At 37.6% G+C, this 144,179-nt stretch overlaps 1 long non-coding RNA gene across 2 annotated transcripts; it reads right to left on the bottom strand.

Moving 5' to 3' along the window:
- Positions 1-49,913: 49,913 nt before the first annotated feature.
- LOC119717671 (uncharacterized) lies at positions 49,914-91,520 on the bottom strand. Of its 2 annotated transcripts, none has more exons than XR_011811136.1 (3): positions 91,228-91,520; positions 89,132-89,587; positions 49,914-50,409 (listed from the first exon to the last, which is right to left on the bottom strand). It is a non-coding gene; the product is annotated as an uncharacterized lncRNA (long non-coding RNA). The 2 variants fall into 2 exon arrangements; XR_005267676.2 differs by lacking the exon at positions 49,914-50,409 and adding an exon at positions 66,693-67,081.
- Positions 91,521-144,179: the final 52,659 nt, after the last annotated feature.

The raw sequence follows: 144,179 nt of genomic DNA, 5'->3' as shown, positions 1-144,179 counted from the left end.
TTTGACATTTTTCACTCATATTCACTCTTATTTTCCCTCTGCCATGACTAAAACATATCCAGAAAAAGAGAGTTAATTAAACTGATGTAGTCTAATGAAACTATTTGTAACAATGTTAAACAAACTCTCCAAAATAGTTCAGGTATAACCAATATCGGCCATGCAGAATGTTCCTTTTGCTCCATTAGCTCCTTGCTGTTTTGCTTTTCAGTTAACTCCTACAAGCTTTATAGTTGTATGAGAAGGAAATCGAGTCTAGTGAGTCAAAAGGGCAGCAGCAATTGATTCATTATGTACTGCTGGACCTTCTAAGGGACAATCTTTAGTAAAGGCATGAACAAAAACAGACTATGCTGTAAAGTGAATTTGAAGGCTACAGTTGGAAGGAATTCTGGAGTAGATAGTAGGTTATGCAAAGGGATCTTATCTAAGTACTTAACAGCACTCTGCCTGTTCATTTGAAAGAAGTTTGCTCACTGGGAGAATTTGAAGGAAGAATCAACTACAAAGAAAGATTTTTTATTACTAGATGAAGCTAAAAGTATTTCAGAAAGACCTTTAAAGAACACTTTAAAGATTTGAGGGTCATAAGATGGTGCCACATGTCCCACCCACTCACACATTTTGCTTGCAATATCATCTGAAATCCCTTTTTACACTCATTCACCTTTTCAGTATCACAGCTAGAACACCTCAGCAGGAACTATTCTGTAGCTTCATTTCATTTGTTCTCTTCTAAGAACTGGGTGACAGCAGTACAAATTCTTGGTCATCAAGTGCCATACCACAGAAGGGATGTTATTCTCTATACAAGATTCTTTTGCTTTCATCATACTTCTTCTTTAAATATCAATTAGTGGAACATCTGTTGGAGATTGCTACTATTTTCAGCAGAGCTGTCACTAGGAAGTGGAAGATGTACAATACAACAAAGCCTGGCATGGAAAGACATCCAAGTCTGGTTGCAACCCTTAATCTACTGCAACAGTTAAAAGAGTATGGTGGTGTCCCTTGTCTCATATGTATATGTATATACGTATATACGTATATACGTATATACGTATATGTATATGTATATGTATATGTATATGTATATGTATATATAAAGTCAGGGTTCCTCTACGTGTATATATATATATATATATATGCATATATATGTATATATATGTATATGTACATATGTATACATATATATATGTGTATATGTGTATATATGTATATACATAGAGGATCCCTTGACTTACAGAGGACTCCTCCAAATTTGGATGAGAGTGAAACAAAGACAGGGAAAGAGCAGGAATTAATTAGACCACTTAAATGCATATCATTTCCAAACAATAAAATTATAGCTACTATGAAGTTTTAGAAAAGTTGAAGAATCTCACTCCAGAGATTATAGAGAAGTTGAGTACTTCTCATTCTTGAGTATTCCTAATTTCCAATTTGACCAAAATCCCAGGAAACGTATACTAACACCCAAAAAAGTGTTTGTAAGTAGTTTTTTAAGTACATACCCCCAGAACATCTTCATATATGGAACTCAGAGTTAGGAACTTCCTCCAGGTGACCCATATCAGACTGCCATGAGCACTATGGAATGAGAAATGCTGAAACACGGGACTCCATGGATTTCAGTCCATCCATACAGAAAGGAAGAATACGGAGATCAAAATAAATTAAGCTTAATTTTTGGAATAGTAGAAATAGATTTCATTTTTCAAATCTCAAAATACTCATTTCTATTGTTGCAATTGGAAGAAAGCTCCTGACCACTTCAAATAACCAAATCACAGTGTCCTACCTTTTCATTATTACAGAATTGGTGACAATTAAAATTATAATACTGATTTGGGGTAACAGGATGTGAAAATATATTTTCCTGGGAATTTAGTTTTATATTGGCACGCAGTAGTTTCAATCATCGCCACCATATTAAAGTAACTTAGCTTAGTTCTGACAGCAGTACTTTTATTATTATTATTATCATTATTATCATTATTATTATTATTATTATTATTATTATTATTATTATTATTATTATTATTATTATTATTATTATTATTATTATGGTGAAATGTTAATTTACTGAAAAGTAAATGCAGGAAAGGTTGAGCTGACCTAAATGTTTGACTGCCATGAGGCTGCAAATCTTCAATGGACAATCACTTAAATTATTTAGATAGAAATGTCAGCTGAACACACCATACAGTGCTTACTCTGTCTGAGACAGAACAGAAATATTCCCAGAATTATCTCAAGAAATTACATGAGACAAGAGCAAATGAGGAAGAAATATAGGGGAATCAATAAACATCGTGGCAGAATCCCAGATCTCTACTAGATACTCAATAGGTTTTGCTTCTTATTCTATTTTATGATACTGTGAATAGAAATATATATATTTCTAATATATATATATATATATATATATATATATATATATATATTCTTTTAAAATCAAAATCTGATTCAAGTCTTTCAGGAAAGTGTTCTCTAAATGTCAAAGGAATAAAGTGAGACAGACTCCAGTTCTTAGCATATTTGTTTAATATTATTCCTGTCTTCCTTCTGACCATATTATGTTCTAAAAAAATTATAATAAAAAAAAAAGCTATGAAACAAGTTAAATATCCAATGAATTATAATGGCATAATGACATCAACCAAGAAACAAAAAGCAAACGAGGAAGGAACCAGTACATCCGTACCTAAAGGACATTGTAGCTATTCTGAATTTCTTGTGTTGTGAATCTTTGGTTTTTAGTTTCCCCAGATACAAACAAGAAATCATAATACTCACAAGTAACTTTGCTGTCAACAATGTAGACTTGAATTTTATCTGACATCATTTAATTATACACATACAGAGTGTCTATGGAACTGGTGAATTTTACAAACAAAATCTTGTTCTAAGGTTGTTCTAGTTGTTTGTTATCTGACATTTTTTTGAAGTGAAACTTTTTAAAGTTCATTTTTATAGTCTTCTGGTTAGAAAGCATCTTATACTGTTAGAGATAAATAATACCTCCTCCTATCATCTATCTATGGTTTGAGGATCTTATCAATGGTTATAAATACCTGAAGTGTGGGAGACAGAGGGATTTGGCCAACCTCTTTTCAGTGGTTTGTGGGGACAGGACAAGGGGTAATGGCCACAAGATGGAGCACAGGAAGTTCCGCACCAACATACGAAAGAACTCATGGTGAGGGTGATGGAGCACTGGAACAGGCTGCCAGGGAGGTTGTGAAGTCTCCTTCTCTGGAGATATTCAAAGTCCATCTGGACACCTACCTGGGCAGCCTGCTCTAAGGAGCCTGCTTTGGCAAGGGGGTTGGACCCAATGATCTCTCTAGGTCCCTTCCAATTCTGTGATTCTGTGATCTATATTATTAAGCTTTTTGGCATTCTCAGAAAGAAAGAACCATTTAGAACAACATGATGCTACAGTTTCCAAACTGCATACAAAAAAGGTCAAGCAGGGAGATAAACTTTTCTTCCTTTCCTCTTGTTTTCTCTTCTCAGCATTTGTATTGTCTTCTCCTCTGTATTTCTTGTTCTTTATGTGGAGTAGATGCAAAGCTATGAAGTCGTGCAAGAGTTTACTCTTATGAATCTGACAACGAAAAGCACAAAATTCCAAAAGACTCAACAGATCTCACAACTGCCATCACCAGCAAGGTCAGATCTCATTACCTAAATTGCAGATATTTGGGTGCGTAATCTTCAGATAAACAAGAATAAAATTAAATGGAGGAAAAAAAAAAAAAAAAAAAAAAAAGATTTATTTCTGTGAAGCTTATTTTGAAATCTTTTTTTTTTTTTTCCAGATGTCATAGGTACAGGATTTTCAAAACTAGTCCTTTTAATTGCAATTATCTTAGACAGAATTTAGGAAGAATAGGTGAAATTTGTGAATATGTCGTTCTCAAATAATGAGATCCATGTGAACTCAAAAATATCACCTGTAAGACAAAACCTCAGATTTTCCTCAGATTTTCATAGTTCATCTGGAATGAAGTGAACTCAAGAATTTTCCAGATTAGTATTTGTTTTGTGAGAGATTGCAAAAAGGCAATACAGTAAAAGGCATGGGGTTTCATGGTGTTACAAATACAATCAAGTTTTGAGAAATTAAATCATACAAGCAAAAAAGGAAGCATATTTTCCATTGATTTTCTCATCCCCAAGTTTCCAGTAAATTGTCTATCAAGACAGGCTTTTATGCCGCTATTTTCCACACTTCATCATATCCTTTAATTTTACTGCAGTTACATCAAAATGTAATGATCTTATTGCCATAAAACAAAGTATTGTAATAAAGAAATCTTTTCACATCATGAAAGTGTTTAAGGAGGCCAAGAAGGCCAAAAGAAAAAGTTTCCTTGACGTTTAATGGCAAGGCACAAGCTCTAAACCCAAAAGTAAAGCTAATAGTTTATACTTGAAGACAAAGAAAGGGTGAAAACTTCAAAAGACTCCATATATACGAATATTTTTCATTCCATTATCTGTATTTCCTTCTTCCCTGTTTTTGCAGATATCCAAGATAAATGTTTCTGTAACAATTATTTATCATCCACAAATTAGCATTTCAATTCACATTTGTATTTCCCATGGTGACCACGTACCTCACTGCAAATAAAAATTAAAATGTTTAGATGAAAACCTGAACCGTATAAGGCTTGAAAACTGAAGTAGAGTTAAAAGTCATTTTTCTCAGCACCTTCTGAGAACCAGTAAGTTGGCACTATTTCATCTTGTGGTTTAATATATGGCTTTTATGTTTTTTTTGGAGGTGTGTGGAGGAGGACGGTACAAAGTGGTACCATACTAAGGATGGCTTTCTCCTATAGCAGTTCACTTGCCTCCTCCCAGATGATAATTAGCCAATGCCAGATCCTGGATCTTACTATGAGCAGAAGAGGCTCTAAATACAGAGGAAACAGTGCCCAGTGGTGAGTTGTTGCTCTCCCACTTTCATCTTTTCATGATACATCACCAAGCAACAGTGAGAAGAAATGTGTGGGAAGTCAGCAGTCATTCAGTTGATGATGCCCTGCAACTTTGTATCTCAGTTAATATGGCATTGCTGGTCTGTGTGTGTAGAAACAACTGTCTAATTACTGGTTGTTATTTGGTCTTGCTTTTGCTTAGTTTTGTGCAGTTGTGTGGTTAACATCTATTTTTACATATGTATTTCTGTAACAAATAGAGAGTAATAACACAGATAATAAAATGCATCACATAGGAATAGAAGCCTGGGATGATAGGAGATACCAGAAAATACAGACAAAAGTTGATGCTGGAGTCCCCAGAACTATAAAGACTTATCAGCAGTCAGGCTTTGATCACCAGAGAAATACAAACTAAGGAGCTAGGTAAAACCACCTCAGGAGTAACAAAGAGACCAAAGAACAAATCTCCCAAATCAGCAATAAACACTGTGTAGTAAACTTAAACATAAGTTTACATGTACTGCAAACCAAAAGCAAGCAAAGAGTCTGCATTAGCAAAGGCATAGAAATTAGCTCAAGTGCATCCAAAAATGCAAAGGAAGAAATGTGTACCATCAGCAAAATACACCTCTTGGCAAAGCATATCAGATGCTGACAACTTATTTGAACTCTCCTTTCCCTGGCTGAAATCATCCATCTCAGGAGATAAAGGGGCACTACCAAGAGCAAAAAACTCTTTACCTCAGAGAAAGAGGTAGAAGAAAAATGTATGCATCAGATTTAACTATATATAATGTGAACTTTCAGTGTTAGCTTCATTGTAACTGAACTAAAAATACTTGATTAGACTATTACAACTTTGATTAAGCTAACAATACATTTTTGGTTTTGCATATAAGGTGTATTCCTCTGGACCACATAAACTGCACAGGCAGTAATGCAACACATTGATGGAGAATTTAAGTAACATAGCCTGTAAATTGGATGTCACAAGCTGGTAACAGATTGGTGGAGAATGTACCATTAACATGGACTCATTAAAATTTAATGCGACAAATTGGTAGCAGCCATAATAACAAACTTCCAGGAAACAAATCACAATCTTTGCTGGGGCTCCACTGAAGCAGTTACAAAGAGTTAAATTCTGGTTCCTCCTGTACTCCAGGCAGGAAAGAAACTGTCTACCAGTTCTCTTACTTATGCAAATATTTTTCATTTCCTGCTGTCCCCTCAATGGTAAAACTATTCATATCTTGCCAGCAGTACAGAAAGTACAACAGGACGGTGAATTTACTACCCATCCACAGAGAACTCCTGATGCAAGTAACATCTTCAACAGAATTGAGGTCACCTTTGCCCCTACATGAGTCAGTAATAAGATGATCTAAAGTCTAGTATTAAGCATGAGCCTTCCTGAGCTTCTATGGAGAGGTCTTTGAAGCTGTGCAAAATGGAATTAATTTGGGATACAATTTTTATTTTTCCATTTTTTATGTTTGCCTTTGGCATCTAGCTACTTTTCCAGCTACTTTCTACCTACTTAGTTGATATCCTAAGAACAACTTCTTTGTTCTATTTATGTATTTTTTCTTCATACTGTTATTAGAAAAAACAAATTAAAATGCTTGCGTTATATATGCTTCATGGTGGCTGTTTTGTTTTATTTTGTTTTGGTTTTGATTGGTTGGTCTGTTCTTCCAAGACTATCACTTTACAGTACTTTTAAAATTGTTAAATTTATTAACTTAATCACTGAGGTTATTCTTGTTATTTTCTACACTTATTTCCATTTTTTTTTTTTTTCCTCTGGGCCCCCAAAGTGCTGAGTATCAACAAATTCTACTGCTTTCTGTGTCCTCTTCTGTATATTCTTTTGCAAGGCAGGGTGTTTCCTTCCCTCTCCCTGGAATAGCCACCCTCCCATGTCATCATACCATACTTGCTTTTTCTATTGTCAGAAGGGGTAATATTTATGCTTATGTCCTTAAGTCTTCACTACTGTGTATATTTGTGACTCTCTTTCATTTGTCGCTGACACTACTCCTTATCAAGCAAAGAGTCTCAATCTTTTCAATATTGCTTCACATAGGAATTTCCCATGCTCCTAATCAGTTTGAGAAATCTGACTGACAAGCAGAAAGGTTATAGGTCAGTAAAACTAATCGTTTACTTTAAATTGCTGCTGTGTCATAAAACATCAAAGTTCAGCAGCTGATTCATGAGCATCATAGCTGTCCATGCACTGCTGGTACTATAGACAGATAGAGATGATAACTTTGTCAGTCAGCCTATATTATTTCATCTCTGTGTGCCAAGCAGAGCTCTGATTCATATCTCTTCATATCTCTTACATCTCTTAGGTAGTTCTGAGATAGAGAGGCTTGTACTGAACATAACCATCCTATTGCAGACATATTTTTATAACATTATTATAATAAAAATTATACCATTTTTCATCCCATTTATTATGAAGCTCAGCACTGTATCTGATTTTTAGTCACAACTGAAAAAATGAGTAGGTAGGTATCTCTACCTTCAGAGATAGCTCCGCAAATGACTGCCTTTATTTCTTCCTGAATATGAACTCTGAGCCTAATGACCTAGGTTTCACATCAGAGAAATTTCATCTCAGAGCTAAGAGTATATGTAGAAGCTACAAGTTATATTTTTCTTTTCTCAGGCAAACCAAGGTGGATTTGAGTGAAGACTTTAGTCATTTGATAAGGATTTCCATTATCTCAGTCAGCAACTGATCATGAAATACAAACAGGTTTCTATTCTCTGGAGGTAAGTTCGATTACTAAAAAAGGAGCTTCATCTCCTAAAGACAACTAGTGCTGCAGTGAAATGATCTTCAGTAGTATCACAGAATCACAGAATTTCTAGGTTGGAAGAGACCTCAAGATCATCGAGTCCAACCTCTGACCTAACACTAACAGTCCCCACTAAACCATATCCCTAAGCTCTACATCTAAACGTCTTTTAAAGACTTCCAGGGATGGTGACTCCACCACTTCCCTGGGCAGCCTGTTCCAATGTCTAACCTTTTCAGTATAGAAGTTCTTCCTAACATCCAACCTAAAACTCCCCTGGCGCAACTTAAGCCCATTCCCCCTTGTCCTGTCACCAGGCATGTGGGAGAACAGGCCAACCCCCACCTCACTACAGACTCCTTTAAGGTATCTGTAAAGAACAATAAGGTCGCCCCTGAGCCTTCTTTTCTCCAGGCTGAACAAGCCCAGTTCTCTCAGCCGTTCCTCGTAGGACTTGTTCTCTGGGCCCCTCACCAGCTTCGTCGCCCTGCTCTGGACTCGTTCGAGCACCTCGATGTCCTTCTTGTAGCGAGGGGCCCAAAACTGAACACAGTAGTAACCTTTAGAAAAGTGACAGTGTTACAACATCTGGCCCTTCTGAATTGTAGGTCCTTACTGTAAGCCATATGTGATAAAACATGCAGCCTGAGTTCGTAGAGCTGCTCTGAGGTTTAAAAATGAGTTTTGTTGTTGTTATTGTTTTTTAATCCCTAAATTCAGGAAGTGGCATTTATTTTATTTTTTTATTCTTGATTAAAGTCCAACTTTGTATTTCTCTTACTCAGTAAAAGATTATATTATAATGACTGAAATGAGAATATCTAGTTATTTAAAATATCAGTATTATTATTAATAATTGCAAAGATAATATATTATGCTGATAAATGCCTAAGCACTTTCTTGCCTAAATACTTTCTTACAGAAAGCTTTGAGAATAACACTAGAGTAAAAAGTCATACAAGTTATTGTAGTTGAAAAAAAAAAAAAAAAAAGAATCCTCCAGAACGAGAATGAATTTCAGAATTTCAGATGAAAGCCATATATCTGAAAGCATATGAAGATATTGTCAAAATATGAAAAAAACAAAACAAAACAAAAACAACCAACAACCAACCGATGAACCAACCAAACAAACAAAAACCAACACCCTTGCTCTGCTCTTTTAGGCAGAAACAGACGTTCATTTTTTATCCTTCCTGTTACTATTCAGTAGTATAGTAGGCCTTTTTGGAAAACTTAGCTTAAAAATAATTTTAGAGTACTCCAAGAAAACATAAGTAGATCTTTAAGAAGTGTTCTTGATATTCATAGGGACATTAAATACCAAATCAGCAATGGTTGCAACATATGTCTTCTAAAAATCAAAAAACAATGCTTAAATTACAGGAGATTAAGCCCCTTCTTTACCTGGGAGTGATGGTGGACAGTCGGCTGAATATGAGCCAGCAGTGTGCTCAGGTGGCCAAGAAGGCCAACGGCATCCTGGCTTGTATCAGAAACACTGTGACCAGCAGGGCTAGGGAGGTGATCGTCCCCCTGTACTCGGCTCTGGTGAGGCCGCACCTCGAGTACTGTGTTCAGTTTTGGGCCCCTCGCTACAAGAAGGACATCGAGGTGCTTGAGCGGGTCCAAAGAAGGGCAACGAAGCTGGTGAGGGGCCTGGAGAGCAAGTCCTATGAGGAGCGGCTGAAGGAGCTGGGCTTGTTCAGCCTAGAGAAGAGGAGGCTCAGGGGTGACCTTATTGCTCTGTATAAGTACATTAAAGGAGGCTGTAGCGAGGTGGGGGTTGGCCTGTTCTCCCATGTGCCTGGTGACAGGACGAGGGGGAATGGGCTAAAGTTACACCAGGGGAGTTTTAGGTTAGATGTTAGGAAGAATTTCTTTACTGAAAGGGTTGTTAGGCAGTGGAACGGGCTGCCCAGGGAGGTGGTGGAGTCACCATCCCTGGAAGTCTTCAAAAGATGTTTAGATGTAGAACTTAGGGATATGGTTTAGTGGGTACTGTTAATGTTAGGTTAGAGGTTGGACTCGATGATCTTGAGGTCTCTTCCAACCTAGAGATTCTGTGTGATTCTGTGTGATTCTATACCCTTCTCCTCCTTCTGCCCCTCCTGCCCCCCGAAAAATCTTACTGACCTCTTACCACCCTTTTGGCATAGAAAAAAAATAAATGATGAAAATGATGTGAGTAGGATACTGTAAGAACTTAGTGTAACACTCAAGGAAGCAGTTTTTAAACCTGCAGAAACGTTTATTTACAATGGATATTTGAATTCTGTGGTGAAGGGAATGTTTTTGTTTTGCTGTATTCAATTATTTTGAGTAGATCAAATATTTAACAAAACACCACCAACAACAAATACACTGTAACCAGTAAATTCCCTAATATTATCACACTTGAATATTCATTTTGGTAATAAAACCCATAGTGGTTTCACTCTGAGCATATTCCTCGTTGAGACCACTGTGATGTCTTACTGAAAAACTTCTTAGGAAGATCATAAATGTTCCATTGGCATCATTAGTTGAAGGTTGTCTGCTTCAAAATTGTTTCCTGTAAAGAAAATAAATAAATAAAAAGAAAATAAATAAAAACACAAAATTGAAACAAAACTAGAGATTTATTACATAAAAATGTAAAAAAAAAAAAAAAAAAAAAAAAAAAAAAGCCTGTATTGAAGTTATAAATACAGATGGCCAGGTTATGTTTTAAATTAATGCAGAAAATCAATGTATGTCTCTGAATTCATCTTATTTACCTTAGAATATGGCTTGAAAGTGCTTCACCGGATATCATGTGTAGATATGCTGAAAAACTCACAAGTTTTCAGGCACTCAGTTGACTATATTCAAAGCTGGAAAAGATGTAGTACCAAGCAACGATGGCACAACTAGAGAATTAATTATTTTGTCCAGACTGATTCTTCCCATGATTAAACAGCAGTTAAAATCTGGGTTATGAAATTTCAAATCCATGCTGAAATGCAAGAAGAAACAATAATGAAAGTCTGAGAAATCTGAGATAATGTGTCTAGGAATCCTTTAGAGGATTACACTCTCTAAAAAAAAAATAAATTTAAAGATACTTGAAGCTCCCCAAGACTGAGAGAAAAAGACTACACATATATTAAAATAAACATCAGTAGTCTACTACCATTCTCTTGTATTCCAGGGGTGCAACAAGAAGTGAAAAAGAACACATTGAAGGTCGATTTTTTTTTTTCCCCAGAGATATTACAGTATTATTTTTAATCAGAGACAGTACTTTTTAGTCATGAAATAGGAAGGTTCAGAGCTCTTGGGAAAGCAGCTCTGGGGAAAAGCACAGATTTGAAGACAGAATTGGATTTTCTTATGGATCAGACCTATAGGATATTTTATCTGTCTCTCATTTGCAACTCCTGAAGCTTCAAATTACACTCACTTCAGCTGCAGGAGAACTGGAAATACTGCAGGGTTTATTGTTATGTTGTGGGGGAAAAAATGCATTTTTCACCTCTTTTGGAAAGGCTACTTCGGAGAATAACATTCAGCAGAAGCTGAGGTTGATTAGCATTTCACAGTATGAGGTCATTAGATATTTTCTAAAAATTATAGCATAAACCACAGTAGTATTAAAATAGAAAATCATGCTTTTCAATGCAAAAGTGAGTTTGACTTTAGAAGAATGAACTTTTTTTCTTTTTTTTTTTTTTTTTCAGACATATCAATAGCACTGTAAAATTTCAGTTTTCCCAGCAACAGAATCAATGGAGTATTATATCTAAAATCTTTTGAATTCTCTAAATGTACCAAGTGATTCGTGTAAGTCATTTCAGAGGGCACACTACAGCAGAATTACCTCCCAGAAAAGTTCACAATGTGAGCCTTACTCCCAATTCAGTTATTGAGTTCTTTTATAAGAGATATGAAAACCTAAAGATAGTGTCAAAAAATAGTGGCTGCGTAGGAAGTTATTGCATAGCCAACCTATCTTTTTGTGAAAAATGTGCCTAGAAGAAAGCATTACTCCATTCCATCACACAGAAATGTGTAACATTCTCCCAGTTAAAACATTTTACACACACTGAGGCAGCCTTGAACATATATGAATCACTGATATTATTTGTAATTAAGCATACCAAATGAAGTATACATAACTACATGTTCAACAGTTATTTACAACCAGCACATGAATACTTTTTCTTTGTATTTAATTGTCCATTCCCATCACATATTTAGCTGTAAGCTCTGTGAAGTGCAATGAATTCTTTTAGTAGCTTTACTGCAATACAATTTTAATTTGCTTTTTATATAGAGTATTTGATACAATGTACCTTGAATTGTGTGATAGTAAGGTAAAAATAATGAGACCACTTTTCAGACCTGCATGCCACTATTCTCATTTTAGAGCAGCAAGGCAAAATGATATATGGACATAAGCTAGAGCCAAAAAGATACAGGTAAAAAGAAAATGAATATATATTTTAAATCAGAAAAAAAAAAAAAAAAAAGCAACATTCAAATACTACTCCATTAGCTTTCATCTTTCCTTCATTAAATGCTTTTGGAAAGACATCTTAAACAATAATTAACACTCAGCAATTCTTGAACTGCTCAGAAAAAAAAAAAAAAAAGACATTTCATATTTCATGAAGCTAATTATTTTGTTCTTGGCTTCATTCTGGGTAGCATGGAAGGCCTGAAGATGAAGTATGTACTGCTCACTTCACCATCTTTCAGGTTGTTGGAAAACATTTCTTGGGTGATCTACAAATTTCAGGTGTTTTTAACTTTGAGGAAGATGTAATTCTCCATATTCTGTGGTATGATGACCTTTGTTAAAGCAGCTTAGGTCACAAAGTCATGACAAGCTTCCAGCAGGCATTATATTTAAAGAAAGCATGAAGCCTTTGGGACCTGCAGGAAACTGGAAACTCACTGGAAGGTCCAGACATGCAGAAAATGAAGAGAAAGGGTAAAACACCTTTTGAGGGGCAAACACAACACTCTTTCATCATCCTGGTACACAGTGTCTAAAGACAACTTGAAAAGCAAAAGGGAAGAAAATCAGGGAAACAAGGGAAGCAAAGTTTTGTTTGAATAAATCCTACAGGATGAAGATTATCCTTGCAGAGACAGATTTAAAACTTTCTAGGGAATCTATTTCCTCTTGATTTCGATTGGATTAGATTCAATTGGATCTTTGGTCTCTAAATGACCTAAAATTCCTAAATACTTGAAAAAAAGCCTTTCCTTTCATATTTCTGATGAGGAAAGGTTTATTTTTTTTTTCCCACCCTGAGGAGATGATCAGCTTTTAATCTGGCCGATCAATTGTGTAGGAGACCAAAATTCTGATTGTTCTTTAAAACAAACAAAAAAACAAACAAACAAAAGGAAGAGAAGAGAAATAACATAGAGAAGCAGCTGTATTCCAATGCAAGTCATGATTACAAGAGGTATTATAAAGGTATATCTATAAAGCAATAGATTGTGTAGCTGCTTTTATTTATTTTGAGGACTCCTCAAGTTCAAAGAGTCCCATCTAGAAACAAAAGAGATAAACCAGTTAAATTTTTAATTGTACTGAGTTTCTTAATTAGACTGCTAAGGAGCCCAATGTATATAACACAGATTGGTAATTCAAATTTATCAACAAACAACAACAAAGTGAACAAATCAAATGAACAGCAACATCAAATTAATCAGCTTTCTATGTTGATGAAATATCAAATGCATCAACAATCCCTTTCAATTTCTGTGCAGTGCGTTTATTTTTTTTTCCCAGAAGTTAGCTGTCTTGTCCAGTTGTCAGTCCCCCAGAATGGTAGGGGAAAGGTAATCAATAGACTTCAGGTGCAAACCAGGTACAGGGAAGATCACATCTGTTTTAGGCTGGTGGGATAGCAACTCTCGTGCTAGCCATGCAGTCTTCACAAATTAGAGATGGGTAATTGCTAACCAGTCTTTCATGCTACCTGCCAACACAACATACAGTTTCCTGGAGATGTTCTGGTGTTATGTGATATTTACTACTTAATGTTAATCAAACAAACAAACATATAACAAATAAAAAACTTTATCTGAATTAGGCACAGTGTCTCCTTGTCTATGATATAGAAATATGCAGTTTTTATGTGACCTAGGACTGATTTGACTGTCCAGAGAAAGTAAAAGTAATGTAAATTACTTTTTACATTACAGTAAAAGTAATGTAAATAATGTAAATTAATGTAAAGAAATGTAAAAGTCTTGTGAGATCTTTTCTCATGTCAGTGTATGCAGTATTTTTTTTGGGGGGGGGGGAGCGAGGGTTTTAATTTTTCTTTTACTACAATAAAAGGACATAGGAGATCATGGAACTACAATGACAGCAAACTGAAGAGACTGAAACCTACAGAGAAATGAAGAATATATATATATATTTATATATATATTCATAAATATTTATTTATTTATTTAATCATTTATTTTTCCAGGGGAGTTTTGCTTCAACAAGTAAGCTTCCTTGATCTTTAGCAAAACTTGGGTTTTAGTAAATTAAAATTTCTGATAAGTGGGATCTCCTTAAACTTTTATTGTCTTAAATACTGCTTTTTATAACCTCAGAAGTATTACAGACCACTGAACAGACCAAAGACATTTAATATGACTATTCACTCTGCACTACTATGAGCTCCTCATTTCTGCTATCTCAAAGCAGGTTTTTGTTTGTTTGTTTGTTTGCTTTTTCTTTATCTGTATTTCCTACTGACCCAAGACATCCTTGCAGAATTTACATACCTATTCCAACTTGCGTGTGAATCCTGGAAGTAGTTTCACATAATTTCTGTTTTCCATATTCCTTGTAAGCAATATTACTTGTAGTGGCACTGTGCAACCCACTGGGATATACTTCTGAACAACAATTGCTAACCACAAAAGCACTGTATGTAGTCTGAAATGACAGTGAAATCCAGTTAAAGCCTAACAAGAGCAAAAATTTTTATCTGTCTGCTACCAATAACAATACTATGACTCATCCAAAAAGCTGAGTGTCTAATAAGTAGCTATTTTTTCTAATACCTTACATCTGGATTATCATTCTTTTATTCGTATTGTCTCTCTTGCTGTATGAGTATTCCCACTGACTGCAATTACAGTTGAATTTGGTTCAGAATTGGTGCTTGGGAATGAGCACTGTCTGATACTGTGATAGCGAGTGACGCTGTTCAGAAGGCATAGTCACTAATCCTATCACTGTAATCCTATTAACCCTCAAATTGTTTCCATGTTTTGGAATCCTGCTTTCTGTTGTTTGTTTTTAATATATTATGAATGCACTGAACTTTAGTGGTTTCACTACTGTTATTGTTATTATTCTGAGCTGTTTTTCCTAGGAGCTGTCTTATGACCTTGTCCATAGGGTGACAGTACTGTGCAAATATAGAACAAAAATACTCTTGCTTTTCTGAATACATCCTTAAAGAATGTGCTTTATTCTACTCTCTGCTCTTATTTCCTTTAATTTTTGTATTTACCCCAGCTAAACAGTAATTGTAGTTAGTTACATTAGTAATTAATTTTTAGTTATTAATTAGTAATTAATTGTAGTTACATTACAATTTAGTTAGTTACATGCAATTTCATAAATGAGGATTTTAGACCATTAATTTAGTTTTCAGTGTTTTGTTTAGTTCTGTGATAGTTTCACTGTCCCTTTGATCTCATTAGAATACACAATAAAACACTGATCACAGTGACTACTGATTATTCCTTGTTTCTGCCTAAGAAATTTGCTACAAGATTAATTGGTCAGATTGTGAGCCTAATTCAACTGTTCTGCACAATTGCACTTTGTATACAGTGTACCCTTGAAAAGAATTTTTGCACAAGAAAAGCACTTAGTATAATGATAGCAAAATAAACTACATTCAGGTTGATTTCAGGATGTTCTTGCAAATCTGAAAAAAGTTCACTAGTAAGATCAGCTAATGTGATCTGATGGTTGTCACATGAGCATGACTCAGCTAATGACTGCTGAGGCACTGGAGAGTCATCTTAGAGTAAAATGGCACCTGAGTTAGGCTCAGTCAGAAAGAAATGAGAAAGATGCTTCTCAGGTGAAAAAAAGTTATCAGAAGACAAAAACTATGCACTGGGAGAGAACTTTGATATTTTAAACCATTCTTCTTATGAATGTTAGCCACCAGTCCATGTTTATTTTCCCACTGGCTGTATATTTTGATGAGGCTAATGACAAAGCATCAATTTGAAGCTTAGGTTTATCTGATAAAACATAGAATTCACCATAGTAATATTTGCTGTTCAAAACAAATTAATTATTATTAGAGAACTCAAAACAAACAAACAATGAGAATGCTTCCATTCCTAGTACATTTTTTTGACATCATTAGTGAAACATTACTTCATCTTGTTAAATTTTCATGACTCGTTTTTGTTTAGTTACTTTTTTTCTTTCCCTTTTTTTTTTTTTTTTTTTTTTCTGACAAATACCATCTAAAATCAGAAAGAGAAAGTAAATCAGTACTTTAGTAGATCAGATTTTCTCAAGTTACTTTGTTTCTTCCGTATAATCTTTTCTTGATAATACATAAGCAAATTAACTTAAAATAAAAATTTTAACTCTATAAAAGCAAGAAAAAGAAGATTTTGTAATAAGAAAATTTGTGTCAACTGAAGTAGGTGTTACCTATGCTACTACTGGTTCTGAAAAGTTCCAGACGTGTTTAAAATGAAAATTAAAATCATTAGCAAAGCATGATAACGATAGCAACATTGCATACCATGATAACCCATAAAGCATGCTAATTTCTTCCTTCTATTTTCAATTCCTCCCAGCTGCGAGCCATCCACTGTTCAGTAAAAGATTAATGAATCACACTGTAATTGTTTTTCGCATGTCAAACTCTATTCTGAGTCTTAAGGTTTTAAGAATCTAATGTCAAAACACTTTTTTTTTTTTGTCTAAATCACAGGAAACTAACTCCATCAAATGTGGTGATGCTTTAGGAAGGTTGTTAGTTAGACAGTTTTTGAAGATTTCAATGTTTAAATAGATTACAACACTTAACCATTAGTTTGAAAAACATGAATTGATTCAGCCTTGCGAAGGAGGTTCTGCTAGCATAACAGTAACACTTTATTGTGTGAAATCAGTATGACCATCTTCTAATTGTACAATAAGCTAACTTTTGCATTAATTACTTCTGTTCAACAGATTGGTTTCTGGCATATGATTGCTTGAGCTCAGTGTGTTGGGTCCCTGCATTTATAGTAAATCTCTTTTATAGTGTTGGATTAAATTCAGTGGCTTTGCTATCATTAATCCTAAAAAGTTTATTCTGGTCCTCCTACATATTGTCAAGAAAGCATGGCAGGAAAGAAAATAGGAGGTTAATATCTTTATCACACTGATATCAACATAGGGTTTTGACATTTTGGAGCTGATAGCCGAAGTTCAAAGCAAACAAACCTAACTCACTGCAGTGTCTAAATGTAGGGCTCAGCTGCTTGCCATATTACCACAGACTGTTCATATGTATGTCTTATGCCTGTTATATTTCTAATCTGTATGTGTTATGCAGATACAGGCTTCACAAATAGGAAATATGAAGCCAATAAGTTGCAAGGTTTCTTTAAAATCCTTTTCCAGTTTTGTAGACGTAACTACAGTACAGCCACATTCCAGTTCTTCTATTTTGCTGTATAGGTAGATGCTATACAAGTGACATAAATATGAAGAAGTATTTGATGGTTTGTGTTATATTGATTATATTAATTTGACCAGAAGACTCTAGAGAGGGAATGGCACTGCCTACCCATGAATAATTTCCTCCTTTTTTGCTAGCGTGATGAATCGAATAAGTCCCTTAAAGAGCATGTAATAAATGCAGCTCAGGCCTCCAGAGACTCATTCTTGCCCAGGAGTTTGAAAATAACTATATTCAGCTGAATTAAAAATTTCCCCAAATACATCACAAAAATCCAAAATACTGAGCTACATATGCTTCTAGGTTTACGTGGCCCAGAATAACTCCTTCTGTATAAATGATTTTCTAACTTCATTGTAGACAAATAATTTCAGCCTCAGAGCCATCAAAATGTTAGCAATATATATATATATATATATTTTTTTTCTGTAGAAAAGGATAAGTAGAGGTTGATCCTCTTGAATGAACATCCCACTGATGCTTTTGCTATGCCAAAGGTATGTGTTCATGGCTAGAAAGCATATGTGGCTTCCTACAGGTACAGCTCTGTGTGACAGATACAGCTTGGTCACTGCAATACTGGAAGGCAATCAGCAGTAGTCTGATAGCAGCCTTCAGAAAAAAAGAGTCTGTAGTTACAGTTTCCTGACTCTGTGCTGCCTCCCTTTCAGTAAGCTGCAAGCAATTAAATTACATCAAAATGAGAGGTGTATAGGTGATTCCACAACTTCTCTGTAAACAAAAGTGGTGTTTTTTTGTTTGTTTGTTTGCTTGCCTTTTTTTTTTTTTTTTTTAACAGTAGATGAGCATGTGCTCATTTGTGTGGTGTTTGAAGTGCTGCAGTTCATACAAGATAATGCATTGGTTGAGCTCAGGATCCCAGATTTTTTTTTGTGTTTCTGGGGCAATCTCCAATATGAGAGGGTCAGCTGCCAGATTCTCAGAAGTACTATCTAACTCCAACAACACGCAATTTCCCTTCACTTTTCTCCTTGTCACATTGAGTACAAAAAAGGGCTGTCAGAAGACAAATACAATGAAAACAAACAAACAAACAAACAAAACTAACTTAGCTACAGGACTTTCTATTTGGGAGGATGCAGCATAGCAGAACACTGCTTTGTCTCCCACCCTGCCCCTGTATTGCAGTGACAGAGGCAGGGAAAATGGGAATCAACGAATATCCTGAGTTGGAACGGACCTACAAGGACCATCAAGACCAGCTCAAATAGTCCTCTGTTGCTGGTCACCAGAGAGATCCCCTCATGAGGAAGCTGCAGGCTGCCATGAGGCTTCCCCTCAGTCTTCCTCTTCGCTGGGCTGAAGAAACCAAGGGTCCTCAGTTGCTCATCATACACCTTGCCCTCTAGAGCCTTCATGATCTTTTTAGCCCTGTCTAATGGACACTCTCTAATAGTTTTATGTCTTTCTGATAATGTGGTACCCAGAACTGCACACAGTACTCGAGGTGAGGTGGCACCAGCACAGAGTAGAGCAGGACACACCCTTCCCTCAACCAGCTAGCAATGTTGTGCTTGATGCACCCTAGGGTACAGCTGGCCCTCCTGGCTGCCAGGGCACACTGCTGACTCATAATCAGCTCGACACTGACCAGAACCCCAGAACCCCCAGATTCCTTTCCCAGGCCTGCTCTCCATCCTTTCATCCTCTGGTCTATCCAGGGTTGCTCCATCCCAGGTGCAGAATCTGAAACTTGCTCTAGTTGAATGCTATATTGTTGGCAATTATCTAGCCCTCTAATTTGTCAAGATCTCTCTGCAAGGCCTCTTACCCTCAACAGAGTCAACCACTCCTTGGAATTTTGTATCATCTGCAAACTTAGTATGCATTCAAATCCTGCATCCAAGTCATTTATGAAAACATTAAAGAGAATTGGCCCTAAAATGGAGCTCATCAGTACCCCACTAGTTACTGTCCACCAGGCTGATCAAATTACTGGCTACTTACTTTTCCAGCAGAAATTATCGGCTCAAAGGAGCTTGCACAAAGAGTTCAAGGTGAACTGAAGACCAGAACCTTCTTCATAATTGCTTATGGAGCCCTTTGTGTCCTGCAGCTTGGCTTGTTCTTACTTGTCAAATGATTGACTGTAGTAAGATGGCACAGGTTTGAAACACTCTTAGGTAGTACAGGTACTACAGACAGACAAGACCTGAAAGGACCCTTGTAAGAGGACTCAGAGAAATTCTATTACCATGGTATGAGGAGTATTGGTTGCCAGTTAGACTTATTGGACCTTTTTTCTTTTTTCCTTGAGCACTGCTGTCACTTCTGTGCCCATTCTCCTTTCTTTGCCGGCTTTGAACACAGACAAGTCACAACAGCCAGTTTTTTAAAACATTTGATATGGCCATCAACCTAAGGACAAGGAAATGCACTAGTGCCAGACCCTCCGTAGCTTTATAGGTAGCTGTGAGATCCCCACAACGATGGTGAATTGGAGCTCCATCATCCTTGTCATCCTATTGGGATGGGCCCAGATCAGGGGACTCTCAATCTGGTTTATAGGACTGAGTTCATCTTTCCAAATGGCAGGATTTGTACAAGGGCTCCCTGGGTGGGAGGAGGGGTCTGTGGCGCTTGAGCATATTCCAACTTGTTCCTGTGTCACCCACCCTTCTGGCACACCTTGAATTTCCTCATGACTCCAGACATACCGGAGCTTGTTCATAAAATCACAGATTGATACACTGGTTTGGATTGGAAGGGACCTTAAAGATATCTAATTCCAGCCTCCAACCCCCCTGCCATGAGCAGGGAGACCTCCCCTACATCCCCAAAGCCCCACCCAACCTGGCCTTGAACACTTCCAGGGATGGGGTATCCACAGCTTCTCTGGGCAAACTGTTCCACTGCCTCACCAACCTCTGAGCAAATAATTTCTTCCAAACATCTTACCTAAATCTATCCTTTTTTTAGTTTAAAACCATTCCCCCTTGTTCTCTCACTACACTCTCTGACAAAGACTCCCTCCCCATCTTTCCTGTAGCCCCCTTTAGATACTGGAAGGCCACTATAAGGTCTCCCTGAAGCCTTCACTTTTCCAGGATGAACAACCCCAAATCCCTCAGCCTAGGAGAGGTGCTCCAGCCCTCTGATCATCCTCTTGGTCCTCCTCTGGAGTCATTCTAATATGACTATGTCGTTCTTATGTTGAGAGTCTCAGAGCTGAACGCAGGACTCCAGGTGGGGTCTGATGAGAGCAGAGCAGAGCAGAGGGGAACAATCCCTTCTTGGGCCCTGCTGGCTGCACTGCTTTTGGTGCAGCCCAGCATGCGGTTGGCTTTCTGGGCTGAAAAAGCACATTGCTGGCTTGTATCAAGCTTCTCGTCCACTACCACCCCCAGGTCCTTCTCCTCAGGGCTGCTCTCAATCCATTCTCTGCCCAGCCTGTATGTGTGCTTAGGATTGCCCTGGAGCAGATGCAGGACCTTGCACTTGAACTTGATGAGGTTTGCACAGGCCCAGATCTCAAGCCTGCCCAGGTACCTTGTTCTGCATCCTTTTCAAGTGGGAGAACCTGATCCAGTATTTTACTTTTTATTACATCTTATTCACATTTAAGTATTATTTTTTCATTACTTTAGCTCTTACTAATAAACGTTCTATCCATTTGAGATCTCTGTTTTATAACTGTACATATATCACACTATATATATGTACAAAACTGTCTATATACTTTCTTTATATAGAAAGGCTGGGATAGCTGCGGATGTTCAGCCTACAAAAGAGAAGGCTGCAGGGTGACCTCACTGCAGCCTTTCAATACTTAAAGGGGTCTTATAAAAAGGATAAAGAAAGACTCTTTACTTGGGTAGATAATGAAATGACAAGGTGGAATGGTCTTAAACTAAAAGAGGATAGATTTAGACTAGACATTAGGAGAAAAATATTCACTGTAAAGGTAGTGAGGCACTGGAATAGGTTGTCCAGAGACGTTGTGGATGCTCCATCCCTGGAAGTGTACAAGGCCATGCTGGATGGGGCTTTGGGCAACCTAATGTAGAAGAGGCATCCCTGCCTATGGCAGGGTGGTTGGAGTTAGATGATCTTTAAGGTCCCTTTCAACCTAAGCTATTCTATGTATCTATAATATACAAATAAAAAAAATATACATTTGTACAGTTATATATATATCTATATGTGTACAGATTGTACCTAAATGTAGGTATTTGTGTATCTGAGACCTTACTGGTCCAAAAAAAACAGGTAGCTGAGCACCAGGATGCCACAGAACATGTGGGCATTCCTCAACATGTATGATGTAGAGAAATGGCCATCAACCAATGACATTATAGTATCAAGCCTAAAAAATACAGCAGCTCCCTGCCAAAAAATGGTGGCCAAATCAAAATGATGCCACCCACAAATGCATGTCATGCAAGGGTCTTCCTGATCTGATGAGTGATGGGGAAGGGTAGGAGGGGGCTGGTCGTGCCAGCCCAACACAAATCACAACACACAAACACTGGAACTTGCGGTGAAAATGTCCTGAAGATGCTTGGGGGGCATGGAGTTTCTCTGGGTGGCAGGTGGGTGGCAGGGACCCTGTCAGTTCATTGCTTGCATGTCAGGGGAACCTGTACTGCTACCTCGTAGCCAGCTGCATGCATGCTGTTATTTACTGTTCTCTATCACCCAATCAAGCTTCCTGTAGGGTGGAAGCAGATTAATAACTTTTTGTTTTGTTTTGTTTTCTTTAATGCCTAAATATATATGTAATTTTACAAGGAGAAGTTCAGCTGTGGACAGAGCATTTCCAGCACTGAAGTTTACATTTATGTAGTGGCATGATCATTGCAGGGCTTCTAGGCTGGGAATTACGTGAGCTGCTCTTTGCAGGCGCTGTGAAGGAAACAACTCAGAGCTTGCTGCCTTTGGCAACTAGTCTTCAAATAATAGCTAGATAACACTCCATTATGCATTTATATGTAATATGAAAGAGTCATCTAACTTTGCAGATGGCTGCTTTCAGTTAAGTAGCATAACTCTACTTTTTAATTCTCTGAGAAGATGTTATTCAGACAAATTACTTCTGTCTGTGATTTTCCCCTGTTCTTTAGCCTACATCAGTGCACCTGCCACCTAGCTGAGCTAACCTCATCTTTGAGTTATGTGAAAGGGACCGTAAGTCACACAACTTAAGATGGACTTCATACAGGGTTTCTGCTCAGAGCATACACTGGTCTTAGGTTTATTGTGTAAACGCAAAGCTCTCCCATATCTTTTGCATCCAGTGATTTGAGGAGAACTTACCACGTAGGAATGCTACTTATACTACTCTCATAATGAAGAGGAATTGTCCCCAAAGGTTTAAAATACTTTGAAATATGGAGATTTTTTCAAAGAGCAGGTCTGAAAACTGAAATTCAGATACTCTGAGTTCATTTTAGGGGACAATATCTGCAGAAATCCAATCATGACTTGAGCAGTGAGGTCAAGATCATCAAAAAGGGCTAACACACTCTGCCAGAGGTGATTTATGAATGTGACACGAGAACAGTGAAACTAGTTACCGGTGTGCTAGGAAGTGTCTCTGCTGTGAAAATGATCTTACCCCATTCTTGACCAACCTTTTCAAGTGCTGACAGCAATGAGGGGTGTAACTCATTTACAGTTTTCTGCTCAGTGGTCCCTGAGGAAGGAAGCCTAGCTGCTAATAGTGTTCATATTGTGTATTTCTGCACAGTAATCTTTAGGTGTTAAGGAAAATTCTGTATTTATTATCCATAAATCATAGTAAGATGGGGAATCAGTAAATATGGAACACAATGAGAAATTGAACTAGTAAAATTTTCCTCTTCTGGATACCATTCAGCATCAGAGGCAGCAACTCATTATTGAATCCTTTTGTGGACAAGTAGATTTGAAAATTTTTAAGAAACCATTTTGCTGATTCACTAAATCCACATCTAAATGCTATTTGTTAACTTTGATGGAAATAGGCTGTGATATATGTGTTTCACAATTTTCAAGAGTACATGCAGTGATCACAGCAATCATTAGGTTCATCAAGTCCTGTATCACAATATAGTAATTTAAGACAGGAAGCAAAGAGAACCAAATCATACATCTAGATCAATGTCTGACAAATTTCAAAGAAAAATGATGTCTTATGGTACTTTGTCTTTGGATCATAACGCAGTAGTAATGACAAATACATTTGGAGTCTAAGATGCAACACCAAACATAAACAGAGTTCATTAGTCTCTGATCAATAAGGCCAATATTAGTGAATTCATTTCCATCTGTGGTATATGATATCCATTTGCACAGAGACAACAGTGAAGGTTGATGCAGTGAGGGTTAGACTTCTTTTCTGAAATCCTTAATATGAATTCCTACTGATAATGAGGTACTATGATATAACTGTATTGCTTTTCCTGTTTTACTAAATGTTCAGAAACAATGCCTATTTTACTAAATGTTCAGAAACAATGCCTAACTAACCTGATTTCCTTTTATGATAAGATCACCCGTATGGTGGACCAAGGGAAACCAGCTGATGTGATTTTTTTGGACTTCAGCAAGGCTTTTGACACGGTTTCCCATAGGATCCTACTGGACAAAATGTCCACCATACAGCTAAATAAAAACATCATACGATGGGTGAGCAATTGGCTAATGGGCAGGGCCCAAAGGGTTATGGTGAATGGCGCTGCGTCAGGCTGGCGGGCGGTCACTAGTGGGGTCCCTCAAGGCTCCATTTTAGGGCCGGTACTTTTCAATATTTTTATAAACGATCTGGATGTAGGAATAGAAGGCATTTTGAGCAAGTATGCTGATGACACCAAACTTGAAGGAGTTGTGGACTTGAATGAGGGTGGAAAGGCCTTGCAGAGGGATCTGGATAGGTTGGAGAGCTGGGCGATCGCCAACCGCATGAAGTTCAATAAGAGCAAGTGCCGGGTCCTGCACCTGGGACGGGGAAACCCTGGCTGCACGTACAGACTGGGCGATGAGACGCTGGAGAGCAGCCTAGAAGAGAAGGATCTGGGGGTCGTGGTAGACAGCAAGTTGAATATGAGCCGGCAGTGTGCCCTGGCAGCCAGGAGGGCCAACCGTGTCCTGGGGTGCATCAAGCATGGCATCGCTAGTAGGTCGAGGGAGGTGATTGTCCCGCTCTACTCTGCGCTGGTGCGGCCTCACCTTGAGTACTGTGTGCAGTTCTGGGCACCACAGTATAAAAAGGACATGAAACTGTTGGAGAGTGTCCAGAGGAGGGCTACAAAGATGGTGAAAGGCCTGAAGGGGAAGACGTACGAGGAACGGCTGAGGGCACTGGGCCTGTTCAGCCTGGAGAAGAGGAGGCTGAGGGGAGACCTCATCGCTGTCTACAACTTCCTCGTAAGGGGGTGTCGAGAGGCAGGAGACCTTTTCTCCATTAACACCAGTGACAGGACCCACGGGAACGGGGTTAAGCTGAGGCAGGGGAAGTTTAGGCTTGACATCAGGAGGGGGTTCTTCACAGAGAGAGTGGTTGCACACTGGAACAGGCTCCCCAGGGAAGTGGTCACTGCACCGAGCCTGACTGAATTTAAGAAGAGATTGGACCGTGCGCTTAGTCACATGGTCTGAACTTTTGGGTAGACCTGTGCGGTGTCAAGAGTTGGACTTGATGATCCTTAAGGGTCCCTTCCAACTCAGGATATTCTATGATTCTATGATTCTATGAATACTTTTCAATATATATATACATATATATATGTTAGATATCACAAATAATAAAACCATATTGGATTGGAAGGGGCATTAACAGTCTTCTAATTCCAATCCTCCTGACCTGGGAGGGGATGCCACCCACTAGATCAGGTTGCTCGGTCTCATTCAACCTGACCTTGAAAACTTCATGGGGAATCCAAAGCTTCTCTTGGCAACATGTGCCAGTGCCTCAGCATCATCTGAATGACGAATTTCTTCCTAAAATCGAATCCAAACATGTTAGTTTAAATCTCTTTTAGTTTAAATCATTCCCCCTTGTCCTATAACTACCTGCCCATCTTATTTATAACCCCCCTTTAAATCCTGAAAGGCCACAGTGAAGTGTCTTCAGAGCCTTCTCTTCTATCGGCTGAACTCCAGCTCCCTCAGCCTTTCTTCATAGGAGAGGTGTTCCAGGCCTCTGATCATGTCTGTGGCCCTCCTCTGGACCCAGTCTGACAGATCCACATTTCTTCTGCTGTGGGCCACAAGTGGGGCCTCACAAGGGCAGAGCAGATGGGGACGATCATCTCCCTTCCCTGCTGGCCACTCTTTTGATGCAGCCCAGGATGCAGGTGGGTTGCAAATGCACACTGCTGTCTCACATCAAACTTTTTGTCTACCAGACCTCCCAAGTATTTCTCTGCAGGGCTGCTCTCAATGAGTTATTCACCCCTCTGAACTCATCTCTAGGATTCCCCTGACCCAGGCGCAGCACCTTGCACTTCGACTTGTTGAACCTCATTAGGTTCTCATGGGCCCACTTCTCAAGCTTGTCCAGACTTCTTTGGATGGCATCTCTTCCTTCCGTTGTATTAACTGCACCACTCAGCTTGGTGTCATCTGCAAATTTGTTGAGGGTGCACTCAATCCCACTGTGTATTTCATTGATAAAGATATTAAATAGTACCAGTCCCAGGACAGACCCCTGAGGGTCACCACTCATCACTGGCCTCCACCTGGACATAGAGCCATTGGCCACAACTCTGGCTGCGGCCATCCAGACACTTTTTTATCCACTAAATAGTCCACACTTCAAATCCGTATCTCTCCAATTTAGAAATCAAGATGTCATGTAGAACCACGTCAAAGACCTTAAAATATACAATACATATACAAAAAAAAAAAAAGTATAAATAATAAGTATATCCTATCACTATGGATCTCTGGACCACAGTTTGAAAACCAGTGGACTTAAATATAAATTTGCAAAGACTGATATTGTCCAAGAAGTTTAAGATTTAGGGTTCTAACTCATACCGTTACTTATTAGCAATTGTAAAAATCATGATTAGGTCTTTTTTTTTAAATCACATTGGAGGTTTCATTACCATTTATTTACAGTAGTCCTTTATAAATCATCAACTGGATATTTCTCTCCCATGTCTCATGAAAATATTTCTGTAAAATCCTCTTAATGGACTCTATGAATCAATGCGTAATAATTGTCACAGGTTGAAATGACAGCTTAAGAACCAAGAAGGCCTTTTTATAGTCAGGTGTCAAAAGCACTGACTAAATTAGAAACTTTAATCCATGACAGTCAGTGAAATTTATGCTCCAAAGTGATAGTTTGAAAGTCATACCTTTTTTGCTTCTGTGGATATGAAGATCTGTCAGGACCAAAGGATGGAAGGGCCAAAGGACAGAAGATTCACTAGTCTGGAACTCAGAAGACTGAAGGGATATATAATAAAATGACACCAGTCGTCAAATACATAAAAAACAAATGGGAAAAAAAAATAAAAAAAAAGGAATTCACAGTGTTATGGGTCAAGGGCTCTTTAAAAGCAGCAAGAGATGCAGAGGTTGGATCGTGGGGAAAACTTTCTAATAGTGAAGACTGAAATACTGGAACACATATATGGAAGTCTGTGAAATCTTCATCACTGTTTTTTAGGTCCAAGAGAGTCAAACAATGTAAAGAATAACTATGTTGCAACTGATTTTTCCTTGCCTCAAGAAAAAAAAAAAAAAAAAAAAAAAAAAAAGCTTTCTCAAAGTCTGATACAGATGTGTTATTTATGAATTTTATTATCATGATGATGGAGAGGACTCAGTCACTTCTGTAAGTTATGTCTGTAAAATCCAACAGCTCAATACCAATGCTTTCCATCAGGAAAATGTTTTCCGTCAGGAAATATATATCAATGTTTTCTACCAGGAAACCCCTCAAAAATGAGTTTGGACTATGTATTTTATACCCGAGGCAGATTTGAAAAGTAGATTAGTTAGGTGGAATTATAAGAACCAGAAATAAAAGCATGGGTAACAATATCTCAGCTTCGGTGAAAAAAGTAAAATCTGAGACACAATCTTATTGGTGACAATCACTCCCCTGAGCCAAAATTTAGTTATGAAATAAAATGATCTCATCATCAGTTATACCAATATTATGGGTTACAGCCTAAATCTCTTCTGAGTGACAAACATTCAGTAAGTGCTCACTTATCCATACAGATGCTGCTCAGATTAAAACCTAAGTGAAAGGAGTCCTCAAATTATGACCATTCTGTGGCTCTGCAGATTTATTATAGTTGTCAGTGGTCTCTTAATTGTAGTTTTACTCTCCCATGAACCTGATTTTTGTAATGTTGCTCTTTTGCTCTAACAGGCCTGCTAAACAATTCATTTCATTTCAATGATGGCTTTCAAGTCCTTGGCTATTTCCTTTTCAAATTCCCTCTTAGCCCTTCTAATTTCAGTTAGCATATGCACTAGTTTATGTTCTTCTTACTGTTTTCATTAATTTTATGGTTTTGGTTTTGAAGTAATTACAAACTATTAATAGATGAAATATTTCATCTTGTTCTGTGAAGAACTTCTCATGTGTTTTTAAGAATGAAATGAAAATGCTTGCTATGGAATAGAAATATAATTTCTGATATATAAAAGAATAAACATTTAACTTGGTACAAAGCTTAGACTTTTTGAAACAGTCAAGCATAATTAACTGAATGGTGAATTAAGAGATCAGACAATGGGAACGGAGACTCTATGTGTGTAAATAGCTCTAAAGAGTTGTAATAATCTATTGCCATTGAGTGTCATTTGGTCATGAAAACATTAAAGCAATTAGATGAAACTGAGTTGTACAAAAATGGATATAGATGTTATTTAATATACAGTTTGCTTAATTCCTCAAAAACTTCAATTAATGTTTATTAAAGGCACTTTCAGGTGCAAAGAGATCATGGTTCTGGAATTTATGAAGTTAGCAGCTGATAATTGCATATTAAAATATACAAAGGATAGTTTATGTCACTCAAAACAGTCTCTTCTTCAGTATATGTCCATTTAACAGAGAAGAGAATGATTCTGGGCTCCCACAGAGATGTTTTAATAACTACAGCAGGTAAGTGAGAAGGAAGAACAAGGTTTTGTTAGATTGCCCTAGGTCTCTCACAACCCTAGGCAATGAAGGGTGAAAAGTCGTTAAGACCTTGTTAAGGACAAAACACTAAAACTTTTATTAACCCTTACACATCATTTAAACTCATCCATTTTAAATGAAAGTGACTGCATTAGGCTTAAATGGCAAGGTTTTAGTAGCAGAGGGCTGCAGGGGTGTCCTCTGTGAGCAGAGTTCAGCAGGGACCCTTAGTCAGATGAAAGCCAGCTCCAAAGGGACCCACTGCTGGCCAGAGGTGAGCCAGTGAGTGATGGTGGTTGGGCCCCAGGGAGAGCAGATCGAAGAACGAGGGAATAAAATAAAATGCTGTGCTATACTACGTGGAAGAAAAAATGTGAGGAAACGTGAGAACCAGCCCTGCAGCCTGCAAGGTCAGTGCAGGAGAGGGCAGGAAGTGCTCCAGTCATGCAGCAGCAGTTCCCCTGTGGCCTGTGGAGCAGGCTGTCCCCCTGCAGCCCATGGTCCCACATGGAGCAGATCTCCATGCTGCAGCCCATGAAGGAGCCCCCCAATGGAACAGGTGGATGTGGCCCGGAGGAGGCTGTGGCCCATGGAGAGCCCATGAAGGAGCAGGCCCCAGGCTGGAACTGCAGCCTGTGGAGAGGAGCCCACACAGGAGCACGGGGCCTGGGGGGAGCTGCCACCCGTGGGGGACCCGTATTGGAGCAGTTTGCTGGTGACTGTTGGACCCTGTGCTACAGACCCATGTGGAAACAGTTTTTGAAGAGCTGCCGCCTGTGAGCAGCCCACATAGGATCTGTTTGGGAAGGACCATATCCTGTGGGAGAGACCCCACATGGAGCAGTGGCAGAGAATGACTGTGAAGGAGTGGAAGAGATGAACCATTACGTACTGACCGCAGAGTTGTTCTCCCATGTTGTTTGGGGGGGGGAGGAGGTAGAAGAGGGTAGATGGTCGGGAAGCTGGTTTTGGTTTGCTCTATTTAATCACTTCTCTAGTCTGTTATTACTAGACAATAAATTATATTAATCTCCTTTACATTGAGACTGTTTGCTTGGGATAATTGGATAGTGATTTCCATGTCCAGGAGCTTTTTCATTATATTGTATCTTTCTGTCCTTTTGAGGAGGGAGAGTGAGAGTGCATCATGGTGGAACTTAGCTAGCCAGCAGTGTGAAACCACCAAGACCAAAGAACTTCCTTCTGCCACAGAAAAATTAAGTTTACAATAACATATCATATCAAAAATGTCATCTTTATGTGGAAATGTTCAGATTTTTGATGAAGGAACCTTCAGCCTCAAAAAGAATATTGTGAAGCAAATACCAAAACAATATTTCCATCAATTGCTGGGTTTTGTTTTTGTTTATTTTAACTTTTATAAAATGAAGTATTTTCTACAGTGACACAAACATATGTCCAGATGACATGATTAACCAGTGTTTAGCTTCAGGTTATATTATGTTGTAAAAGCCGTCTACTGATACAACACATGGAACACATATGTTGTGTTTTTACCTTTAAACTAAAGGAGTGCTAATGAGTTGGACTCAAGGCACCAGCTTGTTCTATACAGATTTTTGAAAATGCTGTTTTTATTATGATCAACTAGTACTTACTCCATCACATATAGTAGTTTTAGATTCAAAACGTTTAGATTGGATTTTATCACAGTATGTACATTTTGTAGAACTGTTGTTGTTTTCTTATTTTTGTGTCTGTTTGATCACCTGAGAAGTAATTCCAAAAAGAACTGCAATTGTTTTTCATGTTGGTAACACCGTAAGGTGCACAGAACATGTAAACATGTAAATGATACTGGTATTTCCAATGGTGCTCATACTTAGGTAGATGATAACTTCTGTAAAGCTTCTTTGGAAATTAAGCTTGTTATAGCAGGTGTCTAATTTTCATAGAATCATAAAATATCCCGAGTTGGAAGGGACCCATAAGGATCATGAAGTCCAACTCCTGGCACCACACAGGTCTACCCAAAAGTTTAGACCATGTGAATAAGTGCACAGTCCAAACACTTCTTAAATTCAGACAGGCTTGATGCAGTGACTACGTCCCTGGGGAGCCTGTTCCAGCGTGCAACCACCCTCTTGGTGAAGAGCCTCTTCCTGATGTCCAGCGTAAACCTCCCCTGCCTCTGCTTGACACCATTCCCACGGGTCCTAGCACTGATGACTAAGGAAAATAGATCAGTGCCTGCCCCTCCACACCCCTTCACAAGGAAGTTGTAGACTGTGATGAGGTGTCCCCTCAGCCTCCTCTTCTCCAGGCTCAACAGGCCAAGTGACCTCAGCCATTCCTCATATGTCTTCCCCTCTGTGCCCTTCATCATCTTTGTCGCCCAAACTTGAGAAGAAAAAAAAAAAAAAAAAGTTCTCTTGCTTTAGAATTATTCAAATGCATGCATGTTCAGGAATTAAAAAGACAGAGATGCATACTGCTCTCTAATTTGGTTTCTAATCATGAACACAATCAGCACAAGCATGTGCACCATTAGTATTGCTCTGAAAGTGTCCACAGTCCTACATCAGAAGCCTATATTAAACATGCCAAACCAAAACCTTATGATAACACAATCCTACACCCCAGTGGTAAAAAAAAAAAAAAAAAAAAGATGTCTCCAAGAAAACTTTTTTATTCAATCAGAATAAGCAAGGAAACAAACAAGACAGTATGACAAGCATATTCAGACTTGGAATTTTTCCTTAAACATTTCATTAAAGGAAAGGGGATGTTTGCAAATGGCATCCCAATATTGAAAAAGAAGTGATAGAGCAATCATAATTGAGGCTTATGCAATGAAAAAGCATGTAAATCCCTTCATTGCAATGTCAGTCGTAGTATGAAAAAGGGTAACTGCTCTGTGTTAGACAAGGTTATAATAGTTCAGTTCCTATTATAATTAATGAGAGTGGCATGGCTAAATGCCATCACACCATTTTAGATGTCCTCACACCTAATTCAATTCCCACTGAAAACAGTAGGGATCATATCATTCAATTAACTTCAGTGGCCTTTGGATTGGACTTAAGACTCTACCCTGAATGTGATGAAGTTCTCTGTTGAGAGACTAAGCACTTCCAACTCCAGTTATATTTGGCACTTCCTTACTCCAAGAAGAGACTTGGAGACCTTGTTTTTTTTCCAGACTGAAAATCAAAGTGGTGACTTTTAAAGGAGCCTAGGAGATTTTCTAACTTAAATAAAGTCGTTTTCTTCAAAATCCTCGAGTAAACAGTTTAAGTGAAAAAACACCACCACCACCACAAACACTTTGTCTTAAGACTCAAAAAATTATTAGTATAGAAACAACACAAAATACCAATCTGCTTTTGTATTCAAATGTTGCCTTCTATTTTTCTTCTCTGTAGCATGCTGCAAATAATTTGGTAGTTTCTCTCTTTTGTTATAGTACTATGTAGGACATAAAATTTACAATTCACTTGTTACTACTCAAAATTTTTCATCAGATATGTTTTTCCATGTATTTAATGGTTGTTTATGCAGTTACTTCTAAGGATACTGTCACTAAGGATGTTGTCATCTTCAAAATATCAGAAAATATATACACAGTACACAATTCCAAAAGACAGCAGTAAAATAATTGACAGACATGATTATTGTGCCCTCCAGAAACATTTGGAATGACAGATAATTATAATTTCCTCATAAATCATGTTTTAAAATGAAAAATTCAATGGAACCTCATTTTATTAATATGAAATTATTAGAATTTGGGCTTACAACGTTTATCTGACTTATTTTCTTTATAGAATTTTCCAGAATTTGCAGTCATGTTTGTACAGAAAAAAATATATATCATATTCAAGATGAGCAGCACAATACATTCTGCCTCTCCTTGTGTTGCTGTATTACTTTTACTGATCTCTGATGATTGACAGGAGAGCTGAGCCGCAGCCTGCTATTTCAGAACAACTTACCAAGACAGCAGTGGAGAAAGGCAAAAATTTTTGCCTTTCAAACAGCAGATTTTGTACTCTAGGAGGCTTTACCATATGCATTTTTCCATAGAAAGGTCCATGCAAAAATACATTTTTCAATTCCATGTATTCCCCTGAGAATGCTTATTCTTTTAATGCTATACAGCTGGACATCTGGAATATTGTTACGGACAGTAATAAACGCAATTTTAAACCATAATAGATTCTATGTATTGCGATCTTATAGGATTGATAACAGTTATATTGTTCTTTAGAGAGGAATAACAAAACAAATGGAGGCCTTATAACAAGGGAAGGATTTTCTTTTCTTCCTTCTTTTAGGATGGCAGAGGAGTCACCAAGCAGGGACAGTTGTTCAGCTGCCCAGAGGAAAAAATCACAGCTATTCCAAACAACATACCCAGCTCAAAATTAATACACAAATTAATACCACAGAATCACAGAACTGTCTAGGTTGGAAGAGACCTCAAGATCATCGAGTCCAACCTCTGACCTAACACTAACAAGTCCTCCACTAAACCATATTGCTAAGTTCAACATCTAAATGTATTTTAAAGACCTCCAGGGATGGTGACTCCACCACTATCCCGGGCAGCCTGTTCCAATGCCTCACAACCCTCTCAGTAAAGAAGTTCTTCCTAATATCCAACCTAAAACACCCCTGGCATGACTTTAGCCCATTCCCCCTTGTCCTGTCACCAGGCACATAGAACAACCCCCACCTCTCTACAGCCTCCTTAATGTACTTAGAAAGAGCGATAAGGTCTCCCCTGAGCCTTCTCTTCTCCAGGCTGGACAATCCCAGCTCCCTCAGCTGCTCCTCGTAAGACTTGTTCTCCAGACCTCTCACCAGCTTCATCGCCCTTCTTTGGACTTTCAAGCACCTCAATGTCCTTCTTGTAGCGAGGGGCCCAAAACTGAACACAGTACTCAAGGTGCAGCCTCACCAGAACCGAGTACAGGGGGACAATCACTTCCCTAGACCTGCTGGCCACACTGCTTCTTATGCAAGCCAGGATGCTGCTGGCCTTCTTGGCCACCTGAGCACACTGCTGGCTCATATTCAGCTGACTATCCACCATTACTCCCAGGTCCTTCTCTGCCTGGCAGCTTTCCAACCACTCACCTCCCAGTCTGTAGCTCTGCTTGGGGTTATTGCACCCCAGGTGCAGGACCCGGCACTTGGCCTTGTTGAACTTCATACAGTTGACCTCAGCCCATCGGTGCAGCCTATCCAGATCCTCCTGCAGAGCCTTCCCACCCTTGAGCAGATCAACACATGTACCTAACTTAGTGTCATCTGTGAACTTATTGAGGGTGCACTCGATCCCCTCATCCAAATCATCAACAAAGATATTAAAGAGGACCGGCCCCAGTACCGAGCCCTGGGGGACGCCACTAGTGACCAGCCTCCAGGTGGATTTGGCTCCATTCACCACGACTCTTTGGGCCCGGCTATCCAGCCAGTTTTTAACCCAACGAAGCATATGCCAGTCCAAGCCACGAGCAGACAGTTTCTTGAGGGAATCCCACAATGCTGTGGGAAACAGTGTCAAAAGCCTTACTGAAGTCAAGGTAGACCACATCCACAGCCTTTCCCTCATCCACCAAGCACGTCACTTTGTCATAGAAGAAGATCAGGTTCGTCAAGCAGGACTTGCCTTTCATAAACCCTTGCTGACTGGGCCTGATCACCTGGTTGCCCTGTAAGTGCCACGTGATGACACTCAAGATAATCTGCTCCATGAGTTTCCCTGGCACTGAGGTCAAACTGACAGGCCTACAGTTTCACAGGTCTGCCCTCCGGCCCTTCTTGTAGATGGGTGTCACATTTGCTAGCCGCCAGTCAACTGGGACCTCCCCCGATAGCCAGGACTGTTGATAAATGAAGGTACATGGCTTGGCCAGCTCCTCCGCCAGTTCTCTCAGTATCCTCGAGTGGATCCCATCCGGCCCCATCAACTTGCATACATCGAAGTGCCGTAGCAGGTCACCAACCATTTCTTCATGGATAGTGATGGCCACTTACTGCTCCCCATTCCCTTCCACCTGTTCAGGGTACTGGGTATCCAGAGAGCAACTGGTTTTGCTTCTAAAGACTGAGGCAAAGAAGGCATTAAGCACCTCCACCTTTTTCTCATCTTCTGTAACTAAGTTCCCCCCTACATCCAGTAAAGGCTGGAGATTCTCCCTAGTGCTCTGTTTTGCATTAATGTATTTGTAAAAAACATTTTTTGTTGTCTTTGACAGCAGTTGCCAGATTGAGCTCCAGATGAGCTTTGGCCTTTCTAACTTTGTCCCTGCACTGTCTCACAACATCCTTATAGTCTTCCCAAGTGGCCCGCCCTCTTTTCCAAAGATTGTAAACCCTCTTTTTCCTCCTAAGTTCAAGCCACAACTCTTTGTTCAGCCAGGCTGGTCTTCTTCCCTGCTGGCTCATCTTTGGGCACGTGGGGACAGACTGCTCCTGCGCCATTAAGATTTCCTTCTTGAGGAGCGCCCAGCCTTCCTGGACTCCTCTGCCCTTCAGAACCACCTCTCAAGGGACTCTACCAACCAGCGTCTTGAACAGTTCGAAGTCGGCCCTCCGGAAGTCCAATACAGCAGTTTTACTGGCCCCCTTCCTGGCTTCTCCAAGAATGGAGAACTCTACCACTTCATGGTCACTCTGCCCAAGACAGTTTCCAACCACCGTATCTCCCACCAGTCCTTCTCTGTGAAGAGAAGGTCTAGCGGAGCACCTCCCCTGGTAGGCTCACTAACCAGCTGCGCCAGGAAGCTATCTTCCACACTCTCCAGAAACTTCCTAGACTGCTTTCTCTGGGCTGTGTTGTACTCTCTGCCTACGCCTCGTTCTCGCCTCGTTCACCTCCCTCGCGAGGGTTGCCAGGTCCTGGCGGCTCCCTGGAGTGGGCTCGGTGTCGAAAAAATTAGCCCTGCCTGTCCGATGCCCCGCTGCGCTGCAGAACGCGTCTGCCCTGGAGCCGATCGCCTCCAAACACCAAAATTGTTCTTAACAAATGAAGAGCTTCTGTAAAGCAGCAAAGACCTGACCTGCAGCTCACACAACAGCTGAAGCTTGATCTTTCACAAAATTTGAGGCTCCATATTCTTATTTCAAAACTATTGATTTTCATGATGCTGCGTCAATGTGAAGTTTCCTTAACAACCTAAAGAAGGAGAAGGAGTAACTTGAAGTAGTATTTCATTTACAAGGAAGATTATATCACTGTAATGTGCTCTGCCATATATGCGAGTTCCCTATAGTATAAACATCTCTGTCACTGCCCTACTGCTATTGGCAAATAAAATTATTTCAAGTATTACACCCGTTCTCATTTAAGCTGCGAAGTGTCTATGTTAATAACAAGTCACTACACTGAATACCGCACTCTTCTGAAAATGTGGCTGTAAATATTATGTTGGCAGCTGCTGGGTGATGAGCTGCTTTTTGAGGAATTTAATAGAAACTAAAATCTGTTGAAACTAGAAACTGTTCCTGGGTGCTGAAGAGATTTACAAATCCTTATGCTACTAGGTTGTGCAACTCAGTCCCAGCCACCATCTCCTCCTCGTCAACCAGCAGTGCAAGAGGATGGGAATGGGGTCTGTAATCAGACCATAACAGCTCCTCCCTACCACTTTGCCATTCACTAACAAGCTTTCAGAATAGTTCCACCTTGTCTGCTGAGGAGCTCAGCTCAGCTGGAAGGCTGTGACCAGCTGGAACCTGCTGTGTCTGGCATGGGGCACACCCTGATCTCTTCTTTTAGAAGCCCCCCTGCAATCTCCCATGACAATATCTTGCCATCAATGCCAGTACACATCTGAGGGCTCTGGAAGTAATGCATGACAGAAGAGAGAAAATTTAAAAATTGTTTTTGTTTTTGAAAAATGGTTTTTGAAAGCCAGTGTGGTGGGTTTACATGTTAAGGGAAAAGGATTAGAGGTTTTGAAGGGACCTGATAAGACTAGCCAATTTACTACTACTACAGAGAAGAGACGTACATTTTTGCAATATAACACTTAAATATGACAACAAATCATTGATTTCTTTTCTCCTCCAAACTTAAGCCCAAAAGACCAAGACCTTTGGGCAATAGCTGCTGCTTGCATTATCACAATATACCAAAATACTTAGAAGGTTTAATATTAAATCATTTTCCTCCCTGGAGCACTGCTGCTGATAGCCACCACCACCTCCCATCCAGCTGCTTCCTCTCTCAGTATCTCCAGTGTTTGAAATCCCATTTCCATCCCAGTTACAGTACTGGAGGGAGGAAAGAAAAGGTTTTTAAAATGAAGTGCAATTTCTCCCATTGTTTCTGCAAAACCCAGGTTTGTTGATCTTTAGATACACTGCAAGGAAAAACTGTTCATAAGGACTTCTACTTGGATCACAAGATTTGTAAACCCTTTTAGGATGGAATCTGATTCTTTCTCTTGGGTACTTAATCAGCATGGCAGCTACTTATATAACCTAAATTCAGAAAAAGTTTAATCTTATTTCTTCATGTTTAGAGCTCCATTCACATATCCTGTAACTATGCATTAGAAAATACAAAGTTTCCTGCACAATTTCAGAATAAGATGCCTGAATAAATAGCAGATCAGCTGAAGATTAAGCAAATATTAGATTTGAAACAACAGCTAAATATATTATTATTATTTTCTTTTTCCTGAAATCTAATCAAATAATAGACAACTGATATTTATTTTAAGAAACCAAAAGTACAATAATTGATTATACTAACATACACACTCTCTCTAGTCAGTTGCCTCCAAAGTAAAATATTACCAGGCTTTCTCTTTTAATTAAAAACTTTATTCCTTTGCCATTAAGTTGCAAAGAAATTTATATAGCATGATTATAGAATTCATTTCTGAATGTCTGCTGTTCTTTAAGCACTGGCTTTGCATAATGAAAAAAAATAATAAACCAACTGAAGGCATGCTAGCATTCCATTCAATCTCAGCTTAAAATTTTGCCTTTACTTGGTAAAACCACTTGAACCTTTATACTTTGGACATAGCTCTCTTACACCCGAGACAGTACAGAGGTGGTACTGTTCATTCCCAGCTTGACCCTTAAAAGTGTATTAAAAGAATATATGGCATCTGTGTAGCTACAGACATGCACATCCATACAGATGTCTTGCAGACATCAAATGAACTGTAGTGGGTCTGTTCTTCCCCGGACATCGTGGACCCTTTCCTATTCCTGAGGTCAGGCTTGCTTACCATACCGGGGTGAGTCTAGCCATGAAGACAGCTGGAATACAGCCAAAATAGCCTCCTCTTCAAAGATTTCCACATAAGGCATTGGATTACCCAAAGTGGAGGTCAGAAAACTCACAGATTTCAGAAGAAAGTCCCAGTGAAATTAAGGTTTCTGCCATTTAAAGTTATTACTTCTTTTGGATAAATATGTTTTCTTGCTATGCAACCCACGGGAAGCTATAGGTGTAGTTGGCATATGACAAGGAAAACTTTTTGACCTTTTTTTTTTTTTTATTATTTTTTCTTCTCCTTCATTGAAAAGAGCAATTCAGGAGACCTGTGGATTTGTATCAAACTCAGAGGAGAATATCTACTGAATCAAAAAAGTAAAGCATCTCTGAAATGCTCTAACCATTTCTTTCATATCAAAAGGGAACTGTTTTGACCATTTGAAAGAACTACTCTTCTAGTTCTTGCTACATAAGCTGTAGCCATAATCATCCCTTTCGCAAAGGGAAGAAGGAGAATGATGACCACCTCGTATTAAAAAATAGCTTAAGTAGTCATCTGGGAGGCAGAAGACAAAATATTGAGAGTCCTAAGGCCTAAGTGCAAAAATTAGATATTAGACTGTGCTTACCAGTAAACCCATAAAATTCTTAAGAATACATATTTCCATCTTTTAAGTCCTCTCTACTGAAGCTTATGTGTAGGGACAAGCAAGCATCCCCTGGAATATTTGAACAGTAAAGGCAATTGCTTGCCTGAGAGTGGGCTCAGACAAGTTTAAGCAACAGAGGTAAAAGTAATTTCTATTTTTAGCCTGAAGAAAAGGAGTACAATAATTTAAATATAGTAAGTTACATAGCTCAAAATGCAATCCAATAAAATATTTCAAAATATCAGCACTTTTGACTACATGTAATGAAAACTAGCATAGGTTAACAGTGCATCTTGTAATTAGTTAGTAGGTTCAGGTGAACTCTAAAAATAACTCAGGCACAGTGTTTGCAAATGTACCAGCTTCTCTGAGAATGAAAGGAATCTACAGCTAAAGGTACCTGTTTCCACTGAAACATGCTGGAATATATGTGCACATGCTGTGCATATATGTGAGTATGAGTGTACAAGTATAAGCCTGTGTATATTTGACAGATTATTATTATTTTTTACTTAAAAAAATGAATTAGGTTTTGCCCTGAAGTCATATTATAAATAGTCTTTCTAAGTGTAGCTCCAATTACACAGGGACATCTTAGTAATAAACCACCTGTTACAAGAATGCCATTCTATTGATCAGGTTTGGACTTGTAGTGACTTTCTTTTCTTCCAGGATGGACAGCAGAAAATTATTTGAAATACTCAGAGAATCTTTCATGAGACAATAACCAAGAAGAAATCATTCATTTCCTCTCATTGCCAAGTTTAAATCAGAACCTTTAATTTTACTTTAACATAGTTTGCATGTATTAGTAATATCATTAATGTTATGACTGACAGATAGACATTAGTTTAATGGAGAGTTCGGGGTTCTTAAATCAAGACAGGCTTTTGGGTTTTCATGATTAATAGAGCAATACCCAAGCCACATATGCTGTAAATGAAAAGAAAGATGGATAATAAGTTCATGCATCCATTGAAGGAATTTTAAAATATACGGTGGGCTACATTACAATGATAGCACATTACACTGGAATTATTGCATGATATTTTGTCTGTCATGGTCAAAGTTAAAAGAAAAAGTGCAGAGACTAAGCATGGATATTCACAAGTAAGACTGCAATACATTTAATTAGATGTAGGATGAATGGGGGAAAAAAAGGAAAAAATGGAGAAAATTCCAGTTTGTATGGGTTGTTTTAAGTCAAAAGTTGTTTTAAGAAAAAAAAGTACAATAACCAAAGATTTGGGTAGGAATTCCCTAAATTCTGTAATCAAATATCTCTGTATAAACCTCATACCATTTATTTTATTTTAAATTTAATTTATTTTTATTTTATTTCATTTCATATTATTTCATTTTATTACTTATCTGTTGAAATACAGTACATCATTTCTGATCTTTACAAGTCTCATAATTATTATGTAATACATGACAAGATATTCTTAAATTTCTTAAACTTATGACTTAAGAAAAGAATAACAGCATTGTGATTTTTATCTGAATAGGGCAAAGGTTTACAGGAAAGTAAAGTAGTCATATCATTGCAAGCTAAAGCAAGTAACACCAAGAAAAGCACTGATGTATGCATAAGTGTTTTATTTTTGAGATAAGATTGAATTAAAGACAGAAGATATATTTAAAATTTCTAAATGCTTGGCATGAACACAGCGATAGTGCTGATAAGAGAGAGTGCCTCCTCCCTATCATACGTGTGTACATACATATCAGACAAAGGGTAGACAGGGAGGAGTACATCTCATTACTGTATTTGTATGTGTGCTGCTATATTTTGAGAACATTAAGAAATAAGCAAATAAAAACACTAGTAGGAATAAAAGAAAATGGCATATTGTTATAACTAGAAAATAAATACTGCATACCACAAAATTGAGGTCATTTTTACCCAAATATTATTCATATTTTCAGGAAATAACAAGTACATTTCAAACTTAGATCTTTGCAACACACATAGAGAACAATTACTCTTTGTTCTAAGCTAGCAAAGTGTATAAACTAATTTGCTGCATCAATGCCTGTAATTAATGTTTCCTAACTTATCTTAGATCATATATACTACACTACACCTGTCATTTTCCCAGGTCATTGGTAATACATTACTGCAGTGCTGCTAGGAATTCATTCACATGATATATTTTATTTCTGTAAAGTGAAGATTACTACTCATGCTGTCTTAGAACCTCTTTCCTTACAGTATGCCAGCATCACCAAAAACATACATTCTTCAACATCTGCATGGATTTGATAAAGAATTAAGCAAATTACAGTGGAAAAGGAAGAAATAGCTTCAGAAGAAAAACTCTTGTGTTATTTTCCTCTGCACGCAATATTCTTGAAAATATTCATTTTTCAAATGCACCATGACACAGAAGCTGAACAACTAAGAAGAATATCAGAGGCTGCTTATAATTACCTACATGTTGGAGCAAGTGCAAACATCCAGTTGCACTATGATCAATGCCAGACCGTAGTCAAGAATGTTAATTAGAATCTCATCTTCTTCTGGCTCCAGTAAAAAGCTTTAAAACTTCAATGTGAATTGGAATCATGTGCACTGAATCAAAAATAAGATCATATTAAGGTCTATCCCAGCTAGTTTTATTAAACCATTCTTAGCCAAAAAAGGGATCCGGGGATATTGGTTGATAGCCAATTGAATGTGAGCCAGTGGTGTGCCCAGGTGGCCAAAAAGGCCAACAGAATCCTGGCTTGGATCAAAAGTGGTGTAGCCAGCAGTACCAGGGAAGTGGTTGCCCCTCTGTACTGGGCTCTGGTGAGGCTGCACCTCAAGTACTGTGTTCAGTTTTGGGCTCCTCACTACGAAAAGGACGTGGAGGTGCTGAAGTGTGTCCAGAGAAGGGCAATGGAGCTGGTGAAGAGTCTGGAGAAGCAGTCCTATGAGGAGCGTCTGAGGGAGCTGGGGTTGTTTAGTCTGGGGAAGAGGAGGCAGGGGAGACCTCTTCACTCTCCACAATCACCCCAAAGGAGGTTGTATTGTGGTGGGAATCAGTCTCTTCTCCCAAGTACCAAGTGCTTGAAATAGAGGAAATGAGCTTTAGTTGTGCCAAGGGAGATTTAAGTGTCACCTTATACTTCTACACAATACTTCAACTATTTATAAACTTGTATTTTCCAGCTTATTACAAGCATTACATAAAACTTCACTAACTCCAACATGAGGAGGTGAAATTTGATGACACTTAGGCATAAAAAAATCTAATCTGACCTGAGAAAAATATTAGTTTTGCTTATGAAAAGGAAATAGTGCAAAGTAGTTTTTTTGAGATGCAACACTGTGTGTAAAGAAATGTTTCAAACTTAATAATTCAGGAATTTTTATTTTTTATTTTTTAAGAATTCTCCTTAATAGCATCAAGTTGGTTAGAAAACAAAAATAAAAATGGAACAAACAACTAAATGAAATTATTAATGCAGGCTTTTATCATAAAAAAAAAAAAATGGCATGAGAAGGTAAGGAAAACTTAAAGACAAGCCAATTATTTTTTGATTACACTAATTGCAAGAAAAGTAATGTTGTTGATGGCATTACAATAAGAATGGACAAGGAAACACCACGAGTTGTCAGTCTCAGGTTCAATTTCTAGTTCCTTCATTTGATGAATTTAGTTCACAAATGATGAAATTAATACCTTGGTGAGTTTTTCATGTAATATGTGAAAGACCATTTTGGTATACCCTGTGAATTTCTGAACTTCTGCCTACATCATATGGCAATCTCAGTTGTCTGAGTATCATGGTGATAAAGTGACAATGAAACTACTAAGCTTGCCTGACCTAAATTAGATAGTGATTCAAATGAGATGCGGCAACAGGTCATTTTTGGCAAAAAGTCAGTTCTGGTAGTTATTCCAAAGGAAATAAAGGAAATTTCTGATTTAAAGCTCATCTGTTACCATCTGCAGTCCTTTCCACCAAACACATAGCTTTCCCGATCATTCTGTCACCCTCTATCTGTTGTCTCAACAAAGTTAACCACCTGCATTGATCTGCGTATCTTCAGTACTTTTTTAATGGAACTAAAAAGATTAGTATGCCACTGCATAAACAGGAAACAAAACAAAACAAAATAAAACTCTTTTTTTTTTTTTTTTAATAAGCTTTTGAAATAATAATGAAAAAGAAGAAAAGAAAAAAGAATCCAACCCACTGCTAAGACTTCTGGCAGAGAGGGGAGAATTCATTGACAACTGCAATAAGGCAGTTATTGGATAACTTACCTTCAGGGAAACTGGTTTTGTAACTTCTAATTGGAGATTTAGTTAAGATCTGAATCAGGAGGGTTTATATTCCTACTGTATATTATATTTTAATTGCTTTTTTACAGTCTGGCTGAACATGCCACAAGGTACAGACTTGTAATTCAAAGATATTATACATTTTCTTTTGGGAAATGTCAAGAGTCAACAGCAGAGGGAAGCAGAGGGACTGCAGTTCTCCGATGGAATTGCCTCCATCCAGGCAGGTTTCTCTGGGAATTAAGTTCATTGCTTCCTTTACCAGTTTTAAACTTGTCCCTCTGCTATTACATATTTGAAGGTGCATTTTTGCTTCTTTCCTGTTCATTTTTTCACATTTGTTCTACGTGATCAGCTGAGATAGAGAGCCTTAAGAACTGTTAAGTGCAAAAATATACCTGGAGTTTCATACAAATGAGAATCAGGCTCCACATTTTAATGACTGATGCCTGTGAACTTACTGCTTGCTCATTAGCAGAAATGTGCATCAGGTTATTGAAGTGGTTTGAATAATGACAGCAAATTAGCTTCAGGGGGTTTTGATCTGCATTTCTTAATGTTTTAGTTACTCTTTGTGGAATCTGCTATGATACAGTAGTGATAATACCAATTGGGTTTTTCAGGTTTCTGTAAAACCTATAGCTTTTTATAGTGAATCACAAGTTCTTACTGCAACTACCATGAATACCCTTAATACTTTCATAGATTGTCATTAAACAAACAAACAAACAAACAAAACTGCATAAAGTTATTCTCTAATTGTTAGACAAAAAAAAAAAAAAAAAAAAAAAAAAAAAGCTTCCTGGAAACATTACAATAAAATACTGAGATTACTTTTAATACTGGAACGTTTCTTTGTGAGGTCACAGTTTTGAAGGATAACCTGTTTTACAACAAGATGCATTGCAGAGAGAGGGAGCATGTAATAGTGTTAAAGCTATACAACCTGGAATGCTTTATAAGGGAGTCTAGTGTGTCTCAGCAAAAATTCATTCCAGAAGAATTCAATCAATTCTTGGGAGAACTTTCTGATGTGAAAAAATAATTGAGTGCTTGACATCTAACTTTATAGGTCAAGCACTGAAAAGGCAATATCTCAGCAATAAATTGGGATGAAATTGTAGAATTTTAGTTGTGAGGTAAGTTTGTGTTTCTGTGGAACAGATGGTTTGGATGATGTAGGTTTCAGAGAGTGCTTTCCATTAGGACAATACCAAATCAAATGCAATGCTTTTATGTTTTTTCTCCCAACTTTCTAGACTTTAGATTAACCATTTTATATCAAACTGAGGATTCCAGAAGCTATCTGACCTAGAGTTTAACTAGGACATGCCTGCTTTTGAATTAGCAGTCTTGGTCCACAACTTTGTCTGCTTCTTCCACAGGTTAAAAATTGGTCTAATAAGAGATTATATCTTTCTCGCAGTATGAACTTATCTTTTATACGTAAATATGACGTGACTATATCAAATACACTAATTTAATTACAAATGTTATCTACCTTCTAATGTTGCTGACCTCTATTGATAGTTTTTTTAAAAAGAATCTTAATAGGTATTTTACAGAGTTACTCTGGTGAGCTTTTAAATAAGCAATGATCTAATGCCACCACAAGACATGTGGCAATGTTTTATTTTGGTTTATTCCTTTTTAGGAAAAGGAAGAAATAAAAGATTATGTAATTTTTACTCATAAACTTAAATGGGTGCTGACACTACCTATTTATAATTCTGGAGAGGAAAAAAAAAAAAGGAAAAAAAAAAAAAAAAGGATGGAGGTAGTCATAACTCCATAGCTCCAAACAAGACCTTGCATTTGTTCTGCTCAAAGTTTGCATCAGCAGTATAAAGAAAGAAGAGGTTATAAGCCACAGCTGTGTTTAAGAAGTGTCTGCAAAACCTTGTTTTTAAGGTTAAAAAGCCAATTTGCACTCTAGATCCTTGGAAATTGTCATGTTTGGGAACATCAACAACCAGCAGCAAACCAGTTTTCTTTGTCCGGTCTTCTGCACAACCAAACGGTAGAATATAGCTAGGATACATTTATAGTAATGAAGTGTCATGAATCAGCCTCTTATAGGTAGTTCCTATTCTGCAGAAGCCTAGAAGGAAGAAAAATGTGTTTGCGTCTCTCCTTTTACAATAGAGCCATTCACTCATATTTGACACTGCTATTAGCTAGCAACAAAAACGATAGGATGTAATTGTTAGTACTTGCCTATATACAAAAAATCTGAAAGTGAAGAATAACAGAAGTCACTTGAAATCAAGACACCAGCCTCGATGATGAATGCAGATGATCCTCACATTGTATATTAGCTATTTTGACAAATACACTGAAAGGCCATTGTCCCACAGATCATGAAAACCTCTAAAAAAATGCATCTAGGATATGAAGAATATTTAATTAATGGGAATTTTTCACAGGTCCTGAAAGGTGATCTTTTGCTTTTAAGAAAAACAGTGCTTCTCAATCATTTTTGGGTATAACGTTGCTCTTTTCTTTGAACCCTCAAGATGACGCAACATAAGTGGTCTGAACGTTTCATATTGCAAGCTTGTAGCTTTGATGTTGTAGTGAATGTGAGATAGTAATTTCACCTGAGATTTTGCCTATTATTGTTTTGCACTGTGCTTATAATGAACAGTTGTCATTGATCCTTACACAAGTCAAAATGTGATTTTTGACTAGACAGCCATCACACTATCATGTTTTTTTTTTTTCTTTTTTTTTTTTTTTTTCTATTCCACTGCTTAAAACAATTAGTTTGGCTTTTCTTGAAGAACAATTTGAAATCAATGAAAAAGACCATATGTTTCATTTTCTTAACTCTAAGCAGGGGAGGCAGTTTTTTCTCCTTTGAGATTAGACTGACATTCCAAGTTCACACTTGGGACTTTATTCACTGGCAACTCTCACTGCAAAAACAACCGTACTTTTTAATAGAAAAACGTGGAAAGTCTTGTTTTTAGGGGCCCTCAATTATTTTCCATGACATTCCAAGAATCTTGTTATTCAGCTTACAAAGCTTGTTGTCTATCAGTCCAAACACTGGATCTAATTTTCCCATTACATTTATCTATTAAGTGAACAAAATCTATCCATCGTAAAGTGTAAGAGCTGAAAACAGATCATTGGTACTTAGGATAACAGCGATAATCCAATAAGAACATAAGAAGATGGGGAAAATACACTATATCAGTGCAGAATTTCAGATTTACTGAATATGTACTGCATGTCTATAAACAACACTAGATTGTGGATGGCTACAGAAAATTTATCACAACATCAGGGTTTTTGCAGCACATAAATATTCACCACTGGGAAAAGCAATTTAGCATCTAATCAGACATATCTGACTATTTATTACACTATGATTCTACTGCTCTTAACACTGTATCATGCTACTAATTTAACATTAATGTGATGCTACATGAACTTGTTCTAAAAAGCAACTCTTTCCATGTATAAAAGTAATATCAAAATATGAAATCTTGGTTCCAGCAGTGAAATAGTTTTTCAAAAGGAGACACGAATACCCACTTTTTCATTTCCTCTTCAGTAACTGATAGCTACAGCCTCTGATATCTCCAATCACAGAAAATTAAAGAGCCACAACAGCCCATAAAATAGAGTCTGTAAGGTGTATTTCAATCTCTAGTCCCCAGGGTATTGGGAACTAGTTCTTGGTGTCCAGAGTCAGGAACTAAGAAAAAAACAACATGCTGTTACATTTAAATTCAGAATAAAATAAAATAAAATCAAATAAAACAAAACAAAACTACAAGGCTGGTAATTTTTAGAATCCTAATTACTAAAGAATATAATGGTAGCTACAATATTATTTGCATGCCCAGAGTTTTTTGGAGATCAGGGTTGCTGGGGGCTTTTTTTTTTTTTTTTTTTTTTTTTTTTTGTTAAAGAAATCCATGCTGCACAGAAGAGTCCTCCAAAGATTCAAACTTACAGACAGTTTCTGCTGCAAGTACTTCCAGCAATTGTTGGCATCTTTTAATACTGTCTGGATAGAATTTATTAACATATATAGCCAGAGCTCTGTCCTCTATTGAAAGGCGATATAACACATATTCCTTGACAGATTAAAGCAAGATGTACCATAAATTGTGCAGATTGAGTCCTCTTACATGGCTTACCCTAATCATAGCTCTGCCATTTGCTTCTCATGACAGGATAAAAATAAAAGTCTCATAAAACTAAAATAAAATAGACAGTCTGCCATTCCTCCCTTAGAAAACATTTGTCAGAATCTCTTCAAAAATAATTGGGAAGAAAATGTGCTGAATTCTACAATCTATTGAGTCATTTTTAAAGCTTTCACAGGCATGTTAAAAGGCAGTATTCTTTATGATCAGCTAGCTTGGGAAAGCATGCATTTTACATTGTCAAAAGCTTTTCGTAGTTTGCTTCTTCTCCCCCTTAAGAACAAGTTTCCCTTGAGTTTAAACTTAAATATTTATCCAGTGAGCAAGAAACAGTGCAACATTTAGGTTCACTTACTGTACCACAGTCTTCAGTGATCTAAACCATGCTTTTCCCCATACGTTTCTCCTATAGCTTCATGATTTACATTTTTCCCTTTATTGTCTGCTTTTAAATATTTGCTGTTTAAATGAAAGCAGTGAGGAAGCCTTCTTTTGCTGTGTATGAAAAAATTCAGCTCATGGTACATTCTTGTATGTCTTCTTCAAATATAACTGCTAAGAAATGCTTCATTTCAGAAAACTGAACTCTTCTAGTGCAGCAGACTCACGTTGGCATCTTCAGCAATGGCAGTTATTTCCCTTCTTGGTAAGAGAACAGAAATTGAAATGGAATTTAAATTAGGATTCATCTTTGTGCAGCAAGGCCAGGAAGCAGTGACAGAGCAATTCCTGATGTGAACATCCCTGTATTGTACATATACCTACCAACACAATAGGTGTCTTGGTAGAGGACAAAAAGCATAATATGATCTATGGTTCCTTAAAAAAATGGACTGTGACACCTAGTTAATGACACATAGGACACACAGCTTCAGAAGCAGGCAAGCTCTCTCTCTATAAAGTAATACCTACTATGGTTTTGACACAGAAAGGACCAAATTAAATACCTTTGTTAAAAATGAATTAAATAAAGAGGAACCTTTGAACAGCAAAGAGTGGCTAACTCCTTGAAAGTTCATGACTGGTTGCCCAAATTCAGGATTGCAGGTTATTTATGTGTAATCTGTACTCAGTTCTTCTGTTTTCAGAAAGACTTGAACTTAGAAGCTTTTTATAATCTTTTATAGTCAGGAAGATATAGTTTTGTTAACTGCATAGTGTTTATTTAAAAAAATAATTTACAGAAACTGTTCCCATCATTTCTGTACTTCTTCATTTGATTTTTCTTTCCTATCAAGCTTATCCCTGTGTTCAAATATCTCTACCAGCAACACTCCTTATACCGAAATATTGTGACATTTCATTTTGCAGTTAGGCCATGCCAGAAAAAAAATAAAATAAAATAAAATAAAATAAAAAATAATAAAAACAAACAAACAAACAAACAAACAAACAACACCACATACAAGGAAAATGGAAATGGTTGATGCAAATCAAGATCCAGGATAGTTAACACACTGAAATTATACAAAATCAGCAAAAATAATTGAACCAGAGTATAATAAAGCCAGTCTCAATAGTGCTTGGCTTCACTTCTATTTGTCATATCCAATCGGACTAATATCTCAGTCAATAGCTACAGGCAAGTCAGGTAGTTTAAAATGTTTATCAGTTGTGAGATTAAAAAAGACTCTCTGCCTGACATGCAAAAAAATGTGCTGACATACAGTAGATTCAGATTATAAATACACAGGCGCCAGTCAGGCATTACAAACTATGCATATTGTCCAAGATCGAAAAAACATATGTATTGGATTTGTGTGGCAAAGTGTTAGTTGTGGGTGAGCTGCAGGGTTGGCCTCTGTGGACAGAGCCCAGCAGCTGCCCCAGGTCAGATCAGAGCCAGCTCCAGCCAGCTCCAAAGGAGATCCACTAATGGCCAGAGCTGACACAGTGAGTTTGGGCCTCTGAGAGAGCAGAATTAAGTAACTGGGAAACAAACAAACAAACAAAACTGCTGGGCAGCAGCAGCTGGGAGAGAGAGGAGAGGAGTGAGAACCAGCCCTGCAGCCCCCAAGGTCAGTGCAGCAGGAATGGCAGGAGGTGCTCCAGGCACACAACAGCAGTTCCCCTGTGGCCTGTGGACAGGCCCCTGGTGGAGCAGGCTGTCCCCCTGAATGGGTCCCACATGGAGCAGATCTCCATGGTGCAGCCCATGGAGGAGCCCCCAGTGGAGCAGGTGGATGTGGCCTGGAGATGTGTGGTGGATGTGGCTGCGGCCCATGGAGAGCCCATGCAGGAGAAGGCCTGGATTGGAGCTGCAGCCGTGGAGAGGAGTCCACGCAGGAACAGGGGGTTTGAGGGGAGCTGCCACCTGTGGGGGACCCGTGCTGGAGCAGTTTGCTCCTGACTGATGGACCATGTGGTACGGAGCCATTTGGGAGCAGTTCTTGGGAGCAGTTCTTGAATGCTGCTGCCTGTGAAAAGCCCACACAGGATCACTTCGGGAAGGACACTGGAGAAGGGGAAGAGAGTGAGGAAAAAAGAGCAGCAGAGACAAAGCATTATGGACTGGCCACAACACCCAGTTATGGGGGAGGACATAAAAGAGTGTGGATGGGGGGAAGGTGTTTTTACTTTGCTTTAGTTCTCACTGCTCTCAACTGTTCTTAATAGGCAATAAGGTACATTAATTGCTCCATGCTGAATTTGTTTTACCTATGGCAGTTATTGGTGAGTGATCTCCATCTCCTTATCTCAATACATAATCTTCTAATCATCTTTTCTCTTCTTGCACTTTTGAGGAGGGAGAATGATGGAGCATCGTGGTGATCCTCAGCTGCCCATTGTTTGTAATACCACCACACCAGGAAGGATTGGTACTGGTAGGTGCTTAACATCTGTTACAGAAGACTAAGTCTTCCCTTTACTGGAACAACAACTGAAGGACTTTATCTTTTTGCTTTTAACACACTTGAAAAAACAGATTCTTTCAACCCATATTATTCCTCTTTTACGTGACTACCAGAGTTACAGCATCATAAAACTGGTTTTCCACTCCATGTACTCTATCTACTCTGAGTGCCTGGCATCTACTTATAGATTAGGGAGCCCATTCAGCTATGCACATATTACATTTTAATTTCTAGTTCTTTGAGGAATCATGTGCCTGAGACAGAAAAGATGAACAAAACATATGTTTATTTATGTATTAAAAATATTTATAGTCCATGTCCATTGTAGCATATTACCGTATCTCAGATTTTGTACCTTAAGAATATGCATTGCAAAGCATGTGTATGATTAGTCCTTTCATGTTGTCTCACTACATTTTTTTTTTTTTGAGGCAGAAACAGTTAGATTTCCGAATGAATTTCATTGCTGCAAGCACATCCTGAGTTACCTTACACTCAGAGTGGAATTCAATGTCCTTGGTCTTGGAAAGAAAACGTTGTGTGTCTCAAAATGGTCTTCACAAACCACACAGGGAAGCTGTCTCTGCTAACCAACAGGATAGGGAGTTCTGGACAATCTAGTTGGCATGGCTAAGAGCAGTCTTTCTTTCAGTTTTCAATGCAAAATGCGCTGCATCTTCAGTTCTGTAGAAGAAAAACTGAACAGAAAAAACACATTTTTGCATAGAAAATAAATTACTTGAGTGGCTATGGCAAAATCTGCAAAAGCATATATAGTGCAGAGACATAGTGCATGCATTTTCTCACAATAAAAACCAAGTGAAATCAACGGTTTTGAATGTGCTATAGCTTTAAAAATTATGTTTTCATATCATGTGTTGTTGTGAAATACATTGCTGAAAACCAAAATACATTTATAAATATTTATAAATTATAAATAATTGTGGAAAAGTTAAAAAAATAAAATTCTATTGCTGTCTATTACTTGATAATTGGAATATATACACGGCTATTCCTAAATCATACAGTTACTACCAAAAGCTGGGAGGGGGGATTAGTCCACACTCTTCCTGTTCTTATTCCCTTTGCTTACACCTCATCTCTGGTTTCCAGTAGAGTGATAGACCTAGCCCAGCTCTGAAACATCTATAGAGTTGAGGAGAATAGAAGGAAGGGATGGGACTGAGGAACAAAATAATTTTGAAACACAGGTGAATAAAAGAAAATTGGGTTGCAGGTTAAGTTCAAGTCAAAAGAAGTAAACAGTGATGTCAAGAAGACTGTGTACCTCCCATTGATCATAATGGTTTCCAGTTGTAAGGACAGGCCCAGGCATACTTGGCGAAAAAAAGGAAAAGCTTTCCCAGAAATAACAGACCTCTAGATTACTGAACAAAATATAAATGGAGACAAGTGATAAAAAAGAAGAGGTGAAGACAAGATATTAAAAATGAGACAGTAAGAGAGGTATAAAATCTACAATCCTGTGCTGTTTAGACACTCAATTTAACAGTGAAAATAAACAGTTCTTACATCCTTACTAACATTTAAGACCCAGCAAGAGGTGATACTTCTCCATTTTGATCCAGTCAGCTAGTGTTTTACAGTAGTTATCCCCAGTGCAGCTTGTTTTTTTCCATTCCTTCTTGCCCTGTGAGGTTTCAGCCAAAGATACTCCACATTCAACTGAGTCCACTTCAGAAGTTTTCACCTCTATTTGGAATTTAATATTTATCCTTAGGGGCAATCACCCAATTATGAGTTTAATTTATCCTGACTTAGAAACAAGCTCAGAATAAAATATAAGTTCTTGTCTAAACTTTATCCTACTATCCTCAATAGAGTTTGGAAGTTTCCATAGAGATGACATTTTCTCCTATGACTTCTACCAATTTCTAGTTTCAGCTGGATTGAAGAACAGCAAAAGCCATATGATAAAGGAAGCACTTTTTACAAAATTCTAGAAGTTTAGGTTCAATTTGTTTTAAGATTTAATTGGGTGACAAATCATCCCCAAACCAGCAAGCATTCACAGAACTATATCTAGATGAATTGAGTGAAGAAGATACAGTAAAGGATCTGTTCCTACAGCTCTTGGCAGAGAGCCTAACTGTAAAGGTTTTTCCCTGAGCCAGAGACAGAAGAGAGGATTCGTTTAGTTACACACACTCATAAGAGAATTTCATTCTAAAAAATAGCTTCCCCAATAAAAAATGTAGAGATTCTTACACACATAATATATGAAACACTAGATTTAGTATCTCCAATTATGATGCAGAAGTACTGTGGTAGTTGAGTAAAAAAAAAAAAAAACAAAATTGACTTCCTCCAAATTTAAGATAATAATAATATAATGCAGAGTAAAACATGGGAGACCTGAACAATGAAAATAGAAAATATAACATTATATTATGAAAACATTATGAAAATAGAATTCTAGATCTGAGCCATTGAAATACAGTTTCAAAAATGGCTGAAATGTCTTTCCAGTATAGATCTTTTCCATATTTAACCTTTTAGAAATACAAACAAATGGGAAATATATATATATATGTACAAAGTCTCTGTAAATGAGATTTTTTTTTTTTTTTCCTGAGAATTTCAAATTGTCGTGCTATTAAATCTGAAAATTTCCACATAGGTCCGGATCAAACTGAAAAACTTCAGAAAGTAGCAGTGAATATTCCAATGAGCTACAAAATCAAACCTTTAATGTCTATATGGAGAAGTCGAGTACATCCTGGTTAGAGACGGATAACATTTGGGAATATTTGTCAGTAATTTCTCATGGTTCAAAAACAGAAGGAGATTCTTCTAACATGAAATCTTGGCGTCACACTGATCATTAGGTATGAAGGTTTAGTGTGTGGTACCTACAAAGAATGATTATAAATCAGACCATAGGTCATACTGTACTGTTGTTATTAGTTTAATAAAGATATTTTAATGATAGTGAATTTATTTCACAAGCTGTCACTTAAACTTTTTGAAAGTCAGGATGAAAAATCAATGAACGAGTCAGGTTTGGCTTTCTAAAACACTGTATATAATTATATTTTATAATTTTCAACTTATAAACAGCTACAAATAAGAGAACTTACTGAAGTAAATTACTAAGAACACAGCAATATCACCTAAAATTAACATATAAAACAAAGCTACATTGAAATCATTTGATATTTCCCTAAGTGAGTCAGAGAGTTCAGCTGCACATAATTTTTTTTATGCATCAGGCATAGCGTGCTAAATGTTAATGATTACATTTTTAAGGGTTTAATGGTTACTATATTTCTAATGTAAGAAATAGCTGTTCTAATGGGAATGTACATACACTTTACTAGGCAGCTAGTTCCCCAGTTAAAGATATAAAAAAAGATTCAGAGTTCTTCAGGGAAAACCAGAGTTGTAAATGTATCAGGGTTAATTGTCTGAATTATTGGGACACTTTTTTCATGAGCTTAAGTTATTAAAATGGGAGGCATTGTGCAGTGAACTTTAGATTAATACATTTGTCTGAAAATACAAGCTGATTTTAGGCCAAAATAATTAATTTTAAAGATAGCTCTTATCAAAGAATTTTAAAACAGAGTAAGCATGAAATATTAAATTTCAGATTCTTTAAGAATTCTCTTCTGGAATGCTGACCTTCTGGCAAGCAAGAATACTCTGACTGGTAGGTTAGAAACTTCTTGAGCCATGAATACTTTTTCTTCTGTACTGTCAATAGATTTGGAGGAAACAAGGAGTCAGAGAGGAAGAGGAGAAAAGGAGAGGGAAAAGGGGATAAGAAAAAAAAAAAAAGGTATCTTTTCCACCTCACCCCCAAGATAATTCCAGAGGAATACATTGTTCAAGATGGACCTTTCTGTCTTTGCACACAAAATTAGGAATTTTTAGATTATTTTTCCAAGATGCCTTTAGTGTAAAAGGAAAGCTCTTTAATGTAAGGAAAATTTAAAGTTAAGATTGGCTCATAGTCAAGCACAAAAGGTTAAAAACAAATTCAGTTCATGTCTGACATCTCTTACCTGTTTCTCCCATTGCACAAATACACAGAGAAGATCTGTTTGGTGGTGATGTTACCTGCAAAAGTAACCCTTTTGCCAGTTACTGCAGAGGACAATCAGAATGTTGGAATAAGGATATTCATGTTCTCCTTGTTCTCCTTCCACAGTCTGAAATGGCATATCTGGTGATGGCTAAGGACTTCTTTGCGACTCCTAGTCCAACTTCCTTCCTTCTTTCCTTCCTCGCTTCCTTCCTTCCTTTCATTCTTTCATTCTCCAGCCCATTCTAATTTTTTTTTTTTTAAATTCTCAGTCCTATTCAAAAGGTATTTGAATGTCCCATCAGGAGCATTGCAAATGCTCTTCCAGACTTTAAGTACAGTCCATAAACAAGTGATCATACCATTTCTTACAGCTTCTTCTCTTATTGGTCATTCCCTTCATAAGCATGCAGGCTTATCCTCTCTACCATGCTAGTCCAAAGGTGTTTAAGCATCATTCATTAAGGTGTTTCTCCTTAATTTTAAGGCAAAACACTGACACTGACCAAAGTACACTGGTACTTGCCATCTACCTGAGTATTTCTGAAATCTAAGAACACTGTTAATCAACTCAATAATTTGCTAAGTACACCTACACAAGCTGTTCAAGGTGAAGTAGCAGAGTGAGTCTTTCTAGGATGAAATTTCTTTTCTTCATAGCAGTCTAGTAAGTAAGCCCCTGCCTGGGGCTGCCTTATATGTTGCTTTAACTGCATTTCTGGATAAAAGCTCTTATTTCTAAATTGCAATGATATATTGAGGCTTTGCTTGCCTAACCTTCTAAAGTAAAATTTCTCCCACAAAAAAGTAAGTTGGGACAAACAAAATGTTTCATTAGAAATTTCATTAGAAATATATTATTAGAAATTAGAAATATTAGAAACATTAGAAATATATTATATATATAAATATATAATTTTATTAGAAAATATTTTTTCTGTTGTCTTTTTAAAGTTTTATGGTCTGTAGCTTGTGTTCCTTTTTTTCCATAATATTGCCTGCAAGTCAACAGGGAAAATCTCCCTTAGCTCTCCTATCAGAGCTCTTTTGCCAGCTCTGAAGAGACCTGCACTAGCTAAAGCCAAGTGAACAGTGCTGAGAGGAGCTCAGCTCCCAGGAGTTACTCTGGAGCCTGAGCCAAAAAAAAAAGCTCCTCGTAGCCAAAGATGCAGTTTGTGAAGAGCACAAGTTAAAAGACACAGAGGGTCTGAGAAAGTATTTCAGTCTCTGAAATGACTCTCACTGATTTCAGTGGTCTTTGGACCAGATTAATTTTTTTTTTTTTGGTAAGAAAAACTAGAACTGAACAACAATAACAACAAATAAAACAAGAACAACAACAATAATAATAATAATAATTTCCAGAGCTCTTAGGCTGTAAAGACAGCCTGTTCACGGGGAAAAATACACTGAGAAATACTCTCAAACTGCTGCTATAATTCTCAGTCCTGTATCTTGTCTTGTAGATCTTACACTTTTGTTATGTATGTCTATTCATTTTTTTTTTTTTTGTATGTTAAAATTGGTAAACTCAGATGAATAGGGAAGGGGAAAAAACAAAACAAAACAAAAAACCAACCAACTAACCAACCAACCAAAACAAAACAAAAAAACATTAAGGGATTCTGTGAGAATGCCTTGAGGAAAAAAAAACAAACCAAAACAAAACAAAACACACTACTGACATAAGATGATTTCCTTCTCTTCAACAGAAAAATACAAGTGGAATGTAATGAAAGACATTAGACTTCCTAATGAAAATCCCTGTGCACAGCTCTTTGACAGAGATTGTAAATCCTTCCCATGGAGAATTGCTCCAATAATTATAATGAGTAGGAAAGATAACATAGTCCCATTGACTGGGTGTCTCAGCTCCCGTGTGTGGTCCATCCACACATGGGAACTTTGTTTTTTTTTAATCCTCCTGCTAATTGTTGTTTCTAACATAGATTTATGTGCAAGACACTTATCTGAAATTCTGAAATGACAGTCCATCAGGAGGCTCGTGGTCCATCCATCTCCCTCTAGAATAGACACAGACATGCAAACCATATCATGTGTCTCTACTTGCAGCTCTGAGTCCCTGGTATAGCGGTGCCTGCCAAGCAGCAGGCAAAAGAGGAGGTGTCCCAATTGTTTGTCTGAAAGCTTACTCAGAAGGCATGAACTCATGAACTCAACCCAATCACTCAACTCTACTGATTTTAGACTGTTCTCCTAATTTATCCTCTCTGAGGAATTTTGCTTCAACGAGGGAAAAAACAATTACTCCTCACTCCCCTCCCCCCTTTTTTTTGTTTTAATTTAAACAGCTGGAATCAAAGAGATGTGACACAAATTAGTTCTGAAAAATAAAACGGGTAAAAATACTACCCTTTCTCATTGTCAAATGAAGCTGACAAGGGACAACTATGTTAGGATGAGTCCCAGACCTGGGAAACTGTTCAATTATACATAAGTAAATTATATATGCAATTCACATCCTGGCAAAGCCATATATTAAAATGAGGTAATAGATGATAAAATTGATTCCTTAGGGTAAGACCGTATAATATTCAGAGAAAATGTAAAATACTGCTTTTGAAAATCATTTTTTAAGTAGGCTTGTATATTTATGGATAGCTATTCTTCAGCCCCCTGTCTTGTAACGTATTCTACAGGCATCTCTTGCAAATTTTCAACTTTACAAAAAATGCTTGTCTCCAAGGAGTACACTGCCAGCTATCATGTTTCTTTTCATAGGCACTGTATTAATCAAAGTTCAGGCAGAAATAATTCTGCTGCTTTCATTTATGCCCTTGAGAAATCAGGCTTTTGTGAGGCCCATACATTAGTCTCAGAAAAATCCCCTGCCACCTTCTGTCACCTTAGCTGTGCTTTCTTATCCTGCTTTCTTGAGCCTGTAGATGAAGGAGTCCCAACAGTTTCAGGGTCTAATCCCACCTGACTACATTGGACTGCTCAGGCTATGTCAGCCATCTTCTTTGCCTAATTAAATGAATATCACAGGGTCTAAAGTATTTGAAAGGAAGCCTTTAACTGCACTTAAGACAAAGCCTGAATGTCTATGTAATCCTAATGCAAGCAGAAATTAATTAGCATCAGTTGATACTGTGTGAATCACTTAACCAAATGATGTAAACTTGAAATAGGATTTTTCAGCCATCTTCAGGTGAATCACATTTCTAGTACCATTGAGTGAATACCTGGTTTAACCACGGGAGCAACATTTTTCTTCCAGAGCTCTGGCAACACCACAGTACATACCACATGGGTAAGTCCTCACAAAATCCCAGGCTAGCCTGCAGAAGTATGGTACTTAATTGAGCATCACATTTATCATTTTGCCACTTGCCTTTGAAACTTAAAATATGGCTATTTATTTTGCAACTGTGAAATGGTGAAAATTACTATCAGGTTGCTCTGTTCAGATATTTTTAATGAAAGAACATTGTAATGTTTACAGAACCATTGAATTTGAAAGTTCTACTTCATAACAGTGCCAAGTATCATAAAATTTTTAAATAATAATAATAAAATAAAGTAAGGAAACTGGAAATATCAAGAAGTAAATACCGAAATGGATCCTGAAAGTCCTGAACACCTATTGGTCATCTTTCTAGAATAATCACCATAAGCTGATTTTAAGTACAGTAGCAGCCAATTTACAGGGAAACAAAATGCATGTGAGTGATACATGAACAGAATTTCCTCTTCTTAAGAAAACCTACTTTTGTTTCAAAGGCAATAAAGAGCAATAAAGCAAAACCACTTGATCTTTACCCAATTTTTAGACTCTTTTCTTCTTTGCCTTTTAAAATATATATGCTATTTATATTGCTTGTAATAAGGTCTTCACATGAGGTCCTGTCTACCTATATTTGTATGATAGCTAGCACAACAGGATTACCTAAGTTTATAATTGGGGCTTGTAAGAGCTGTGGGATTACACCAAAATAAATATTTATAATTGATTCTATTTCAGCAATGCCCCAGAAGCAATCCCTGTGCAAAGATCATATAAACAATTGAAACATTTTCAGTGAAGCTTATTAAGAAGATACCATAGGAAAAAATAACCACACGTGTACCAGTTACAGCAGTATCAAGAAAAATGAGGTGTAAACTCAAAGGCTCATTCAATCTATTAAAAGATAAGACCTGAACTCAGGTCTCCCAAATCCTCAGTGAATATCCTTATCATCAAGCTACTGCTGCATTGGTAAAGCTGTAGGACATTTCAGCTGATGTGTTTCTACTTTAAATAACTAATACACTCATCAGGTCTGAAAGAGTTCAGTGAAGCAATTTCTAGTTTTCATCAGGCAGAAGAAAGACTGGGCAGCCTCCCTGGGTGAGTGCTATAATGATCACTGTAGTGATAGTCACTGAACCAAGGACCAGTTTTAGACAGAAACCACTACTGAGTATCTAAGCAAGCCCAGACTAGAGTATGTTATAACTCTGTAGCCAAAGCAGATGCCTGAAAGATCTATAAATTATAAGTGTACTAATCAGAACAGAAATAATATTGGTTTCCATTCAACCCCATATAAGCATTTAAAATAGTGTAAGGAACATCAGTATGCAAGTATCTGGTAATGCGATAGTACAGTCAGAAACAGTGTGCAAGGACTTCATGTAAGTATGTAAGAAATGTGATCACCAAAATGCCAAGAGGCAGGACAGCCTCTTGATAAGGATGACTGTCAAAACCAAAACCCAAGAAAGCCATTGTAAGCAGCTGATGAAACCGCTCTTCTGGGAGAGTTCTTGTCTTGACCATTCCTACTGTGTAGCTTCAGCTCTGTGATATGTTATGCACTTAATCATTTATGATACAAGCATTAAAAAATGGTTAAAAACAGTTTTGTATATGTATTGATATGTTACATGATGGTTGAGATCTAACCACTGCCTTCAAGTATGCTGTTAGTGAGAGAGTTTAGCAAAAATGTATTTTCAAGTTTAAAACTAGCATGATTTTATCAGCTTTCCCTTCAAAGTACTCTCCACATCACTGATATAAATACAGGTATATACAGATACACATATATAAAAGTCTTCATATATTCAGTTGCAACAAATTTAATAGCACAAATTATTGTTTACAACTCATTAGTCAATTGACATTTGCTTTTTAAGCTCCAGTGAATGCTCTATATGACTTGGGCATTCAGTGCCTGCTCCTCTAAGCTTTAAGATCAAAATCAGCTCATCTCTTCAAGACGAAGATAGAACCCTCAGAATCTCTGAATTTGATGAGTGTTTTAGGTTTAGATGGCAAGGTTTTTGTAGTGGGGCAGCTGCAGGGGTGGCCTCTGTGAGAAGGGTCCAGAAGCTGTTCCACAGTAGAGAAGAGACAGTTCTAGACAGCTCCAAATAAGAGACTGCCACTGGCCAAACCTGAGCCAACAAGCGATGCTTGCTGTGCCCCTCAGAGAGCACACTGAAGAAAAGGAAAAAATGCTGTGAAACAGCAGACAGGGGAAAAGAGTCAGAAAATGTGAGAGGAACAGCCCTGCAGACACTGAGGTCAAAGAAGGAGTGGGAGGAGGTGTTTCATGCGCCAGAGCAAAGTTCCCCTGCAGCCCATGGAGAGGACTGTGGTGCAGCAAACTGACCTCTGTGCAGCCTGTGGTGTTCCACATTGGAGCAGATCTCCATGGTAGAGCAGGTGAATCTGATGTTGGAGAGGCCCCACAGGCGCAGGCCCCAGGCCAGAGCTGCAGCCCATGGAGAGGAGCCCACGCAGGAGCAGGGGGTTTGGGGGGAGCTGCTGCCTGTAGGGGACCCGTGCTGGAGCAGTTTGCTCCTGACTGATGGACCCTGTGGTACAGAGCTGTGTGGGAGCAGTTCTTGAGGAGCTGCTGCCTGTGGGAAGCCCACACAGGATCTGTTTGGGAAGGAAAGCATCACGTGGGACAGACTCCACATGGAGCAGGGGCAGAGAGTGACCGTGAGGGAGTGGCAGAGAAGTGTCAGGGACTGACCGCAGTCCCCATTCCTCATTCTCCTGTTCCGCTTGAGGGGTGGAGGTAGCAGAGGGTGGATGAGGGTAAGGTGGTTTTGTTTTTTTTTATAGGTCTTACTGCTCTAGCCTCTAACCAGTTATTAGTTGGCAATAAATTATATTAAACTGTCTTATGCTGAATCTGCTTTGCCTATCATGGTAATTGGTGAATGACCTCCCTGTTCTTATCTCAACCCAGGAGCTTTTTCATCATGTTTTTTTTCCCCATCCTTTCAAACAGGGGGAGTAAGAGAGCATTATGGTGGAGATTAGCTAGCCATCAGTGTGAAACCACTACAACAAACAGGTCACAGAGAAGATCACTGAGACAGTCTGGCTTCTAGCAATCACCATGCTTTGTCACAGAAAGGTGTTTTTTTTTTTTTTTTTTTTTTTTTTTTTTTTTTTTATGAAGAGTGTAGGTATGAAAATGGCGATTTTAGTTCCAAGAGTAACCAAAAAAAATTATTTTAAATTTATTTCTGAGACTGAAGTAAAGTGAAAAGAAATGCATCCAAACAAGTGAACCTTCTCCTCACATACTCTTTGAAAACATGGAAATATATGTCTGCAAATGTGACCTGCATGCTGAATAAATAGGAAAAAATTGGATGCCCTTTTTAAATGGATGCACCGGATAGCTCTCCAATATTGGATGTAAATGGCAGCAGTAAGTCTTTCAGGATATCAAGCATCACCTGCAAAACTTTGACCAGTTTATGACCAGCCTGCAAATGGAAGTATGAGAGCAGACAGGTTCAGAGTACTTATACTGCTGTACAGGAACTTATGAGATTTCCTTAATGAGTCCGTCAGTAAAAATGCAGTATTGCTCATGTCCAGGACCTGATTTTGCCACTTAGTATTGCACTTTGGATGTTCAAAGGGTTAGTTGCACATTGCCAGTGAAAGACTCATCTTCCAGGTTGCATTTGTGTTCTCAAGCACTAACACATAAAATGAACTTGCATATTTCTGTGACTACAAAGTGAGTTACTGGAGATAAACTCCGAATTTGGTGATAGAGGTGCACTTCCAAACCAACACTAGGGGAACTGCCAGGGACTGATTTATTCTTCAGGATATAACACAACTGCAGGACATGCAAACCGATGGCAAATTGCTTGTGTATTTGTCACAAGTATGTTGCTGTGAGACCAAAATATGCAACTCATTTCTACTCCTAATGTAAGTGATAATTACATAGCCTATGTTACTTTCACAATTCATCATCAGTTTAAATGACAGATCAGCTATCAACTTGCTCAGACAGCACTTCTTTAAATAAAAGCAAGTAGCATGCCACCTGCTGTTCCTCTGGAGTGTATCAAATATTAACACCCAGCAGGGAAGCTAGAGAAGTACTTCTAGCCTCCTTCAAGTAGCAATTGTATTCAGAATTCACAGTGAAAATCTGCCTCAAAATATGTGTGGATATTCAAATGAACACAACTGTATCAGCTTTGACAAAAAAGCTATAGAAAAAATAGGTGAACAAATTCAGCTCACTCCATGAATAAGGACCAAAACTGGTCTGGGCTGCCCATAATTATACGTCTGCTCAAAATAAAATGGGACATTAAACACTATATGAATTCTTCACAGTGGGTAACGATAGCTGTATGTTAAATATTGAATAAATAAACATCTGACTTTCAGGCTTATTTTTTAATGGAAGCATGTTTTCCAAAGCTATTCATGAAACCTTTATGTATGTTAGATACTTAAACCTCCTGGAAGTAAGAGTACTTTGAAAGCACAGCTCTTGACAAAGTTATTATGAGTCAGACCATTGAAAGGTCCTGTAAATCTCCATATTTGACAGACATGAAAACATTTTTTTAAGTAGTTACTTGAAGTCATATGAAAAACTTGGTGGAATCTGGCCTTGAGAAATAAAGCAACATAAGACCTGAGCCATATCCAGAGAATTAGGCCATATCACTTTTTCTGCAAAGGGCAATGAATTTTATAGTCCTATCCTTTCTTCTAAGCATTTCATCCCATATTTATGAATCATGGCTGTATTTATGAACCAATCAGCTGGTATCCTACCCTTCTTTCTTCTTTGCTAAAAAGTCCTTCTTTCATCTTTTAGTCACTACTCATGAGTAGTCCTAAATGCCAGCTGATGTTGTATTGACCAGACGTTGTTATTAAGAGTCATAGCTTACAACCATGGCAAATATTTTCATGTAATTGAGAATGGCCCCAGAGCACGTATAAAAAAAAAACAACATATCATGGAGTGAATGAATGCTGGCAATATTACACAGTACATACAGGTAAGAACTCAAAGATGGAAAGCAGGAGGGGAATGTCATTTGTCTAACATCAGGAAACTGCAGGCACCAGAAAACTTCAATTTAAATACACTTTGCCAGCCAGTCTTTATCTTCTGTTTAGTCAACTCTCAAGCTTAATGAAACCCTTTGACAGGGGTTTGTGGTAGGCATGATTTAAAGAGAAATCTCTCTTCTCTCTGTGTCTCTGCAGAGCTTTCATTTTTCTGGGTTGGCAGTGATCTGAGAATGTGAGCATGTTAGTGATAAATGAGTAATCCTTGTTGGCTTCTTGGTGTACCTGGAACTGCAGACCTTCAGATCCCACACAGTTTTCTATTATTCTTTCAGTTCATTTTCAACATTTTCAAGTTGCAAATGCCTCCATAGTTTGCTCTGGCAATTTGACATCTGGCAGAAGGGTGGACACTGTTTCCCTATAAATATCTCTTCTGATTTGGGAAATTCACACTTTTTTTTTTTTTTTCCCTGCAATTTATCCCAGGATATTTGAAGAGTTGGCTGATTTTGTCCTGAGAACTCACTCAATCTGGAGAGGTCCAAGTCGACTGGAAGTTGGAAAATGTCCCAGTTTTCCCAAGAAGGGTAAGAGTTGGCAATTACAGGCCTGACAGTCTCACTTTAGTACCTGGTAAAATTATGGAGAAGATTATTCTGGGAGTTATCGAAAAACATTTGTCATTGGCCATAGCCAACACAGGTTCATAAGGGGAAAGTCATGTTTTACTAACTTAATTTCATTTTATGACAAGATTACTCACCTAGCTGATAAAGGGAAGACAGTTGATGAAATCATTTTGGATTTCAGTGAAGCTTTCTTAACTGTTTCTCTCAGTATCCTTAGAATGAATCATAGAATGATAGAGTGGTTTGGGTTGGAAGGGACCTTAAAGAACATATAATTCCATCTACCCTGCCATGGGCAGAGACACCTCCTGCTAGACCAGGTTGCCCAAAGCCCCATCCTGCCTAGCCTTGAACACTTCTGGGATGTCACATTCATGGCTTCTCTGGGCAACCTGTGCCAGTGCCTCAGTACCATCATAATAAAGAATTTATTACTTACATCTAATCTAAATCTATCCCCCTTTATTTTAAAACCATTACTACTTGTCCTATACCTAGACTCTCCAATAAAATGTCCCTCCCCAGCTTTCCTGTAGATTCCCTTTAAGTACTGGAGGGTCACTATAACGTCTCACTGGAGCCTTCTCTTCTCCAGGCTGAACAACCCCAACTCTCTCATCTTGTCTTCATTGAAGAGAAGCTCTAGCTCCTTGATCATTCTAGTGGCCCTTCTCTGGAGTCGTTCTAATACTTCTAGTATTGCCCTTCTAGTGCTGAGGGCCCCAGACCTGAACACAGTGCTCCAGATGGGGTCTGACGAGCACAGAGCAGAGAGGGAGAATCCCCTCCCATGCCCTGCTGGCAATGCTTCTTTTGGTGCAGCCTGTCATACAGTCGAATTTCTGGGCTGCAGTCACACATTGCTGGCTCATGTTGAGCTTCTTGTCAATCAACAGCCCCAGGTCCTTCTCATCAGAGCTGCTCTCAATACATTCTCTGCCCATTCATGTCTGGGACCACCCTGACCCAGGTGCAGGACCTTGAATTTGGTCTTGTTGAAGTTCATGAGGTTTGAACAGGCCCACTTCTTAAACCTGTAAAGGTCCATCTGGATGGCATCACTTTTCTCCAGCATGTCAACCACACCATACAGCTTGGTGTCATTGGCAAATGTGCTGAGCTTCCAGGCTTTCATGGAGCTATAATCCTTCTTCCATGACCTCTGCCTGACCAAGATGGCTTAAAGTTAGCTTGCCTATGGCCTTGTAAGCTACCATCACTGTGCTGTAAACATCCTCATAAATGACTGACTTCTTTCCAGCATCTGCTCTGTGTCTCCCTCTGAAGTCAGCTGAAGGCATTAAAAAAGAGAAAGAGTCTGATACTGTCCCTTTTTCTACTTAATTGTCATGAATCTCTGCCTGATTTTCTACTTCAAGCTGAGCCAATCTTCCAGAAAATGTGCTGCGAGATATGTAGAAACTTCAGAAACTTCAAAATTAATGAGGCAGGCTGGTAATAAGTACATTTCCAGCCACCCCTCAACTCATTAACATGATGCAGTAGCCTTCTAAATATTGACTTGTAAGTTGTCTACAGTTTGTCTTAAATCCTCACTATATGCATATTCCTCTCAGTTCTCCTAACCTCAGTGTCACTTTTTTTTTTCTTTTTTTTTTTCTTTTTTTTTTTTTCATTCCTGACTACTCCAGACTTATTCTTTTGTTCCTTTGGACACTCATTTTTATTTTTCATCTAGTGTACTGCTGTATCTTCCTAAGGTCTGGTATCTCTGGTCTAAATTACTGAACCACAGCTTTTCACATCTATTAGCAAGAAGAAATGTTATTTGTAGTGCTAGGGGTAGAAGCACGGTATTTCAGAGACAGGTTTGGGCCTGAGCTTCCTACTCAGTTGACAATTCCAGGCTCCATCAGTGTGGTGCAACCCAAGGGATGAGGTTTTGATTATGCACTGCAAAAATATGATCAAGGCAATGAGCAGCTGCAGGAAATAGCTGAAATTCAGGAAAGGAGATTTTATTGCACTGCTAATCTTCAACATATTCTGAAAATTAGAATACAGGCGACTTAGCAGCAGGTGATTAGTGAGCCAGAGATTTATTTATTTATTTCTAATTTGACTGAAATATTATTTTTTCTGAAGTAAAGATCTCTAGAAGGCAAATATGCATGAGGAACTGCTGAGTATGGGTTGCTTAGGAAAAAAAAACAACACGCACAACAAACACAAAAACAAACAAAAACAACAACAAACAACAAAAAATGTTGGCAGGGGATTTTCATTCTACTCCATAGTGGCTGAGTTTCAGACTGATTACTGAATTGAATTTGAAGAATGACCTTGGAATTGATTGGTAAGGGAAGGAACAGATGTCTTAGCTCTCTTTGAGCTGTTAGAAAACATGTAATCCCATTTAAATACAAAGACTAGTTCTATGCGTTTTGGAATATTAAGAAGGAAATATAAGTCAAGAAATAACATGCAGAATAGGGCAGAGGATAAAATAGAAAGAGAAAGGAGCATGTGAGGAGACGATATGCACATGAAGACACTTGTTTCATAGGAAAGCTATAAAATAGCTACACATCTACACAGCCAGTTTGCACTGGCTGAAGTAAGGAAACAGGTACATTTCTGAGGACTGATGCAGAAACCAACCACTGAGTTGTTTCACAGTCTATGGCAATCACTCTTCTTTTTTTTTCCTCTTTATTTCTTCCCATAGCAGGTGTCTAATCATGTGTTAAGTGTGTAAGTCTGTAAAATTTCTTTACTGTGAGGGTGACAGAGCACTGGAACAGGTTGCCCAGAGAGGTTATGGAGTCTCCTTCTCTGAAGATATTCAAAAGCCGCCTGGATGCTATCCTGCGCAATGTGTTTTAGGTGATCCTGCTTGGTAGGGGGTTGCACTAGATGATCTACAGATCTTCCACCCTTGGCCATTCTGTGATTCTGTGATTGAGCACACCCTCACCAAGTTTTCTGATGACACCAAGCTGTGTGGTGCAGTCAGTACGCTGGAGGGAAGGGATGCCATGCATAGACCCTTACAGGCTTGAGAGGTGGGCCTGTTAGAAACTCATGAACTTCAACAAAATGAACTTCAACAAGGCCAAGAGCAAGGTCTGGCATCTGCTCTGGGGCAATCTGAAGCACACGTACAGGCTGGGCAGAGAATGGATTGAGAGCAGCCATGAGGAGAAGGACTTGAGGGTGTGGGTGGACAAGAAGCTTGACACAAGCTGGCAATGTGCTTTTCAGCCCAGAAAGCCAACCAGATATATTTTGCCAGTTGTATTTTTGTTGTTCGTTTCATCTTTCCTCCCTTTGCTAAAGCACAAGATCTGCAATTGTATGTCTTTGGATTCACAGCAATTCCTCAATACATATAATTCATAACTGTTTATTCCTGCATTTTATTTCATTGACACCTTCCATCCACCCCATCACCTTAACATTACTGAATTAACATTCCTGGTCTTAACTGTTTTGCAGAAATAAACCCTCTGTTCATAAATCATGTGCTACCTACAGGGCAGAATTATTCAAAGTCCTCTGTGGTTGCTTTATTGTCCAGGACAGAACAGCTGAGGACTCTGAGCTGAAAATCCCTAAAGTATTCCTAAAATAAACACCAGATTTAGCTGCCCTTTGCAAGTGCTCATGTCCTCATTGGTCTTAAATATCTGGAATATATTTGTGGTTGAAGAGTGTCTCATAGTTCTGCAGCTAAACCAGGATGAGATCTTCAGATTAAAAAAAAAAAAAAAAATCTTTCTCACTGATTTTAGTGATGTAAGTTTGAGTGACACCAGCAGATATAGCATGCTGTATTGTTACTGTAAATAAAACATGAACAGAGTTTTGTTTTGCTTAGTTGTTTTCGGGGTATCTTCAAACATTTCACAGGACAAAAAGGGAAATAATTATTTAATAATTAATTTAATATTTACTATGGATAGAAGGCAAATTCATCTGCCTTTTTGATTTTTAACAGCGTCTTGTGCTCTGTTTCTGACATTACCAGTTTTTGCACCAAAAGTATAACAAATATAATTAGTTGAAATGTCACATTTGATCAACAAAAGCAAGTCTCATGTAGTTTCGTGTTACCATTGGTCACATACTTAGTTCCTTAGGCTTGAATGCTTCTAAGGATAGACTGTATCCAGATTGGGCTATATCTTAATTATATCTTACTTGCTTATTTTGGCTGGTATATATACAATAAGTAATACAAAGATAGAGATTACATTCAGCCACCAATTTACCTAGTATTCAGGCATAGCAAAAACTTTTGTCCTTTTGGGCTTTGGAGTACTCGCTGTCCTTCGGACTAGAGAGTAGATACCACTGCCATTTAGCTGGTTAGCCTGTAGATCTATAAGCAATGATGAACCTGCCCTAATCTGGACCTGTGGAAAAACAAACAAACAAACAAACAAAAACAAAACAAAACAAAACAAAAAAAAAATCACTGTGATTTTCTATGTTTATATAAACATAGTTATATTTACAATTATATGTGAATAGTTTATATTTTTATTTATATTTGTATTTGCTCAGTTACCTCAAACCCTATAGAGGAATACAGGCTCATAGATTTATTATATCTGTGTTTTTTCAACACAAAACAAGAGCTCCTAATCAAAACAGTTTAAAAGTGATATAAAAGCAAAATACATGCAACCAGATGAAAAAGAGAAACAATTTGCTCCTATTCAAAATGAAGGTCTCTCACAGAGGTGGACTTTACCTCCAGGGCTGTTGATCTATGCAAATGCAGTTGTTCCCAATTTTCCTAAACCTTTTACAGTTCCTCTAGACAGCATGTTGTACATGTTACATAAAAAGAAAATGTGCAGATAACCTTGGAAATGTAAATTCAAGAGGCAAGGTGTAGTAGTTGCCTCACAGAGCCCATCCATTTCTAAATGATTACTCTGACAGCTGAACAAGTGCACGAGGACAATTATTTTTCTTTTTTCTCCCCCCCCCCCCTTTTTTTTTCCTGTTAAGTAGAAAGCTGCTCTGCGTGGACTCATTTCTGCTAGTACTTACAGCATTAACAAAATGTGTTCTCCTGCTAGATTTTCACATATATAGCTACTAACTGTAACAACTGTGCTGCTATGAAACTGTATCAAACAGCTCCTCATTTTTTCACTCTGAACTAAGTACCTTTTTTACCCCACTTTGACTTAACGGGAAAATTGGAAAATGTTTAAGTAAGTGATGTTAATAGGGCCCCACTTGGTACTCATATCATATATTAACATATCAAACATAGTTTAACAATCAAAATATCTCCTGTCTGGCAGTCAGGAAATTACGCCATAATATTAATGTACATGTCCTTATTAAATTTTACCTCTGTAATAGACAATCTGTTACAATGAACAGTAATATAAAGAACAGTAATACTGCTATGAAGAACTGTAATATATCACAGATATTAAACACAGAACTGCAAAGATAAAATTTCAAATATACACGCTTATATGTCTGAATATCTTTACTTTGAATAATTTTGCTGGATAGCTTTATTTGTCCAGCAAATAAACCAATAAATAAATAAAAATATAAATATATACAAATAAAAATAAACTAAATGAAAAGCTACATGCTGGGCTAACAGACATCATGGGGAGGAGGAGGAAAAAGAAGAAATAAAAGCACGATCAGTGTAAGAGAGTGTAGGATCACATTAAATCTGGGGGCAATCCCACCTCCTCTCCACCCATAGCCATCTCTCCCCACTGCCATTTCATACTTATTTGCCTCCAGGAAGGCAGATCCATTCATTGACTTGATTGAATTTTAACCCTGGTGGGAAAATATGCTTTCAGCCAACTCATGCAATGCACTACACATCTGCATATTTCCCCAAGGAAACAAGCAAGAGGACACAGCCAAGGGAGTGATGTGCTGGGTAAGAAGAGAAGCTGAGAAGCTGTCCATGTACAGCAACACAGAATCTATCAACTTAAGCTGGTTGTGGTGAAACTCCACTGTAAAGAGACCAGTAAGTTTTAGAAAAATCCTCAACAAAAGAGGTGGAAATATTTTTTCCCCACAAGTTTAAAGTAGCTTAAAATAGTATCTGTGTCTTCTAAGAACAATGCCCACATTTCCGAGAATTCTTTTTTTTTTTTTTTTTTTTCAATTTTGATTTCAGAGAAAAATAGTTATTTAATTTGGACTGAGAGTAACCTTAGATACCCAACTCTGATAAGCTTTGCTGTTTCTGGATCTCCTGCATTCCCCTAGTTTTATTGAAAAGAGATACAGGCATGTCATGGTTTAACCTAGCCGGCAGCTAAGCACCACGCAGCCGTTCACTCACCCTCCCCCCTCCCTCTCTGGGACGGGGGAGACAATTGAAAGTGAAGCCCGTGAGTTGAGATAAAGACAGTTTAATAAGACAGGAAAATAATAATAACAACAACAATAGTAATAATAATAATAATAAAAATACAATGATGATAATAGTACTACTACTAATAATGTGTACAAACAAGTGATGCACAATGCAATTGCTCACCACCCACTGACCGATGCCCAGCCTAACCCTGAGCAGTCCGGCACCCCTCCCCCGGCTAGCCACCCCTATATATTGTTTAGCATGCCATCAGATGGTATGGAATACCCCTTTGGCTAGTTTGGGTCAGCTGTCCTGGGTCTGTCCCCTCCCAGCTCTTACTGCACCCCTAGCCTGCCCGTTGGCAGGACAGAGCAAGAAGTTGAGATGTCCTTGGCTTGGTATACACGCTGCTCTGCAACAACTAAAACATTGGGGTGTTATCAGCACTCTTCTCATCCTAAGTCAAAACATAGCATTCTACCAGCTACTAGGAAGAAAATTAACTCTGTTCTAACTGAAACCAGGACAAGGCATTAGAGTTTAGTATCTGTAATGATGGTGCCATCTGCATGACGTATCTCTCTGGAGCCCTAACATCTGGGAGTGGTTTTCAGCCAAGTCGTATGTTCTTTTAGCCAGCAGTGCTGCCAGAAAGCTGCACAGTTTGGAAGCAAATCTTCCCAACATATATTCTCATAGAATTGTACAGTAATTTGAGCAAACAGAATTCAACTGTTCTGAAACAGAGGGAGAAAAAAAAGTAGTTTGAACATGTAAATAAAACTGACATACAGCCTGAGCAGATTCTAATGAACTTCCACACTTGAAGTTTAATTTTTATTGCTCCGAAGAAATCCAAATGAATTGACGCTTTCTTATGGGAAATAAATAAATAAATAAACAAATCCATTCAAATACTGAGATCAGTGATGGAAGCAAACAGAAAAATGGAGAAGAAGTAAGTTTTGCCAGCTTGTGTTGACCGACCTTCTTGTCTACCAGCACACTCAAGTCCTCCTCAGGGCTGCTCTCAATCCATTCTCCACCCAGCCTGTATGTGTGCTTAGGATTGCTCCAAAGCAGATGCAGAACCTTTCACTTGGCCTTGTTGAAACTCATGAAGTTTGCACAGGCCCACCTCTCGTTCATATACATATAGATTAAATTGAGGATGAAGAACCTGAATGTAATAATGAGCTTTACTCAAGATCTATAGGAAAACTGTTTTACTGAATCTGATGAATAAGGCAAGGTTTAACTAAAATATTTTGTTTAGATAATGCTGGATGGAACAGCAATGTTCAGCTGGAGTAGAGGAGCAAGAACAATGACATTACGTACCATGTCCCTTAATATAAGATTTAACAGTAGTTTGGTATGATAGTATATCTGCTATAATTATAGCTTTAGCAGTTACCAGTCATCCTATAAGTAGTAAATAATAATTAACAGTGGAAGTATTTTCCAGCCTTCAGAACATCTTCTTGTACAATGTTATCTTTGACCTGCAGAACAAGCAGTGTGCTCTGCCTCCATCTGTCCACCTATGAGGCACAAGCAAGATGTTAGTAACTTCCATCACTTACGGAACAAACTCACTTTTATTAGCAGTTCCCTTGTTAGGACACTGCAATGTCACTTGTAAGAAACAATCTGTGCAAATAGTGTGCAAAATTGTCCTCTGAGGCTGTATTGTTTATTTGGGAAATATTTGACACATATTCACCCGTCCCCTGGTCCAGGGCCACTCTCACCTTTTCTACTCTCATCCATCCCTGCTGCTACAAGACATCAAAGTACCAAGCTGCTTGCCTTGACATTGGTTGACCTTGCAGAAAACCAGCATGTCAGGTAGCACCCATGAATGTGGAGTCATCTGCATTATGCCCTTTCTGATATGGAAAACAGTGACCTGCAGTATCCTGCATCTAGTAACCTGCAACTGTATCCTGGTTTTGGTTTTGTTCAGCTTCTTCACAGTTGCTGCTATGATGCCATGTTTTGGATTTAGGAGAAAAATAATGCTGATAGCACACTGATGTTTTAGTTGTTGCAGAGCAGTGCTTACACTAAGTCAAGAACTTTTCAGCTTCTCACACCACCCTGCCAGCTACCCACCTACGCCACCTACCCAGCAGCAGGCTGGGGGTGCACAAGAGGCTGTGAGGGGACAGAACCAGGACAACTTACCCAGACTGGACAAAGGGATATTTCATATCATATGGCATCATGCTGAGCAATTAATATGGGGGCAGTTGGCCAGGGGCATGGCTACTGCCTAGGGACTAGCTGAGTATCAGTCAGCAAGTGGGGAGCAATTGCATTGTGCATCACTTCTTTTGTTTATTATTATTAATATTATTATTGTTATTGTTATAATCACTTCTTTTCTGTCGTATTAAACTGTCTTTATCTCAAGCCATGAGTTTTACCTTTTCTTAATTCTCTCCCCCAACCCACTGGGGCCAGTGAGTGAACAGCTGAGTGGTGTGGAGCTGCCTGCTGGCTTAAACCACAACTTGGACTCCTGGAAGCCTCCTTCTGAGCTCCAGCAGTTTGACATGTCCCTGTTCTTCTGTCACAGTTTCCTCTTCACCTTGTTTATCTTTGGTCAATTTAAGCCTCTCAAAGGAGAAAATAACTCTTATTGGATGTCTCTACACTCCACAGCATACCAGGCCCGATGAGAGTCAGAGCCTCTACATCACAGAATCACAGAATCTCTAGGTTGGAAGAGACCTCAAGATCATCGAGTCCAACCTCTGACCTAACACTAACAGTCCCCACTAAACCATATCCCTAAGTTCTACATCTAAACGTCTTTTGAAGACTTCCAGGGATGGTGACTCAACCACCTTCCTGGGCAGCCTGTTCCAATGTCTAACAACCCTTTCAGTAAAGAAATTCTTCCTAACATCTAACCTAAAACTCCCCTGGCGCAACTTTAGCCCATTCCCCCTCGTCCTGTCACCAGGCACATGGGAGAACAGGCCAACCCCCATCTCGCTAGAGCCTCCTTTAATATACTTATACAGAGTGATAAGGTCACCCCTGAGCCTCCTTTTCTCTAGGCTGAACAAGCCCAGCTCCTTCAGCCGCTCCTCATAGGACTTGCTCTCCAGGCCCCTCACCAGCTTCGTCGCCCTTCTCTGGACCCGCTCAAGCACCTCAATGTCCTTCTTGTAGCGAGGGGCCCAGAACTGAACACAGTACTCGAGGTGCGGCCTCACCAGAGCCGAGTACAGGGGGACGATCACCTCCCTAGCCCTGCTGGTCACAGTGTTTCTGATACAAGCCAGGATGCCGTTGGCCTTCTTGGCCACCTGAGCACACTGCTGGCTCATATTCAGCCGACTGTCCACCATCACTCCCAGGTCCTTCTCTGCCTGGCAGCTCTCCAGCCATTCCTCTCCCAGCCTGTAGCTCTTCTTGGGGTTATTGCGCCCCAGGTGCAGGACCCGGCACTTGGCCTTGTTAAACTTCATACAGTTGACCTCAGCCCATCGGTGCAGCCTATCCAGATCCTCCTGCAGAGCCTTCCTACCCTCAAGCAGATCGACACACGCACCTAGCTTGGTGTCATCTGCAAACTTACTGAGGGTGCACTCAATGCCCTCATCCAGATCATTGATGAAGATGTTAAAGAGGACCGGCCCCAGCACCGAGCCCTGGGGGACGCCACTAGTGACTGGCCTCCAACTGGACTTGGCTCCATTTACCACAACTCTCTGGGCCCGGCTATCCAGCCAGTTTCTAACCCAACGAAGCGTGCGCCAGTCCAAGCCAAGAGCAGCCAGTTTCTTGAGGAGAATGCTGTGGGAATCATTGCATCATTGCAAGTCTAGATGAAAACACACTGTTTCTCAGTTTAATTATTTTCTTTCTTTTCCTCCCTGAAAGCAAACAAAAAGAGCAGTGCCACCATGATCACCTGATGTTCATGAGCGATGAACATAGTCAAAGTGCATTGAGTCATACTGCTAGCCAATGCTGCCATTCCACATGCTTGTCAGCCTCCTGCATTTCACACAATACTTTTATTATTATTATTATTATTATTATTATTATTATTATTATTATTATTATTATTATTATTATTATTATTATTATTATTATTATCATTATTATTATTATTATTATTATTATTATTATTATTATTATTATTATTATTATTATTATTATATTTTTTTAAATAAAACTAGCTAAATGTAACCTTTCTGCTAGATTTACTACTTCTGGCCTCCTTGGGCTGTTCCCAGGACCCAGAAAAGTCAACAAAATTAAAGCTTTCCTCTGCGTTCACCAGAGCTTTAGATCTTTCTGCTGCGGCTAATTAATCTTGTTCATTAGTTACTCCCCAGGTCCCATTGCCTCTTCCTCATCAGTTCGTGCTAGTGCACATAATTTTTGTCTTTTAAACTTTAATTGTTGCTGTTCATGCCCTTCCTGTAATATATTAAGATTAAATCCCCACAGATATACACCTTCCCTCTTTTGCCAATGCTTCAGAGACTGGGGAGCCAGAATATGGCAGGTGCAATACAGGCCAATTAAAAAGCAAATTTCTGCTAACTGATGGGTAATCTTCAGTGGAAATCACAAGTGACATTCTGGGATACCTGGGGAAAATTTTCGTTATGTAAATTCTTTCATTGCTGGCACAGCTCTGACACCTCTGCATGTTGTAGCTGTTGAAAAGTTCCCTATACTTTCAGCCTTGGATTTCTTTCCTTTTGACCACTAGCTCATATATACTTTTTTTGTTTTTTTTTAGCCAAGGAACAAAGGAACTCAGGAGTAAAGTGAGTTAAACCAGGAATTAATCTACTTGTTATTTATTTCTGCTTTTTATTTATTTTTCTTTTAAAACTACCAGAAGCAAACACAAAAGCAGAAAATTTCAATTTACTTACTAGTTCTTAATAGAACTATAATGATATATATATTATATATATTTTTTATACATTACTATTTATTATATGATATTTAATATATATAATGATTATTTTTGTTATCAATTGCAAAAGTGATGTCATCTATACGCTCAATCAGTATCAGGAGCTCCTAATATAAGAGAAAGAGCAGTGTATTTTGAAAAAAAAAAACCAAACCACTGTTAAATTGAAAATCGTACAGTCTACATACACAATTCAGACAAGTGATGGAACAGGAGAAGACAAGGTGAAGTGAAATACCCAGGGACACATATGGGCAATGTCTTCGCCATCTGCAGCATTTTCAGTTAGGAAATTCTGCCTTTTCTTTTTTTTTAATATTGCAGATTCTTTTAAAAATTGCTGGGATTCCCTTAAAGACTATTGAAACACCAGCATAGCCAGTAGGCTCATTGCACTAACCTCAATGGGCTGTCATTCAGCATAAGGAGCTTTGGAAACTGAGCCTGAACTACTTTTCTAACCAGGGGATCTCATCAGACAACAATCAGCACATATGAAGAGGAAATTTCTATTTTCTAGGGTCAACAGCAGGAAAAATCAAAGTCTGATACCATCTGACTTCATGATCTCTGTTTGAAAGGTGAATCCATAGTTTTGGTATTGTATTCCAGACTTGCACTGCATGAAAGTGAAATAAAATGGAATTGTGCAAGCTAAAATCTTTAGTGTGCTGCAATGTCCACGTAGCCCTTTCACATATGTATCAAAAAATAAATTACATTTTCTCTTACATTGTGCAGAGTTCTTAAAAAAGTGTTTTCTTTTGTGTTACTGTGGGGGAGTATTAAGTCTGAATTCAATTCACATAACATTAACAATGGTGCTTGCAAATCTTAAGATCTTTTGTCTTTGCTCATTTCCCTTTTTTTGACAACACTGTACCTTCACAGTGCTTCTGGGACACAAGATGATAAACGTCTGATGCAGTCATTATTTCTGGTGTTTGTTTTCTCTTCCAATGGTTTATAAGAAGAAAAATCCGTTTTCAATCTGAAACAGGTATTTGAATAATTTCCTTATAACATCAAATGTGTTTGTGATTTTGTGTGTGTATGTATGCATATGTATGTTTGTTCAGAGGAGAATATTTAAACATATGCAATTTACCTTACAAGCACCATACCAAAACTATATGCATCAGCACATTATATACTATGACTGCAAGGCAAGAGCACTTGCATTCTACTAAAAAGCTTTAAAAATGTAATTCATCTTCTACTTGGCAGGGGAGGGAGAAGAGAAAAAAAAGAAAAAAGAGAAGAGCGGGGAAGGGAAGGGAAGGGAAGGGAAGGGAAGGGAAGGGAAGGGAAGGGAAGGGAAGGGAAGGGAAGGGAAGGGAAGGGAAGGGAAGGGAAGGGAAGGGAAGGGAAGGGAAGGGAAGGGAAGGGAAGGGAAGGGAAGGGAAGGGAAGGGAAGGGAAGGGAAGGGAAGGGAAGGGAAGGGAAGGGAAGGGAAGGGAAGGGAAGGGAAGGGAAGGGAAGGGAAGGGAAGGGAAGGGAAGGGAAGGGGAGAGGAGGGGAGGGGAGAGGGAGAGGGAGAGGGAGAGGGAGAGGGAGAGGGAGAGGGAGAGGGAGAGGGAGAGGGAGAGGGAGAGGGAGAGGGAGAGGGAGAGGGAGAGGGAGAGGGAGAGGGAGAGGGAGAGGGAGAGAAGGCAAGGCAAGGAAAGGAAAAAGGAAAAGGATTTGAGTCATTTTATCCATATGAAAGCATGCTGCTGTCTACAAGCAAAGTAACCACCATTATGGCACTAAGACTAGAAGAAAGGCCTGGCTATGAACTTAATAAATATGGTACAGTCTAAAGTTTGCAACTCGGTAATAACTCTAGGCTCTCCTATGTGGAGAGTATGTGGAAGAGTTTCCATCAAAACAATATAGACTTTCTTGATATGAATGCACATGCTTAAGTTAAAGAAATATTTGTGATTATCGGGAAAATTATATTTTAGAATTACCAAGCTCATATTTTACATTCTTAAAATTAATTTATTTTTCATAAGTCTTTACTAAAAGAATCAATTTCAGGCCAGGGTTGAAACTTCTGGTGTTTCTGCAATAAAAAGAAAAATAAATATTTATAATTCTTGCCAATCAATATTAATATGGTCAGTTGTAAACAAACCCAAGGAATAGATGCTTGAGAACATAAGCTTACAAGATTAGCAAATGTTTTGATATCTTTTTGATAAAACAAGGTGAGAAGAAACAGCTTGACAAGTTTCAAAAGATTAAAAACAGCTTTATTTTATTTATTTATTTATTTATTGCTTTCAGAGAGTATAGGGCACATATATGCTAGTGTGGTTGCTGTACCAAATGAGAGTAAAGCTTGCAAAGAGGGAAGAAAGTCTTAGAAGGGTCAGTGCCATAGGCTACCCAGAAGAAGGCAGTAGAAAGTTGCATCATGATGAAATAAACTCATATGTGACAGCAGCCAAAATATAATATGTCATCTGACAGGACTATTCAGTGTACACAAAACAGGGATTTATGTTTTTTTTTTTTTTTTTTTTTTTTTTTTTCCATCAAATATTTAAAAGAAGAAGGCTTTTATTTCCATCGTCTTCTATCCTATATAGTATATTTATTTTGTGCGAAGTTTCACATTATGAGATGTTGAAGACCAGTTCCTGTCACCTTCAGCACTATATTTTGCTTTTCAAATGTGAAATCATTAGTTTGCAGCTCAATCAATAGGACTGTCATTTTCCTTAATGCCTGTAAAATTCCTGCAAAAAGACCAGTTCTTGGTGTTCTTGTCTGAACCAGATGCCTAGGTCTGTATGATTGAAGAGAAAGTCCATTGATTGAACTGACTTTTCCTAAATAAGAATGCTTTCTGAGTTCTTAATGGTAGTAATTTGTATAGCCTTTGTTCCTCACTTTGTACACAACTTTATTTAAAAATCCCATTGACTAAGTTTGTAACAACATTTGAGCCTGATAAAACTATATAACTATCATAAAATAGGAATAGTTTGTACATACTCTGTGATTTCATTTAGAAACTCCTGGAGAAACTTTGATTTTTTTAAAATGTTTCTGTTGCCTGTTTTAAGTCAGTTCCAATACCCATAGTTTGGAAACTGTCCCTCAGTTTGGAAACCTATGTCTTTTTTTTTTTTTTTTGACTCACAGTGCTTAATGTCTTTATTTATACATGTAGATATAACACCTCATAGAATCATAGAATCATAGAATATCCTGAGTTGGAAGGGACCCACAAGGATCATCAAGTCCAATTCCTGGCACCACACAGGTCTACCCAAAAATTAAGACCTTGTAACTAAGAGCGCAGTCCAAACCCTTCTTAAACTCTGACAGTCTTGGTGCCATGACTACATCTGTAGAATCATAGAATATTCTGAGTTGGAAGGGACTCACAAGGATCATTAAGTCCAACTCCTAGCAACTCATCCTTCACATTGTTTCAGACTATAAGAGGCTTCAGATTTTGTATGCTGTCATTTTCTTTTTTTTTTTTTTTTAATCTTTGAATGCACAATTAAAAAAATCATATCATCAAATGGCCAGCCTATTTCAAGTAGTGAATCTGAAATTTGTGAAAAAATGTGAAATAAAGATCAAGCAAAATTTCTTATGCAAATTTACAACTGTCAAAATTAATCACTTGTTCTTGCATTTATAAACCATATGCTATATTTTTGACTACATGGATATGCTAAATGGATAAAGACCTCTTGTTTTCTCAATAACATTGATACTCAATAATGCTGATACAAGAAATTGAATTATTCCTGAAAATGAAATAGAATTTCACAAGTACTCAGATAAAGTGTTCTACGGGTGTAATAGTTTTTGTATTAAAACATTGTTTTATATATTAGATATATTTAGATACTGTGGTTGTGAAAGTAATCATCAGTATATCTAACGTTACATCTATATACATTGTCATGATGGATTTAAAGGATTTTATGGTAAAAAACCCTACTCTGAGACAAAATATATATATATATATATTACTTGTTTTGACATATTGAGTCTATGTAATAGCCAACCGTATTTTTCATTTTACAGATTTGTTTTAGATAATCGCTTACACAATTAAGGGGCTGCAAAGCCAGTGATGTGTTCCACTCATTTATTTTACTGACTAAGCAATTTTTAGTGATGTATTTTATTTAAAAACAAAATGTTTTGGAATAAAGTAGCACCATGCCTAATAAACTATGTTCAAGCCAGTTATCTAAATTCCAATTTTAAGCTAAATCTGGAAATAAATAAATAAAAGAAAAAAATGTAGTTTTAGGGCCCAAACAGTCTTGAGTATTAGGATCTGATCTGCTTGCATGTGAATTATCATACTTTATAATATTCCTCTCTTGCTACTTTCTTCTTAAGTCTTGAGGAATCACAGTATTTCTTTTCTATATGAGTTGTAAGGCAACAGAAAATAAATAGCATCTTTTACAATCACACAATGTCAATACACGTCAGATTAAGAGCTCTGGAGAATGATGATATCTGATACCATCAAGGAGATGGAATAACATCTACATGAAAAATAACAGTAACAAAACATATTCTTTGTCTTTGTTCAGTATTTCACAATCTTTGTTGCTTCAAAGATTTATACCTGGATGAGGAAGTACAAATGCATAAACAAGATGGCAGGATTGCTGTAATTTGGATAACTAACTTTACAAAAGATGGATGCTGTACAATATACTTGATGTTTAGCAATTATTTCTCTACCTATGTACTGTAATTACAAATAGAAAATACGTTTCGTATAAGGACAAGCCCAGTATTTTTATTGTGGCTGTGTGTATGGGAAAAATATTTGTGTTTCTTGAAAAAAAATCTATTAATTGAAACAAAAATCATTGGAAAAAGTTTTCTTGGAAAAAACATGAAAAGGATCTTCAGGGTTTTAATTTGACTAATTGTGTCTTTTTGGATTATCTTTTTAAAAGATTAATCATATTTTTTATTCCTGAATAAAAACTTGTCCTGCTTTCAAATGTTGAGGAGGACACTATTCATACTAACCTACTATATTACAGAGCAATCCATAATCATTTGGTGGTTTCTTTTTTTATTAGCCAGGATGCTGTTTTAGAGTCAATCTGTCCATTGTGTATAATGACATCAAATATCTGAAATTAAATGTTGGTATTTAAAAAAGGGAAAAAAAAAAAAAAAAGTTACCTAAAATATGAAACAATATTTACAAGGAAAGGAAGGAGGCAAGGGAAATGAAGCCTGGAGAGCTAAGTTATTATACACTGCTAAACCAACCAAACAAAAACAAAACAAAACAAAACAAAACAAAACAAAACAAAAACACTCATATGGCTGAAAACCTCAACATTGGGTAATTATATTTCTAAATCATTTTTTAAGCTATGAAGAATATAATTTATTTTATAACATTCTGTAGTGTTGTAGTCAATACAGACAGGCTTTTTGAGATATTAGCCATCCAAAGACTTTTCACTAATTTGAAGAATCTCACTGTGCATTCACTAAACTGAATTCAGCAGTAACAAAGCCCTTCTCTGTCACACCAATAAACTCAGTCAATAGCTGAGTATTTCTTCAATGAGTTAACTGAATTTAAAGAAACTGTAATTCTACTTCTCAGATATTCAACTTTATTTCATACAGTTTTCAATTTGCAAGCAAATTGTACTGCTTCATATAAAGTGTACCAGACTTGTCTTTCCTGTAATTTTTGTCTACGTTGTCTTACAATGTTTTACATTGCCTACAGCAAAAGGCTTACTTTACTGCTTCTGAAGGTTAAAAAAAAAAAAAAGGTTTGAATTGTTTGAATTACTTTTAAGACCTCAGTGAGTCAAGTGAGATCCTAAAACAAAATCTTTCACATGTGAAAGTAGTTTTCTGCATGTAAAAGATTATTTATGTCTACAAGATAAGTTTACTATTTCTGATGAACATAGAGATCGTAATTTGATCAAGAGGCAAACAGCTTACCTCTTTAAAGTAAAGCCTAGGTTTAATGATACTTATACAAACAGAAAGTTTTGAATGTAATGGAATGTTTGGAGAGAGACCAAGAATGTAGAGATTGCACTGTGCCACTATTCCTTCATCATTCATACTCTGATGATGATTAATTTCTCTATTTTTAATGCTACTGAAAAGCAAAATTTTGTCCCACACCCTGAATATTTTAGAGTGGACAGCACAATGATTAAGGAGAAAATTTAATTCTTTGTGTGGTACACAACTAATTTTAAGAGGATTTTTTGATCTGCAGAAGAATTCTGTTATTTTTGTCTACAAGATGTGAAAATTCTGAGAAAGACTTGCATATTATGGAATCAGGAATTAGATGATCATGGTGATTTGTTGGACAGTTGTCCTGGTTTCAGTTAGAACAGAGTTAATTTTCTTCCTAGTAGCTGGTAGAATGCTATGTTTTGACTTAGGATGAGAAGAGTGCTGATAACACCCCAATGTTTTAATTGTTGCAGAGCAGCGTGTATACCAAGCCAAGGACATCTCAGCTTCTTGCTCTGTCCTGCCAACGGGCAGGCTGGGGGTGCAGTAAGAGCTGGGAGGGGACAGACCCAGGACAGCTGACCCAAACTAGCCAAAGGGGTATTACATACCATCTGACGGCATGCTAAACAATATATAGGGGTGGCTAGCCAGGGGAGGGGTGCCGGACTGCTCGGGGTTAGGCTGGGCATCGGTCAGCGAGTGGTGAGCAATTGCATTGTGCATCACTTGTTTGTACACATTATTAGTAGTAGTACTATTATCATCATTGTATTATTATTATTATTATTATTATTATTATCATTATTATTATTACTATTGTTGTTGTTGTTGTTGTTATTATTTTCCTGTCTTATTAAACTGTCTTTATCTCAACTCACGGGCTTCGCTTTCCATTTGTCTCCCCTGTCACAGAGAGGGAGGGGGGAGGGTGAGCGAACGGCTGTGTGGTGTTTAGCTGCCGGCCGGGTTAAACCACGACAACAGTCCATTTGGAACTGGGTGATGAGAATGCAAAGGTGAGTTACTATATTTCCCTTTCAATATATTACCACTTAGCATCTGCACAGAAACACACCTCTTTATAAACCTTAAAACTAACATGGTAGCATGTTAGTCCCAGTAGCTGTCACCAGAGGAAGTGGAGGTATTTGGCCACCTCTAATCAATGGCTTATGAATATGGCTGAAAAGAAAAATATTCAGAATTGCCATGTGTTACAAGATACTGAATACTAAGCACAAACCTGCTTTTTGGACAGCTCTGTAGTTACTGGTGAGTTGCTGCAAGCTTTCAATTTTAGCTGATATATTTTTGATGGTTATATGCAATATCACCATAAAAATACAGGAACTCTTTTGTAGATGCCATATTTGAGTGTTCAAATCACATGGCACAACAAATTAGGGACCACCTGAAGAGACTGGATTTTAATATCAGGTACATATGGGAGCACTAATAGGTCACCATAGCAGAATCAGCTGGGGAGGACAAAAATGGCCACACTTGGTCCCCAAAGACAGTCTTTTTGGTGGCAGGAAAAATGCCACCCGGTTGCATTAGAAAGCATCCCTGATGGAAAGGTGTGTTAATATGGTTTTAGCAGGCTCTGTTCTTTCATCAGGAAAACAAAGCTCTCTTGGGAGGAACCCCAAGGCTATTTTTGAGAATTTCAATAGTATTATGATCAGTGATGGTTAAAATCACAGCAGGGACTTTATGGAATCTTTTTCCCTGTGCTTGCCCGGAGAGTAAATGGCAAACCAATGCTTCCCTTGTGATAGTCTCACACAGAAACCTGCCAGACTGCCCGCACCTGGGGCAAACTCAGTCAGTGGTCCAGTCTTCCCAACACTAACATGGTTAAGAAAACCAGAGAAGCATCCAAAAAACTACCTCTTTTCTCTAACTGGAGAAGGGCTCTTGTGTGATTTTGTCATTGATGCCGTGGCCAATATGTTGTGGAAGCAAATGGAAGGATATTTAACCCCAGAGCACAGCACTGACTAATATAAGAAAAATTCAGCAATAGGTAGAAGAAAACAAAAGACTTATTTGTTCATTCCTTTCTGCGTTCCCTGAAGTTAAGTTCTACAGGTAAAACTGTCAGCTCAGTGTTAAGAAAATGTACACAAGTAAGTTTTGTGTGATATGCAACAGAGAAAATGGATGTGATAAAGATCTTGTGAATAATTTATGGACTACCATTTGTTTATAGAAAGTGTGTCTATCCATTTAAAAATGACAGATTGATGCATATCAATTAAAAACTTATTGGGTAGTTGATTTGTGAAAAGGATCTGAAATCAAGACCATACTTATTTTGAATATTTTTACCTACTTTTTCATGTAACTAGAATGACAATTATAACACTAAAAGGACATTTTCTGTAGTATTTCAGCACAAACCATGAGTAGTGTGGATTTATCCTGTGAAGGTCAGATACCACCAAAGCACACATATCTATTAGCATTCAAAGCAGGGATCATTGTAATTCCTGTTGCCCTTCATACTACATGCCTGCACTGACTGATGTAACGAGAAATATATAAGGTACTTTCTGAGCTGCTAACAACTTTGTTGAAACATCTATGTATCTGGTCACCAGTACAAAGGCATACTGTGAATACAGAAAATAATGCAAGTCTCATTGCAACAATATAGCTCGGTCAGGAAAAGAGAACTATTTTTCAGAAATGATGTAGTTACTTTATTTACATATCACAGAGCATTTTAGTCATGCTGGGAACAACATGAACTTCAAACACAAGTGTGTTCTTTGTGTACAAACTTAATCCTGAAATCAGTCTTTACAGACTACATTAAAGCCATTGGTGTTATAGTAAAGTAAGGATTAACTTACTTAGTTTTTTGTTTGTTTGGGTGTTTTTTTTGGCTAAATTACTTTTTATATAAAAACAATTTTTAATTTATAACAATTATCACCATTATAGGAAAATTTGAAAAACAAACAAACAAACATATGAGGCATTTCTGTCATGGGAAGAAACCTCTCCTGCTGTACTTTCATAGTCTTCTTGGAGTGGTATGGAGTCCAAACTACACCATAAGGCAACACATCATATTTAAGCTATTTACAGGCATGACACCTTATCCCTCTTTTGGAAGAGCTACCTGCCCTATCTGAAGCATATACTGGGTTTCAGCAGTTCCTCTATCAGCAACAAGACGTATTTTCTGAGGTGGGCAGGTACAGCATGTTATCAACATCATGAGAGCTACACCTGAAAACTACTGAATGAGCAGGAGCCATATTTTTATTCCATGTAACCTTTCTGCTCTGCTTGTCCTTAGGAAAAGGAAAAAAGAAAATAAAAGAAATCGCACTGCATGTTAAATGCAAGCAATAATTTACAAACTGAGTGACCCAGGAAGATAACACAGAGAGATACAAGCTTTTTAGAGCTTTCTCTGTAGTTGTGCCTGCTCATACCTATCAGTTACAAGATATGAAAAGGATGGTGGCAATCGTGCTTAAAATTAAAATCCTAAGCACACTATTTTGTCTTTCTGGCTTCAGCAGTTTATCTCTGTCATCTCCAGTCCACCAATAAGATTGAACCCAGCAACTTTAAACCCTGGCCAGAGGTGCCCAAGGGCAATACGGTCCAACACTCTCTGGAGCTACAAGTGCAGCTTAGGGCCCTTGTGATAATTCTTCGTTTTATGAGTAGTCATCTCACACCACTGACCCTTTCCAGCTTTTTTCCTAATTTACAGATGGCCATTTGTGACAGGTACCCTATAATTTTGATGTTTCTTCAGCCACCTTTTACTTCTTTTTTTCAAATATATGTATTGCTTCTTTGTTTAAAGCCTTTGCTTTCCCTCTCATTTGTACTACTTCTGAGTTGAAAAATTGAATGTAATTTACTAAAGCAAACAGATTAATAGAGAGAAAAACAAGAGACATTAAATAATAGTCTCAGCAATTAGATAAGGAAGGAAATTAAATAGCTTAATTCAAGGGCCTTAGCATTCTTCAGTACAGGGCTTAGTTTGAATTAATACACAGTGTACACACATTTATAAATGTCATATATGGGTGACTCTTTAAGAAGTAAGATTGAAAGTAATAGCAAAAAGGATTAATCCTTATATTTTCAGTAAAAGCACTTATTTAAAGTCTGGTGAACTACTACTGTAATAAGAATGTTATTACTGTAGAAACTAAGTGCTGTAAATGAAACAGACTTCAGCTGTTGGAAGAGCTCTCAGATTTCAAAGTAAAATAACTAACTAAATAAATAAATACATATATTATTCTTTTTTACTATTACTTTAATCTCATTAGGGTCAACCTTCTGGTTTGATGGCCACTTTGACTATCACAGTCTAATCAGCATTATGTTGAATGCCAGTATTTTTGACAATCTGCTTTATTCATTTCAGTGAAACATTTTTCAAGTGTTAGTTTAGCTGAGACTGGAAATTGCGAAGTAATTACACTGTATGTCTTCTGCTTTCCTGAAAAAGCTTGTTACTCTTTTGCTCAGTTTCAGAAGTTTTAAAGGCAAAAAGTCAAAGTTTATAGAACATAGAACACAAAAGCGTATTTTTATCTATTGTCAAGAGCTGAGAGGCTCATTCAAAAATGTGTAACAGAGCTGGAGGAAAAGTTTATATATTTGTTTGTTTACTTATAAGCTGTTTCTAAAGGCAGATTGAGAGAATGCCTAACTTAAATGTATTTATTTTTATTGGTGAAAAAAAATACACACAGTCAATCTCTCTAATAGAGTATGACTGTGAACAGTATCACACCACCCAAATGGATTATTCTTTATCTCCCTTATATGTTAAAAAAATAAAAATACATTAAATTAAAAAAAAAAAGAAAGGGGAAGGGGAAGGGGAAGGGGAAGGGGAAGGGGAAGGGGAAGGGGAAGGGGAAGGGGAAGGGGAAGGGGAAGGGGAAGGGGAAGGGGAAGGGGAAGGGGAAGGGGAAGGGGAAGGGGAAGGGGAAGGGGAAGGGGAAGGGGAAGGGGAAGAAACCAAGGCAACTGCAGTCTAATTCTATCACCTCCCTCAACCTTGCCATGAGGTGATCAGTAGATGTCATTTTTACAATAGAAAAAGGCCAGTTTTGCTGATGAGGCAGCAAAAGGATCAGTAATAACTAGAAAGCTGCGGACAGAGAAAAATATTTGATAGCTAACAACAAAAAAACAGCAAAGAAACAAAAACAGAAACAGTTTTACTCATGTATTAAGAGCTCATAACATACATGCCCCAACATGATTTAGTGATCTTACTATAACAGCTTTTTCACAATGGATTTTTTTTCCCACAAATTCTTAGTCACTCAACAATGCATTTCAGTTTCTTAATAGACTTTGTTCAATAAACATATCTAATTGATCTTTCAGAACATAAAAAAGGTCCTCACAGTGGCATATATCAATTCACTGGACATAATTATTAATATATATTTATGAATTTTGTCCATGTCTTATATCAAAACAAACTCAGCCATATGAATGAATGTTTTGTAATTTCAACATTTTGAATATGTTTGTCAAATAGTGCCTTATTAAATCAGAAAAATTAATTCTTGCTATTCTTTTTTGTTTTGCATGTATTTGTACACCACATATATTGTGAATCTTTTCTGCTCTGCATTAAATCACTAGTGAGTGAACTGTGCATACTTAGCTGAAATTTATTGACTTTTTTTCTTTTTTCTTTTTCACTCTGGAAAATACAATAATTATACTCTTGCCACTGTTCTAATTGGATAAGATTGTCATCATCTACCAACTGAACAACTGATTACAGGAACAGCTTAACTGTCCGTCCTGTTAATACCCCTTAATGGCAGAGCTTTCATTAACACAGTGTTGTGCATAAGAGTGTAGTCAATTATCCATTATAGGTCTGTTAGTGTTCAGGGTACTTAACTATCACGATTACTGATTCACAAATAACATAGCACACCCTCACTCTAATCGCATTCCATGAACTACCATGGTTACACTTAAACAGTTTGGTCATGTTTAATTGCCGGCAGCTAAACACCACACAGCCATTCGCTCACCCTCCCCCCTCCCTCTCTGGGATGGGGGAGAGAAATGGGAAAGTGAAGCCTGTGAGTTGACATAAAGACAGCGTGGAGGAATGGTTAAGTGAAGTAGGACATGTGGATGTTGAGTAGTTAGGAGGCAATAGGCTAGTGAAGTACCGTACTCAACTCATATGAGCCTGGGCACGTACGCAGCTGGCTGAGAGCCAATCAGGCTCAAGGACGCGATGCCCTTGGGCGATCGGGAAAGTCCCTAAGGCGGGAAAGGTAGCTAAAAGAAGGAGGAACTGTCTGAAAAGCCCGGGAAGTGTTAGCCAATCCTGAGCTTAGTTTCTGCAATATGTATGAGTTGATTATGTTCGAACTAGATAAAAAGCGACTGAGCTATCCATTAAAGTTGAAGTTCACTGTTCACTCATGTTGAGCGTCTGTGTCTTCCTTCCGTCCACAACAAAACAGTTTATTAAGACAGGAAAATAATAATAACAATAATAATAATAACAACAACAATAATAATAACAACAATAATGATGATAATAGTACTAATACTAATAATGTGTGCAAACAAGTGATGCACAATGCGATTGCTCACCACTCGCTGACCGATGTCCAGCCTAACCCCGAGCAGTCTGGCCTGCCTCCCCTGGCTAGCCACCCCTATATATTGTTTAGCATGATATCAGATGGTATGGAATACCCCTTTGGCTAGTTTGGGTCAACTGTCCTGGGTCTGTCCCCTCCCAGCTCTTACTGCACCCCCAGCCTGCCCGTTGGCAGGACAGAGCAAGAAGCTGAAAAGTCCTTGGCTTGGTGTAAGCACTGCTCTGCAACAATTAAAATGTCAGCGTGTTATCAGCACTCTTCTCACCCTAAGTCAAAACATAGCATTCTACCAGCTAGTCATGCATATCTTGTTTACAATTGGTGAAAAGTTTTCTCACTTTTGTTTAAATGTATAGGTTCTGAGAAATTCAGAAAGTGTACTAAGGGAGAGATGGTCTTACCTTGGAAGCAGGTAGCTTTTGGGATGGAGGTGTGTTTTGGTATTATAATGATATAATGAACAAAATTCACTGGAGTACAGCATTTCATCAAAAACATGACAAGCATTTGGGGCAGCAAATGTGCAGCTTATCAGTTTTGGTGTGCACAAGAACAATCAGGTCTTCCTGTTGTCACAGAGCCTAGCCGCAGTGTCTCCACTCCTCTCTATGCTCCATGCTGTTCCTTAGAGACAGCCCACCAGGTTCCCCCGGTACAATAACATCTAAGGCTGGAGGCCTAGGGAATGCTTAGGTAGTGCAGCTACACTCCACTCTGGAAGCTTCTTCAGTGCTGTACCTTTTCTTTAAAATGTGAATATCAGTTTAATTTTCAAGTCACCTTAGGCAATTATTCCAGACAAAGGAAAGACATGTATAACATACCTAGTATATTTTTAGCAACTTGTCAGTTTTTATCAGGTTTTGTGGGTATTTATATTTTCTTTTTGTCTATAAACCACTTTCTTCTTATGAGGAACAATATACGGATAACATATTTTCATAGAATCATAGAATCATTAAGGTTAGAAAAGACCTCCAAGATCGTCTGGTCCAACAGTTCAACCAATACCACCCACTAAACCATGTACCTAAGTACCATGTCCAACCTTTCCTTAAACACACCCAGGGACAGTGACTCCACCACCTCCCTGGGCAACCAGTTCCAATGCCTAACCAATGCCTAATTTTGTAACAAAGCAAGTAATTCACATCACTGTTGAAAGAAGGGGAAAAGGTAAATGTACTCAGGTGAAATATGTCACATACATATTTCTAATGGGACCTAACATCATGTTTATTTGCAACAAAATGGTAAAACTAACTAACTTCATTAGTGTTTGGAAGCTCAAAAACACTTTTACCCTTTCACCCTTTCAAGTATTCAAGGATGTGATTGACTTGGGGAAATTATTTAAACTGTGCAAAACTAGCTTCATTGTTGATCTTGTAATGCCCTAATGTATTCTGGGAAAAATTAATTTCAAGTTGTGCACAAGGAGACCTAAAGTACAGCCACAAACCACACTTCAGATTCTCTAAGCTTATGATAAATTAATAGAGAGGAAGATAAATAAATAGAAATGCAATTTATCACTTTGCTGATAATGAGCATAAGGAAAAATTTAGGGTTTAGGCTGTCACTAAGCACACAAAAGTGTATGGCAGTTTTACAAAACATGTGGCTATGTTTCCATGTGGAACTAAAATTATAACATTATACCCTGTTTAAATAGAGGATAAAATATACATCTCCCTATTTTCGTAAGATCTTAGCTGTGTCTAAAGTGGAGCAAAAGAGAACCCTGCTTTAATAACTTAAGTATTCAGATTACATTTGGTCAAGAACTGAGATATTTGCAATAAAGATGTTGCTAATCCTGATATAAACTGGAATTATATTTTTCAGAGTCCTGACTCCTCTTTTCAGAAGTTAATTAGGTGCTTGCAGCTCTATATAACAGGGAAAGGGAATACGAAATTTAGTTTATAAGTTCTTATGAGACATCATTTATAAAGTACTGCTGAAATCTAAAAAATACTGACTTAAGAAAACCTAATGTTGTAAGGAATTTGATAATACATTAATTGTTTGATGAGTTAATCATTATCAAACAATGAATGTTAATCCAGAATGTTTTCTGTAAAGTGGCAAATCTCCTGAGGGACTCAGCTCATGTCTCAAGGGACAGGTACTTCCAGATGCATTAACTAATGGAAGCAGTGGCCTCACTTGTAGGAGGTTCTGAGGCACCAGGTGAAGGAGATGAAGAAGAGGTGGCCATCAGGGAGGATGAACAGGTGATCAACAGGGTTTTCAGAGAGACCCTGTGGACCCAAGAGACTCATACTGTGAGAAAGGAGGGGATTTAGAAACTATCCTCAAATGATCTGTGGATGGAAACTCCTGAGAAAGACTGGAAACTCATGATTTCTGGTAACATCTACAACTCCTTCTCCACATCCAGACCTGTAGTTATAGACCAAATTAATATGCTGGGAAAAAATGAGGAAGACAAATTCCTTGAGTGCAGACGTCAACTGAGCCTTAATCAAATACTCACAGAAAGAAGATAAGCAGGTTGGTAGGTATTGGAGATTCACTGCTGCAGGGAATGGATGCCCATAAACTGACTAATTTCATGTCTGGGGAGGTTTGCTGGTTACTTGTAAGCAGAGTCCAGATTACTGCAGAAAGACTGTAAAGTCATGTCTGTGCTGCACATCCCTGTGGGCAGCAGTGACTCTGCCAGGGGAGTCCTCCAGTATTCATGGGTGATTACATAGTTCTCACGTTGAAGGTACAGGACATGGGGATTCCAGATATAAGCTTTTTCCCAATGAGGACTCAACACAGAGGTTGTGCCATTTCCACCTTAGAGGTTTTTAAGACATGACAGGATCAAGTCCTGAACAACTTGGTCTGATTCCAAAGCTGTTCTGCTTTGAACAGAAGGTGAAACAGAGACAGATTTCCTAAGGTCCTTTCCAGCTTGAGTTATCTTGTGATCCCATGAAATCTGATGAAAACAAAACAAAACAAAACAACATATGAAGAGGAATGATATGGCCTTTTACATTTGCATTTACATTTTGTAATACAGCTCTGAGAAAAAAGAGATGGGAGGAACTGTAAATCTGAAAGCAAAAAGAGGATTAGAAGTAGAACTGGGAGACATACGTGAGACCACAGGAGTTTTATCTTGCCTATGGAAAGATTAAAGTGTTTTACTGCAGAATCTGCCAATCACGTCTCTGAATACTCAAAGTCTCACAAATCTTCTGAGTGTTTGCTGATTCACTAGGCAGTGCAAAGATGTCCAGTTACCAATTGCCACTCTCATCTGGTCTTTCCAGTGCTCTGACTGAGATTTAATCCTTTCTTTTGTTCAAATAATTCTCTTTTGCCCTTATGTTTACATTCAGATAATAATGTGACACTTTGTGACACAATAAGGTAGGAAGATAATGCTTTATGGTTGGATTTTCAGGCAATTAGGTGCTACAAGGCTTAGACTTCAGGGTCACTGCATCAATGCAGTTGGTGATGGAATACCATGGAAGACCCCCTGGGCATAAACCAGGACCGTTTCAACCAAAGTCAGACACAGCTAGCCATTCTGGTTGCCCTGATGTAGATTTTTTTTTTTTTTTTAATATTTCTAATGCTTGAAAATACAAAGTATAGGTGTTTAATGTCCCTGTTTGCCTGAAGCTTCCATATTCCCTAAATTGCCAAGCTTCTACAACATAAATATATTTTGTTTGGTATTTTCCAAATAAATTGCCTTTCTACCGTGAGTTGCCCAGCCGAGATCAAACCTATCAAAAATATTTAGCTGGAAATAACGCAGTGACATAAAAATTCAAGCTCTCATTCATAGTAGGTTGAATTCATTATCCCTTTTCATGTGAGAAGACATTTAAGAAAATTTTGACATTGTACTACAGGTAGAATAATGTTCATAGGTGTTTGAAGTCATTCTCACATTTGGAAGGAATGGTAAGGTGTGGAAACGGTAAATGGAGAGTCATATGAAAATCTGCATCAACGTTAATATTTCGCCATTTATTAGGCTACAGTAATAAGTACATTCAGAATGAGTAAAAAATATACATTTATTGACACCTGTATCCTACATATGCATTTCATTTACGGTAGCTATTTCTTTGCATAGTTTATACATACATAATATATATATATATATATATATAAATATAATTAGGAAATACAGAATGAAAAATAATTATTTAAGATTAAAGATATATCCATGGGCTATTTAAAGAAACAGTTCTTTCACATTCAGAAAAGCATTTCTGGAAAAGATTGCAGTATTCCATCCTTAGCTTCCTTTGCAAATACCTGAGAAAAATATGACCTGTAATTCTTTTCTTGTTTTTGTTATTTTTTTCCCATGCAGTTATACATACATAACTTTGAAAAGCCATTTAATTACGGTACATAGGAGTGAGGTAGTGTATTCCTGCTGTTTACATCAATCTAAGCAGAGACTAAGTATACCAGATTTATTGGTGTCCTAATATATTAAATCAGACAACAAGCATTTGTACTAATAAAGAAGTGCAAGTATTTGCCAATTTATTTACTCCAATAGAATTTTATATTAAAGCAAAATGGAAATGTAACAACTTTTCCTACCCTCTCCCTCTTCCCTTGCCTTCCTTCAACCTTCTTGGTAATTTCTGAACAGTCTTCCACTCTCTCCCTAGCAGAAAAGCAATCATTCCATAATTGTGAGGTTTCTAATCTTAGAGATACAGATGTAAAATAGCACAAGGTATGCCAAACTCCTAATGCCAGATTTATTCTACAGATACAGAAGCACAATGTGAAATCTCTTCCAGCTATCTCAGCTGTGTTTACAGATTTCTACCTACTATACTGCAAACACTTCTGTACTGTTGTTAGACAAAGACTGTCTTCTGGATGGCTTCTTTCTCCAACTCCCAAAGCACTTTGTCATATGTTCCTTATGGCAACTATAAATAACTTGGTTACACAGATATAAAGAAGTGTTAGGTTACACAGCAGAGACAAGATGAAAATAGACTTACATATATATGTGAACAAATGGTTTTATCTACAGTTGGTATTTTTAGCAACACATTTTAAACGCAATCCCTCCCCTCCCCCCCCCCCCTTTTTTTTTTCCCTCGTGTTATAAAAGGATTCAGACATTTTTGACAACTGAAACATTTGACAAAATTTTAATGCAAAATTAAAAATAAGTCAATTTGCAAAATATCAAAAACTGTGATTTTTTTTTGTGATTTTGATCTCTGTATTTCTACAGCTTCAGTTTTGCTCCTACTACCTTGAAAAATAGAAAAATGTTCTATTCTTTCTTGCCAGTGGTGGTGAAAACTTCTGACTTGTTGGCATACTAAAAAAAAAAAAAAAAAAAAAAAGAACACATTCCCTTAATATTTTTTTTAGTTATTGTTTTCCAGATACAAAATTATATCACATTTTAGTGTTACTCTTTAATGGCATTCTCTACTATTTTATCAGATAAGTTATTGCTAGCTATTCTTCCCATCAAGGATAAAATAATTGATATACACAGTTTCTGAAAACAATTTTGTCTGAGTTTTAGCTGTATAAAGAAGAGAAATAAAGGTGGGAGTATTTTTCTGTCATAATACTTCCAGAAATGGAATTCCTGAGTGTTTAAGCACAGATGTCAGTATAATTTGAAAAATGGCTATACACTTGTGAACCCACTCCACCTCCTTTTGCATTCATGTTGGCAAGAAAGCACTTCATAGTTGTTTAGGGAGAAAGTAGAGAGAAAAAAAATATGATTGATAGATGAGTTTGGAAGTGATGAAGGCACCTGGAGTTTAGTACTTACATGCTTTCAAAAATACATGAAGCATGTGTTAATACTTCTTGTGCTTATTCTACAAGTCTGTGCTTGCAAACAAAAATACAGGACAAGACAAAAGCGCTTGAAAATATACCAGAAGAAACAGTGTGATGGCCTCTTTTCTATGCTCATCTTTTGGAAATGTGAAGCATTTGCAATAAGTCCAAAAGCAATTTTGAGATTTAGGAGTTTTGGAATGGTATTATTAATTTTTTATTCACTTACATAATTAACTCTGATCAGTGTATCATCTTCATGGGAATACCCATAGAAACCACTACCTTATTTCTCAGTGAATTTAATAAATAAGATTATGAAATCAATAATGAAAATATAAGGGACTGAGGCTTTAGGCTTTGTATTTATAATATATATTATATATATTATATATATATTATAATTATATATTATAATTTAGGCTTTGTATTTAAAATACTGGAACTTGTCACATTAGTCTTGTTACTGTTTCTTTGAGTGGGATGGTGGTTATGCTACAGTGGGAAATGGCATTAATTTCATGTGGACTTTTATTAAACCCTGTATTGTGCATATGTATGTGACTTAACAGACAACTGTATATTTCCCCGCTTCATAGATTTACAGTACAATTTAATAAAAATTCCTTAACTCTTGATTAATAGATATTTTTCAAATTAATGCTTCTTAGATACATGTTTTGTCACCATGAATGTTAATTATCTACAAATACCTATTATTACCATATCAGGATGAAAGAATCATTCTTGGCCTCAAGACATTACGGACTATTCCTTTAACACCGTTAACTGTGTAATTTATTAGTATACAGGTACTCACTAGAGCACTCTGCATATTCCCATGGAGGGGAACCAGCTTCATAGGTGATGTCTTTTTGTATAGCTATCACATGTGTCTCTAGGGTAGTTAAAAGGCAGGAAAAGAAAATGGAAAATCTGAAGACCCAGCAAGGTCTTAACTTCTACTCTGTCTTGTAATATATTAAAATGAAAATAATAACAATAAACTACTGAAATAAAATGATTTTACAAGCTCCAAATCTACCTGGAGATTCCTTTGGTGCTGGTATTAGAGCAGACAGCTCTAAGGCTGTTTTGAGGACGTTTTATCAATCTGTAGTAAAATATATACGCTAGGAATCAAAGAAACACACAGAATGACAGCATGTTAAAGTCTGCGACAACAGTAAGATATTGGAAGAAGGTAAAATCTTTTTTAGCTTTCCACTGGGTTCAAGTTCTTCTTCTTTGTGTATACCTCTCTTCCATGCTACAGTAAACATGTGTCCATAATAGCTCTGTGCCAATGAACTCAGTGTAAAAAACTGTCTGGCCATGGGGATAACAGAATCCCACTTGGAGCCATGACAAACCACTGTGTACTTTATTATACATATACGTATGTTTAGTATAAGGAACATAATGCTCCTGAGAAGCTTCCTATCCTTCCATGGCACTGGGGACAATGGTTTTGTGCATAGAGGTAAAATATTAGAATACTTACAATCATCAGTAAATAGATACTTGATCTTAGAAAAATTTACTGACATAAAAAAAAAAAAAAAAAGAGACCGGTTGCTACACAGGTTTTTCCACACACATTCAGACAACATAGGAAAATACAAGTGTAAAAACTTCTGCTAACTTACATTTTTGATAGTTTCTGTCAGGTTTAAAGATATTAATTTACCATCAACTTCCCAGTAAGCAAAGATTCAAAGCTATCATTTGAGGTTAATCAAGTCTCCTGAAACATTCTCATAAAAAATGCCAGATGTGTAATTTTAACATGATGTTGACATATACTTTAATCCAAACAGGTCAACAGCTTTCAAGGTGTTCGTGTAGACCAAGATAGAAGAGCTTTTAACTTCAGATATTCCTTTTTATTCTGCAAATAGGGTTATTTTCCAAGGATGGAGTGTATGATTCCAGTACAGGCAGTTGCTTAGAAAAGTAAGACAGATTGAAGTTGGCAGAATATCAAAGTTAGACACTTTCAAGGTTTGAAATCAATCTTAGAGAAAGTTTACAAAATATTTGTGAATTTACCTTTCCTTTGATTTTTTTTTTCTCAGCTGTTGTTTCAGATATAGATGTAGTTAGTGAGTTTTTCTTCTCTGTTCCAGCATCTTTGCCCTCTCTCATCTAACCATGACTTTGCTACCGTTGTTATGCAAGTCTTCCTACACTGCTTTCAATCATATAAGAAAGGTTAAAGATAAAATCTTCCTCCTTTTTACCATCTTGCAATAGTTTCACAAGGTACAATTTACTAACAGATAATTCATCCATTTAATTTGAATGAATACTGGAAAGTTATAGCTGTTTTTTAAACAGAAAATAAGGGAATTTTGGAACTTCACAAGAAAGAGAAAACAGGACAAGCACAGCTTGAGGAGACATTCTATCATCAAATTTTCTTGTTGGAAAACATTTTAGACACTTTATCCTTTTTTTTTTTTTTTCCTTATATACATCAAGGGTACTCAGACAAGCAGAAATAATGGCCTCTGGCTAATGATTGAAAGGTAATGTCAAAGAGCTAGTAACCCAAGCGTATGTGACTTATAACAAATTTCCCTCCTCTGCTTTCTTTGCTCCTCTGTCCAGGATAAAAACATAACACTTAACAAGTATGCTGCCATACACTGGAGACATAGGATAATATTATAGGTTGTAGGGGATCTTCAGAGGTCATCTAGTCCAATCTCAGTAACAGCAGGCTATTCAGGGTCTTTTCCAGTTGAATTTTGGCTATGTATCTTCAAGGATGGAAATTCCAAAACATATCTGATAGAACTGTGCCAAGTGTTAGGCAAACCACACAGCAAGCATTTTTCCTTACATCTAATCAGAATTTCCCATGTTCCGGCTTGTTTCTGTTGAAATTTTCTCTTATTGCTCTGCACATGAGAAGAGTATCTACTCTACACCTTGTCATCAGGTAGCTGTGGACAGCACTAAGGTCTCTACAAAACCTTCACTTCTTCAGACTGAAGAAACCAATTTCTCTCAGCCTATCTCTTTATATCACTTTGGCCAACCCCCTAAGTACTAATGGCTTTGCTTTAGTATGCCCAAATCTGTCTTATACTGCATACCCAAAAGTGGACATAGTACTTCAGACACAGTCTTACAAGGGCCAAATGGAGAGGAAGAGTCCCTCCCCTCGACCTGTTGGCTACACAGCTCTTAATACAACCAAAAGAGTGCTTGACTTGCTACTGCAAGGGCATACTTCAGACACATGGTCACCTCATAGTGCATTAGGATTCTCAAGGCTTTTTCTGTGCAACTGTTTTCCAGCCATTTGCCCTGGGGGCTGTATTAATGCATGAGGCTATCTAAACTCGAGGCATTTACCCTGGGTTATGAGGGTTCTCTTAACCTATTTCTCAGTTCTGTTGAGGTCTCTTGATGTTCTTGAGGTCCCTGCAGAATATCTGGTCATACCTGAGTGTGATATTGTCTACAAACTTGCTATGAGAGAGAGTGCTTTGTCCTATCATTACTAATAAAGATCATCTGTACTGGTACCTGAGGGCTTCCACTGGCTAGACTTTGTATCATGAATAACCACCCTTTGAGTCCAGTTTTCCAGTCCATTTTCCATGCACCTTATCATGCCCTTATCCTGTCCATATCTCACTGGTTTGGTGGGAAACATTTCTTGGGAACTCTGTCACAGACCTTGCTAAAACCAATGTAAAAATCATCCACTGCTTTTTCCTTGTCTACATGTCCACTTGATTCACCACAGAAAGCAATCAGGTCAATCATGCTTGGTTTGCCCTTTTAATATCCATGCTGGCTCTTCCCAGTCTGGAACAGTTCAGCACATGCCTGGAAACACATGAAGAAGAGGAGACTTGAGGAGGATGCACTCCTTAGCCTTCCCAGAGATTAAGGTGAAGTTGAGAGGCTTGTGCTTCCCCCAATCCTCCTTATTGTCCTTCTTGTAAATTTATGTGACATCTGCAGTCAGTTTTGTGCACCTCCCTGATTTCATTCATTATGTCCCCTGCAAAGCCAAAATCAATTAAAAAAAAAAAAAAAAGATTGTGATTTTTATATGTGATGTAGTCAATGCATTCTAAATAAGTCATGCTTTGTCCTTGGTGAGAAAGGCTCATTTTTTTTCTCCTATTTCTTATAAATGATTTTGATATCCATGCAATTTTCATTAAATACGATTAGAAGAGGACTGTATGTCAACAAGATTGACCAGGGATGATCTTGATTTAACTTAATCTGAAAAGAAAGTTGGTAATGCAAATACTTAGAGATGACAAAGACAGATCAATTGAATTATCATTTTTGTTGCTCTTCGTTTAGTGATTAAAACGACCTTCACACTGATTCTATTAGAAAAGGAGAGGGGAAGGGGTCCACATTATGTGTCAGAAATTGGCTTCTGGCTTTTATGGGAGTTTTCTATATGTGTAAGGATATAAGATTAGAGACCTTGAAGGCACCTGTGTTTTAACAGGATTTGATAAGACATGAAGAATTCCACTCTCTTACTTTTTTCATACACCAGAAAGGATGTTTAACCAGCAGCTGTATTTGTTTTGAAAGATACAATTGGATTTAGTCTAATCCTAGAGACAGGATGAAAGAACCTCAGTTTATTAGCTCCTCTAAAGGGAGGCAACTGAATGAATTCCGGAGCACTTTGCAGTACTTTCAGCTCCCGGGAGAGCAAGAAAGACTCAAACTGAGTTGTACTGTTTATTCTATAACAATATGTTCTGATATATTTTGAAATTGATGATCCAAGAAGCCAGGCACAAATTATGATTCACAGCACAGTAATGTTGCTATCAATTTACTTTCAATCAGCATGGAAATATACCACAAAGAGCTTACTTATATACAAGGGGGAAACTTATTTACATCTACATCATAATTCACAGAATTGTAAATATATTGCAACTGAATACACGGAAATGAAATGCACTAAAACATTTTCTCTCAGCAATTTGTGCCTAAGCATGCAACAGAGCTGGTGGTGCAACTTAATAGATTGTTACAAATTAGCACATCATGAAAAAAGGTCTCACAGCTTTCATAAATGAACAGTCTTAAACTTGGTTTTAGCAGACCAATGGAAGACATTTTTTAAATACATAGGGTATGTATGCTTTGCTGCTCTGCTCAGAATACTTTATTATTGCAAGAATAGTGTGTGAAGGAGGGAACTTAGTCTTTCTAGGTTTAAAATGTGAACAAAGAAAAATGCTTCCCAGAAGGGGATTTTAGTTCAGGTGCTCAAAGTGCTTTTGTGGGGTACCATTCTCCTAACATCTTTAACATACCCTAATTTCTCATAGAGATTTTTGAGAACCATCTGATGAGTGGTTCCCACTACTTTCTAGAATGCCTCTCTTTGAATTTTACGAGCTCAGAAAGAAGAAATAGTTCAGTCCCATTTCTTGTTCTCTTCCCTCCCATAGTCTCTCTTATCTGAGAAATGAAAGGTTGCTGCAGATAGTGTCATAACTAGTACAACCCTCCTCATTTGTGTTGGTATCTTTCTTGTTGAGGGAGCATCACCAGTAGGAACCAGAAAATGCTCTAGTTAGAGAAAAAAAAAAAAAAAAAAAGGTGGGGGGAGGGGGGAAAGAGGGGCAATGATTTGAAAGAAAGAAAAACAAAACACCAGTATGTTTACCTATCTCTTTATTTAGATAAGGCATTTTGAGTTTACTGACATAGGAGAGGATGGAAAAAGAACTTCTGAAAGCAAACTTTATCAAGGTGGACCAGGGAGGGATAAGCAAGGGAAGAAGGGGTGTGAGAATAAAGAGCTAGTGATGTGTGAGCAGGATGCTTGTTTGTTTCTGATGCCTTCATCTAATCACAGCACTCTGACCTATCTTTTTATGAAACTCCATTTTTACTACTTTTACTACTTTCTGTGTGTGTGTACATGCTAGTGACCTGTGAGAAATGTATTTCTAGTAAGCAAAGGTCGTTAGAAACAAGATTGGAATATTATTGCAGTCTTAATTGATATAAGTGCCTGCAAAGGTATTCTACTCTGGTGTCTGTTAATCTGTCTGTAGAGTGTGTGTGTGTGTGTGAGAGAGAGAGAATCTTTGAGAAGAGTCTAGCTCCACAATGTCTATAAGCACTCAAGGTGGAGATGAAAACCACAATTAGCACCCTAGTGAAATTAATTAATTAAATAAGCAATTAGTCTTAGCAATGAGACCATCTCTCTGAAGACTGTTTCTTTCAGGTTCTCATGGTACATCATGTTTTCCAGTCACTTTATCACCCTGCTGGACAACCACTAAATTCACGCTAGTTTGTGAATATCTTTGTCATATAGGGAGCCAAAAACTGTACCCAACACTCCATACTCAGTCTCACAAATGTCATATACAAGCATGGATCACTTCTTTGGACCTGCTGGCTATGCTCTTGCTAACATCCCAAGAAGCTGTTGGTCTTTGCTACAAGGACACTGGCAACTCTGGCAACTTATGATCAACTTGTCCTCTGGGACTGTGAAGACTTTCTACAAAACTGCTTTCCAGCCAGTTAGCAGACACTCTTTGTTGCTGCGTGGTATTATCCTGTCTTTGAGGGCAGACTTCAAAAAGTGTCAAAATCTTTCAAAGTATTGTTTATCCACCTTCTCCATTCCCTCCTCCAAAGCTTCAGGCATCCAAGTCAGCCAAAGTGATACTGAATCTCTAGTAGCTCTGTGAAACATATCTGGCTTTCTAAGCTTTCCCTTCCCAGAGTTCACTCCCTTACAGTCTCCCTCTCTGGCATATAGTCTAACTGAATCTAGTCCACAGAAATAGCTGAAAGGATGAAAAAAAAATCATAAAATATTTTTTTGCTTCTGAGGAGCATTGTAGCCAGAAGATGCTGGAAAACTGCTATATGCTCCTTCCAAATGCTACTACATTGAGTAAAGTCTCCATTAACAGACAGATTAACATCTGCCTTTCCAGGTTTAATGATCCACTGATGACACTGTTTTAGCAGGGCACAATATTTAAAATTTGTCAACTTTTTAGATTTTATTATTCATCTTTGTGTGTATGTGTGTGTGTGAAGAAAGACAAACTATGAAGTGAATTTAGATTACTTCTAGCTGCTTCTTTAAAGTTTTAATTGTTGGCATATTTGTACCATGGTTCAAAGACTAACTGAAAAACTGAACAGTTAATAACTGAACAGAACTGGTCCAGTTATTAACTTATGCACATCTTTTAAAATTCTGTAATTATTTAGTGTCCAGTATATTACAAAGGGCATTGTCTATAATAGAATAATGGATAATTCACTGGTTGCTACACGGAAATTGGAGACTCAGATGAGTATGAAAGATATTTTTTTCATGTTCACTTATTTTTCTATTTTGCTTATTTTTCTCTCTAGCACTTTCCAGATGGGAAGTTATTCTTCACTTGACTATCCTCTACCACTTTGTGGTGGTTTCACACCTGTAGGTAGCTAAACACCACCATGCTGATCTCTCACTCCCTCAACTCAGAAGCACAAGAGAAAAAATGAAAAAAATAAAAACAGAAGCTTGTGGGTTGAGATATGAGCAGGAAATATAAAAATAAAATTTTTATTTACCTTTATTTACCAAATAATTAAAATTATTTTATTATTGATTTTGCTGAGTGGGGAGGATATTCTGAGTTAACACATGGCTGAACAAGAAGAGATGTCATAAAATGGAGATAATATTTGCATCTCTGGAAGTGTCACTGAAATGTGCACCATTAAAAAATTCAATCATAAATGAGAATGAGTCAGTATACCAAATAGCCAAATCTGCAAATGAGCAAAGTTAATTTTAAGCATTTGAACCATTCTCCTGAGTCCAAACTAACTCAGCTCAGTTCATACTTAAAATTTAGGGTGTATGGAATTGTTTGAAACATTTTGGTATAAGTTCATATGCAAGCTAGGAGTGACTTTGTTTTTTTTAGGATTTTTTATAAAGTCAAGGTGTAAGGGAACAGGAGCATTCTCTGGACATTTGTAAGAGTCTGAAAACACATTTCTAGCTCTCCATTGAGAATATCCCAGGTTTACTAGTGAAAGATTCCTATAGAGTACATATTTCTGACCCTTATATTCAGTAATAGGGTGGTATTTACACTGTAGAATTAGTTACTGTTTTTTTCAACTTCTGCGTTCTTTGTTAGCTTAACGCATATATTGTTACTTCCATTGATGAGGTAAATGAATCTTGTGCCAAATTCAGATTTGATTACATATATTCCAATTACACAACAGGAAATGTAAATAGGATTCTTGTTTCTCATTTGTACAGTTCTACACTAGTCATCCATGTTGTAGTTTGGAGAAAGAAAAACAAACAAACAAACAAACAAACAAAAAAACAAACTGAACAACCAACCAAATAAATAATTAAATAAGAAAGACCACTGATCACTGATCTCTTCAGGTGTCCTGGGCTGCATTAGGATGACTGTTGTTTGCATGTCAATGGATGTGATCCTTCCTTTCTGCTCAGCACTGGTAAGGTCACACCAGAAATACTGTTCCCAGTTCTGGGCTCCCTAGCACCAAAGAGACATGCAACATAGAAGACAACTCTGCAGGTGACTGAACAATGGAACAGGTTGCTCAGAGAAGTGATAGATTCTCCCTCCTTGGAGATCTTCAAAAGCCATGAAAAAAAGACACATTCAAGGACGTGTGGTTGGACAAAATGACCTCCAGGGATCACTTTCAATTTTCACCATTGACCATTCTGTGATTCTGCATTACTTACAATTATTATTATTATTATTATTATTATTTTTTTTTTTCACAACAAAGTTGTACTAAGATATCAGATGAATACTGTTCTGTTTTGTAGGTTTATTTTATACAATGAGAAAAACAGTTTAATATGACTTTTATTCTACAATGACTGCTCTAACTTTCCCTGACAAATTATACTTTCCAGCTGTGCATGGTGTGCTTTTTTGATAAGTTTGAAATCTTATTAACATATTTAATAGAGTATCATTCCATGAAATGATAGACATTACAGGATAAATTAAGGTAAAACACCATGTAAAGGAATCACTGAGGTGTTGGAATTAAAAGAATAATAATAATGAAAAAGCAGCATTCCTCTGTATCAGCACAAAATCTTAGTATGGATTGGACAATATCTATAATTTCACAAAAGCTCTTGAATTCACAGAATCATAGAATCATTAGGGTTGGAAAAGAACTGCATGGTCATCTGGTCCAGCCATCACCCTACCACCAATGTCACCCACTAAACCATGTCCCCAGATACCAACTCCAACCAATTCTGCTTTACTTGAATGTTTGGTCAAATGTGATGAAACATAATAGTTTAAGTGACAGCTACGAGAAGAAGGAAGGGAGAGCAGAGAAACAGAGAAGGAGAGAAGGAAAGTGGAGAATTTTTTTTTTTTTTTTTTTTTCTAGTATGAGGTCTCATTATTTTTTGTCAGCTATTTTGCTTGACATGCATTTTCTTCTTCCAAGACTGTGACAAACAGTATGCACCTAGTAAAAACAAACCATTACAATATGGAGACACTCAGAATTCATTCAATGGGTTTTAAATATATGAATATATGAAAAGTTTAATGTTTTCACAAATATGTGATCCCAAAATTAAAATGCTTGATAAAAGTCTCCCATTTAATATTTCAGTTTCAATGTTTATTTTTTTCTATAAGCAGTTAAGAAATCTCTAAACATCATGTATCTGTGTCCTGCAGTATGATTAAACAATTTCAAAAGTAGTCTAATAAGAAATACGTCTTAGGTTACCTCTACGCATAGCTTAACCATAAACTGCAAAACATAGATATTTTAACCATAACAATATCAACTGTATTTAGATTACCAAACCATGTGTTTCAAGGCACATAGCATGTTTGCAGCTGTGTTATGAAGGTGAATTAAAGCTGAGCATAAGTAGTTGCTGGGCTTTGAAGATGTCCTCCAAACTGCAGAGGATTTTTCCAGCAAAGTCATGATTTGTCAAGTGTTCACTGAAAGCATTTGTTGCACCCTTCTATGGGAGGCTTTAACAGTATTACAATCCTACTGATCTAGACAGGGCATTTATAATATACCCAAGAAAATACGTGTCCTCAGAGAGTCTGAAGAGAACAGTGAACTCCAGAATGAAAAGTAATAAACAGACTTTGTTGGCCTATAGTATTTCTTCTGTCTCCTGCTTCTAGTAAAATGTCTCAGTGTGTCTCTGCTGTAGGTGCAACATAACATACCTGACTTCCCTAACAATGAATTATGTCACAAACGAAATAGACATATGGATAAATTATTCCCTACAGAAACCTTGTTTTTCTTTCTCCTCTTTACCCATGTTCTCCAGCCAATGATGTGTTAGAAAATTGTTGATCACATTAACATATTTTATGACTGAGCATAGGAATGACTCTCTCATTAAGTTTTATTATCTGAAATACTAGCCTCCTTTCAAAGAAAGTGTAATAAATAAGTGTCTATAAGATTAATGGAAAACAAGCTGCTTCCTTTTGACATGCCCTTGAATTTCTGCGTTGTAATAACTTGAAAACGTCATTATTTATGCTAAAGCTCTGGCTACCAAGTTATATGGGTTTTGTACTTCCCCATTGTTTACAGGATGACATTTGTTCTTTTGTCTCTGGAAGGATAGTGTGAAAACAAGGGAGCTGACAAACAAACAAAAGGTTCTTTTTAAATGCAGAATTGTGAACTGCAAACATGGCTCACATTCTGCCTGTTATGAACTTTGCAAGACAGGTAGTGTTTTTTCAGATAATAATTCTAAATTCAGCTATTCAGAGACATCATTCTCCTACTATGTAATAGATAAACAGATAACTAATGACATATCAGCAAGCATATTTTAAAGATTTATAATCTAAGCTGGCAAGGCAAACCTTAATAAGAGCCCTGCATATCTGCACATTACAAAACGATCTGTAACAGCATAACTGCAGTTCGTTTTTTTCAGAACACCTTTCATCTAAAGCACACATTCTCAGTACACTTGGGGACATCAGAAGGGACCTTTCTACTTTGCCAGGAGGAAAACAGAGTTTTGATATCTATTGATAACAGTTACTGACTTGTTAACATTTGCTCTTGCTGCATACTGTTTTTCTTTAATAACCATTCACTCCCAAATCCTTGTTCTTATTGACCCTCTCTGTCCCATTACCATCTGGAAAAGGTTTCACAGGCTAACATTCTGCCTCAGTCCATGGCAATGTCTAATTATAGCTCTTTCCCAGAGGGCTGATCTATGTACTTACATTCCTGTTCCCCATCTTCAGGAGCTGAAAGCCCATCCTCAGGAAAGATTCTTGATCTGAAAAAAAAATATAATTAATTAATTAAAAATAGTGCAATTATATTTACTTTATTGGCCAGCTTACTGTTTTGCTGTCGAATGTCTCTTGTCAATGGCTTTCTATTACTAATGCCCAGGGAAGCTAGAAGCTGTCAAACACAATAACATGAATTCAAAAGCATCCTTCTATCTGTAAATCAGGTCCACATTTATGATCAATTCTTTTTCCTCCAGGTACTCTGTTATAATCCTTAAACAGGTACAATGGAATAACAAAGAATACCTGATACTTAATGGACAATATCTGCTGAAAAAGGGATTAAGAAAATTATGTGATAAATACCAGTGCCTTATATATATTTAGAAAAACAACAACGACAACAACAAAAAGATGGTTAAGTATAATGAGATGCATTTTAATTACTCTATAAATTCATAGTTGTCCCAGTGAGCTTGGAGAGAGGGAAACATGATGGATTTATACCATTAGGAATTTGACAAGCTGAAATGATGTACATTAAAGGCTTACTTAATCAGTATACTTAACAACTATTTACAGGCTGGTTGTATTTTTACAGTGTTGGGCTGATCACATTTATTATACTGACTATATTTGACTGACTATATTTGTTTTATTCTCTGTTTATATTTTATTTTTCACTTGCATTAGATCATCACGTTTCACCTACATTTTGGAATTTCTGTGTGTGGCAGTCTAGCTTATCTCCTGCAGCAGCATAATAATACCAACTTTTATAATTGCAGGGACAGTGACAAAGAGATGGGCTGGTGCAACAAAGGGATTAGAAAGGGAACATGAAGCTGCAAGTGCTAATGGAAAAGAAGAATAACTCTATTGTTGTGTTAGCAATTACATGCTGCTGCGATGCTTCCCACCCCTGGAATTAGCTGCTTCACAAGCCAATGCAAGGCACAGATGCCTCATCAGCAACAGTCAGGAGTTGGGTGGATCAACTGCTACATACTGTTACTATTGGATCATCTACCAAAGCAATCAGGACTCAGAGGTAGAAAAACAAACTGCTTATGAAGAAAACTGAGTGAGCCTTGAAGCAGAATACATACGTTTCCTGTCACTTATAGGCAACCTCATTACATGATCTAAGAATAATTTATGTTCTCTCTTTTTGAAAAGATTTTTTCCTGAAGTGCCTCAGCCACTTCTGGCATGGGATAGACACCTCAACAAATACCTTGGGCTAGCTCTTCTAGACATCTCTGACAGTCTATTTCATTTATAAGGACATATGCTACAGCTTCTGTTTTGCATACTTGTCAACAGACAGCCATAATTAGAAAATATAATGCAAATAATTTTGCAAGATAGAACAAATTATTCACAACTATTCATAGCAGTGGTGATAGGTGTAAAAAAAAAAAAAAATATATATATATATATTCACCTTGGGCAGAATGTGTTGGTGTGTGCACAGACAGTACTGCTAATCTTAAGAATGCAATATTTTAAAATAAAGGTATGTTGCAATTCAGTATTTCAAGGACTATGAAAAATTTAGATGACTTTTTCTACAGGAGTGCTTTATAATTATTTAATGTTTTCTTCATAGTGGACAATTTGCCTGAGCCCACAGGCTACACAACAAAATCTTAATGTGGCTGAGAACCATCAGACACAACTTGTTGTCTTAAGAAACTGTACAAAGCTCTTTGAAGAGACAAGAGACGTTCCAGAGTCATTCTTAATTGAGAGAGGACAAAAACAACTTGGGCTGAGCCAGGGCTGAGTTATAGTGTGACCGGGCACTGTATCCTTCAGCAAAACAAGCTATGTGGATCTTCCCCAAACTTAAGAAGTTACATGTAACAGTGGCTACCCTTTTCACCACAGTGTGTGTTTCTTTTTTAATATTTCTAAACAGTGCTATTTCATTTATTTTATTATTTTCAGAAGGCTTAGCCCTGAATCTGTTCATTTATTGCTTTCATTTACTAAGCTGTTGTTAGAACAGTCTTTGTGCATCACACTAAAAATTCCTACAATGGCATTTAAGAGGTTTCTCTTCCCTTCCATTATGAATGACAACATTTTGTAATCTTGACTTCATCCTCTGCCAGCAATAGCTCAGGTAATTGAACTAAGTCCTTATCTCTTATTTGGTTTCATTATTCAAAATAGAAAAGAATAATGGAAAAATTATGAAAAAAGCACTCTTTAAAAAGGGTGAAAGGAACAAAAAGAAAGACAGTTCACATTCGTAAGTGGAAGGAACTGGTGTCTAGCAATTTCCTTCTAGGTAGTTCACCCTAAATTAGTGAGTTTGTTAGATTTGAATAACTTTATAACGTTTAACAATGAAAAAGGTTTCTAAGTTTCTGCAGTTCTATCTGGGTGCTATTAACAATTTTCTGCATTTAATTTTCATAAATCCATTAAAAATTACAGCAGTTAGAGAAGGAGGGCTGGAAAATAAATAAAAATAATAATAAAAAAAAAAAGTCACTCCTATCTTCAAGAAAGAGAATCCAGGCAACTACAGACTGATTATCCTCACTTCAAATCCCAGGAAGGTGATACAGCAAATAATCCTGGAAACCATTTTTAAACATATAAAGGAGAAGGAAAGTAGTCAGCATGAATTTATGAAGTGGATATTGTGCTTAAACAACCTGGTAGCCTTCAATGATGAGATATGCAGCTTCATTACTCCTACAGTCCTTCTGTCTCATGACTATCTTGAGACTTCTCTGCTCATTGTCTCATCTCACAAAGAGTCTGCTGGCATTCAGACCCAAAGGTCCAGACCAGGGAGCACACACATGCAGAAGACAATTGGAAATAGGATATAATGAGAATATTTAATTGACTGTGGTGATCAGGCACAGGGCTTAGTCAAGCAACACTTGCTTATGAATGACTGGCCCCTTTATCCCTTTTTTCCCTTTATTTTCCCACACTTCCCCTCCCCAGTTGATTATGATCCCTCTCTTCCTGCTTCTGGGCCTTCCTTTAAGCATCCTATATGAAATCTTTTACATCTCAACAATCCTCTGAATGCCTTGAATAACAAACTTTGCACTATCCCCAACGACTCTTCCTATACATCTTATGCCTCTGTAGGTTGTAAGTCTTTTTATTTTGTATGCTTTTCTGTGGAGAAAATTTCTTTCCTTGAATTCATCTTACTTCAGGACTACAGAAGAATCCTTCACCTTGGATAGCTCTCTGACTGACCCAGTCAATGGCTTGAGCTCTACTTATGCTTTCTGTCCTTGTTCCTCTGATCTTTGCCATGCCCTTGTGTTTAATGGGATTAGCTGTTAGTCAGATAACCTGACTAACTTCAGCTCCTAGGAATCAAGCTACATTTCAACGGAAAATATGGTTTCCACATGGCTGCAATTTTCACAAGGAAATATCTGTTTTCCTCCCAGTGCTTCTACATGAAAGGAATAGGAAAAATAAAAACGAACCATTTTGTGTCAGATTGGTTCCTCCTCAACAGAAACATTGGCATGTTTAACTGAGCTGGATGATTATTTTTTGACACCCCAGTGTTTTCTTCAGCTTTTACAAGGCAGGTTTCTCATACATAAATAAAATGTATAGTCTCAAGCGTGTATATGTAGAGTAAAATTCTTGTACATTATTGATGGTATATGATATGATATAGTACTACTTATACTATAAAGATCATAAGTAACCAGGCAAAGTGACCTAACCACTAATATCTAATATTGCATGAAATGTACAACAACAATCAAAAACAAACAAACAAACAAACAAACAAACAGCAGTAATATAAAGTACCTGAGTACCTGCCAGAAGATATACTTAAAAATATATGTATTTAGTGTAGTCATTCGTTATTTGTATAATTTTAAAAAATAATAATAACAGTCCAAAGGAAAGCAAATTTAAAAAAAGTTATTTTCTAAATAAGCATTAAAATACTAATGTTTTATTCTTGTAGTGAAGTTTTTAATAAGAGCAGAGGATGAAAATGATTGTAACAGGTAATGTACCAGTTCCCATTTTAGCTGTCATTTTAACAACATAATTTTGTAGTTCTGTCTGCTTGTTGGAGCTCTGTTGATCCCAATATATTTCATTTCCTTGCTAAGTGCCTGCCTGTGTAAGGTAAGACTATTCCAGAGAGTAGTGCCTTAGCCTGTGCAAAAGTGCTTGAGTTGATCTTTAATCTTTTATCAAAATGAATTTTTCAAAATTATTTAAATGAGCTTTTAGTGCCAGTGAAAGGTGTAAGATCTATTTATTGGATTTTTTTTTTTTCCTATTTTCCCTCCTAGTAGGGACGTAAGATGCATATCTCACTACAACTGACAATTTCAAGGATAAAAAATTTCTCCCATTATATCACAAGCTGTGATAGTGCAAACTTCCCCGTGCACACTATTAATATCTCAGTACTTCACAATCTATGTTTCATGTGACTGTAATAACTTTGCAAATGACTTTTTCAGATCCAAGAGAATACCGGGCCAATCTTCTCCCTCTCCAGCATGTTCATTTCAAATTTTTGTACACGTTTACATCCTTTCTCCTTTCTAATTGGCACTGATTTCAATTTCATACTTCTGCAAAGAAGCCTGCCCACTAAAATATAGTCTGAAATTTCTGTATCATTTCACAAGAGAAACAGAAGAAATTTAATGAGCTTCAGGCTATCCTAACAGAGGTTTGATTTTAACTGGTAAATACCATATTGGTTATTGATGATCTATTTGTTTTTTCAAGGAGAAGGAAGGAAGGAAGGAAGGAAGGAAGGAAGGAAGGAAGGAAGGAAGGAAGGAAGGAAGGAAGGAAGGAAGGAAGGAAGGAAGGAAGGAAGGAAGGAAGGAGGGAGGGAGGGAGGGAGGGAAGGAAGGAAGGAAGGAAGGAAGGAAGGAAGGAAGGAAGAAAAGAAAGAAAGAAAGAAAGAAAGAAAGAAAGAAAGAAAGAAAGAAAGAAAGAAAGAAAGAAAGAAAGAAAGAAAGAAAGAAAGAAAGAAAGAAAGAAAGAAAGAAAGAAAGAAAGAAAGAAAGAAAGAAAGAAAGAAAGAAAGAAAGAAAGAAAGAAAGAAAGAAAGAAAGAAAGAAAGAAAGAAAGAAAGAAAGAAAGAAAGAAAGAAAGAAAGAAAGAAAGAAAGAAAGAAAGAAAAAGAAAAAGAAAAAGAAAAAGATGTTAAATTGTGATCTCTCAGTAGACTAGAGACTCTCAAAGTATGGGCAATAACAGTGTATAACATTAACGTGCTAAGATGTAAGAAGTAATAAACCCTAAATGGAGAGTGCAAGAGTACTGAATTTAAAATTAGAATCTTCTATTGCACTCAGTAGCAGCCTCTGGTTTTCCCCACACTTAAGACATACAAATCTTCATGCAGGTTGTGAGGGACATGATTGTAATTGTCGCTGTTATAATACTATCAATACTAACTTATAATAATTGCTATTATGTTATAATGTACACTACCAATAGAAAGACATATAAAGAAATGTAGTGTAAAGAAAATTTAGCAGCATGGATCTCTTCCTACCCCTGTCCCTTCCCCAGCAGGATCAAAATAACAACTTGCACTCCTGAAGCAAATGAGCTTCTGTGGGAGAAATCCTGTGTCAAACCTGTGGACTTACAGGACTAGTGTACTTTCTAAGGTCAGATAACTCTTTTCAGCAGGGTTTCAATGCTGGTTATACAGTTCTGAATTGTACCATTTAACTGATAATGAGACAATTTGTAACAGCAAAATAAATAACGTTGTGGCCTGTCCAAGTTCTAAAGCTAGTACATAAAAATAAACAAATAAATAAATTATTATTATTATTATTATTATTAATAATAATAATAATAAAAGCTTTACTGAATAGTTGTGTTCCTATACTAAAGAAAATACATTCTGTTCAGGACATGTTGCAAAGGTATTTTGTTCCACTTTTAGTTCTCTCACAGTTAGATTTCAGGCATACCCCATTTTCTTGCAAATGCAGTTACACAGCATATTTTTTTTTTCCCTTGCTTCTGTCATTCCTCATTTGCACCAGAAATCTTATTTCCATTTCTTTCCATCCAGCAGGGCAGAGTTATTTATTATTTTGCTTCCTGCTGGTTATTGATTCCACTCTCCAGAATAGATTACAGCTGCTGGATGAATTATTTTTCCCTCTGGAAATGGAGAAAATCTTTATAAAAAGAAAGTGTTTAGTAAGCTTGTCTACCAGTCCTTTTGGTGTTTAGATTCAGACAAGACCTAGCTAGAAATTTCAGTCTCTTCTTGTTGCTCTTTATTTCCAATGAACGTACTGACAGTCAAGTCAGGAGTACATTTTATCCATTAGTTGTAGCTGAAGCAATGTATATCTTTATGTAGCTCTCTGAAAGAATTTCTGATTTTGATTACTTTCTCCTCAGTTGCAGAAATTTTGGAGTACTTAGCACATTTTTTCCCCAACAAATACATTCTTCGGCATCCTTTTTTGGAACAGGGAAGCAAAACTAGCTAAACTTTGTTTGATTTTTTCATGATTTTTCATTATTTTATCATAGGAGATAAAAATAGCAAAGTCCAGAAAAAGAATTGGAAATTGTAATTAGGAGCCAGTTGTGCTGTACTTGTGGAGATCTTACAAGAAGAGGTTTCAATATCTAAGGTTAATGCAGGATTCCCCTCACAGTGCAGGAAAAGGAAGCAAGCTGCTGTTATCAAAGTTCTATATCACACATCCAATTTTGTCACAGCAATCCTGTGTCAATTGGCGATTGGCTCCGGGGCAGACGCGTTCTGCAGCAGAGCAGGGGATCGGACAGGCGGGGCTAATTTTTCCGGCACTGATCCCACTCCAGGGAGCCGCCAGGACGTGGCAGCCCTCGTGAGGGAGGTGAACAAGGTGAGAACAAGGCATAGGCAGGCCAGCAGTGAAGGCGGATCCAACAGTGTCAGCAGCAGGCCATTTAAATCGGGCACCACCGCCATTTAGCAGCCACTTGCCAAGGAGGCAGTGCAGGGACAAAATTAGAAAGGCCAAAGCTCATCTGGAGCTCAATCTGGCAACTGCTGTCAAAGACAACAAAAAATGTTTTTACAAATATATTAATGCAAAACGGAGGACTAAGGAGAATCTCCAGCCTTTATTGGATGTAGGGGGGACTTAGTTACAAAAGATGAGGAAAAGGTGGAGGTGCTTAATGCCTTCTTTGCCTCAGTCTTTAGAAGCAAAACCAGTTGCTCTTTGGATACCCAGTATCCTGAACTGGTGGAAGGGGATGGGGAGCAGTATGTGGCCATCACTATCCATGAAGAAATGGTTGGCAACCTGCTACAGCACTTGGATGTACGCAAGTTGATGGGGCCAGATGGGATCCACTCGAGGATACTGAGAGAACTGGCGGAGGAGCTGGCCAAGCCGTGTACCTTCATTTATCAACAGTCCTGGCTATCGGGGGAGGTCCCAGTTGAATGGGGGCTAGCAAACGTGATGCCCATCTACAAAAAGGGCTGGAGGGCAGACCTGTGAAACTGTAGGCCTGTCAGTTTGACCTCAGTGCCAGGGAAACTCATGGAGCAGATTATCTTGAGTGTCATCACGTGGCACTTATAGGGCAACCAGGTGATCAGGCCCAGTCAGCATGGGTTTATGAAAGGCAGGTCCTGCTTGACGAACCTGATCTCCTTCTATGACAAAGTGACGTGCTTGGTGGATGAGGGAAAGGCTGTGGATGTGGTCTACCTTGACTTCAGTAAGGCTTTTGACACTGTTTCCCACAGCATTGTGGGATTCCCTCAAGAAACTGTCTGCTCGTGGCTTGGACTGGCATATGCTTCGTTGGGTTAAAAACTGGCTGGATAGCCGGGCCCAAAGAGTCGTGGTGAATGGAGCCAAATCCACCTGGAGGCTGGTCACTAGTGGCGTCCCCCAGGGCTCGGTACTGGGGCCGGTCCTCTTTAATATCTTTGTTGATGATCTGGATGAGGGGATCGAGTGTACCCTCAGTAAGTTCACAGATGACACCAAGTTAGGTGCGTGTGTCGATCTGCTCGAGGGTAGGAAGGCTCTGCAGGAGGATCTGGATAGGCTGGACCGATGGGCTGAGGTTAACTTTATGAAGTTCAACAATGCAAAGTGTCAGGTCCTGCACCTGGGGCGCAATAACCCCAAGCAGAGCTACAGACTGGGAGGTGAGTGGTTGGAAAGCTGCCAGGCAGAGAAGGACCTGGGAGTACTGGTTGATAGTCAGCTGAATATGAGCCAGCAGTGTGCTCAGGTGGCCAAGAAGGCCAACGGCATCCTGGCTTGTATAAGAAGCAGTGTGGCCAGCAGGTCTAGGGAAGTGATTGTCCCCCTGTACTCGGTTCTGGTGAGGCTGCACCTCGAGTACAGTGTTCAGCTTTGGGCCTCTCGCTACAAGAAGGACATTGAGGTGCTTGAAAGTCCAGAGAAGGGCAGTGAAGCTGGTGAAGGGTCTGGAGAGCAAGTCTTACGAGGAGCGGCTGAGGAAGCTGGGTTTGTTCTTCCTGGATGAAAGGAGACTCAGGGGTGACCTTATCGTTCTTTCTAAGTACATTAAAGGAGGCTGTAGAGAGGTGTGGGTTGGTCTGTTCTCCCATGTGCCTGGTGACAGGACGAGGGGGAATGTGCTAATGTTGTGCCAGGGGTGTTTTAGGTTGGATATTAGAAAGAACTTCTTTACTGAGAGGGTTGTTAGGCATTGGTATGGGCTGCCCAGGATAGTGGAGGAGCCACCATCCCTGGAGGTCTTTAAAAGACCTTTAGATGGTTGGATGCTACATGGCCCTGCATTAGGAACAGGTTCATGGGATCATGTGAACTTTGTCACATTTTGCATAACCTCTGGCTGAAATAAAGACTAGGGCTTGGGCTGTGGGGTGTTCCCAATGGGCTCTTGAGTTAGGAAAATGGTGTATATCAGCTGGTCGTAACTATGTTGCTTTTTTTCATTTTTTGGATGTTACTGTTCACTCTATTGATATGGTATTGGTTAGGGTTAGGGTAGCTAAATATAGGAGAATCTGTTTATACTGTTGGATGCTGCATGACCATGACAACTAGGAAGAGACTAGATGACAGTCCAATCCTATTTTTCCCTATATCAAACTATCCGTATCTTCTACAAAACCCTCCGAGTTTGGGAAGCCGCTAGCATGGATTTAGGAGAAAAACTAGATATAGGTAGACAAACTGGATTATGATAACAAGTAGGGTTTAAATGTTAGGTCTTGTAAATCTAATGGCGCTGTAGCCTGATATACATGTATTCCTATGTGCTTCTAGACTCCCCAAGTTAGGAAGAAAGTTAGTAGAGAGGGCAGTTATGTCCCTCAAATTTGGGCAGCTTTGACTAGGTTTAGGAAATTCAAATGTTGATGGTTTATTGCAGTCTTCTGCAAGGGCCACAGAGTTGGAAAATGAGTTGTTATACATTAGGGGCTGAAATACATGTTTTTTTCTGCTTAAAGTGACCTAAAAATGTAGATTGAGGGTTAGGAAGATGGCTGATATCATTTTAGGACAACATTTTATCCTTCATTTTTGCAAATTGATAAAGATAAAACTTATTTTAAAATTTTGGACTAGAAAATCTATAGTCAGTTTATATTGCATTCTGAAAAACCTTGTGGGTCAAGATAAAGACAGTGAGATTGTTCACCAATTGCTATCACAGGCAAAACAGATTTAACTTGGGGAAGGTTTATTTAATTAACTTCCAATTAAAAATGGAATAAAATGGTGAGAATGAGATAAAATTAAACCCAGCTTCCAAAAACCCCTCTTAATCCTAGAAATTCATTCATTCATTCCTGACTCTTTGTAAAATCAGATAATCATAGAATATCCCAAGCTGGAAAGGACCTACAAGGTTCATTGAGTCCAACTCATGGGTCCCCAAAGGACCACCCAAAAAACAAACCATGTGACTGAGAGCATTGACAAAATGCTCCTTGAACTCCAGCAGGTTCAGTGCTGTGACCATGTTCCTGGGTTGCCTGTCCCAGACTGATGCAAAAGTAGTTATAGCAATTCCACAACCCCAAGACTTACTTCCGACTTACTCCCTTGCTTTTGACCCTGAACAAGCAATTTTCTACAAACAGGATTTTCTAGTTTTCTGTTAATCCTGCTTCTACAAAATGTATTGTCATCTTTAGATTAGGCATCACAAGGCATATAAAAAAGACACCAAACAAGGCATGATGAGACACTTTAAGTACAGTTTGAGACTTCCCTAATTATTACTCAGCTTCTGTTTCAGTGAATGCTATGTTAAAAATGTATATGAATGCTCCCACTGAGCAAGAGAATTAAATTAGCAGCAAACATTACAGGGTCTGAAAATAAGAATTAACATCTTCTCAGTATTGAACTCTCAACTATGAGTTAGAACATACAGTCCAAAAGGTTTTCCCATGTTTGAGGGTTTGTGCTGAAAATACTGAGAGGTAATCAAATAGGCCTTGATTTACTGTGTGCAGTCTTCCTGATCTTCATGGGTTTTGGCAGAAAGAGCTGCTTTGATAAGTCAAAACAAGGATAAATAATCTCAAAGATGTCTTCTATTATCTGACAGAAGTGATGTTGTTCTTTACGTTGAGGAGTATTCTAGATTATTTGCTTTTCAAAATATTTCTTATTATCGACTTCTCATTTCTGACCACGAAGACTGATTTTTTTTTTTTTTTTTTTTTTTTTGGCTTTAAAATTATTCTTAAAAGCAAAAAGGAAGATAAGAATTACAGAATCATGTGCTTCTTGAAACTATGTGTTTAGAGAAATGTAGATATGTGAACCATTATCATTACAGCATTGCAAGAAAAAGGACCTGTATATCACCATGCATAAACAGAGCTTAGACTGTTTTATGTAGGCATGTGTAGTAATGATCTTTCCCAAAACCAGTCTGTTGCAGAAGCAGAAACAAGCTGCTTCTACTAGATTTTACACAACTATGCATTTTAAAACCCTATCAGGGATAACAGTTTACTTACTCTCCCTGTAAGGACAATGAAAAAATAGATTATGAAAGGATTATGAAAAATAGACAAATAATTCCCTCTAATGCTTATCTAGTATTATAGACATAATAGCCAACAGGGCTGTAATGAGTGCAATTCAGTCTAGCAGAAAATCCCAAGATTTCAAGATATTTTTGACCTGGAATCAGGACAGGTTTCCAAGTATTTCCATTTTTTAAAAAAAACTAAGGAGTTCAAGAACTATATATTTAAAGAATATTTACTTTTTTAAACTTACTCCTGCCAGGACAAGGTTTTGTAGAGTGACTTCTCTAACCTTCTTTTGCTGTTGTTGTTTCAAGCCTACAAACTTCTTCTTAAGAAAAACTCCCAGTCCAGGCTGTGAATCTTACAGTATGCTAGCACCATAAAACTTTACTGGCATGTTCAAAAATTATGTCAAATAAGAGGGACTACAGTAAATCTGCAGAGTTTATCAGGGCGCAGAGGGCACTCACAGGCCACCCCAGTGCTGACCAGCCCCCTCCAGGTCCCCACTCCAGCCCAGGAAAATATTTTAGTCCCACCCCAGAGGCATCCCAGTGGCACTGCAGGATGTTGGTCTCCAGACCTGGCATCACCCTGTGTCTTGTCTAATAATAAATTATTAGGCAGGATTATTATTATTATCTATAATATTTTTATCATACATAATTAAATTATAAATATATTAGTTATTATTATAAAATATTTATTATGTGCCTATTAATAAATTGTTATTGTTTTTATTGTTGTTGTTAATTGAGGAACAACTTGAAAAACTGATGCACATTTTGACATTTTTCTGCCACTTGGAACAAAGTCACTTTTAATTTGTGATCTTGGAATGTCCCCATAGTTAGTCTTCAGAACAGATGCCCTGTGTGTAGGAGTGGTGAGCACAGAAGTAAGGAGAATTCAAGGGGGCATTTCTGCTATACTATAGCAGTAACACCTGAGGTGACTAGATTTGCTCTAGCTAAAAAAAGAAATTAAGTTTTCAGAGCTTTTAAACAGTCATGCGAAACATTAGTATTAGCTAAAAAGTGGAAATGTGATTAAGAGGGTGAGGATCACAGGTTAGACCAGCATGAATCAATAAATGTCTACCACAGTCCACCTGACAAAGAAAAGGAGACAGATAAACCCTTCCAGTTGCATCTGCGGCGTCACACCCTGGGCTCCCTAGTTCATGAAAGTTGGTCGGACTGAACCAAGTGCAGTGATGGTCCACAGAGATTATTAGTGTTCTGGAAACCATGATGTGCAAGGAGAGGTTGAGATTTGGATTTGTTCAGTCCAGGGACTACCTAATAGCAGAGTATAGAGAAGATGGAGGCAGACTGTTCTTAGAGGTGCAAAACAACAGAAAAAGAGGCAGTGGACACAAGCTGGAAAATGGGAAATTTATATGGGGAAAATTTCATCATGTGAGTAGTCAAATTTCAGTTGTCTGGGGGCACCGTGGAATCTCTGTGTTTGAAGATATTCAGACTGTAACACAGACAAGGTCAAGTGGCCACTGGAGATCCCTTTGAACCTACATTTTTCTGTGGTCTTACAATCTTTATGAACTCATAAGTCCTGCAAAAGCATTGCAGTCTTTTCCTTTTAACAACAAAGCATGAAAAGAGAAAAACTAATGTGTTTTCTCTTTGAAGTATCGAGAACCGTGACTCATATTTAGGGTACATAAAAAGTATGGATGCAGGAAATCAGAAGTTTCCATTGCTTTTGAAATGGCTACCTTGTGAAGGAATACAGAACATTATAAGGAGAGTGGAAATGACAGAGTAATCTCAAAAATAAAATGCAAAAAAAATAAACATGAAGATACTTAATCTGGCAATATGAGATCAAATTTTATTAGCATGCCCTGGCCTGGCATTTGACTCTCACTTTTTGAAATGTCTGAAGTTATTCCTCTGAGATGATTTTATTTCTAATTTAATTCAGATGCTCTCATAGCCCTGCACAACACCTGCTTTATCTCTCAGTTTCTCACTCTGAGGGAGAGCAGAGAGAATGTTTTTTAAAAGCCAAATTTTAAATGCCCCCAAAAATTAACATACAAATGGGAGCAGATGTTGCTTTCATAAAGGTTCATAGCACACACACAAAAGTCAATACTACCCACTACAGAGAGTTTAATCTCTTTCCTCTCATTCCATTTTGGAAATAATTTGTAGTACATCGTTGGTGCTGGGATAGATGGCCATTAGTTTTGTAGTCTAAGCCTGTCTTTCATTTTCTTTCTTTCATTATATTTACTCCCAAAGAAAGAACACAATTTCCTCCTCAGTGTATCCTAAACCAGAATCACTAAACATCTTAATTCTATGTGCTGCATCTCATTTCCAAATTAGACCAAATGCTGATATTTTAGTTACAGGCTGTTAGATGCAGCTGGCTTTGTCTGCACTCTGATTTTCTGACCCAGATCTAATTCATATCCAATATTCTAGTGAGGTCTTGAGGAACCCCTATGTATTTTCTGTGCTTTTAATGCTGAAAAGAATCTGAAGTTAAGCCTCATTGTATAAATACTTCCTTTGCATAAAGCATACAGGTTGTAATTACAATTAAGTATATGAACTACTTGAAGAGCACAGCCTGAATCCTTATTTGAAACTTGGTCCAGAATCTTCTGAGGTTTCTAGTGGGTTGCTGAACTTCCTTTGTTTGTGATGATATTCAGCTTGTGTCCTGGCTTTGGTTATAGAATCATAGACCCATAGAATCATTAAGGTTGGAAAAGCCCTTCAAGATCATTTCATCCAACCCTCACCCTACTACCAATGTCATCCACTAAACCATGTCCCCAAGAACCACATCCAACCTTTCCATGAACACCCTCAGGGACAGTGACGCCACCACCTCCCTGGGCAACCTGTTCCAATGCCTGACTGCTGTTTCTGAGAAGAAATGTCTCCTCATTTCTAACCTAAGCCTCTCCTGGTACAACTTGAGGCCATTCCCTCTAGTCCTATCACTAGGTACGTGGGAGAAGAAGCTGATCCCCACCCCTTCCATTCAGGTAGTTGTAGAGAGTAATAAAGTCTCCTGTCAGCCTTCTCTTCTCCAGACTAAACAACCCCAGTTCCCTCAGCCTCTCCTCATAGGACTTGTGTTCCAGACCTTCACCAGATTTGTAACCCTTCTCTGGGCTCATGTTTCCAGGGCCTCAGTGTCCTTCTTGTAATGACAGGCCCAAAGCTGAACACAGCACTCGAGGTGTGGCCTCATGTCCTGGTTTCAGTTAGCACAGAATTAATTTTCTTCCTAGTAGCTGGTAGAATGCTGTGTTTTGGCTTAGGATGAGAAGAGTGCTGATAACACCCCGATGCTTTAATTGTTGCAGAGCAGTGCTTATACTAAGCCAAGGACATCTCAGCCTTTTGCTCTGTCCTGCCAACGGGCAGGCTGGGGGTGCAGTAAGAGCTGGGAGGGGACAGACCCAGGACAGGTGACCCAAACTAGCCAAAGGGGTATTCCATACCATCTGACGTCATGCTAAACAATATATAGGGGTGGCTGGCTGGGGGGAGGGGGCCGGACTGCTCGGGGTTAGGCTGGGCATCGGTCAGCGGGTGGTGAGCAATTGCATTGTGCATCACTTGTTTGTACATACTATTACTTTCGTATTATCACCATTGTATCATTATTATTATTATTGCTATTATTATTTTCCTGTCTTATTAAACTGTCTTTATCTCAACTCACGGGCTTCACTCTCCATTTCTCTCCCCCGTCCCAGAGAGGGAGGGGGGAGGGTGAGCGAACGGCTGCGTGGTGTTTAGCTGCCGGCCGGGTTAAACCATGACACCTCACCAGAGCAGAATGCAAGGGGATGATCACCTCCCTGGCCCTGTTGGCCACACTATTCCTGATACAAGCCAGGATGCCGTTGGCCTTCTTGGCCACCTGTGCACACTGCCAGCTCATGTTCAGGTGGGCATCAATCAGCACCCCCAGATCCTGTTCCTCTGCACACCTTTCCAGCCACTCTGCCCTAGCCTGTAGCGCTGCATGGGGTTGTTGTGGGCAAAGTGCAGGACCCGGCACTTAGCCATGTTGAAGCTTATCCCATTGGCCTCTGCCCATCAACCCATCCTGTCCAGGTCCCTCTGCGGAGCCTTTTTCTCCCCTCCAGCAGATCGACACTTCCCCCCAGTTTGGTGTTATCTGCCAACTTTCAGAGGATACACTGAATTCCCTCATCCAAATCATCAATGAAAAATTGAAGATGGGCCCCAACACTGACCCCTATGGAACACTACTAGTGACAGGTTACCAGAACCAGAACTGAGAATATTTTGAGGAAGATAAGCAGTATGTGTACTGCACTTGGTGTATTTCAAATGAGTAATATTTTGGACAATAAAAATGCAAAGGAGTAGCAATAGAATGCAAAGAGAATTTTAATATATGCCAGCAGAGAGCACTCATCAATATCACACAGAACCTCTCTGACAGTAGTTAGTACATGATGAGATATGATATACCATGTAATGGGATGGGACAATAAGCCACAGAGTTGCTGTTTTTTGTTTGTTTGTTTGTTTTGTTGTTGTTTGTTTGTTTGTTTTATCCAGTCATATCTATTGGATAAACGTCCCCATTGTGAAGCTTTGAATCCCAGAAATTTAGCATTGCACAATTACAATTTATCCTTAGACATATCTAATCTCCTTTTAAACCCTATGAAGTTAGGGTAGGTTACTTATACCTCATCACGACTGTCTCTTTTGTGTAATTAAACAAAAAAAAGGTAGAGATGTGAAGCCAACAGGTGCAGTGTTGGCTTCTGTCAATAGTAATCTTAACCAAGTCACTAGGAAATAAAATTACTAGTAGATGATTTGTCAAAACCAAATGCAGACATTTTTCAAATGTTGACAAACTGACTTTTGTGCAGCCTGACCCAGGGCCAACTCAATTTATTGCTGTTGTCACCTAATAACTCCGTAATTGGTCCTATAATCCAAGCCAAGCTCCTTGACTGTCCACACAGCCAGGATTGGATTTACATGTTGCCTCTTATCCTGAGGGTACCAAGTCACTCTCTAGACAGGCTCAGGCTCAGAGCAACCAGGATGTGACACAGGAAAAGTATGCACACTGCAAGAATCTGTAGTGTGCATGAATTGGCTTAAGCTACTTGACTCAAGCTACTTGACTCTGTGAATTCAAACCTAAACTCAACGCCCAGAAGCCAAAGCCTATAGACAGAAATAGAAATTCCCATTGAATTTGACTGGCTTTTAATTAAGTATGTAATATGGAATGTCTGAAGGCTCTAATCCCAGACATTCTTCTTTTAGCAAGATGGCTGCTAGCTGGCGGATTCCCAAAGACCTTGTCACCTGCAACATCCCTACATCTCTTTCCAGTCCTACAGGTGCTGCAGAGGTGGGCATAAAATCATCCACAGAGACAGCAGGTGTCTTTCTGGGTGGAAAACATTTGTTTTCACGGGTCAATAGAAAAGGCAGACTACCACACTAACCACTAGGATTCAGGTTGCTTTGCTTATAGAATGGAATCATATGTGATATATATCCCATTCATGAACCTGACCACAGTTGTATCCAGGTACCGCAGTAGCATTCTTCTCCCACAATATTAAAAGAGGTAGTTTCCAGCTCTCCTAATGGCAAGCTGTCAAGCTTATACAAGAAGTACCAGCTGATTTTACATGTCTCTGACCCTCAAATCTTAAACTAAATGGACGTATACTTCCTTTACTGGAAGATTAATGTTTTAATGATTCCCTTAACAGTGGATGATTGGATTTTCCATCTCCTGCTGACATGACAACCCTGCAAACAAGGCTTATGTCTCTGTAGGATTTCCTGTGAAAATAATCAGATAAATAATTAAGATGTTTGCATACTAGAAGTTAATGAAAACAAATCAGGAAGCATTTCTGAGCATGGAACTGGGGCAAGATTTTGTCTTTTAATCATTATGAGCAGAAAGGAGACAGAGGGGAGAGGTACCAGGGAAAGAGCAGAAAGTTCATTAAAATGCACAACCTTCTGGTGTTTCCAAATTACATATTGACCTGTGGAAAACTTCCAGTTTCATCCACCAGGATTTTCTGTAAACACAAATTTAAGAAAGTGCTTGTTCCTCTAGAATTACACAAAAATACTCCTTTTTATGCCAGGTAAGTCATTTAAACGGGTAGAATTGTGTATTATATTATCTACCAGGTTCATCTTCTTTCCCCATTATATGTAGAATTTGTTGTATATTCCTCCAGAAAATGACCCAGTTTCTAAACTCATACATGAAGCTGGTATTGAAACTCAAAAAACACAATTGCATGTGACAGTCCTGCCAACAGCTTCAAGGCAGATCATGTTTTTCAATTTAAATATATTACTTTTTTATCTCAACTGATGTTGTAATTCCTACAAAAATCTATATTTCTAAACATTCACTATGACCTTTCTCAAACATCACGTCACTTGATCCCTTCTGCCACCAATCACTTCAAAAATCTAGCCATTAGAAATCCTGAAATAGTCATGTAGAGGCTTTCTGCAGGAGTGTATCGTGGGGTGGCTGTGTTCTATGGGGCTGTTAGTGTTATTAAGACTCCTTTCTTGAGTTCTGTTTGAGCTGTATTTGTCTATTTATTCCAAGGAATAGGACTAAAATTTCCTTGCTCACCATCCAAAAAAAACTCTTCCATATTTGCAAAATTTCACAGAATAGTCCAAGAACAATAACCATAAATTCATAGAATGTGAAAAAAGTCCTAAACAAAATTTAAAAAATCAATAAAAAATCATCACATGTAACTGTGACACTAATTTGTTTTACTCCCTTAATTAATATAAGTGATGTAAATATATACACACAGTAAATAACTCATGAGTATCATCAACCTGCCCTCTTTTCAGAAATACGCCCCTAACTATTTCTGATCACTAAAACCAGATATAGAAAAGAGAATACATATCATACTCACCCCAGATGACATATTTTTGATGTATTCTAGTTTTGATGGAAATGTGCTCTAGTATGTGTACACATTTGGCAACCCATCTCTGCTTAGGGACAAAGCCACCTTCCTAGTTCTTTGCTGTGCCTTTGCTATATATATGTGGTATTCTGAATCAGAGTGAATCTTCAGCTATCTGCACTGACTCACACAATGTCTTTGGTGTCTTATACAATTTTGGTCAGCTTTGGAAGCAGTATGTTTTTTTACCTCTACAGGTTCCTCTGTTAAGAACATCTGTTACACCTCTACAAGGACTTCTACCCTCTTATTTAGCTATTGTTAAATATAAGGCCTATGCCACCCTTTATCATGATGTCACACAAGGAAATGACCTGGCTGATCATTCTGAAAGGATCACAGCCCTTCCCGGCCCTCAGGTTCCTGATTTTGTTCTTATTTGTCTCTCAATCTGATTAAGGATGTTCATTGCTGCAAATCAATGCACTTGCAGCTGAGAAGGACTTGACTCCTCAGTGGTTGCCAATTACATGCAGATGCTTTATGGCACTCCATATGATGTCCACCTGATAGTGCCTCACTATTAATCTCCTTTGCTTATGTGTTACCTTCCATGGTACACACAAATAAAGGGGGGTGATGGCTTCAGTATAGTGAGATTGTTTTATTTCACACTTTTCAAGGGACACACGGCAGTTTTGCAGTGATTGTTCAATAGGCTTGGACCATAACATTGGCCAGCATATAAAAATAACCCCTGCAGCACATTCCAAACCTTTGTGGATGCTTTGTTAATCTGCAGGCAAATTTAATCCAAATACCTAGACGTTGCAATCTGGAATAAGTGGGAGACAAAGAAGGGAGTATGGTGGCAACAATTATTAACATTTAAAATTTTAGAGGTCTGGCTAATATATTTATCCTAACAAATGGAACACTATGATCATAGTTAATAAAGCTTCTATCTAGCCTATATTAAACTATACTTGTGTTGTTACATACTTGGAGTCTGATATTTGCTATCATAAGAAAAACCCTATTCTCAGTGTGCAAATTGAGAGATCAAACATAACTCAAGTCCTTCCTTAAACAGTCCTAAACCATTTCCAAATATGATGATAGTATCATGAGAAGTATTTATTACCTTAGAATCATAGAATGGTTTGGGTTGGAATGGACCTTAAAAGGTCATCGAGCTCCAATCCCCTACCATGGGCAGGGAAGCCTTCTGCTAAACCAGGCTGCTCAAAGCCCCATCCAACCTGGCCTTGAACACTTCCAGGGATGAGGCATCCACAGTGATCCAGGGTTGTTGATCTCTTTCTTTTCCCTCTGTAAAGGGAATAGAATAATAGAATCATAAAATGTATGAGGTTGGAAGGGATCTCTGGAAGTCATCTGGTCCGACCCTCCTGCTCATACCTAGAGCAGGTTGCCCAGGACCATGTCCAAACATCTTTTAAATATCTCCAAGGCAGGAGACTCTACAACCTCTCTAGGCAACCTATTCCAGTGACCTGTCACCCATACTGTAAAGAAGTGCTTTCTCATGTTCAGATGGAACCTCCTGTGTTCTGGTTTGTTACCATTGCTTCTTGTCCGGGCACTGAGCACAACTGAAAAGAGCCTGGCTCCATCTTCTTTGTACCCTCTCTTCAAGTATTTGTAGACAACGATAAGATAACCCCTGATTCTCCTCTCCTCCAGGCTGAAAAATCCCATCTATCTCAGCCTTTCCTCATAGGAGAGAAGCTCCACTCCATCATTTTTGTGGTGATTTGTTTGCCATGTCAGGCAATCGCAGAATGGCTGAGGTTGGAAGGGACCTCTGAAGATCATCTAGTCCAACCCCCTGTCTGGCAGGATCACCTAGAGAACATTGTGCAGGATGACTTCTAGGTGGCTCTCTGGGAAACCTGTTCCAGTGCTCTGTCACCCTCTCAGTAAAGAAGTGCTCCCTTATATTCGGCCAGAACCTCCTGTGCTTCAGTTTGTGCCTGTTGCCTCTTGTCCTGTTGCTAGGCACAACTGAAAAGAGACTGGCTCCATCCTCTTTAAGATGAGAACTGAACACAGTACATTGGACCCAATACTCCAGGCATGGCCTCACCAGTACAGAGGGGAATGATCACCTCCTGCTTCACCACCTCCTGCTGATAATACTTGGCCTAATGCAGAGCATAGTACTGTTAGCCTTCTTAGCAGCAAGGGCACATTGCTGGCTCATATTCAATTTGTTGTCCATCAGGACCTCCAGGTACTTTTCTGCAAAGATGCTTTTCAGTTGGTAGTCCTCAGCATGTCATGGTGCCTGGGGTTGTTCCTTCCCATACACAGAACTTGACACTTCTCCGTGTCAAATCTCATGAGGTTCCTCTTAGCCTATTTCTCCAGCCTGTCCGGGTCCCTCTGGATGGCAGCACAGCCATATGGTGTATAAGCTACCCCTTTCGGTTTTGTGTCATCTGCAGATTTTCTGGGTGTGCACTCCGCCCCATCATCAAGAAACCACTACCTACTGGCCTCCAACTAGACATCGCACCACTGACCACCACCCTCTGAGTATGGCCATTCAGCCAGTTTTAAATGCACCTCACAGTCTCTCATCTAATCCATGACTTCTCTATGAGGATCTTATGAGAGACAGTGTCAAAGGACGTCCTGAAGTCCAAGCAGAAAATATCCACTGCTTTCCCCTCAACTACCATACTGGTCATTAAATCATAGAGGCTTATTAAATTGGTCAAGCATGACATCCCCTTGGTGAATCCATACTGACTACTCATGATGGTTTTCTTCTCCTTCACTTGCCTGGAAATGGTTTCCAGGATGAGCTGCTCCTAGGGATCGAGGTAAAGCTGACCAGCCCATAGTTCCTCGTATCCTCCTTCCTATCCTTCTTGAAGACAGGAGTGACCTTTGCTTTCCTCCAGTCTTTGAGCACTTCTCCCAGTTGCCATGATTGATCAAGGATTATTGAGAGTGGCTTTGAAATTATATCTACCAGCTTCCTCAGCATTCATGGGTACATTCCATCAGAGCCCATGGATTTATGTATGTCCAGTTAGCTTAAGTAATCCATGTCTATATCCTCTTCCACCAAGGATATGTCTTTCTTGCTCCAGACTTTCTCCCTAGTCACTGGGACTTGAGATTCCTGAGGGCCAGCCTTGTTAGTAAAGTCTGAGGCAAAGAAAGACATTCAGCCTTTTTCCCTGTTCTGTGCAACCAGGTCCCCCATTTCATTCAGCAATGGGTCTACATTTTCCCCTGTCTTCCTTTCGTCACCATGGCCTTATGGAAGCCCTTTCTCTTGTCTTTGAAAATATCTTTGGCCAGATTCAGTTACATTAGGTTTTTGGCCTTCCCATTTTCATCCCTGGATGCTTGGACAAAGTCTCTTTATTCCTCCCAGAGTACCCATCTTTGCTTCCTTTTCCTCTTTGAGTTTGGCCAGGTGCTCCTTATTGATCCACACAGGCCTTCTGGCATTTTTTTTTCCTTCCTGTTCAGTAGGAGGTTAAAAGGTGTTCAGACAATACTTTTCACTCATGGTACTTCTAATTAGAATAACTTTGCCTGTGCAAGGTAACTGAGTGAGATAGAATAGCTTGGAAACAGACCTTTTGCATTTCTAAAATGACTTGGAAATCCAACTGATTGATCATGAAATATGAAGATGTGTTACAATAAATGTAATTTAATAAATAACATGCTTATTAGTTACCTATAGAATTTGAAACCCTAGACTCTTGGATGAACATGAAAGGATGCACAAGTAATAATATTCTCATCTTACCTCTCTTTTTCTATTTTTTTTTTTTTAATGCCATGTGCTGGATAAGCCTTGAATCACATATGCATGTATCATGCAGATATTAAGCAGAGTTTTCCTGTAGGGATTTCTTCCTTTGCTATACCAATTATGTGCCTTTAACAATGCTGAATATTAAAAGTTCTTATGGCTCTACACTGAATGAACTGGGGAAATCAAATCTGTATTTTAAGGAATATTTATTAGTCTTGTTTAACTGAGGTTAAGATTATTATTTGTTCTAATTTACATGAGCTAAAGAGTATAATAGTTCTGAACACATCTGCATACAGAGAATGTCAGTAGCGCTCCAAACAACACTTACTCATTTAGAGATTAAGGAACTGATTGGATTCCACCCAGACTAATTAATGGTAATCTACTAAATCATTCTAAGGCTTTTCTCTGTCTCAAAAGGTGCCTGGTCTAATTTCTTTCAAACTGAAATTAGACAGACAACAAAATTGAAAACCTTAGGAAAAATGGAGTTATTAAAAAAAGAAAACCCCAAACCAGAACTTATTTGCCTCCCTATGTATACTTTTTTATGTGGAAAGGAATGAGTTGAGCATTAAAAGTGTAGCCCAGCAAGGCAGATTTAAGCCACCTACATTTTTTTAACACGATAAAATATAGAAAAGGAAAAATAGTATTATCTGGAATCTATTACTTATTCATAAAGTTTTTCAGCTCTCTGAAATGCCAAATTCAGACCTAGTTCTGGTGAAAACACACAAAAATATAGAATATCTATGCATGTTTTATGTTTGTAATTATATGAATATAAAATTATAAGTGTATAGAGATACTTGTTAAGAGAGACATGCAAGTTTTAATCAAATGAGTTTTATCTCTCTGGAAACACACTTAGTATAAAGTTCCTGATTTTATTGATCTAAGCAAGACAGAGAATTTACATTATATAGTTACTGTAGTACTTTATTGGGCCAAATTTGGTGTTACAAGCAGAAAGGACATGCTGAGCACATCGCATCCACGATTGTAAGAAGCATAAAGTGTACTGCTTGGAAGTCAGACAAGAAGTGTAGCAGATGGAAGATAACACTTGAAAAGTGGTTGTTTCATGGAATGCGGTGATCCCAAGGGTGGCATTGGGCAGAAAAACAGTGTGTGCATGCCTGACACCTGGATTTTTCTGGGACTACATACCCTGGAACTCCTGTAACTCACCATTTTAACATATCTTTTTGACTACAAAAAGAGGAAAAAAACTGCCATAGGTTTGGAAGGCAGGTTGGCAACATTTAGGGGAAATAAAATTTTTGCTGATATTGGCTCCCTTTTAATTTAATTATAATTGCTCTGGGCCAACTAAAATAAATAAATAAATAAATAAATAAATAAATTGTCCATCCCAAAGGGAAGAGACACCAGAGAAAGAAAAGGATAATGGAAGAAAATGTATCTGAGCTGTGTAAATGAATGACCCTGAAAAATAACAGAAGAAGTAGAGCAGAATGGATGTCAGTGTCTCAAAAATGCTGTGATGTAAAAAACATAATAAGAAGGGAATTATTACCTTGGGAGTGACTAAAAACAATATATATATTTTTTAAATATTTAAAGGGAAAGAGATAAAGGACTGAAAACAAAAATAATTAGCCCACTAAGGGATTAGGGGAAAACTTAATAACAAGTAAGCAGGATATAGTAGAAAAATTAAATGAGTTTTGCACTTCTCGGTATTCATGAGGGAAATCTGAGGTGAAATGGTATAAATAAATGGAACCATATTTTCCAACTGCTGAGCGATACAAATGAAAGAATACCAGTGCTCAGGAAGACCTGAGTAAGTTAAAAATCACTAACTACATATAAAGCTTCAAGAAAATGGGTTATCCCTTCAGTAACTGAAAGGAATAGCAGAAATTGTGCAGTTTCTTTTGAGAGAAGATATGTACAAAAGAACTGCAAAAGAAAAGGGATATTCACACCACTCTGCTTTAGAAAACAAATAACGAAATAGTAAAGCAGTAGCTTAATACACAGATCGTCAAATCCAGCTATGAAGATACACAGCAGAGAATGCCACATGAAAATATTAAAAGTACATATTTTATTATTACATGATTGTCTTTCATTAATGGATCCTTTAAAGTTCTGTTCTTCAAATATACACCTCACAACAGTGTTATTATTTTAGAACTACATATTTTTGGTTACTAGGAAAAAAGAATAATTAAAAAAAATGCAGTAGAATAATATTTGGGAGAAGAAAATTAAAGACAAAAAATACTTCTATTTTTAATAATTACAAATCTGAACATTGGAAATAAAAACAGTCTATTCAAACTTTAACAGTGTTTTTGTGCTAATTACATGCAATTATTATACATGAACTGCATACGAAGGAAATATCTGAATATCTCTTTGTATTGTCATTGTGGCACTCTAAAGAAATTATTATACACTCAAAGTATATTATTGATAAATGGTAATATAGAGAGAATAAAAATGCATAATTCCCATACAGAATTCTTTATAAACAGAACCTCATTGTATGAAGTGATAAAATGAATATATTCGTCCCAATTCTGTAAAGGAAAAGTAAGGCCAATGAAGTGGCTTGTTTTCCATTACCTCTCAGCTTGTCCTGGTTCCAGTCCAGAACCTGAAATATGGGTTTATTTTGTCTTCTCAAAACCATCTATAATCAGCCTCTGAAGATTCATCCAATTATAATACTGATTTATTTACTGTTTTAGCACCACTGTGGTCAAAGACTTGTCTTTCCTATTAATTATTACGTTTATCAAGCTTATGAGGATGCACACACTTTTTTAAGTCACCATGATTAACTAATTTAGCACACACGTAATTACTTGTGTAATTAAAACAGGTAAATACAGTCAATTGCTTTCCTAAAATTGACTGTATAAATCCTTGTCTGAAAATACCACATAGTGACTGTGTAAGTCCAGACCATACTAGTACTTTAAGTTTTGGAATGTACTAAATGAAAGGCATACATGCTCTTAAAAATCAAAGGCTTTTTTTAAATCAATGGGGAGTACTGTGCCTAACTACTTTGGATTTGAAGCTGGGACTAACCGCTCTGAAAAACTGGTTTTAGGTTCTGGGGGATGTAAACACAGACTATAGGAGGGCAACAGAGTAATCAATAATAAACCAGATAATACAATAATACAATTATTATTTATAAATATCTGTTAAAATATCTTATAAATAATTATTACTTATAAATATCTGAGCAAATATATAGGATATTTTCCCACGATAAAAGTTGAATTTTGATTTCTATAAAAATAAATAGTATTTTTGCAGTTGTATTATTGGAGTAGGACAAATAGTGTGTGTATATATATATACATGTATATACATAATATGCTTGTATTAAGAAGATCCAGAAAACATTCAGGTTTCAGCACCTATAATTGGATTTTACTTAGAAAAAATCAGTGTCATCAGTGGAATTTTCTTGGGGAGGGGAGAGAAAAGTCTCTTTTCCATTGGCTTGGTAGATACCAGCCTCCATTAGACTTGACAACGTATAGCAGAATACAATCTGATTCTTTGACAAGAAGTAATATTGTTAATTGTTCATTTAATAGGTCTAACTTAGTAGCAATACATCTATCTTCAGAAAAATTAGTTTTCAAGCTTTGGTCTTCCTTACGTTAACACTGTTTTGTTTGAATGTAGGAAAACAAATAGAGGTATGATCATTTATCCTTTTCTCTTAAATAATATTCTAGCTGCAGGTTTTGTAATAACCAGTTTCTTGCTATTACTTTTTTTTTTTTTTTTTTCAGAAATGGATTTGACCAAGGCAAAGAACTCTTTGAAGGTCCCTGTCAGAATCTGCTAGTTGCCCTATGACATTTTTCTGTGATTTCACCTGTAACTCAAAGATTATTGATCAGCAAAGTGATTATTTCAGGCATCTGAAAAAAATTCTGTGACACAGATCACAAAAAGTCTGCAAAGCAAGTGGCTTATTCCTCAAAATTCCTACATCATGTAGCCCACAGGTGGACATTTGTCCTGTCAGCAGCTCCAGTCACAGCACTGACCTGCTGTAACTACATACAACAAACATTGCTGGTTGCTGCCCTCCTACAGCAGGGATCCAGACCTCAGAAAGTGTATGATTTTTAACAGGAGACAGTTATTTTATAAGTGCTTGTTATTTGTCTTATTACCCATGTATTTTGGCAATTCAGACTTGCAATTCTAGGTTTCAGCCAGCATAAATTAATGACTTTTGCTTAAAATATTTTACAAATATCTTCAGTCACTTGCTTTTTATTATTTTCATGTCTTTAGACATTATGAACCATTTTTCAGGTAATTAATTTCAATGGCACCATGCATAAATGAAGTCTACCTTCTGAAAGGGACAATTGGTGCTTATTTTTCAGGTTTCACTGCAGTACAAGAAATGATGGTCTCACTTTGCAAGAGCACAGGCTGCCGTGAGATTATTAGGAACAATATATCTTAGCTGCTTGCCTGTCAGCACAAGAGGAGTGACTCATTTCTTTGGGGGAGTAGTCACAAATGTTAAGCAAATAGTTATCTCTGTCCTGTATTCTTTCTTTTCTTCTCTTTCTTAAGGCTAGAAAAGGTATTTTTGTAGCCTTACAACAGTCTAACCATCCAATCTGGTACATTATGGGCAGGACTCATGTCCTGTGATTTCTCTGTCTTTCAGCATCATATAGCACACATTTCTACCAGCAGGTGGATCACAACAACATTCAATGTCCAGTTTTCCTTCCAAGGGTGGAAGCAAGAAGATTTAGAAAGGTCATTACAGATCATACCTACACTAGCAATTATCTGTCTAAACCTTTTGGATATACTATACTGATATGACTATATCTATAAACATATATATACACATACATGTGCACACAAAAATTCCTTATTGCTTCAACATTGCATATCTACATTTTAATTAAAACTGTAATAAAAAGGGGGACACAATTCCAACAGGATTTTGTGGTGCAATAAATCTGACTGATTCCTAACACGTAAGCAAACATTGCACCTGTTAAGGAAAAGATTAACTGGATTCCTGTGAGACAAGGAAACTGGAAGGGAGGTCACTTCCCATCCTATGCGTTCACTCAGGAAAAAAATACGTGTCTAACTAGGATATTTCAGAGAAGATTGCAGAAGATGATGCCAGCCTGGCAGACCTCCTTTGAAGGAAGGTGTTTGAAATCTGAACTGTAGCTCTGCAGAGCATCAAATTGCTCAGGGAAAAACAAGATTATCATTGGCCTGGGTTGAAATAAAACTTTTAAATATTCTTTTGAAATGTGAATTAACTCCTTTTCTTTTTTTTTTTTTTTTTTTTTTTTTTTTCCTGTCCCCATTCCCCCTCCCCTCCCTTTCACTCCCCCCACCCAATTTACTTGTGTACTGGGTTTACATGGCAAGGTTTTGGTAGCAAGGGGCTGCAGGGGTGGCTTCTGTAAGAAGAGTCCACAAGCTGCCCAATGTTAGATAAAGGTCAGTTTCAACCAGCTCCAAAAGGACCTGCTGCTGGCCAGAGATGACCAAATTATTGATGTTTGCACCTCTCTGAGAACAGATTTAATAAAGGGGAAAAAAACAAGCAAGCAAACAAACAAAAAACTGCTGCACCACAGCAGCTGGGAGTGTGAGTAGTGAGAAATTTCCCTGAAGATCCCAAGGTCAATGCAGCAGGAGGGCAGGAGGTGCTCCAGGCACGCAGCAGAACTTCCCCTGAGGCCTGTGGAGAGGCCCATGGTGGAGCAGGCTGTCCCTCTGCAGCCCACGTGTCCCTAATGGAGCAGATCTCCACGCTGCAGCCTGTGGAGCAGCCCCTGGTGGAACAGGTGGTTGTGGTCTGGAGGAGGCTGCAGCCCATGGAGAGACCCCACAGGAGCTGCAGCCCATGGAGAAGAGCCCACGCAGGAGCAGGGGGTCTGGGGAGAGCTGCCGCCCATGGGGGACCCGTGCTGGAGCAGTTTGCTCCTGGGGGATGGACCCCGTGCTACGGACCCATGTGGAAGCAGTTCTTGAAGAGCTGCTGCTTGTGAGCAGCCCATGCAGGATCTGTTCGGGAAGGATGGCATCCCATGGGAGGGACTCCATCATGGTCAGGGGTGGAGAATGACTGCCAAGGAGCTGGGGAGATGAAGCATCATGGACTGACTGCAGTCCCCATTCCCTGTTTCCCTGTGCTGCTCCAGGGGAGGAGGTAGAAGAGAGTGGGGACACACACACACACACACACGCACGCATTATGTGTTTTTAGTTTGTTTTCTTTGTTTCTCATTTCTCTAGCTTGTTAGTAATAGGTGATAAATTTCTCTAATCTTCCTGTGTTGAGTCTGTTTTGCCCATCATGATAATTGCTAAGTGATCTCACTGTTCTTATCTCAACCTTTGAGCCTTTTTTATCATATTTTCTCCCCCTTTCCCTTTAAGGAGGGGGAATGAGAGAGTGGTTGTGGTGGAGCTTGGCTGCCAATCTGAGTAAAACTGCCACAACTTGCATCAGATTTTCACTAATCTTAAATCTGTTGCTAAGTGCATATCAACTTTAAGATTTGAACCTCTGTCCACATATTAACAGAAGCAGTTTTTATAAAAAGACACTGAAATTTTAATTTACTGTAATTAACGACCTGATTCCTGTCCATCCACAGCGTGCTTAGGCTTATTCACACAGCATCTCCGTGCATTTCCACTCCTATCTTGAAAGAGCCCTAAGTAAGAATATAAAGAAAGTAATGACATTTTCTCTTTACCCCAAAAGTAAAGAAATTCTGCACAAGGCAATCAACAGCCAGGCAGCTCTCAAAGGTGTTGCAGAGGCTACTGCATACAGCTACAAACTGATTTCCTAATGGTACAGCAACTTGTAATTCCTGCATTAAGACAGTAACTGTTGTCTGTCAAAGGTAAGGTGTATCTTTCAGAGTATTTCTTCCAAAACCATATTAGTGAGAGGCAGCTTATGTCCTGAAAGTTGAAAATTTATTATGCCTTCCAAGGTGTCTGTTTCTTTACAAAGGAAGAGGAAATGAATCTTTGTTTAGGCTTTAATATAACAACTCATGGATCACTGCAATTATCCAATTGACTTCAAACTTCTTCAGAACTCTTGGCCTTGGTGGTATCTTGCAGTTTTAAAAGGAAAATTAAGTTATAATGAGCAACATGTGTCTTTAAGATTTTATATAACATACGACAGCAAGTACATATTTCCCTGTCTGATATGTCCTTGAGAAGAAGGTTAAGTAGATAACCCACTGATTTTAAGCATTTATAGCTGCTTCCTGAGGGAAATGAACACCTTCTGCTGCTAAATTTATCTACTTGGTCATCTCATAGTGAAGCTGTTACAAACTGTCATGTTCAAGCCACCACTCTCAGCTTAAGAAACTGTAATGGTACATGTGTGCATACTTATAAATATATAGTTAATATGTCATGAGGCTCTGAGCATTTTTTTCTCTGTGTATTTTTCTTTGGAAAAATACTTCAAACACTAATTTCCTCTGTACAGCTCCCTTTTTTCTTTTTTTTCTTTTTTCTTTTTTTTTTTTTTTTTCCCCTATTGTTCACTTACTAGGTAGGAGAAGTTCACTTTATATTATTTTATATTAGTACTTTTACCAGCACAGCAGCAATTACAGTGACACTCATTATTTTTCCACAGCAGTTAATAAACTTTAAATTCTGCCTAGGGAATGACCATCAATTCTACTATGTGCAATAAACTTAACTTTATACTTTACTAACTAAGCTTTAAAATATTCCATCTTCATTTAGCTTCATGAAAGTTTGTAGATATCCACAAACCTACATTTGGCTCACTTATAAATTACAATAAGAAAATACATGCTGTAAGCAAAAATGAATCTGTAAATAAGAAAATTTATTTTCTATTTTGAAAATACTTAGACACTTTCTTTTCCCCTGTGATCAATCTGCTAATACCTTTATTATTGGGATTTCAGTAAAATGTAAACTATTTTCTATGAGCTAAATTCTAAAAAAAAATCTAAATAAATAAATAAATAAATAAATAAAAATCCAATATAAAAATGAAAGGATTTTTACTGCTGTTAGTTGTTTTCCAGTTCAGTTTCATTTTAATGAACAAACATGTGCAAGTGGACAACAAATAAATAAAGACACTAAAATTAGGATCCTCGCATAAGAATGCCCACGAAAAACACTTGCCATTCTGATTCTGCTTCCTTTTTACATTATTAAATAGGATCTAACTCCAGAAATGCTCTACTAGATATTTTCTCATTCTGAAATGTGATTCCAAAATGAAGTAACTCAGGGATGTCCAGTGTGCAAATGTGTTGCACTGTTTTGTCTCTGGAGTTTATAGAACATTCCTGAGTTTTGTTATGTTGAGTATTTGTGTTTTCTATCTCCTTTCCTGTTCAACTTTATAGTTTCATCAATACATTTTTAGTTCTGCAAAGATGTATGGAAATTAAAGAATATGAATTATGAAGAATACCTAAGTAGAATCAGAATCAGTCACTATAACTTCACAGATGTGTACAATGCTGCCAGTATTCACTTTCTGACTGCCTTTCTTTCATACTATTCGTTATTTGATGAATAGCAATAAAAGCCTCCATTATGTTATAGAGATCACTATAAGTTCTTTTAAGCATGTGGCAAAAGTGGGGAGGAGCTCAACAGCCTGCATTTAACTTAAAAATATCAATAGTTTGCACAGCACTGTTGACTATAATTTCTGATTTCTTTTTGACATAGTCATCATTTTAATAGTGTTTCAAATTCATACAACTGTTTGAATTAATTTAATTTATACATGCAAATATACTTAAAAGGTATTCCTGAAGGCCAACCTTCGTCTGACAAGGCTTATCTCTACAGTAAATGGAAAGCATAAATCATGATGATAACCTTCTTAATAGCTGTAAGCTAGCTTTTTTTTCTTGGCTATCCTCTGCATTGAACATAGATAGAGCCTAAGAACAGCAGACTATTTAAAGTTACAAATTCTGAATATGCTTTGCATATATGAATTTTTTTTTTTCATATTTTCACATCTCCACTAAAAGAGATATTTAATTTTTGGAAATATCTGTATTTAACAGCAAACATACAACTTGATAAACCTATTTAGAAGTTCATGGCAGTAGTGAAGTAATGGGAACAGCACATTCCAAGTAAAATAAAATAGCAGTTAATTACAATTCCTCTTGTAAATATTTACATTTTCATAAAAACATATTATTTCAGCTTATCCTGCCCCTAATCATAAAAAAATTCCTTGAGACTCTTCCCTTCATAGGACTTCTAGTTCCTGTCCAAAGATAAACATTTTGATTATTACGAATTACTTTTTTCCAGGAAGTTTTCTTTATAAACTGTGGCAAGAAAGGTGGATAATCATGTTAACTAGAAAGTAAAGATCAAAATTTTTCTAATTCACACAGGTGTACCAGTGAGGAACAGAATTTACAAGACTCTGATCCAGCTCCACTCTGTCCAAAAAGAAAAAATATAAGAGTTGCATGTCCACATCTGTGTATTCCAAACCTCTGTAGGAGATGTCAGTCATCAGGGACGTGGAGATGATCAAGATCAGAAAGGATCTCACCATCAAACTTTGTTCTGACATTTTAAATTGCTCTTTATGTTTAATATACATATTTTCAAATGACATCTCCTAAGCAGCACATACTACTGTAAGCATATCAGCTCCTGTCCTCTTGGTCTCATTGTTTATAGAATTTTCAATCAACTTCAAGGCTGTGATTTGAAACTTTAAAATGCAGTGCTCTTGCCCATTTATTTCCTCAGTTATTGTCTCTAATTTCACTCCAATGCAAGCATCATGCTACACACTTTCTTTTCTTATCAAGACATGACAAATGTGCTGTGTACAGACAATATGTGTAGGTTGTTGGAAGGTACTTACTTGTTGGGAGCAGTTTTTTGAAACATATATATATATATTTTTATTTAGTAATGCAATGGTTCAGTTATGCAAGAACACAGACTTTTAAATATAATCAGACTCTTCACTGCTGAAATAAAAATTCCCCTCTCCCTCAGAGAAAAAGGCAGCTTTCTTAGTGTTCTGTTTCTTTTCATAATTAACTTGAATGCAGGTCTAGAGTGCATGCTAAGTAAGTGTGTGGAGGACACTAAATTGGGAGAAGTGGTTAACTCCATCCAGCATAAAGATGCCTTGAAGAGAGATCTTGACAAATTAGAGGGCTACACAATCACCAGCCTTATGAAATGTAACAAGAGCAATTACCAAATTCTCCATCTGGGACAGGGCAACCCTGTGTATATGTACAGACTGGGGGACAAGAGGCTGGAGAACAGACCTGAGGAAAGAAATCTGGGGATTCTGGTTGATGGCATGGCAAGATAGCCCTGAGCCAGCATTTTGGCCTGGCAGCCAAAAGGGCCAGCTATGTCCTGGGGTGCATCAGTCACAGCATTGCTAGCTGATTGAGGGAAGGGATCTGATCTGCTCTGGTGTAGCCTCAGCTTGAGCACTGTGTGCAGTTTGGACACCAAAATATAGGAAGGACATAAAGCCATTAGAGAGCATCCAAAGGAGGGTTATGAAGATGGTGAAAGGTCTAGAAGATGTATTGAGGAACAGCTGAAATCACTTGATTTGTTTGGCCTGGAGAAGAGTAGCCTGAGAGGAGACCTCATGGAGTCCTACAGATTCCTTGTGAAGGGAGTGGAGGGGCAGGCTCTGAGCTCTGCTCTCTGAGGACAGCAACAGGACCCAAGGGAGTGCCATTAAGCAGTGACAGGGGAGGGTCAGACTGAGTGATAGGGAAAGGTTCTGCACCGCAAGGGTGGTCGGGCACTGGAAGAGGCTCCGCAGGGCAATAGTCATGGCACCAAGCCTGACAGAGTTCAAGAAAACACTTGGACAATGCTCTCAGACATAGGGTTTACTTTTTGGGTGGTCCTGTGTGGAGCCAGGAGTGATACTGACTCAGTGATCCTTGTGGGTCCCTGCCAACTCAAGATTATCTATGATTCTGTGGTTCTAGTGCAGGAGAACTGAAAGGGTTGAGTCCACATAGAATTAGTGGAAGAGATAAAAGAGCTTTATGGCCCAGGTGGAGGAAAACAATTTGTTGCTATAGAGCAGATCAGAGAGTCATTATGTACAGTATTTGTTGCAGTCTCAATAGAAAAAAACAAGACTCATGTTAAAATTCAAGACAGTTGTTTAACCTGGAATATTTAATAATATTTTCACATGGTGCTAAAAAAAATATTTTGCATCTTTGGACATTAGTGCATATAGTCATAAATGTTACAGCACTGGAAATGTGTAAATCTGTTAAGAATATTGTGAGCAGCATGCATCTAAAGCCAGAAAAAAAGGCCATGCTAATTTTATACTATTCCTGTTCTGAAAGATTAGAATGTTAGCAATACAGAATTTAAATCCTGAAAGGGGCATTTACAGGTCAGTTGCAAACATTAAAGAAATACAGATGAATGCTACCTGCAATATAAAATTCCATGACAAATGCAAAACAATAACTACAGCTCTGAAAAATATTCAAATTAGTAGAGTGAAAAATAATTTAGAAAATATGTCTCATGTATACAAATTGCCATAACCCTTCCAAAGATCAGGTATTTTCAGCTAGTATCCTCATTAAAGCAAGAAGAGAGAACAGAATGCAGTTTGCAGAATCATTCTGTCATTTTATTACCTCATTCTATGACTTTGCTTTTCTTTTTTAAGAAAATGTATTTTTCTTCTGTCCAAAAATAAATAAATAAACTGAAAGCCATCACTTTTTTTTTTCAGCTGATGCACCATATGAAAACAAATCTAGATTTTACACATACAAAACAATGCATTTACATATATAGTGCTGACACCATCATCTGAAGTTCCATTATGCAGATCTTATTTACAAAACTATAAACCTCTGTTCATAAGAGACATTATGGAGGGAAGAGAAACAATATCAACTCCTCTTTTTCTCTCTTTTTCTTTATTGGAAATTCTAATCTACCTATGAACCACCTCTGGTCTTCCAAGCAACCATTCATTACTTAATTATCTTTTCCAGCTAAGCATTCCACTCCTCAGGAATAATTTTATTTTGATTTTCATTTTCTTGGTTGTGTTTATCATATTTTATTATATGGTTTTGTAGTTCATAAGACATTGCTATTAATTTGGGTAACTTTTAATTAATTCATGCATTTAGAAGATATATTTGATAGCTTGGACTTCACTCTTGTCTTCAGAATATGCAGTGTTCCCTTCAATGTTGAAATATTCCCAAATCTAAGTATGATTTTCATTACAGTTGCTGCAATTTTGGTTGAATCTACATTGATTCTATGTTAGTGATGACATTAGTCACCCTCTTATAACAAGTTGTTTCTGACTGTGTCCACTAAATCTTTCTTGTTCTGACTGCATAGGCCTTAACTGAAATAAATGCATGAATATGAGTTTGCCAAGCACCAGGTATCTGTTTGGACCTTTCTATCCTTTCATTTCTTTGCTGAGCAGCAAAACTTGTGCATTTTTATCTCTGGTGCTCTACTAGCAACCCACCACATACAATAAATTTTGCTTCAGGGCATAAGTCCTACCTTAGAAGTCATGATCACAATTTTTACACTAAAATATAGCTACAATGAGCTGCTTTTTAAAAGCCATGAAGACCATTAGGAACTGTTTCTCTGTGAACCTATTCTAACACAGCGCTTCAGGAAAATGTAACACAATTTTCTTCATGACTCTCAGTGGGGTAGGTAATACATGCCGAGAGTCAACAAATGAGACTGTGAGCAACCACAGCCACTGCAGAGTTGGACACCACACCACTCACTGACAGAGACAAGAGGGGACAGGACAAAATGCTACTTCTGTGCAGGCACACTACCTTCAACCAGGAACACGGAAATTCTGTTGCAATCGCAGTGGCATATTTATTTTTTAGTGTGTTGATACCCTTTCAAATTACATTTACACCAGTGTCTGAAGCCAAAGTTTGTCCTAGATATTTATTTATTTATTTATTTATTTATTTATTTATTTATGGTGAGCAAACACAAAACATTACCTAGTTTCTGCTGTGAAAACCTATGATTTTCTTCTACTCATTGACTTTGTCATGAATATATTAAATTTTACTCAATTCAGTTCGCCCTTTTATTGAATATCTGGCTTTTAAATTGAAGCATACCCTAATGTGCTTCTATGTTTGTGTGTTGTTTTAATCCCATTTCACATGAGGCCACAACATTAGTATTTAATTCATTATAGTTTAAGTTATTATGGAACAAAAATAAATAAATAAATAAAAAATAATAAAAATCACATATTTAATAATATTTTATTTTAAAAGTCTAATTAAAACTACAGTAAGCATATAAACAATCAGAACATTATATATCAGGCATTTGTTTGCAAACACTGAATTTTCAGTTCCTTCCGTGTTTGGAGTAAAGAAGGAATTACTGAGTTATTGTTAAATCATGCAGATACCCCAGTTTTTTGACACAGCACATGCCATTAGTGGTGTTCTTTACTCCAGAATTTTTAAGACCGTGCAAAGGAAACTCCAGAATTTTGTCACTGTTTTGATTGGCACTGGAAGCCAGAGTGACTCCTCTGTCTCAGCAAAATGCGAAGGCTTGGAAAGCACCAAATATAAAAAATTTCCAGTTACCTCAGTGTTTAGAAGATAACTCTTTCAGAAAGACTCACAGTGGGAAAAATAATTCTCACATTTAAGTTTTTTTTAAGGTAAAAACTACAAAATAAACCCTGTCTCACATGAGAGGATTAGCAGTAACAGAGGCCCAAAGTCTCAGATAAGACAATAAAACAAATGTCTTCCCCAATAGCATCCCTGCAAACAAGATCATACTAGGGATACTAAAGTACTTCCTTAAGTACCAGATGGCATCATATCCAGAATATCTATCTGTAGGAACTTTGGTACATCAACACTCTTTTTTTTGGTCCGAAAATCAATATAAACATTTGAAATTTCCAAGACATGAGAAGCAATGCTAAACATTGATACAGAATTCTCATTATGTGATATATAAATCTGCACTTACTTGATTTATATCATAAATTATCTATAGCTATAATTATAAAACTATTTGTATACACAACAACACAATTCCTTATGGCTGTCTTAATCCATTTAGTTATGAATTCTGGTCATAGACATCGATGGATTCTTGCAATAATACAGCATGGTTAGGAGTAATATACCCATTTGTGAAGGATGTATTTTTTAGCCAAGGAGACAGAAATTGGGCCACATTCATTATTATTCTAATGAGCTTGGCTATATGATAGCAAATTATTATTATTATTATTATTATTATTATTATTATTATTATTATTATTATTATTATTTAGTACTTTATGGGAAATCAAACCCTCTTACATACCTAAGAAATACAGATGATTTTATCTTCTGTGGAGCAACCTCTAAGTTTTTCTAAACCTGACAGAGGATAGGACTTTGCTGTTCCTGATTAGTTTGTGCATAAAGTAAAAGTAGATATATATATATATATATATTGTGCGTTAGTTTTTAAATGGCTTTTTAAAAGGCTTATCACTAATCTTGATGAATCAATGCATTGAAATTCATAGTTTTCTTAAAGCAACATTTTCTGCTAAATGCGTGTGTGTGTATATATATATATATATATATACATCACAGCGTTGCCTAGCAAAGATTTCTTTCATTTTTAAAAGGTGCTGATAATATTAATCTCTGTAACCACTGTGAAAAGAAACATATTTACTACATTTCAATTCATATTTCTTTTATCCTCTTTAACAACTTACTTTTTATGTTTAAAGACATTTGAAAATGAGGCCTGATGACTTTGATTTTTAATCACTAACACAACAGGTGGTCAAAAAAAAAAAGAATTAAAGAATTTAAAAACTGTTTTTGTTTTCCCACTTTTTTTTGCTTAGTTTCCTACTCCATAAAGTCCCTGATTAGGTATCCTTGCTGGAATAAACACCCCCACACATCATCATCAGTCAGTGGTACTGACCAGATTTATTCTACTCAGTGCATCCCATGTCATGTTTTGGTCACGTTTGTATTCCTGCATGCTTGTTTGTGGCTTTCACCTTTTCTTATTACACCTTTTTCACATTGAAAAAGGTCATTGACCAGATGCTCTTGAAAAAGCACGAACTTCCCTTCCACATACTCTTACACCTGTAGTACAGAATTATGCTCCTTCTTAAATAGAAACCTATTTAAAAGTGACTGTCACATTCTCTAGAAAAATAACCTGTACAGTCATATGACAATACAAATTATTGTGTTAAAATACAGAACTATTGGATGAGTTTCTTTTTGTTGCCCTTTTCCTCTTAGGTGTTGCAGATCTGTGTACCAAATCCCATTCACTTCAATTTACCTCCAATACATTCTCCCAGTTGAAGGATCCAATTTTTGTCTTTGACTTTCTACCTGCCAAAAAGCACCTTGGTAAAGTGTCTTTTTCTCTATAATTCCACTCAATTCACACCAGTTTAATATCTTATAGTCAACATTTCAAATACTGTCTTGACTGTGTTTGATTTCTGGCATAAGTTTAATGTTCAGCTTTCAGTGTTGTACAGGAGATATTGTGGTCTCATTCAGCTCTGCCTGACTATACCAAAGATATCTCTAAAGTAACATTTTTTTTTTGAGGAAGGGAGCAGGAAGAGAAGGGGATAAGACCCAACAGTGGAATGAAGATGAGAATCTTCTTTAACTTGATTGCAGTTTGAGTGGTCAATGATCTATAAAAGGCAAGGCAATTGTTATTGTCTTAATGTAAAAATTCACCCAATGAAAGATCTGTTGTGTCTTTCCACGAGGGAAAATGAGGACTTTGGGAAAGTATTTACTTTTTTTTTTTTTTTTTTTACTTCAGAGCCAAGAGCGGGATTTTTAAATTATCATTATTATTTTTTCCCCTGGGAATTTCTGCACACATATTCTAAGGGAAGATAGAAGGGGGACTTGAACAGATGTTTTTTTAAATGAATTTTCACAGTAGTTCAACTGTAAAGTGTAGATGACAGGTAAAAAAGGGGATTACTTATATTTTACGAAAAGTTTCTTCTTTTGGGGATAAAAAAAAGAACTTATGAATCACCTAAAGTGCAGACAATTATCTTCTGTGGAGACTGAGCAGCAGTTTTCAATCTTTTCCAGCTTGTATCTCCTTAAAATATTTCAGTAGACTCCAGGAGACCAAAATTATCACAATGAATCTCATCCAGATTTTCAGTTATTTTAGTTACTGTGTCTTTCAGTCTCAAAAATTTGAAGCTCACATGTTGGTAACCTTTTGTGACTGCTGACTACAAACATTTTCTGTTGGAAGGGTACTAATCAGAAGCTTGTCTGGCTGCATCATAACACCAAATTTATCATCTGATTAGCATTTCCTGACCAGCCTGTAATGAGACAATTTACATACCTATATAAGCACATCACCACTAACTACCCAGCCACTTGCACAAACTATCTCAGCAGGACTGAGTAGACAAAACAACTGCCCCAAAAGCAGGGTTTATTCTCCAGGTCCAGAAGATAACTGGCTGCTGACATATTATCCACATAAACAAAGTCTGATCCACACCTTTTCTAAGGAATAGTTAAAAAATCATTTTTCCAGGCTATCCATCTGTTACTTTTCATAAGCATTATAGCCAGTATCAGAAAAATGTATTTTTATGCTGCCTCTGCATGTAATCCTTGATGTTTATTTAACAAGTTGAAAGAGTGCAGAAAAAAACAAAGAAGGAAAGAAGGAAAGAAAAAGAACCCCAGAAATCTTCTGAAATCCAGGTTTTATTTATTTATTTTATTTTATTTACAGTAGAAAGGAAAACATTTAGCTGTTTAAAAAAATATTTAACTTTTTTTTTTTTTTTTAATGTTTCTAAACAGTTTAGAAACGTGTCTAAAGCTTTCTGATTTTGCCTAAGTCAAATGAAACAAAGCCATTGGAATATCTTGAACTTTGGTACGTTCATAAAGAAGGAAGTAGTTTTGTGTCAATGACAAAGAAGCTATTTATTTAAAAACTAGAATTAGTCTTGCATTGTAAGCTGGCTATTGGGGACATTTAGTGTAAAATTAGAAGTCCTGTGCAAGCATAGGTGTGGACTGTTGGAGATTTTTGCATTAGATGAGAGGTTCATTACAGGTTGGAAAAAAGGAAGTTTACCCTTGTATATTCAGGAGTAAGACTCTAGGAAATGTAATCTGACAATGGCTAATTGCAGAGAATGAAGACATTTTATTCAGTTGCAAATGTTGGTACCAGTATTTGGAGAAGACAGGATTTCGTTCTTTTGTGAATGTAAAGCAATGGTGGAGTCAGTAGGCATTGACAGCGTTCATAGAAATAAAGCACTGACACAGTGAAAACTTAGTAACCAAGGCTATTAACCAGGTATTCTTTATTACGGAGCTGGCTGTGTGGGGGATCGCTCCACCTAACACACACACCAAGGATTACTGACAGTGTGCTTATCTTAGTCGGATATATACATATTTGCTTCATTTTCTGTAAGTCATCAAGTCTCCTAAAGCATATTCATCAAGTCTCCTAAGAATCATTAACATAGGTTCCCACCTCTATTTGCATGCCTACTGGAGTCCTTGGGTGGTGGTCCGGCATCCTCTGGTGGTCTTTTGGTGAAGGCCAGAAGTCTTTCTTACTAAACTTCTGACCTTTCCTTTCTTTGACAGACTTCAGCAGTTAAGCCAGTTCTTGCTGGTTCCATTATCTATGCATACAGTCTTTTACTCCCTTATCTCTGAGGTCCTTAACATACAATTGTGTTAGCTAAGACCTACAGAATCAACATCCTTTATCTTGTTCCCTTTCTCAGCACAAAATATATTTCACTGTCAATTTAAACATTTCATCACCCCAACCTGAAAATTGCATGACAATATAGAGCAAGAAACCATTCAACAGCAGAGAAATGCTTCTCCCCCCCCAAAAAAAAATCTACCTGCCCACACATAGACTTTTCTTATTTCATGAGATATGCTTCTTTATTCTAATTCCACTGTGTGCTTCACGATGGCTCTCTGTAACACCTTCTCATATATCCTTTTCACTCTGAAAAACAAGCTGGATGTCTTTAATATGCAAAGCTTGCTTCTGCTCCTATTGAGGTGGATAACATTTTAATAGGAGCGGAAGTGAGTTTTTGAAGAGTCTATTGAGTTGCAAGGGAAATACTTATACTGGACTTATATTATAATATACTTATAAGTATATTATATATAAGTATATAAGTATTATACTTATATTATACTTATAATATACTTATAAAATACTTATACTGGACTTATATTGATCAAGCTACTCTTCAGCTACCGTAGCAATTACACATATTAAATAATGTTTGACAGAGGTGGAGCCAGAAGTGGACATACGCTCAATTCAGTTCAGAAACATTGGTTTTTAGCTTTTCATTCCTGGTGTGCTGTCAATCAGCTCCTCTCTTCATCGCAACTTGTTGCCACTGCTGTGCAAGGGTAAACTCCTCTGGGTGGT

Source organism: Anas platyrhynchos, chromosome 8 (genome assembly GCF_047663525.1).
Source record: "Anas platyrhynchos isolate ZD024472 breed Pekin duck chromosome 8, IASCAAS_PekinDuck_T2T, whole genome shotgun sequence".
NCBI classification, from domain to species: Eukaryota; Metazoa; Chordata; class Aves; order Anseriformes; family Anatidae; genus Anas; species Anas platyrhynchos.
Note: the sequence above shows the minus strand (reverse complement) of the source record. Positions and strands in the feature narration are given on the sequence as shown.